Raw genomic sequence first — 122,151 nt, 5'->3', positions numbered from 1 at the left:
CATGTTATGAGCTTCCAGATGAAGAAGCACAAGAAGACAAGTCACCAAGCATTCACAGTATAACCATGACATTTCTGAGAGATGAGCAGACCAAGGTTCTATTCAAGTTTAAAACCAAATAACCTAGCGACTTTCCTTTCTTCTAAGTCTGTAATCTCCTTTATATGTAATCTCCTGACTTTCAATATGAAAAGTCAATGGACAGTAAATTTTTAGCAGAAAAAAAAGTAACATTGTCCAATATGGGAAAATATAAATTTACACCAACTACCTGAAAATTTTGCTTTTAAATGGGCAACATAAACAAAAATAATTTAAAATAAAAAACAACATTCTTTTTTTGAAAAGCACTATATATGTTATAGACTAACCAGCAAAATTTTATACTAAATATTGTAAATGTCTCCTAAATTCTGATAAATTTTAATTTCTAAAAGTTGTCAGTCATTAAATATATTTTTCTAAAGGAATACTCCAATATTTTGCATTTCAGATATTTTTAATAGTTTTATTTGGCAAAGAGAATCCTAAGAATTTTTTAAAAAACATTTCCAGAGGGAAGACCTTTTACCATAAAATAAATTTGTGTGATTTGGGAGGACAAATCTCAAATGTATTTTTTTGACATATGTGCCAATCTTACAATCAATACAAAAAAGATAAAGTTAGTTGAAATATCTTAAAAATGTAAAAACCAGTCCAGGCAACATAACTATACAATCTTGATGTAAAAGTACTTATATCAAATTCTGCCCAAAATATTTATGCAATATAGTAAATTTAATTCCTCAAGTCACCCTTCACTGCCGGCTGGCTTTTCCATTTTCTGTTGTCTCCATTCTGAAAAACAGAAGGGGAAAAATAAATAGGTAAAATAAAACATTAACCATCCATATATTTTTTTCTCCTTACATACCTTTCATATGAAATTAAACTCTTATATATTCATCAAGCAGAATATCAGCACCTTAGGAAAGAACAAAGGTTAGGGTTCCTCTAGTTGGTCTCACTGCCTCATTTTGCAGAATAGTGAAAATTGAGGCCCAGAGAGATTAAGTGACCTTCCCAGTTTCCTTTCAAAGGCCACTTTTTTCACTATACTTCTGCAAGCAAAATTAAAAAAAAATACTTCTGATATTTAGTAAAAGATGTACTTCTTTTTTCACTAAAGAGGTTCCTTTGCCACACATTATGGAAAAGTTCTTCTAAAAAGGAGATTAAAATGATCAAACCTGAGATTTATTCAATTGAAACAAATATTCCTAATATTGCATTACTTAATCAAAAAATACTTTCCTCTATTATTTTAAAGAGTCAGTGTTACAGATTGTTTTCTCTATGATTTTTTTCCCTTTATGATGTTTATTGAGCAATGAAAGAAATGCTCTAAGAAGTAAAAACTTTCAGAGTTACAATCAATATACTAGTAATCATGCCTTTTACAAGTACTAAGAATCAAAGATGTTAATTTTTTTCTCTTTATAGGTAATATGTATTGGTTCATAATATTACTAACAAAAATTGCTGAACATAACAAACAAGCAGTATTCATTATATTTTAAATTAAAAGGCAATTAACAAAACTAATTTCTACAATAAATAATACTAACCCATTTTCTTCTTTAAGATGTTGATATAACTCAGCTCTATTATTAACAGAATTCAAACGTCCAGCAAATTCCTGATGTTTTCTGGAATTGGCAGTATTGATTCTATTACTCCACAAGGTTAATAAAGACACTGGTCCTGGTGTTATATTGGAAAGAAGAGGGAAAGGTAGAATAGTTCATTACTTTGAAATTTATAAATTTTTAAAATTTACCTTTAATTCTATTGTTTTATACAATTAAAGCAATATCATCTTCACCTTATTAAAAAATGTATGTGTTTAGGGGGTCCCAAGATCACCTACTAGTTTGGTGATTTGCTGGAAGGTCTCAAATGACTAAACATAAAGTTAAAGCCACAGCTAAGAATCATTAGAGCAACATAGTAAGGATACGTAGCAGATCAGAAGGCAAAGATGAGAGGAATCTATCTGCAGGCGCTTCTCTGCTCTCTCCCTCCAGTGAGGGTTCACACAAAGTGCCTACTCACACCAGTAGCAAAAATGCAGTCACGTGTGTACAATACTATTGCCAGAAAAGCCCATTTGGGACTTAGAGTCGAAGGTTTTTATTGGCTGCTGCTCACAAAGTCATTCTCTGCCAAACTACAACTACCAAAATTCCAGATCCCAGAAGGAAAGCAGGTGTTCAATTCACATGAAAGACAAAATAAGTTCATCATTTAGGGAATGTTTTAAAAGCCAAACCTTTCCACTAACCCAAATCCTCTATAATAAAAGCCTAATATGCCAAGTGTCCGTTCGTCAGGTCAACCAATCAAAGCATAATATGATAATGATATGCTAAGGCTGCTCAACTGCTCGCTACGATGCGCACTGACCACCAGGGGGAAGACGCTCATGCAGGAGCTGCCCCTGGTGGTCAGTGCACTCCCACAGCAGGAGCACCACTCAGCTGACGGATGGGCACCAGATGCAGGGCTCACAGCTGGCCGCTGCAGCCTGGAGACCGCAGTGGAGCAACACCAAGCCTACCGAGCGGCAGTGGCGGCAGGCGCAGCGGGGCCGGGATGAGCAGGAGCGGCAGGCAGCATTGGACTGCCAGTTTTAGCCCGAACCCCATAGGCTACGTCGAGGGACCCCACCGGTGCACAAGGGCCTCTAGTATTAAGTAACACTGTACAAAACAGAACTAAGCTTTTTACAAACATAGTTACCACAGTTCTACCTTACCTTTCGATTTTTCTACTGGTGGAGTTTCATCCATCTCAATAAGGGGCTTTTTGTTTGGAGGTTCTGGGGAATCAGGAGAATCTTTTATAATTTCAGCTTCAGCCAATTCTTCTTTTCCACGTTCTAAGATGCCTTTTAATCTTTTAGAGGGACAAATAATAAAATTTAAAGTTTAAATATTTAGAAATCAAAATGGTTCAATAATTAAACTAGACTTTGCATATCAGTCTTAATAAAAGCTGCTCTTACAAAGTAAACCTAGAAACTAATCAGAAGCTAAATGCCAATCTAAAATCAGGTAAGAGAACTTAATGAATTAAACACAAGTATTCCCTTTTCTTCATCATAACAGTGTAATAATTCACTAATGTAGTTTGCTGCAAAATATGAAAAAAATGGAGAAAAATTTAAGAAGCTAATATTAAAAAGAGAAGTGATATTTGGAAGAAATATCACAATTTAATATTTAAAGATATTGGCCAAATAGTACTTCTAAATTATAAAGAGTAATTTACTATTATTTGTTCCCTAATTTATGTACTGTGGATATGCATTTACATTCCACAAGTTAGAAACTTGATTCCAAGCTTATTTTGAATTTCCCAAAGGAACAAAAACACTTTCAATATATATAGACATACACTTGAATAACAGGGGTCTCTGAATGAGAACACTCTCTCCCCACTCTTCTTTTTCCACCCTCCTCTTCTTAAAGCGAGCCAATTCTGTTTCAGAAGCTTGGTGGCTCTAAGGAACAAGTGAATTTCTAAGGTCAAGAGAATAAAAATGTTCTACATTCTACTTATTTTTGGATGAAATAATATAATTTCTAGAATTAACTTCAAAATATTCCATGTGGGAGTTGGACAGTGGTGGTGGTGAGGGGAGTGGATGTGAAATGTGCCATGAATTGATAATTGTTCAAAGTAGATGATGGATAAATGTGTATTCCACAGTAGAATAAATGTTTGAAGTTTTTCATAATAAATTCTGATTTGTTTTTAAGGGACATACCATATTGCCATTATAATATTTACCTGGTTCTTTGCCTGATTTCTGGCAAGAAGTTAGAAGACACAGCCAGTTAATATGTTATGCTACTTTTATTTACAAATCACAAACTAAGGAAAAAGATGTACTATTGAGGAAGGTTTTCAGAATTAGGACTATGCTCTTTCACTGTGCTATCAAGGGCATCTTTGCCTATTTTTGTAACAGCATCTTCCACATTTTGTTCTCATCACTGACTTACTTGCCTATCTCTAGCGCAACACTGTATGTTCTTCCAAGGCAGGAATCTTATGCTAAATGCGTGGCATATCACAGGTATTCAATAATATTTACTGACAAAGAAATAAAACTATGTCTTTGATATTCATAAAATATAAATAATATAAATACTAACACCAAAATGTCCTAAATTATAGTTTTCAGAAGTTAATTAGGATAAAAATTAAACACTATCTTTGCCCCTAATAGTAAAATAAAATCATTAAGTCTAAGATCTTTTTGATTTTAAGAATGACAAAATCTTAGTTATAAATGAAATATACATTAAATGAACTTCTATTAAATGAGGGTTGATCTATATGCAGAATGTGATATGCCAAAAGGCACCATGGTGCTAATATTAATATCAACAATGACCTCTCTGAATCTTGCCAAGACTTCTCCTGTTCATAATCTTTTACTGCTTTCTCTGACTTGTCCTCTTTGTCCTCCCTCTTTCTTCCTCGTTTCTTTCGTTCTTCTTCTTCTGGGGGTTTGCTCCTACAGGCCATCAGACATTCCAATACCCTTTGATGTTTCTCCGAGTTATTGATATGGGCTCTCACAAGGGTTTCTAATTCATTCCACATGATACGGTATTGTTCATCTCTGAAGTAAAGATTTAAAATAACAATCTTAGAAATACTCTTTAAATAATATTAAAGTGTCACTTTCTACTAGTAAAGTAAAAGGAAATCATTAAACATAGACTTATTTTCTCTTCCTAAACATAAGGGTACAATTTTCAGTTATAATGTATCCAATTCTGCTATTCTATAGCATTTCATCTCAATTATATGTGTATATACACACCCGCAAACATAATTTACATATGAAATAAGTTAACTTAAAATATACTATATATCAAGTCAATATGATATATAAAGAAAAAAATTACCTTTTAGGGCCTTTTCCTCTTGTACCAACTGTGGAAATAGGTAGAGGATCATTTTTTCTTTCCATATCAACTAAGTTGTATATTGTTTTTTGACAGTTTAACACATCTTCTTCTGTCAAAGATTCTTTCACAATAACACTGGCTAATGGAACTACCTGCCACATTTAAAAAAACAAACAAAATCTATCTTGAAAAACAAATATCAAAGCATGTAGGCAGAACTCCATTGATTTTAAACATCACTGTGGTGAGATCATATATAACTTTCACTTCAATTTTCTGTTACTATTTAACTGTAGCAAACTCAGATATTTTATTCTTTGCTTCAGAAATGGTCTCTGAAAAGAATATATAAATAATCTAGAAGAAAAGTTGAAACTTTTAACACTTACCGCTTGCATGTTAAAAATGGTGGTTTGTGAAATAATCATAGGCCAGTAACGGGTGTGTTTTTCTAACTGATCTTTTGCTCGTTCCAAAGGGATCTCAAGACTTCCATCGATTTTATATCTGGGGTCTAGAAAAGGAGTTAATCTGTTTTCCCTCATAAATTCACCAAAATCCTAATGATAACCAAATAAGATAAAATTAGAAACTATTTTCTAATGTTTCAGTATGGATTACATGTAACACTGTTTCCCTGATGTCTTCTGTCCTGTGATATGCAACAAAGCATTTTCTCCAACTTCCCCTACCACCCACTTACTTTTCTTCACTTCTATAATTTAACTCTTTTGTATCATATACAGAAAAAAGAATTAGTGAATCACATTCTTTGAATGATGGAATTATAAGTAATTTATAGTCTTTCTTTTAAAGATATCTATATCTCTAAATTTTCTACAATAAATATTTATTAGTTTTCTCCTTATTAAAAATTTTTAAATAATAAAGAAAAGCCTAATCAAAAACAATTACTTACAGCATATAACACTTTGGTTTACAAAGTATGCATTCATACACATCAATCACATTTAATTTTCATAACCACCTCAAAAAGAAGACAGCGATAAAGTACCGAATATAATAAATTAGGGGAGGAGGAGTGAAAAATTAAAATCAGAACAATGGAATTTCTACCAAAAATAGAAACACATTTTTTTGTAGGCACCTTTAAATAACACAAAGATTTAGTTTTATTTCAAATTAGCAGCAATCTAACTATTGAAATGTTTTGTTTGGCATTTAAGTTACTAGAAATAAAGTTCCACTTAAAATATTAGCTCAAATCAATTTCTATTCTTTTCTATAATTCCAATATGTCAATGCTATTCAGATACTTCTAAGTATACAATGAATACATAAGGAAGACTACATATTGATAAATAGCTCTTTCAAGCAAGTACTGCTAATTAAAATAATCAACTTCCCAAACTCCTTTTTGTCCCAGATCTTAGCATATAATAGGCATTCAATAACTACTTGCTGAATGAGAATACACTCAAATCATAAAATTTATAGATATTAGAGTCTTACTGTGATCCGGTAGTCTGTAACTCTTCCTCCACATCCTTCACTAATTGAAGGCGGATCTTCTAGAATGGATCGAGAACTACTAAGGACGTGCAAAAATATCTCTCCTCCATGGCTACTAAGCATATGACTGATGACTTTGGAACCTGACTTTCGTGGTTGTTCCAATAAAACAGAACGACCTGTCAAAAGTAATGAAATTCAAATGGGCTCTTATTTTTTCCCTTAAGGTTTATGTCTAGATTTTTTCATTTTATTTATTAACTTCCTATTTTAACCAGCACTGCTAATTCAGTTTTTCTGTGTTTCAAGTCCAAAAAGTCTGAATTCTAGCCTTAGCTTTCTCTTGGTCACTCCAAGCTTACATAGTTATACAGGTGATTTTCCAACATAAATATAGTGGTCTCTAGTATAAAGTTTTGTTATATTCTTCATTCAATTACAAGTTCATATAAAATTTTTCTCTTGGACATTAAGAAGAAAAGTAAGACAAGTGTTGGATAACCCTCAAGTTGTCAAAGCTATAAAACATTTGGAGGAGAAAACGAAGTCTAAATTCACTTCCACAATACCTACTTATCAGCATTATTATTGTAACTACTTTCTATTTCACATGACCAAATGTTATTTAATCTAGACTTTACATAGTCTGATAATCAAATTGTGCTTAATATAACTATGAAATTAATCTTATGATAAAGGTTGGCCAACTCGTCTTATCAGTGATTCAAAAACCAAGTTGATCATAAGAGTCTATTAAGAGAAGCTATTAGAGTTTAGATTTAGTAAATGAAATCCAATAATTTGGTTTTCTAAAGAAATTTTTCAGGCCCTGGTTGGGTAGCACAGTTAGTTAGAGTGTTGTTCTGATACGCCAAGGTTGCGGGTTTGATCCACGGTCAGGGAACATACAGCAATCAACCAATGAATGCATAAATGAGTGGAACAACAAATCGATGTCTCTCTCTTTCTCTCCATTCCTCTCTCTCTAAAATCAATAAATAAATATTTTAAAAATAAATGTTTTCACACAAGAAAACCAGAGATTTAAGGCCATGTGTTTAAGAATAATATAGTAAAATATTTAAAATGTTTATGATAAAGGTATAGTGTTAAAAGAGAAATAAGTCCATATATACTGTATAATTTAAAATTCAATAGGCCAAGATAAATGGTCTGGACTATACTATCTTAAAAACAAAACAAAACATGCAGACTTTAATGGTCAAATTTTTAAACTAAAAATACCAAAAAAAATATATTAAATAAAACTTACTTGGATACAATAGTCTGAAAGACATAAAGTCATCTTAATTTTAAACATTAGTAAACTAGTTAAGGGTATTTATAATTATATAACTTTAAAGCAGTTCTGGGAAATAAAATGGTTAAACAATTTGAAAAAATGGCTTTTCCAGAGTTCATGATTTCACTTGTAATAATCTCAGTCAAAACAATTAAATGATGAAAGTTACCATTTAGAAGAAAATTAGTAAGGCAGGAAGAAGGTCTACTATTTACATCTACAGGTGAAATTCGATAAGCGCCAGTGCAATAGTGTAATTCTGAAATAGAAGAAAATACTGATTTGAAAGAATATAAAGGAATATTTCCACAAAAGAGAAAAAAACCCCACTTGTTTCTTAAAGCCATAAAACAATGAAAAACAAAAACTCCAAAAAAATCAAATTAATGAGCCCTTTGTAACATTTTAAGAAATTTTTAAAATACCTACCAATGTTATTGGTCCTTGGTGTGCACCATTTTAATGTTATTGTTTCTTTAAACGAGCCTTCTCTACTGCTACCACCTAAGTGGGTATCACCTTTAAAAATAAATCAGAGAAACAATAACATTACATTAAAACCACAAACTACAAATTGTTTACCCAAGATTTCTGAAAGAGTAAATTTTATAAAATACCTCTGGGAGAACATTTTTTATGAGGTCTCCTAGAAAAATACCAAATAGAGTTTGGATATTAGCTATGATTAAAATAAATATTTGATTTCCCTCCAAATTTCTCATTAATTTAATCATCCCAATCACTGCACTGAAAGCCAATAGCAAAACTTTTTGAAATTTCAAGACTCTACAATTGCTCCCTTCTGTCACCATCCTATATAATAAAGAGGTAATATGAAAATTGACTCTCATGCCCTAGCATCACAAGATGGCCACCCCCATGTTGTCACAAGATGGCCGCCCCACGTCATCACAAGATGGCCGGCAGGGGAGGGCAGTTGGGGGCGAACAGGCCTGCAGGGGAAGGCAGTTGGGGGGGGATCAGGCCTGCAGGAGAGGGAAGCTGGGGGTGACTGGGCTGACAGGGGAGCGGTTAGGTGTCAATCAGGCCGTCAGGGGAGCAGTTAGGGGACTATCAGGCTGGCAGGCAGAGTGGTTAGGGGCAATCAGGCAGCCAGGCAGGCGAGTGGTTAGGAGCCAGCGGTCCCAGATTGTGAGAGGGATCAGGCCTAAACCAGCAGTCAGACATCCCCTGAGGGGTCCCAGATTGGAGAGGGTGCAGGCTGGGCTGAGGGACACCCCCCGGCCAGTGCACAAATTTCATGCACCGGGCCTCTAGTGTGTGTGTGTGTGTGTGTGTGTGTGTGTGTGTCTATATATATATAAAAAAGCCAAGTGACCAGAATGCTGGAACAACCAGAACAACCAAACGACCAGTTGCTATGATGTGCACTGCGGCAGCCAACCTGCCTGATCAGAGACCTGATTGGCTCCCCCAACCACCTGCAGCCCCTCCCCCAGCCACCCCTGCCCCGGACTGCACCCCCAACCCGATCGGGGGCATGGCTGGCCAACCTTCCACGTTCCCTCCCCGTCACCGGCCCTATTGGCCCCCCCCGGGGTAGGCCGGCTGGACCCCACCCATGCATGAATTCGTGAACCGGGCCTCTAGTCCTATATAACAAAAGGCTAATATTCAAATAGACCGAACAGAGGAAAAACCGGTCGCTATGACATGTATTGACTAGCAGGAGGCAGACGCTCAATGCAGGAGCTGCCCCTGGTGGTCAGTGCACTCCCACAGGGGAAGCGCTGCTCAGCCAGAAGCCGGGCTCATGGCTGGCGAGCGCAGCGGCCGTGGTGGGAGCCTCTCTCACCTCTGTGGCAGCGCTAAGGATGTCCGACTGACAGCTTAGGCCCGCTACTCATAGAGCTGTCAGTCAGACATCCCACAAGGGCTCCCAGACTACAAGAGGGTGCAGGCTGAGCTGAGGGACCCCCAGAGTGCACGAATTTCATGCACTGGGCCTCTAGTTAAATAAAGTAAGTACTTGAAAAAAGCTTCAGCAATCTAAAATGCACAACTAGTTATACTGAATCCTAAGCCTACCTAATAATTGACAAATATGCAAATTGACCATACCTCAGCCACGCCCACCAGCCCAAGCCACGCCCACCAGCCAATCAGGGCGAGTATGCAAATAAACCGAACCAAGATGGCTACAACCGCAGAGAGCAAGGTTTCCCAGGCAACAGAGGGAAACAAGCTTTCCGCCTGCCCTTGACAGGCCTAAGCCTCCACTCAAGCTACAAAGTTTCAATTATAGAAGGTAAACAAATTCAAACAGAATGGTGGCAGCCACGGAGCTGGAGAGACCAGGCCAGGGTTGCCCACGGTAACGGAGAAAGCAAAGCTTTCCGCACACCCTGGCCGGGCTCAGGCCTCTGCTTAAGGCTACAAAGTTTCAATTATAGAAGGTGAATTAACTCAAACAGAAATGGCTGCCGGTGGAGCATGCAAGAGGCTTGGCTCCGCTCCAGGCTACAAAGTTTCAATTGTAGAAGGTAAATAAACTCCAGATACCAGTGCCTCCGCTTGGGTCGCCAGGGGGCGTGGCTGGCCTGCAAACCACCACAGGCCCCTTGCTCAGGCTGCCCCATGTCCCAAGGGAACCCCCACCCTTATCTAGGACACCCTTCAGGGCAAACCAGCTGGCCCCCACTCCTGCACCAGGCCTCTATCCTATCTAATAAAAGAGTAATATGCAGATTGACCACCACTCCAACACACAATATGTCTGCCCCCATGTGGTCAAAGATCCTGCCCCCATGTGGACACAAGATGGCCACCACAAGATAGCCAGCAGGGGAGGGTAGTTGGGAGGCACCCGGCCTGCAAGGGAGGGAAGTTGGAGGCGATCAACCCTGCAGGGGAGGGCAGTTAGGGGTGACCGGGCCAGCAGAGGAGGGAAGTTGGGGGCAAACAGGCTAGCAGGGGAGCAATTAGGCATCAATCAGGCTGGCAGCGGAGTGGTTAGGGGGTGATCAGGCTGGCAGGCAGAAGCGGTTAGGGGCAATCAGGAAGGCAGGCAGGCAAGCAGTTGGGAGCCAGCAGTCCTGGATTGTGAGAAGGATAACCAACTGCCCATTTAGGCCCGATCTAAATGGGCAGTCGGACATCCCTCGAGGGGTCCCAGATTGGAGAGGGTACAGGCTGGGCTGAGGGACACCCCCCGCTCCGTGCATGAATTTCGTGCACCGGGCCTCTAGTGAATTTATAAGAAGAAACATAAAATAAGAAACTTAGAAAGTTACAAATATGTAACATTTAACAGTAAGCATTTTTTGCCAATGCAGTCTAGAGTAAACAGATATAAATAAAACTAGAGGCCTGATGCACAAAATTCGTGCAAGAGTAGGCCTTCCTTCCCCCGGGCACCGGCACCAGCTTCCCTCTGGCACCCAGGACCCAGGTTTCCCTCCCAGACCCTGCTTCATCCAAAAGGTCGTCTAGTCTAATTAGCATATTATGCTTTTATTATTATAGACTAGTGGCCCGGTGCACGAAATTCGTACACAGAGCAGGATTCCCTCAGCCCAGCCTGCACCCTCTCCAATCGGGAACCCCTTGGGGGATGTCCGACTACCAGTTTAGGCCCGATCCCACTACCGGCAGTCGGACATCCCTCTTGCAATCTGGGACTGCTGGCTCCTAACCACTCACCTGCCTGCCTGCCTGATCATCCCTAACTGCCTATTCTTACCTGCCTGATTGCCCCTAACCCCTCTGCCTGCCTGCATGATCGCCCCTAATTGCCTCTGCCTGCATGCCTGATCACCCCTAAGTGCCCTCCCCTGCCAGCCTGATCTCGCCCCTAACTGCCTCTGCCTGCCTAATCATCACCCCTAACTGCCCTCCCCTGCCGGCCTGATATCGCCCCCAACTGCCTCTGCCTGCCTGATCACCCCCAACTACCCTCCCCTGCCAGCCTGGTTGCCCCCAAATGCCCTCCCCTGCTGGCCTGATTGCCCCCAACTGCCCTTCCCTGCCGGCCTGATCTCGCCTCCAACTGCCCTCCCCTGCCGGCCTGATCTCGCCCCCAACGGCCCTCCCCTGTTGGCCTGATCTCCCCCCAACTGCTCTCCTCTGCCAGCCTGATCGCCCACAACTGCCCTCCCCTGCCGACCTGAACTCACCCCAACTGTCCTCCCCTGCAGGTCTGATCTTGCCCCCAACTGCCCTCCTCTGCTGGTCAATTTGGTCCTGATTGGTCGGTTTCTATGCCAGTCAGCATCAAAAGCTCCGCCTCCTAGGCAGCCACTGGCTTCTCACAGTGAAGCCAGATTGGTTCTAATTGGTCAGTTTCTATACCAGTCAGTGTCAAAAGCTCCACCTCCTAGGCAGCCATTGGCTCCTCACACTTCACCCAGATTTGGTTCTGATTGGTTGGTTTCTATGCTAGTCAATGTCTCTGGGCCTATTAACGGGGCCTGATCAGAAAGGCAGGGCTGATCAGCAACCCTGGTAGAGACCTGGAAAGAAATGGAGGCGTGGCTGCTGGCCAAGCCCGGAGAGAAAGAGAGAGGCAAGTGCTGATCAACAGCTGCCACACAGGCTACAGGATCAGACCCTGCTTCTCTCTTCAGGCCTCTCTCCGGGCCTGATTCACAGCCCCCTCAGCAGTCAGTGTTGGGTCACTGCGCCTGCAGCTGCAGCAGTCACTGCTGAGTCACCACAGCAACCCAGCTCTGACTGCAGGACTGACTTCCAGTTGGTTGAGCCTCCGGTTGTGACGGACCCAGGGTTTTTATATATTAGGATAATAATGAATAAATGCAAACCATAAAATTGACAAAGCTCTGAAGGAGATATATTCAGTGCTTTGAGGGACTTTCCAGAGAGATTTGACCTCTGTTGAGACAACAGGGAAGGCTTCTTTGATAAGTAAAAACTAATTTCAGTTCTAAAAGGGTGAAGTGAAAATAACTAAAGAAATGAAGGAAAGAGTATTCAGGCAAGGAAAACAGGCAAATACCCAAATACTGTGACAGATGAGAGCATGAAGGGTTCCAGGGCCTTTTAAGACATTTAAAATTCTGTTTTTATCTTAAGGGCAACAGAAAAGCATTAGAGGGTTTTAAGATAAGGAGAATATGTCCTGAGTATCACTGTGAAAGATATTCTAGTTAGCAGGTCCAGTAGCAAGACACACCATTAAGGAGGCTATTATAGGATACTAGGTAAGAAAATATTAGGCTGGGCTATTAATAGGGAGATGTAATAGTAGTGGAGATGCAGATGTAAATGTATGAGAGATACTTTGGTAGATAAAATCAAGTAAATGTGATCATATGTGAATATAAAGAACCGTGTGAAGACAAAACAGCCATCTACAAGCCAATGAGAGAGGCTTCAGAAGAAATGAACTGCATAGTCACCTTGATCTTGCATTTCTAGCCTCCAGAACAGAAAATAAAATTTGTTGTTTGAGCCAAAAGAAAAAAGAGAGAATGTGGTGATAGATTAGATATGAAAAATGACAGAGAGATGTCTTAAAGATGACTGATGTTTCTGCCTTATATAACTGAATAGCCAATAGGGTCATTCACTGAAAGTGGGAAAATTAGAAAACTAGTTCAGAGGGCAAAGTTCGTAAGTTGTTTTTGGGTATATTGAGTAATAGGTGCCTAAGAGACATATTTTAATACACCTAACTTACTGAGCAACATAGCTTAGCCTAGCCTACATGTGCTCAGAATGCAATATCCAAAAAATGCTGGCAACACAGTACACTGTACAATATCCGTTGTTTAACCTCGAGATCAAGAGGCCAACTGGGAGGTGCAACTTGCTGCCGCTGCCCAGCATCACAAGAGTTTCATACTACACATCTCGAGGCCAGAAGATCAAAGTTCAAAGTGAATGAGTATGACTTTCTCACCATAAAGTTAGATTACATAAAAATCCTAAGTCAAACCATTGTAAGTTGTGGACCCTCTGTATAGACCTGAAGCTTAGAGAAGATATCAGGGCTAAAGTATAGGCCTACTGGAGAAACCAAGATGGCGGCATAAGGTAAACACCTAATTGTTGCCTACCACAACAATTTTGAAACTACAACTGGAAAACAGAGCGCACACCGTCCAAAACCACCAGAAAGCTGGCAGAGTGGAAAACCTACAACTAGAGAAAAACAGAGGGGGACGCTGAGCCTCAGGAGCTGTGGAGGTGCGGAGATCCGTGAGCGTGGAAAGGGCGGGCGGCTGAATACGCGGCAGGCTTGCTCGCGGTGCGTGCGCGCAGAGAGGGAGGGCAGCAGACGCTGCGGGGCGAGCTTTCTCGTTTGGGAGAAAAGCAGGGCCGCCCGACTGCACTGAGGTCCAGCTGCGGTCGGGGAGAAACTGGGCTGTTTGGCAGCGGACAAGGCTTGAGAGCGGCCTTATCTCAGAGGCGCGCAGCCATTAATTCGGGCACGGAGGAACCGGCCCTCTTAGGGCGGCGAGGACGGAAACCAAGTTTGTCTGCGCCACCCTGAGACTCCGCCCCATCCAAGCTGAGCACAGCCCTCCCAGTGACTGGATTTCTCGTTCGGGAGAAAAACAAAGCCCCAGCTGGGGAGAAACTGGTCTGTTAGGCAGTGGGAGAGGCTCGAAAGCTGCCTTCTCTCAGAGGTGCGCAGCCATTAATTCTGGCACGGAGAACCCGACCCTCTTAGGGCAGAGCAGACGGGAAACCAAAGCTTGTCTGCGCCACCCTGAGACTCCGCCCCATCCAAGCTGAGCACAGAAGCTCTCCCAGCCGAGACACTACTGATCCTCACAGCCAACTGGCTTGGAGATCAATTCCCGCCAGTGATACCAACAATCCCAACCACTCTGAACTAGTTTCTGGGGACACGCGGGGGACCCAGACGCCTACGGGAGGGACTCTCGGCCGGTCGGAGAGTGAGAGCGACTTTTCTGTCGGTGTGGACGACACCAGATTTCAACCTCATAAGGGACACATTCAAGAGGCAGACTCAGTGAGCACCAAAGCCCTACTGTGTCTCCAGCACAGCAATTCTTCCGTTATAGACACAGCAGGCCCTCACAGCCAATTGGTCCGGAGGTCAATTCCTCCCAGTGTACCAACAGCAATCAGGGCTTTTAACTTCACCAAGACTTTCCACTCAGCCCACAAAGGGGAGTACCAAGAGCGACCACCTAGGGAGATTGGGGAAGCTGAGCTACCGGCCCCTAGAGGTCACCGACCACACAAAGCCACTCCATCAACACAGGGAGGCAGCCAAAATGTGGAGACATCGAAGTATGTCACAAGTAGGAGAAATAGATGAAAGCCAACTAATGGACGACACAGTGTTCAGAACCATATTTATAAGGTTACTCAAGAATCTTCTAAAAACCGCTGAGAAACTTGAAGAGACCTTCAAGGACCTTAATGAGAATACCAAACAAATGGAAAAGGACCAGTCAGAAATTATGCATACACTGTCTGAAATAAAGAATATACAGAGTAGACCACCGCACCCGAAGAGTCAAACCAAAGAGCTGGAATATGAGGAAGAAAAAAACACCCAACCAGAGAGGCAGAAAGAAAGAAGAATCCAAAAGTGTGAAGATAGCATAAGGAACCTCCAGGATGGCTTTAAGCGTACCAATATCCGAATTTTTGGGGTGCCAGAAGAGAGAGAGCAAGATACTGAAAACCTATTTGAAGAAATAATGACAGAAAACTTCCCCCACCTGGTGAAAGAAATGGACTTACAAGTTCAGGAAGCGCACAGAACTCCAAACAAGAGGAATCCAAAGAGGACCACACCAAGACACATCATAATTAAAATGCCAAGGGCAAAAGACAAAGAGAGAATCTTACAAGCAGCAAGAGAAAAACAGTTAGTTACCTACAAGGGAGCACCCATACGACTGTCAGCTGATTTCTCAACAGAAACTATGCAGGCCAGACGGGAATGGCAAGAAATATTCAAAGTGATGAATAGCAAGAACCTACAACCAAGACTACTCTACCCAGCAAAGTTATCATTCAGAATTGAAGGGCAGATAAAGAGCTTCACAGATAAGAAAAAGCTAAAGGAGTTCATCACCACCAAACCAGTATTATATGAAATGCTGAAAGGTATTCTTTAAAAAGAGGAAAAAGAAGAAAAAAGTAAAGATAAAAATTATGAACAACAAATATCTATCAACAAGTGATTCTAAAAATCAAGTGAATTAAAAATCTGAGGAACAGAATAAACTGGTGAACATAATAGAATCAGAGGCATAGAATGGGAGTGGATTGATAATTCTCAGGGGGAAAGGGGTGTCTGTGTGGAGGGTATGGGAAGAGACTGGACAAAAATCATACACCTATGGATAAGGACAACGGGGGGGAGGGAACCGGGTGATGGGGAGATATGGGGGGAAAAAGGAGAAACAATTGTAATAATCTGAACAATAAAGATTTATTTAAAAAAATAAATAAATAAATAAAGTATAGGCCTACTCATCAAAATCCAGCCCTAATGTCACTTCCTCTGTAAAGTTTGCCCAACTCAGAAATATAATTACATGCAACCCCTGTGTTCCCACAGAACTGTGTCCCTATTGCTACTATAGCATTTACTTATGTTGTCCATGTCAATCAACAACTATTTTAGAGGAAAAGGTTGGGATACAAAGAATATTTTTATCATTTTTCTAAGTTTCAAAAATAAACATATTAAAAATTGATATTACCTCATAGGTTCTTAGTAATTTCCATACATTGTATTTTCAAAAACAAGTTATTTACATTCCTTTGTTAAACATGAATATATCCATTTACCGTAATAGTTTTTCTCCTGTTAGAAATTCTTGTTTAGAAATGGGTGGAATATTATAGTTCATCTAATCTAGCTTTATTTATTTACTTATTTTTTTGTTAATCCTCACACATGGATATTTTTCTATTGACTTTTAGAGAGAGTGAAAGGGAGGAGAGAAAGAGAGAGAGAGAAAAAAAAAGCTTTGATGTGAGAGAGACACATCAATTGGTTGCCACCAGCACACGCCCTGACCAGAGGCAGGGATTGAGTCTGCAACTGAGGTACATGCCCTTGACCGGAATCGAACCTGGAACCCTTCAGGCCGCAGGCCAACGCTCTATTCACTAAGCTAAACTGGCTAGGGCTAACATCCTATATAATAAAAGGGTAATATGCAAATTGACCCTAATGGCAGAATGACCAGGAATGATCAGTCACTATGACGCGCACTGACCACCAGGGGGAAAATACTCAATGCAGGAGCTGCCCCCTGGTGGTCAGTGCGCTTCCACAGGGGGAGCATTGCTCAGCCAGAAGCTGGCTCATGGCTGGCCAGTGCAGCGATGGTGGTGAGAGCCTCTCCTGCCTCCGCGGCAGCGCTAGGGATGTCCAACTAACGGCTTAGGTCTGCTCCCTGCAGGCCTAAGCCATTAGTCGGACATCCCCCAAGGGCTCCAGGGCTGCCAGAGGGATATCTGACTGCCAGCTTAGGCCTGGTCCCCCGGGGAGCGGGCCTAAGCCATCAGTCGGAAATCCCCCAAGGGGTCCCATACTGTGAGAGGGTGCAGGCCGGGCTGAGGGACCCCCCCCCCCGCCCAAGTGCACGAATTTTCGTGCACCAGGCCTCTAGTCAATAATAAAAGCATAATATGCTAATTAGACCGGACAGCCGAACGACCTTCTGGATATCATTCCGGATGTCCTTCTGGATAAAGCCGCCACAGCAGGAGCCGAGGCAGAGGTGGTTAGGGGGGAACAGGCAGGCAGGCGAGCAGTTAGGGGTGATCAGGCAGGCAGGCAGAGTGGTTAGGGTCAATCAGGCAGGCAGGCAAGCAGTTAGGGGTGACCAGGCAGGCAGGCAGAGTGGTTAGGGGTGATCCGGCAGGCAGGTGAGCGATTAAGAGCCAGTGGTCCCAGATTGTGAGAGGGATGTCCGATGGGATCAGGCCTAACCCGGCAGTCAGACATCCCCCGAGGGGTCCCAGATTATGAGAAGGTGCAGGCTGGGCTGAGGGGCCCCTGCCCCCACCGTGCATGAATTTCATGCACCGGGCCTCCATTCTTTAATATGTAAGTACATAAACTGAAGTGTAGAAACACATAGGATTTGCTAGCTCTTGGAAAGCTTTGGCTAAAACTGTTATCTCCTAACTCCAGAGTCCTAAACCATGCTGATACAGCTGCAGAAATCACAGTTTTGGAGGAAAAAACCTACTGAGTCAAATACCTTTTAGAGGAAAAAAATATCACTAAATTTCAAAACAACTGATTTATATCCGGGCTTATAAGCTGTAAGTCCATCACTCTTTTAAGTTGGCTCCTATTCTTTTCCCTTTCCCAAGGCAGTTTGCCTAGGAAAGAAAAACTATGACATGACTTCAATGGCTCTCTTTCACAATAGCTTAGTCTTTCCCAAAGTAAGAATGAACACTAGTTCCATGACCATTAATAGGTGACATTGTCAAATAAGTTTGGAAAGGAATGAACTAAAGTCAATCAGGTTTGTTTAATGAAGAGCATCTCAAAGCTGTTCATAAGTTTCCATGTTAGATCTCACAAATTAACTTTCCAATGTCTCTTACTCACCACTTTTCAGGAAATCTACATGTGCATCTTTGTGATGAAGTAACTCCACATCATAATTGGCAGATGTGTTAGCATGTTGTTCTTCCTTAAAGCAAAATTTAAAATATCTTGGTTTTGTTTTCCAAATAATGAAGTTATTTATTAACTATTAATTTTGCTCTTTGCTTAGAATTAAATGAAATACACTGGACAAAAATTATCTACAATAATGGTATAGTTTGCTCAGTAATTAATCTATTTAAAGATGCAAGTTTTCCACTGAAATATAAACTATTAAAAAACTACTTGCTATATATTAGTAATACTGTACCTAATTATTTTTCTTATGTTATGTCATGAATTAACACAAGATTAATCCAGAAATTTTACAAATTTACTTTGAATGCACTGTCTTGCGCAAACATATACAAATTGTCTGTAAACAAATATAATGTAATTGAAATAGTTTATATATATTGAAAGTGAAATCATCGTTTAAAGGAGGAAGCAGCATCTTTAAATACCTACAATAAATTAACAAATGTCAATTATACAAAATAGCAAATACTGACTAATAAACAAGTTTATTAGTTTTCACTAATAGTCAACAGGAATTTTGATATTATCTATTTACAAGAAAAAAAAAGATTGAAGAACGAATCACACCAGCAGCACACAAATGTAATCAAATTCTAAGAGCAAGGTATCTGTCACCCTCAGAGTATTTTTTCTTATAACTCAAGAAATTATATATAATAAAGTACACCTATTATGCTACTTTATTTGTTAATTGCTTCTGCACCCAAACCATTCTATGGGTTAAAGTTACAATTTCTATTAAAGAGCTGGCCCGTGGTATAAGGAGAAAATTAATAATCAAAGAAATTTCTATGCAATTTAGTGTTCAGCACTTGGTGGCAAAAAAATGTAATTGGGACTTATAAGAAAGTCTCTTTGCATTTTTAGATATGATGGTTACTTTACTTGTAAACATAATCAATAAAATTAAAAATAACTCCACTTAGTAAAAATTCATTTAATATGGGCCAGGCATTGTGCTCGTTCTAGACAAGCTGATGATAATATGATGAAAAGGAACAGGTGGCAACAGGTTCTAAAAATATCCATTAATAAAATCGTAAGACTCACATCTTTGGTTTTTTCAGGTAAGGTTATAAACTTATTTAAAACTATGAGCTATTTTTCCCTAGTCAGATTTATTAGTTACAAACACCTGTATACTTGTTGGGCAAAAACAAAAATACAGAAAATAAAAGACCAACTAGAATACACAATGTAAGGAAAATCTAATAACACAACTGTCAGAAAAAGAATCACAGAAAAAATGGTCATTTAAGATAGAGATTATACTTTGATGAAAATAATGAGAACATAATTAAAAACAAAAAAGCTGATATAGAGTGTTCTTATTAGAGAGAAAAATATAGCATTTTGTTCTGTGATCCTTTCTTGTTGCTTTTCAGTACTTACTGACCTGGTCAAAGACACTGAATGTGGGCTAGCAAAACAGAAAATATGATATGGGGAGAAAAAAATTAAGGTTCAATTGAAATAAATAATATATGTCAAACAAATGTTTAAAAAGCAAAACAGAGCTTTCGAAATAGCAGGAAAAAGAGCTGCCTACCTTCATTGGAATATTGGTAATAGTAGTTGAAGCCAAGTCAAAATGTTGCTGTACTAAAATATTTAATTTGGTAGCAAGATGCCGTCCTGCACGAACACTATGAACTTCACTGGTTAAAACAGGGGACAACTACAGAAAGTATGAAAAAAAAAACACCATAAAACATTAATACACTGTAACCAAGTGTTAAATAGTTTACTTCAACCCATAAAAAGTGAGTGTTTTCATTTTATAGAATTTGGAAAAATACAAAGGTCTGTAACTATGGTCATTATTTAAAAAAAATTTTTTTTATTTTTTTATTTCAGAGAGGAAGGGAGAGGGAAAGATAGAAACATCAGTGATGAGAATCATTGATCAGCTGCCCCCTAATGGGGATCGAGCCTGCAACCCAGGAATGTGCCCTGGACTGGAATCGAACCCAGGACCCTTCAGTCTGCAGGCCAATGCTCTATCTATTGAGCCAAACCGGCTAGGCACTAATGATCATTATTTTAGCAATAAATGTTCAGACATTCATTCATTAATTTATTTAATAAATAGGTACCAAGCAGAACTTACTACATTATATGCCAGAAACTGTGTGAACTATTGGAGGATACAGTAGTGAACAGGCAAATTCCCTGTCCTCTTGAAACTTAGAGTTGTTGATTTAAATATATATTTTCATTTATAATTTTACTTCTATTTATCTATATGCAAAATGGATCTGAAGTGGCCCACAGAAATACTGTAGAAAAATAATTCATTTTGAGGAGAGGACAATGCCCGAAAGATAGAACTACTTATAAGGAATGTGGAAATCACTACAAACATCATATTTTATCACCAATAAATATGATAAGGCAGCCAAACTTTACTTATAACAAGGTAACACAAAAGTTTACTCATTCCAGGGTAACAATATTTATTGTAAATAAGCTTTTTAGCTATCACAAAGTAAAGCAAACATAATGCCACATTATCAAAAGATGCAGATAAAAGTTAGTAAAAAGGGAGCTTATATTGGAAATCACCTAAAAACACAACAATAAAGCTAATGACCTAAAAATACCACATAACTACCAAGCATTCATAGACTAAGGTAATACTTCACATGTTTATATTAAATAAGGCTAAGAGAAAAACCTGAACGTAAGAACATACACATTTAATACAATTATGTAAATAGTACATAGACCACTGACAGAGAATATTATGTGATGCAAATCCTTTTAACAATCAACAGATTTATCTTTTCCTTCAAAAATGTTCAAATCTATTTAAAAAGGAAAACCAAGGTTGGAAATTAGTTTTTTCCCCATCTGATTGGGTAAAATTAATTTCTATGTTACTAGAGTGTATTTTTGTCAGAGTATATTGCTTTTCTAATGAGGAAAAAGAAGATTTTTAAGGAATAAAACATCATTAAAGCAACTGAAACCCATTCCAATAATTGAAATTTTAGGAACAATGCAAACCATGTATGGTTTTACAACACACTTAATTAAATGTCAAAAGGCAAGCAAAACAGAAAACAGTGTTTTTTTTAAATCTTCACCTGAGGATAGGTTTTTATATATTTTAGAGAAAGGAAAGGAGAGAGAGAGGAAGAGCGAGAAACACTGATCCGTTGCTTCCTGTACACACCTAGACTGGGGATTGAACCAGCAACCTAGGTATGTGCCCTGACCAGGAATTAAACCCAGAGTCTTTTGGTAGAGGATGACGCTCCAAACAACTGAGCCACTCAGACAAGGCTAAACAGAAAACACTTTTAAAATGTACAATTATAACACAAAGAACCAACCTAGGTGTTTTGCTATACAGGTTCTTTGAAAACTGTAAATACGGGGTGGGTCAAAAGTAGGTTTACAGTTGTTCTGATGAAAAAATAATAAAATAACTAATAAATAATAATAATACAATAATTAATAATAATGCGAAATAATAAATAAACTAAGTGTTTCATGTACTTACAACTATAAACCTGCTTTGCCCCACCTTGAATTTTCTTAGCAGAAAATGTTGGCAATGTGATCATTATAATGCTAACCCTTGTCAGCATTTATTATTAATAACTAAAAATGATCTTTTCTCTATTACTTCTGCACTTACCTCTTTTTTAGAACGATCAGATACAAGGCTGTCTTCACCAACAGGGTAGGTATGGATCAAGACTAGCTCACACTTCTGAATCTGCATGAGACTTAAAGAAAAACTTTCACTTAGAATATAAGAATACATACTATTCTTATAAGTATGGACACAAATATCCTCAACAAGTTACTACTAGTAAACCAAATTGAGCAACATATAAAAATAATTATACATCATGACCAAGTGGATTATCCCAAGAATGCAAAGTTAATTTAAAATCCAAAAATTAATTAATGTGCATATCATATCCATAGAAAAATTTTTAAATTTCATAATCTCCAAAAATACAAGAAAACACATTTGACAAAATCTAAGACCTTTTCAACAAACTAGAAATAGAAGGAAACTTCTTTAAGTAGATAAATGGCAGTAAAAATAATGTTTTTGAAAAATGTGGAAGTATATACTAAATGAGCAAGAGTTGAATGTTTGCTTCTAGGAAGTGGGGAAAGACTGGAATGGAGATAGCTGTTTTGCTTTTAGTATTAGGTGATGTTTTTAAACTATGTGCATTCAATGTAAAGATTCTAGGCAGGTAAACTATTGAGAGTTTAATTTACCAAAACAGCGTATCTCTATAATCAGATACTACTGTTAACACAAAAGCTACATATTTAGAAAAACTGTGTAACTGTTGTACTTGTATGAACACTAAATGAATTAAATTCAAATGCAAAAATAATTTTTGTGTTTAAAGAATAAAAAAAAAGAAAATTCTTATAATCAGGTATAATTTTCAATATATAACCATCACAGAGAAAATTAATATATTGTGCATTAGTTTCCTTTTTACTAACGTCGTTTAAGGACAAAACCAGGCAATATTAACCTTGACCTATAATTAGTTATTCGAAGAATACAGAACTTGTAATGCTAAAAAGTTTCCAACTTTTTATTTTAAAATTTCCAAACCTATAGAAAAGTTATTGAAATAACGATACTATTCAATGAATACTGATATATCCTTAAACTAGATTCACTAAGTGATAGCTATATTTGTTCTATGTACCTAAATAGACATACACTTTTTTTTATTATGCCATTAGATAGTAAATTGCAAAGGAAATAGTTCATTCCTAAATACCTCAGGATGCTTCTCCTAGTGAGAATAATCTTACTTATTAACAATAATACCAGTACTCCACTTAAGGAGATTAATAATAGCTCAATCTAATTTAGACTTCACATTGCAACAGCTCAAAACATATTTTTAATAGCTTTTTGCTTTTAAAAAAATTCATATACTGAAATTTGTTATGTTTTAATTGGTCCATAATGAATAATGCCACTGACAATTTATTCACTTTATAAATTTGAAAGAATATGAGAGCAAGCTATCAAAACAAATATGCATTATAAATTTATACATTATGTTATAGTTCTGATCACCTTTCCTTTGGGAAAAAAGTAAAATCTTAAAGTTAAAGGGAAAGTAGGGAATAAAATTTCTGATCAAACACATCTTTTGACTAATTTATAGAGTCAGAAGAGAATTCAAGAAAATCTTACCAGTTTCTATTAAAATTATTGAAATAATTAGAATGAAATATATAACTATAAAATTGAATATATATTTCATATGTGGATTATACTCACTGATCTGAATTTGCAGCAAGCTTGTTATGCTCATGAATCGTTTCCTGAACACAGTCCTCAAGCATTCGCACATGACTATCACTAGTGGCATAAAAAAGATACAACAAACTTAAAGGAATAAACAGTAAGAGAAAAAATTAAACACACTCTATTCAGCTACAGGCATTTAAAATTACTTCAGTAAGGACTGTTTTTAGGTGCTCATTCACAACACCAAATAACCAACTGAAAAACTAGTGAGAAGTCAAATTAACCTACATGATGACAATCTAAAGTTTTCACTGAGATGAGTCTTTATTTTAGAATTGGATAAACAAAGCTTCAATATTAGAAAGGCCATTTGTGATATGTTTAAATGCTAACATATTGTCCCTACTTTTTAAAATAAAAGCTGTGAGAGAGTAAAATTCCCTCTGTGAAAGATTTACTGTTATTATCTCACCTTTTTGCATTAGTAATGCAAATTATTCTCCCTCTATTTCCAACACGTTCTGCATTCTCCATTAGTAGAGTACGGGCCTCATGTTGGTATTCCGTAATTTTACAGAGGGTTTCCACTGCTGCAACAAGGCCATGTAGAATACTGCAGCATTCTGGATCTGCCCGTGGATTAGGGGGCCCAACAGCAGCTAATGCTGCCATTAGCTAAATAATGGGAAAACAATATGGTGACAAGAGTATGCACAAGTCAGACAAAGACATCACAAGAAAAGTAAACTATAAACCAGTATATCTTATAAATATGGACACAAATATCCTCAACAAATTACTACTAGCAAACCAAATTGAGCAACATGTAAAAATAATTATAAATCATGACCAAGGGGACTATCCCAAGAATGCAAAGTTGATTTAAAAATCCAAAAATTAATTAATGTGCCTATCATATTAACAGAAAAAATTTTAAATTACATTATCTCCAAAAATACGCATTTGACAAAATCTAAGAGCTTTTCAACAAACTAGAAATAAAAGGAAACTTCTTTAAGTAGATAAATGGCAGCAAAAAAAAAATTTTTTTTTTAATATGGAAGTATATACTAAATGAGCAAGAGTTGTAAGTTTGCTTTCAAGTGGGGAAAGACTGAACTAGAGATAGCTGTTTTACTTTTAGTATTAGGAGATGTTTTTAAACAATGTGCATATATTATCCTATATTGATCAAAAATTTTAAATTTATTTTTTAAGAAAGTATTACTGAAACATGATGAGAAATTTTCAAAAAGGCCACAGTTCAAAACCTGAATCATACCTCTTGCAAATTTTGGTCTTCTTGAGTCCAGGAATTTAAAACATGTGCTCCGGAGTCGCTCACAATGAAATTCACCTAATAGATTTCAAAGAAATAATTAGTATTCAACTCCAATTCCATCTGGTCACATCATATTTAAAATGTAAAGTTTGCTACTAGTTAATAGTAAAAAGAATTAAAAATAAAATAATATGAGGTCTCTAGCACTGATTTGTTGGTTGAGCCATTCATCCATTTTATAGGTATACAATGCCTAGTACATGTCAGGTGCTATTCTCAGCGCTGGAGTATGGGAATATAGTGAGGAATAAAACAGTTCTGTCAAATTGTGGGGAAAACCAGAGGTTTGGCAGTTGTGGTATGATAAGAGAGAAGTGCAGGGAACCAACAAATAAACAAACAAGATCATTTCAGAGTGATAAATGTGAAGAAAAAGATGGTTAGTTACTTTAGGTTGGTTGGACAGAGAAGGGCTCTCTACACAAGTGGCAAATGAAGGAAATTCAAAATGACCAAAAGAAATCGGCCATGGGAAGAGCTGGGGATAGAGAATTCCAGGTATAGTGAACAGAAAACGCAAAGGCCTTTAAGTGAGTACCCCCAAAAGAATGAAGGTCGGAGCAGACAGAAGGGCAGGAGATAAACTCTCAAAAAAAAAAAAAAAAATAGGCAGTGGCCATATCACATAGGGCACTGAAAGTCAAAATAATTAATTTGGACTTTATTCTAAATTTTTAAGTAAAATTCAGCAAAACAAAAATAGTATCACTGGGCCAGCATGGCTAAGTGGTGAAGTATTGGCCTATGAACCAGGAGGTCACGGTTCAATTCCCGGTCAGGACACATGCCCAGGTTGAGGGCTCAATCCCCAGTGAGGGGTGTGCAGGAGACAGCGGATCAATGATTCTTTCTCATCATTGATGTTTCTATCTCTCTCTCCCTCTCTGAAATGAATAAAAATACCTTTTTAAAAAAATAGTATCAAGTAAGATGAAATGAAATGATCGCACCCTTCTCCCAAAAGGAAACATAGTCATCATTTGATATATTTTCTAATATATCACCACCTCAGCTTCATCTCCAACATGGCAGTAATAAAAAAGGCTGATATTCAGATGGTACATACCAGCACAGTCTGACAAATTGCTTACAGACAACATCCTTGCTGCTTAGGCTAGCAACAATCAATGGTCAGTGCCTGTTCCATTTCGGTGACTATATACTTTGAATATTATCCTAGTAATTACAGCAGCTACCTTATAGGATTGTTGTGAGAGTTAGAGTTAATATACATGAAGCCCTTTGGAGGTTATATCTAACTCTCACAACAATCCTACCTTATAGGATTGTTGTGAGAGTTAGAGTTAATATACATGAAGCCCTTTGGAATATGCCTGGCACCCGTAAGTGCTTCATAATTATTAGGTGTTACTGTTGGTCCCAACTAAATACACATGGCATTTAATCCCAAAGGGGAGTTCTACATATCACGTTTTTAAAGTGGTAAACAAACAGTTCTAAATTTACAGCAAATTCATATATAAAAAATGTTATAGGCAGTAAGTACATTCCCCAAATCATCATTTTGCTTGTACTTCACACACTCACCAGTTTTTTGAAAGGAAATATATCATACATTATTCTACAATATTCCATGGAAGATTCTACTGAGCAAGTCCACAATGATTTAGATATAGGGGCTAACGGGATGATTCCTTGGGTCCTATTCTTCACCAGCATATCAAACTCAACATGTTGTCTGCATGATTCTGCCATGTAAGGGCAGTGATCCACAACAAATACTGTTTTATGAGATTCAGAAAAAATCTTCATTTTGTTTTCACCTGTAAGGGATAAAATGTATTAGCCAAAGATCTTATACATAACATTTAAATCTTACATTATTTCTAATGTGTCTTTTCTCCAAGAAGATTTGGTAGGAAACATGAACAATCAGTATCCAAAGAAATGTATTCAACAAAGGACAAGATTTAATGAGGTCCTGACCACAAAGTATCAATTCAAGGGATGAGCAACATCATATTAAGCTGTCACTCTATCAGTCACAGGCAAAATTACAGTCCATTCATATTCTCTTTGCTTGTTGAATGAATTTAAAATGGGCAAAAGAAAAGACTTTCACAAATCATTGTACGTGATCCCCTTACATAATACCAAACATAATAAACGACAAATACTTTTTCAAACACACTTTTTTGATGATCCTCGCTAACTGACAGCAATCCCATATAAATCCCCAAACTAACCCAAGTCAGCCGTTTTGAGCCTCCCTCCAAAAGGTCTCAAGACTTCTGAAAAGGGAAGGGGGTAGAATTAACAGGAAACAAAAGTGACAGCAATAGGAAAGACCAAAACATAACAGCCATCTAACGTAACTGCGTATCGGGTCTTCGCATTAGGAAAAGGACCCCAAATTCACAATGTCCCCCCCTTAGCTTTCGAGCCACCACAGTCATCTACCAGGTAGAACAGTCAAAAACTCAGGTGCTCCCATCGCCTTGGTGGGGAGGAGGAACTCTCGAAACTTTTTCTTAACAAAAACTCCCTTGCTTCGCTAATAACATCTTATGCTTCATAGACAATCCACATTCAAACAGCACATGGTAAGCAGAAGTGTTCATTAAAAACGAAATGACTTTTTACGATCCAGCTCTCTCTTCTTCTCCTGCTTTCCAACGCATTTCCCCTTCATGCAAAACTCTTCTCTGAGAAACCTAGGCTCGCTCTGCTGGAGGGTGCGGGGCGGAAAGTACAAGGTGAGTGGATAAGGAAGACCTCAGGATTGAGGTTAGCTTACTTTCGTGCCTGGTCCCGAAGTGGAAACGAACCGAGGCTACGGACCACGGCCTCTCGGGCAAAGGCTGCTGGTTGGGTGGGGAGGGTCAGCGCACAGTCGGGAGTGTCTGGTACCCAAGAGCGGGGGCTGTGCTTTCCCCGCTCATCTCTCAGCACACCGGCTCTCCCCCAGCTTCCTAAGTGCGGGAGCGCGCGCGCGCGTGCGCGCGAACACAAACACTCACACACTGGGGTGCGCGCGTGCGCACAGCACTCTCCGACGGCCGGGCCAAGCTGCCCTTCCCCCTCGGTGGGCCAGACGCCCAGGTCGCTGAACGGGGAAGAGGGCGGAGCCAAGAAGAAAAAAAAAAAATGCCTCCGACCCTCAAGATTTTCTACCCGCTAATTTTCCCAAATCATCCATTGGGAAGTATGTTCCGGGCAACCTGAGAGCCTCCCCATCAGCGAAGTACCAACCACAACACCGGCTAAACCAGCCACGGGCCCTTAAGCGCAAAAGGCCCTCCCACCCGGTCTCCCCTTCTCGGTCTCTCCACCGAGGCCGGTTTCCCTGGCAAAACTCGCGAGACTTTGTGATAAACCAAGCAAAAAAAAAAAAAAAAAACCTGAGTAGGTTAATGGGGCGGGGCTTAGACTGGACCCGCCCCCACCTCTCGCGCATGTCAGGGAGAAGCTGCAAGTTAAATCTCTGGGGTCTGCCCCCACGGTGACGCAAGGAAGGAAATCTCGCGAGGTTGGAGTGCTGTTGGGAGCGCTAGTGGGACGCGGTTCCCGGTCCAGTGATGGGGCCGAACCCTGCCGATCCCCCGGTTGCCCGCCGCCTACCTCCGCCTCGTTCCGCCACTGCTCGCTGAAGAAGCTGAACAGGCGAAAGGACTCTCTTCCCTTGGGTGCATAGGTCCCGGTTGGCAGAGGCTCTGAGTCCTAATCGCCTGACGGCTGCGAGGGACTGAGACCAGAGTAAGTGGAATAAATCCAGGGACAAGAACCGGCGGAGGAGGGAGCGTTAGCTTCCTTTCCCTGGGCCGCTCTGGTGCTTTGCTCCTCCTGAGCTACCGGTCGCCCGCGGCCCTCCCCCCCGCCGTTAGCCCCTCCTGGGAGCCGAACTTCCTCTCCCCGGCCTCAGTGCTGAGCTCCTCTTTCCGGGACTGAGGTGCGGAAAGTTTAATGAAAAGCTGTGGCCCTGGCCCTCGGCACACACCTTCCGTCCGTTTTCTTGCTGCCTAACCCACCTGGGAGCTCACCGTTGAGGGGAGGGAAAGGGGACCCTTTCTGTTTTCACTTTACCTCTTTGCAGCATAGGACATGGAGGACTCTTTTCTCCTTCTTGAAACTGCCCTCCAAGGATTGCTGCTCTTTTCCTGGTTTTCTTCCTGCCCCCTTCTTCTGCATCCCGTGTTTGATAGTGGTACCTGTATCCAATCCTGCTGGCCAGGCTGGAAACCTTCGTCCTTGATTCTGCATGTCCACTCGCACTGCACTCTATTATTTCTTCTTTCCCCAGAATGGTGCAGTTGCCCTCCCCCAGCTGAGCTTCCCCGCCATCATCCTTCCCAATGAGTTACCGTTCTGAAATACAAGTCTGTTTATGTCGCTCCCTAAACTTTGTCAGTCACCGTTTTTGCTGGCAGAACTATTTCCTAATGGTTAAGCAGTACCATTCAGGACCTTGTACTATCAGTCCCAATCTAGTTTACCTTTTTCGTCTCATCTTGCTTCTCCAGATACCTTACTATCCAACCATACCAGACAGCTGGCTGTTTACCCAAACATACATGTTGTGCACTTTCACAGCTGTGAAATTTAATACACACACACACACACACACACACACACTAGAGGCCCAATGCACGAAATTCGTGCACTCGGTGAGGGGGGGCGTCACTCAGCCCGGCCTGTGCCTTCTAGCAGTCCGGGAGCCCTGGGGAGATGTCCAACTGAGGCTTAGGCCTAAGCCACAGTCAGACATCCTTAGCGCTGCTGCAGAGGTGGGAGAAGCTCCCGCCACTGCTGCTGTGCTCGCCAGCATGAGCCCAGCTTCTGGCTGAGCGGTGCTCTCCCTGTGGGAGTGCACTGACCACCAGGGGGAAGCTCCTGCATTGTGTCTTCTCCCTGGTGGTTAGTGCACGTTGTTCTGCTGGTCATTCCGCCATTCAGTCGATTTGCATATTAGCCTTTTATTATATAGGATTGATTTCAGAGAGGAAGAGAGAGAGAAACATCAATGATGAGAGAGAATCACTGATCGGCTGCCTCCTGCATGCCCCACACTGGGGATCAAGCCCGCAACCCAGGCATGTGCCTTGACTGGAAATCAAACTGAGACCTCCTGGTTCATAGGTCCACACTCAACCACTGAGCCACACCAGCTGGGCAGCTCTGTGCCTTTGTATGTGCTGTATCATCTATCTAGGATGCTTACTCTTCCTTTTTTATTTTTATACCACCTATCAAAACCCAAGTCATAGATCATTGTCACCTCAGACTTTCCCAGGTGCCATTGATAATACCACTGTGCTCCCAAAGCACTTGAAACAATTCTGGAGTATTTATTAGGTTGTATTACTTGCTCATATTTGTGAGCTTGAGTCTAGAATCATGTCTAAGTCATCTTTGTAGCAAACACTAGTCTAATACTTGGTGCCTAGCAGGCATTATTTATGTATACATATATATAAAAACTAGAGGCCCGGTGCAACGAAATTCATGCACTGGGGGGGGGGGGGCGTCCCTAAGCCCAGCCTGCGCCCTTTCACAGTCCAGGAGCCCTCGGGGGATGTCCGACTGATGGCACCCTCCACCACCACTGCGCTTGCCAGCCGTGAGCCCGGCTTCTGGCTGAGCGATGCTCTCCCTGTGGGAGTGCACTGACCACCAGGGGCCAGCTCCTGCATTGAGTGTCTGCCCCTTGGTGGTCAGTGCGCGTCATAGCGACTTGTCGTTCCACCATTCAGTCGATTTGCATATTAGCCTTTTATTACATAGGATAATGTAATAGGAGTCCTTAGTGCTCTTAAAAATCAGAATTTTTAGAGCCAGAAGGAAACTTGCATATTAGCTAAATGGCCACTGGCCTGTTTTGGGGGAGTTATTTTAAATTTTTATTTTTACTGATTTCAGAGGAGAGGGAGAGAAATATAGAAAAATCAATGATGAGAGAGAATCATTGATTGACTGTCTCTTGCATGCCCCACACTGGGGATCAAGCGTGCAACCCAGGCATATCCTCTTAACCTGGAGTCGAACCATGACCTCCTGGTTCATAGGTTGATGCTCAACTATTAAGCCATGCTGGCCAGGCGACTGACCTGTTTGAATATGAGGAACAGTGGACCGCTAACACACAAGTAGTTGTATTTGTTGATTGAGATTATGCATAATGGAAAAAAACTATGCTTTTAAATAATTTTGTATTTTATTATTCTAGTATGTGTCTATATTTGAAAAATAGTGGGCTATATGTGTGAGAAATATTTTAGACTACAGACTGTGTTTGGTGTATGTACATCCATGCAACTCTTCCAATGGCTGCTTGGCCCATTGGTTTAGATTAGGTTATTTCCTTCTCGATTTGTCATATCTTTTTGAATGTATATGTATATGCATCTTATATTTAGCCACAATTCTAAGGTAACATGTGATTTTAAGAAATTATTCTGTTCCTTCCAACTTTAAAAATTCACCTTCATAAAGGTGCTTCATAAACCCTCAGACATGTTCATTTCATCATTTTCAAGAACTGAAAATTTTCTGTGCTTTCAAATACCCTGATGTGTCTGTATAAGGTGATTATTTTTATATGTAATTTACATGCATTTTTTCTTGATTTTTTTTTTTTAGAGTATAAGTTTATGAGAAAGCCATACTACGCCTTTTTATTTTTCTATTCCCTGTCTGTCATCTACGAATTGACATTAGAGGTACCTGCCTGAGCAACCCAATAAAAATTTTTAATTAAACTAGATTGTTGACATTTGAAGGCATATCAGTAGTCACAGTATTTCTGTATGTCCAACTATAGGATACTGAATTTTTTTGGTAAAAGAGAAAGAAGAGTGACTTGAATTTCTTTAAAATTTTGTTAACCAAAATCTAAAGTTAACAGCTGTCAGTTGCTGTCATAGGTGGGTGGTAGTTTCTCTTTTATCAGCAGCAGAATGTTCTGAACCCGCTGCCATGAGTCTGACTGTCAGTGTCTTTGGGTGGTGAAGTAGGCGAGTATATAGCTAACGCAGGGGGGAAACCTGCGTTAGAAAAATGTCACCGGTAATTTGGGCCCTCCTATAGGAGATAATGTAAGTAATAATTAAGCATGATAAAAATAGGTAGATAAATTGGGAATACCCCTTTTTTAATTTTTATTTAACTGGAATATATTTTTAAAACTTGTTAAGAGAGTTTGGAAACAATCTTCCTCCCACTCCACTTACCGACCCAAAAAGAGAGGGGAGAGGGGAAACACAATGTTTTTCAAAAAAGGTGGCAAAGTTAATGCATATTATAAAGCATTCTAAACTTTTCTGTGGTTTCACATACAGGAAATGAACATGCAGATTCTTAGGAACTCCATGTCACTGTTTTTCTGAAATGCTAATAAAATTATGCTTTGAATTACCTGATGTTTAAAATTCATTTCTCTGAATAGCATTATTTTTATAGTTACAAAGCAAACTTTAAATATATTTTATTTAGATAGTAGTATTTTTTAGCAGTCTAGAGAATATTTTTTAAAGTTAATGTTAATTGTAATTGAGAAAGCCTATCAGTATACATCCATTGGTCTTGTAATTAACTATAATGTCTAATAAAAATGGATACTAGGCTTTTACTAGTTATAAGAAAAAATATTTGAAGTTTTGTTATTTCATTCTTCATTTACACTCCCATTTACTTTCTAGTGCTGGCTTGAAATGCAATTTTTATAATATTTTGGAAGACCTGTTGGTGAAATAGAGTCAGAGAATTTGCTCTGTTTTTCCAGCCAGGAAGACTGAGATAGCTTTTATTTAGCTAAAAGCAAATAGGGTCCTGGGAGCCACCTTGGCTCCTGAGTAGAGCACTAGCCTGGGGATTGGAAATTCTATTTCTGGTACTAGCTTTACTCCTTCCTTGCTGCATGGTGCTGTCATTCATTTCCTTTCATTTGGAATCCCTGAGTCTACATATTTCCTCATTGATAAATGGGAATAACACTTGTCCTGTTGACCAAAAGACATTATTAGGTAGTAGTCCTCAGGTTCAGAAAGCTACTAACAGTTTGAATTAATTTAAATGATTATTTAGCAGTTTTATTTTATTCTATAGTGCTTTTGAGGTCCATTTGGATTGACTTAGGTTAGAGAGAAGGCTAAGACTAGGTAAACCAAAATGAAATATCACCTCACGCTTGTCGGAATGACAATCGTCAATAAATAAACAAATAATAAGGATTTGAAGAAAAGGAAACCCTCATACACTGTTGCTGGGATTGTAAACTAATACAGCCTCTAGGAAAAACTGGAGGTTCTTCAAAAAATTAAAAGTAGAGCTGCTATACAATCCAGCAATTACACCTCTGGGGGATTTATCCAAAAACAAAACAAAACACTGACTAGAAAGATATATTCATTGTATGTTCATTGCAGCATTATTAGTAAGAGCCAAAATATGGAAGCAACCTAGATGTCTAACGATAGATTAATGGATATAATATATCTCATGGTCTGTGTGTGTGTGTGTGTGTGTGTGTGTGTGTGTGTGTGTATCTATATATATATAAAAGGCTAAGTGACCATCCAACCAGTAGCTATGATGTGCAATGACCACCAGGGGACAGACTCTTAACACAGGAGCTGCCGAGCTGCAGTGACTTGGCAGTGGCAGTTCTCGGGTATGCACCCCAGAACCAGAGAGGAGGGAGCCCGATTCCCGGGTACATCACCCGAGAACCACCCTCTCACAATCTGGGACCCCTCAGGGGATGTCAGAGAGCCGGTTTTGGCCCGATCCCCCCAGGCCAGGCCAAGGGACCCCCACCTGCCGAGGGACCCCGCTCACTCCGCAGACGCCCTTCGAGCCACAGTGCCCCAGGTGCGGCCAGTGGGGAGGCACTGCGGGAGGTTGGCTCCAGGGCATGTCCAGCCCTTCTCACCCAGTCCCGCCCCACCGGCCACCTTCTAATTAATTTCCTTTCAATGTGCACAAATCTCTGCAACGGGTCCTAGTATATATATTAGTATAACTAAAGGCCTGGTGCATAAAATTCATGCACTCAAGGGGGTCTCTCAGCCTGGCCTGCACCCTCTCGTAGTCTGGGAGCCCTTGGGGGATGTCTGACTGACGGCTTAGGCCTGCTAAGCCGTCAGTCAGACATCCTTAGTGCTGCTGTGAGAGGTTCCCGCCACCACCGCTGCGCTTGCCAGCCGTGAGCCTGGCTTCTGGCTGAGTGGTGCTCCCCCTGTGGGAGCGCACTGACCACCAGGGGGCAGCTCCTGCATTGAGCATCTGCCCCCTGGGGGTCAGTGCACGTCATAGCAACCAGTTGTTCGGCCATTCAGTCGATGTGCATATTAGCCTTTTATTATATAGGATGATGTATTAGCAATAAAAATAATGAAATCTTGCCATTTGAGACAACATGGATGGACCTAGAGAGTATTATGCTAAGTGAAACAAGTCAGTCAGAGGAAGTTTCACATTATAAAACAAACAAACTTTTTTTTTATTGCCACTTACTTAGGAAAGTGAAAGAGTTAGGACTATAATACAACTTCATATAAGAAGCAGAATTTCTCCAGAAGAAGGTTGACACTTTGATGTAGCATGACACATAGAGGCCACTTTGGCTGGTCAGTAGTGTGTGTGAACATTATCTCAGGTCATCTGACCAAGCAAAACCTAGGAAGGATCTTATAGTCAGATTGACCACAGAATACAGATAATAAAATGACATCTTTCACAAATGACAAGATAGGGAATGGCCTCATAAAAGAACACTATATCTGTACGATATAAAATGTATCCATTGTATGTTTACTTTTTTCCCCATCATAAATTCATGGTATTTTACATGCATTTTTATTATGTCTGCAAGTTGTTTGTATATATTCTAATTTCTTCAAATATTATAAATTCACTTTCAGTCTTGTGCCATCCTAAGAAAGCAAAGCTACAGGTGTTCTTAAATGTTTTTCTCTGCCCATACAGTGAACAAACCTGTAACAAATGTTGCTGCAGAAGCAGATGTGTGAACATGAAACTAAAATAGGATGATATGCCACCTTTGTTTTGAGTCTTGATTTTAATTTTTATTATAGGTATTCTTTTAGAAATGAGTTGCACAATTGAGAAGGCACTTGCTGATGCCAGAGCTCTTGTTGAGAGGCTGAGAGATCATGATGATGCAGCAGAATCTCTGATTGAGCAGACCACGGCTCTCAACAAGCGAGTAGAAGCAATGAAGCAGGTTTGGGTTTTTTCTTTTTTGTTGATTTCATCTTTAAAATAAAAGCAGTCATTGACATTTATGTATTGTTTGAATCACTAACTTCTGCTTAATTAGTATTTATTATCTTTTAATGTTCTTTTTAAAATTTAAAGGTAGCTTGACTTGTATGTTTCAATTTTACTTAATAAATTTTTGTTTTGTTCAGGTGAAATATGTATTATATATATTCTAAAATCTGTAGACTTGATCACAATTTTTCTGACAGACACACATTTGAGTTTATAAAATAGATGAATTTATTCAGTCCAGATACATTTGGCAAAGACCAGATAATGTCATTTACCAGTATAGACACATTTTGCTGTCATAGTTTTTTAATGTGGAAGTGTTTGTTTTTCTTTATAAAACTAGCTAAATGATGTTATTTAACAATATTCTTTAAATAATGCAGAGTAATATCTAGTTTATACCTTTTGCAGTTATTGCATTTATATTTGCTATCTCATTTTTCATTAATTCTGCCAGTTAAAGAAGAAATGAAAAGGGCTTCACTTCTTGTTATCCTTAGTATTGTGTGTAAGGACTTTCCAATGGCCATGGAGTTTAGCTACCATTTAAAGCCCTCTTCTGATAAAAATTTTTAACTCTAAGAGAATTATAAAAGTTCTGATATTATGAAGTCAGTAGGGGGAAATGTATATTCATAGCGTACTCTCATGAAATTCATTCATTTTTTTAAAAGGAAGCAATCCTGGGATCAGCTTTTATCAAAACTACTGAAAATATTGGAACAAGTTTACTTAGTTTGTTTTGCATCTCTGTTGCCCTAAAAAGATTACATACCTCCTTAACTGTGTAGCTTGTCTTAGGCATTCCAGTGAACATATATCTGATATTGAGCTGTGAAAAGAATATGACAGCTAAATTTAGAACTAGGAATGTTATGATGACTTTTGTTACTAAGTGGCTCATAAAAATGCCTTGAAAATAAAATTAGATTCCTAGTTATTAAAAAAAGATAATAATTTTGCACATATTATTGAGATATAACTTGCATACCATAAAGTGTATCTTTTTGAAGGGTACAGTTTATTGGATTTTAGAATATTCACAGGTTGTGTAACCATAATCACTAATTCCAGAATATTCTCATCACCCCAAATCCCCATTCTCCCTTCCCCAAGCTATCACTGATTTTTCTATCTCAATGGATTTGCCTATTTTAGGCATTTCATATGAACAGAATCTTGCAGTGTGGGGCTTTTTGTGACTGATTTAACAATGTTTTCAAGGTTCATCCATATTGTAGCAGGTATCAGTGCTTCATTCCTTTTTATTACCAAACTAGAGGCCCGGTGCATGAAATTCGTGCAGTCTGGGGGTCCCTCAGCCCAGCCTGCGCCCTCTCGCAGTCCAGGAGCCCTCAGGGGATGTCCGACTGACAGCTTAGTTGGACATCCTTAGCGCTGCCACAGAGGCGGGAGAGGCTCCCACCACCACCACTGCACTTGCCAGCCGTGAGCCCGGCTTCCGGCTGAGTGGCGCTCCCCCTGTGGGAGCACACTGACCTCCACGGGGCAGCTCCTGCGTTGAGCGTCTGCCCCCTAGTGGTCAGTGTGCGTCACAGCGACCAGTCATTCTGCCGTTCGGTTGATTTGCATATTAGCCTTTCATTATCATACTACAGGTTGTGCATGGGGGGGTGTCCCTCAGCCCAGCCTGCACCCTCTCCAATCTGGGACCCCTCGGGGGATGTGCGACTTATAGGATCGGGCCTAAACCGGCAGTCGCACATCCCTCTCACAATCCGGGACCGCTGGCTCCTAACCACTTGCCTGCCTGCCTGTCTGCCTGCCAGATTGCCCCTAACTGCTTCTGCCTGCCAGCTTGATTGCCCCCTAACCGCTCCCCTGCCAGCCTGATTGACACCTAACTGCTCCCCTGCCAGCCTGATCGCCCACAACTGCCCTTCCCTGCTGGCCTGGTTTCCCCCAACTGCCCTCCCCTGTAGGCCTGGTCCCCCCAACTGCCCTCCCCTGAAGGCCTGGTTCCCCGCAACTGCCCTTCCTTGCAGGCCTGGTCCCTCCCAACTGCCCTTCCCTGCTGGCCTGATCGCCTACAACTGCCCTCCCCTGCTGTCCATCTTGTGTCCACATGGGGGCAGCCATCTTGTGTGTTGGAGTGATGGTCAATTTGCATATTACCTCTTTATTATATATGATAATTGACATAAAACATTGTATACGTTTAAAGTATACAGTGTGATGATTTGATACACATATATTGTGAAGTGATTGCCATAATAAGATTAGTTAGCATTTCCCTCACCTGACATAATTACCTTTTTCATGTGTCGGTGAGAACATTTAAGATGTACCCTATTAGCAACTTTCAAATACACAATACAGTATTGTTAACTATAGTCACCATGCTGTGCATTACATCCACAGAACTTACCTCATTTGCCAATTTTTTAATTGGGTTTTCTTACCATTCATTTAGTTGTGAGAGTTCTTTATATATTGTGGATACTAGACCCTTAGATATATGACTCAGATATACATTTTCAAATATTTTCTTCCCACATATTCTTTTTTAATATTTTCATTAGTATCAGGAAGAAATTCAAGAACTTAATGAAGTTGCAAGACATCGGCCACGGTCTACATTAGTTATGGGAATCCAGCAAGAAAACAGACAAATCAGAGAATTGCAACAAGAAAACAAAGGCAAGATATATTATTACTACATATAGCAAATCAAAAGAGAACTTTACTCCTGGTTGGCATGACTCAATGGTTGAGCATCGACCTATGAACCAGGAAGTCACGGTTCAATTCCTAGTCAGGGCACATGCCCAGATGGATTGCAGGCTCCCTCCCCAGTGTGGGTCATGCAGGGGGTAGCCTATCAATGATTCTCTCTCATCATTGATATTTCTGTCTCTCTCTCCTCCTTCCTTCTTCTCTGAAATCAATAAAAATATTTTTTTTTTAAAGAGAGAACTTTACAATTGTACTGTCAACTTGGGATCAATTAATATTGTCAAACATGGGGAAATAATCAACTAAATTTACTTTTTGATGTTAATCTAATCTCAACTTCATAGGTCTAAATCATATTTTTTGCCCTTTTTACTGTTCTACATTTGAATATCTGCCTTGCTTGGAGTCATCTTAGATTCTGACTATAATTATTCAGTTTGTGCCATTGTTGTTACCTATGAAATAACTCAATTTTATTCTCTGCAATCCCACCACTTTGTTTCCCAGCTTAGGTGTTCATATTCTCTTCCTGAACTATCCTAATTGGTCTCCCTGATTCCATCCCGTGCAATCCATCTTCAACTCTGGCATCAGATTGATTTTTTTAAAAATTATCTGATATTATTTTGCTTAAGAACCCTCCTTGTACAACATCAGGTCTTCAAATAATGTCAGTTTGTTCATAATTTCATTATAATGTTGATGAGATGATGTAGGAAGTTAATTCTTTTTTATGTCATTTAGACTTTGGTAAAATTGATTTTGTTATATGTCATTTTGCTTAAAGTCACAGAACCTATCAGTTTCTTTGTTTACTTATTTCCTTATCCAATGGCCTTCAAAGTCAACTCCAAGCCTTCTTTTCTTTCTTCTTCTTTCCATACCTCTCTTCTCCATGAAACCTTCGCTTTTGCCATCCCAAACTAGTTCCTAAATGTACTGTTCACTTTCATGCCTCCCTACTTAGAATGTTTTTTATTTTTCAGCTCAAGGAATGCAGGTTCACCTCAATACCGCACTTCTGTGAAGCTTTCACCAATTTCTCCTCACAGACTTCTCATAAATATTTGAGTAGAGCGCCTCTCTGCACTTACAACATTGTATTACAATTATTTACGTATTTGTTTTCTCGACTACACTCAGCTCCATGGCCTTTTGGTATTCCTAATATAGAGCATCATCTGATACCTAATTGCTATTCAGTGAGTGGGTATTGAAATGATGCTCAAAAAACGAGTTTTAAATGGTAATTTAAAAACTAATAAAGGACTCCATTTGGTATCTTTTATTTCTATACTACCTATATAGCTAGATTTTTATTCATCAGGTTTTCTTTTTAAAATACCCTCTTTATAAGTTGCTTTTTTAATAAAGTAATATGGAAAAGAATATTTTATACATCTTTAACTCAAGTTTCAATAAAATATACTGTTATTCTTGATAGAATTACGTACATCCTTGGAAGAACATCAATCTGCCTTGGAACTTATAATGAGCAAGTATCGTGAACAAATGTTTAGATTGCTAATGGCTAGCAAAAAAGATGACCCGGGTATAATAATGAAGTTAAAAGAGCAGCACTCAAAGGTAATCCATTCTATAAATATAATTAGAAATGGAATAGGAGGAAAATTGGTTAACTTATTTTTTTCATTTCTTGTTATAGATCATTTTATTTAATTTACTCTTCTACCATTGTTCCTAATAGCTTTAATATATATTAAAAAGTAAACTTTATTTGGGAAATAAAGGTAAGTATCCAATTTAAATTTATTTTTATAAGGTTATCTGCTTTTAAGAAATATTTCTTTAAATAGATTTCTGTATTGACATCTGTTGCAAAAACAAAAATTGGAATTGAACACAGATAAAGATAGATTTGTTTTTCTTAAAACTATTTTCTGAATAAGTCTGATTCATCCAAACTATCATCTTGATTATAATGGAAAGAACATGGGGTCAGGGAGAGGAAAAGAACCAACATATTAAAAATTTGCTCTCCTCTCCCCAAATCACATATCAGGAACATAATTTTTAGAGATAGCTGAACTGGTTTAAATTTAGTGTTTTTCCTTCTGTTCATTTGTCATTCCTGTGTCTGTTCCTTTTGTGTATGTCCCTTGTGTTTGCTAACAACTGCTATGAAGAAGACAAGTAGAATAATCTTTACCATTTACCTTTTATTTTAAACTGAATTTAACTGCTGATATGGAATAAAAATATTAGGATAGATTGTAATTATGAGGCCATTTTCTATAATGGTTAATGGTGAGCTAACTATTAGTAGTTATAACTAATATTTAAAAAATATTGATTGTTATAAGACATTTTTATCTTTCTCAACTATTGAAACACATTTTAGATTCTTTGAAATGTTTCTTCCATCTTGGGGCTTGTAGATATTTTTAAATTATTGATTCTATTAAAATTAAATACCTAGTAAGTAGATCTTTGTGTGACAACTTTGCATATTTGAGGAAGTTAGTAGTCTTGTGTCAATTAGTAAAGTAGTAATATGAGTTGAATGTTAGTTAATTATGCTGTATTCATCTCCTAACCCAGTGGTCGGCAAACTCATTAGTCAACAGAGCCAAATATCAACAGTACAGCGATTGAAATTTCTTTTGAGAGCCAAATTTTTTAAACTTAAACTTCTTCTAACGCCACTTCTTCAAAATAGACTTGTCCAGGCCGTGGTATTTTGTGGAAGAGCCACACTCAAGGGGCCAAAGAGCCGCATGTGGCTCGCAAGCCGCAGTTTGCCGACCACGGTCCTAACCAATAGGAAAATGTTGGATATTTAAGTAGCAATCTTTTGAGTGTAAAATGTATCTATTGTTAATGAGATTATTATAAAAGTATTTATATTTAAATGTATAACTTAAGAGGTTTTTTTAAAGGTACAAAGATGAATTGACTTAAAATTATTGGTTAAAAAAATGTAATCTTGAGAAATTTCAGAAGTCCTTCTGTTTATTAATCTAAGAAATAGCCCTGGCTGGTTTGCACACTGGATAGAGCCTCAGCCTGCGGACTGAAGGGTCCCGGGTCTGATTCCTGTCAAGGGCACATGCCCAGGTTGCAGGCTCGATCCCCAGTCGGGGGTGTGCAGGAGGCAGCTGACCAATAATTGTCTCTCATCATTGATGTTTCTATCCCCTTCTCCCTTCCTCTCTGAAATCAATAAAAATACATTGTTAAAAAATTAAAATAAGAAATAAATTTTTTAAGATCTAAAGAGAATACTTTGACCAAAAAAAGTGCTTAGAGTAATATACTCCAGCTTGCTTTTCCCATCTGGTAGTAGCTATGACAGAAGTGAATGTTTTCTGAAACACATGAGATTTTACCATTCACCAGAGAGCTGTTTTATTAGCGAAGTGAAATATTTCTTAAGATAGTTGTAAACCATCTTTTTTTATTATATAAATTAAGTTTGTCATTATATGTGCTGATCCTTACCTTCCATAAAATGACTATTCAGTTACTTGTTATTAATTCTAACTAATACCTATTAATGTTTGTGATTTTGATTTTCCCCAAAAAGGAGACACTTTGACTCAATTAAACAAACATCTATTAACACTTGCCCTGGCTTAGTTATTATTAATAATAGGATGAATGAATGAATAAGTTCCATTATTCTATCATAGGAGCTTACAGTATAATGGGAGATACAGATATAAACATAACTATCTGATATAAGGTCAGATGTGATGAATCCTAAAATAGAGATATGAATTATTACGAGAATACTAGAGGAAGCAAGATTAGTTCTCATGAGCATCTGGGAAGGAGTAAGGAAAGGAAGAAATACAACTAAATTCAGTTTTGAATTAATGGGGGTTGAGCGTCAACAAGCAGAGGTGGGTGAGCAGAGAAACTGGTGTGATTAAGGTGCAGAAATAGGAGATTCTAGGACATGTTTAGGTACTAGTGCTCTGACATACTTAAACACAAAAATAATTTTATAACACATTTAGGACTAACAGAGTCACACATAACAGCATTTTGAAGTAAGAGACCCTTTGGGGACTACTGTAATATAGAATTTTGCCCTTAACCTAAAAGTTTTTGAGCACACATTTAAAAATCAAAATGAGAACTCATTTTCATCCAAATATTTATTTTATTCATTATTTTTGAACAGATGCCTTTTTGGAAATCTTAAAAAAGCAAACATTTCAAACAGTTGGCTAACACGCATGAACTAACACTCATTCAGTTTTTAAATTACGGATAATATCCGTATTAACATTATAATGACTCTGTACTACAGATTGACATGGTACATCGTAACAGCTCCGAAGGATTCTTCCTTGATGCATCTCGACACATCCTTGAAGCACCTCAACACGGACTGGAGAGGAGGCACTTGGAAGCAAATCAGAATGTACACTATATAAAACAGTCAATTTTGGGGGTGCGGATGGAAGGGGGGCTCCATTTAAAGAGTTTCTTTACATTGAATTTTTCTACCAGATTAAATCAGCACATAAATGAAATTAAGTTTTAAAATGCTGTGCTAGCCATGCAAAAATATTCAGTGTAGAAACTTTAAATCTGTCATTGATTCTCTGTGTATTGTATCATACACATACTGTTAGATAAGGGCAGGCCTTAAAGGTTGTTCAGGCCAGCTTTTCATTTTGTTGATCTTATTCACTGCCGCTGCAAATTTTAGTAAACTTTAAACAATTATTCTCTTTCTGGACATCAAAGATATGTTCTTGGCAGTCATTTTAATCTGATTTCACAAAAAATTGTTTAAATTATTAAATGAACTGTTTTAACTTAGATTTTTGACAGTTTGTTGTCCTTTAGTTTGAGTTTATAATAAAATTAAAATGTCTTTGTTTAGGTGTTATTTATTAAGTGTAGTATAGTATCTTCTCCATTGTGCTTTAACTGTTTTTTGTTTGTTTGTTTTTTACCTTACTTGTAGCTGGTCTTTATTGAGCCAAGTTGAAATAAACCTAAGCAAAAAGTTACAAGTGAAAGGCATGTCAAGACAGTTCAAGAATTATTTTGCTGACACTTCTTGCCTTCAGTTTTGAAAGCACAGGTCTGGCCTCTTGTGCCCAATAAAAGATCTGTGATAGTTCTCCAAAGATTTTATTGTAATAAGTGAATCATCCATGAACTTGGCCTATAAAAATACTGCTCTGATTGAAGAATTGGGGTGTGGTTTTTTTCGTGATTATTTTATTAGAATAGACTGTCCTGAAGAAAAAAAAATGGTGGTATCTTGTTTTCTTCCAGTTTAAAGGCAAGGAATTATTTGCTTCTGTGTAGCCATTTAACCTAGGTCAGTCCCATAGGATATCAAATCATAAACTGAGATAGCTGTTTGTATTCAAAATTTTTACTCATTACCCTTATTCAATTTGTCCCTGCAGTTATCTGTATTTAACTTACTTTTAAATATTACATGCTTCCTTTATATTGGGAGGGATTTTAATCATTTTTAAGAATATGACAGATGTTTGTCTTGATATCATTCTTGCTACCATAATCCAATTTGGGGACATCCAATAGAACTTTCTGAAATGATGGAAATGTTCTTTATCTGCACTGTTCAATAGGGAAGCTACTAGCCACATGTGGCTTTTGACTACTTAAAGTGTCACTACTGCAACTGAGGAACTGAGTTGCTAATTTCTTTAAATGTATTTGATTTTAATTCATGTAAATTTAAATAGCACCATATTGGACAGTGTCATCTATATTTTGCCTTTTCTGTGTACTAGAACTGTATAGATTTCCCCATTAATATAAGGACCTACATTTTTATTGGTTAAGAAAGTATTAAATGTGTTTGCTAAAGATATTCCTATTTGTTCTTCATCTTATTTCCTCCATAGTTTACTAGTTTTGCGGGGGGGTGGGAGGGGGCGGTCCTACTCAAATCCTTTCTACAGTTAGAGAATATACAACTACTTAAGAGACTTAATGTTTATTTGGGGAGCTATTAACTTTTATATTTAACTTTTGGCCTTAATATAGTAAAAGAACCCTCAATTGCCAGTGAACAATGGTTTGTAGAAGAAGGTTTTCATTTAAAAAATGATTATTCTTCAATTTATGTTGATTTTAAATGTTTTGTCTGTATCTTTCACTTGACTGTAAGCTCCTTGACATCAGGGAACATGTCTTAACAATTCATATTTCTGTTGCCTAGTACAGGTGTGCAAAAAAAGAAAAATGAATGTGATTGGAAGAAATTTGTATTACTTGTTATACCAAAAAAGTGGATGTCTATTTTATACTCAAATTATATATTTTGAACAGTTTGCAAAGAAGCCATTTAATATTTTAATACTTAAAAGCAGAACTATGTTTATTTTACTACTCAGTATGTATTATCTATTATGTACTGAACACTAATAGGCAAATATAAATAAGATACAGTTTCTGCTGTCAAAGAGGATTATAATCTAGAAAGTTTCTAGATTGGATTGAGATTGATTTTTAGGTATGGGTAGTACAGAAAAGATTTACACAGCATGAAAACTTCAGGGAAAAGAGATGGAATATGTCAGAAAGTTTTATCTTTCCCATTACTTTGACCAGTAATATAGGTAGGTGCTAAAAAGAAAAGTTGCTGATCATTTGTAGTGGTGAAAGGAATGTGAAATATGAGTTCTCTTCTTATGAGTGGGTTTACTTAAATTATGCTGCTTAGTTTTAATTCTAGTCCTAAAATCTGATTTCAAAAGCACAATCATGGTCTGTCAGCTTTCTTGTAAATATCTGTTTGTTATATTAATTACATTCATGTTAAATGGCAGTATGTGAATATTACATTCATATTAAATGGCAGTACAGATTTTATGAAAAGGAGAGGATCCAAAAATAACAATAAGATAGTATTTCACTAATTTGCAACTCCCATCTTTTTCAGGAATTACAAGCACATATTGACCAGATAACTGAAATGGCAGCAGTAATGAAGAAAGCCATTGAAATTGATGAGCAACAGGGTTGTAAGGAACAGGAAAGAATATTTCAGCTTGAAGTAAGTTTTAAGTTGTAAAAGTAGGTAAAACTGCTCAAAGATCTTTGCCAGAAAATATATCCCATAAAATATTATCCTTTATTTTGTGTAGTGAAAGCATAAACCATTGTTGAATAATCCGAAATCAGTAGAATAGACTTTTGTACTTTAAAAGCTTCATTTTAAAATTATGGTGGAGAAATTGGTTAAACAGGGCCAAAATTATTTCTCTAAGCATACAAGATTCAAACTTTTCCAGTAAAGGGCCAAATAGTAAATTTTTTAGGTTTTACAAACCAGACAGTCTGTTGCAACTACTCAACTCTGCTATTGTAATGCAAAATTTACAGTAAAATTTAATTTACAATAACAGGCCCCAAGCCAGGCTGTAGTTTGCTGATGCCTGCCTTTTACCATTGAACTTAGAAAGTAAAACCAAAGACAGAGTGATAGGGAATAAATTATGAAAATTATTTTTAAATGTGTGCACATTTCTTATAGTAACTACAAAAAAAAAAGGCAAAGTTGTTCACCAGTGCTAGATTTGGTCACTTTCCTTTTTGAAAAACATCATGATTTACTCAACCATCCCTGTTGTCAAATTCCTGTAAGGTAAGAAACCAGATGGCTTGTCTTGTATCCCATGCTATCATGGAAGGTAATAAATGTAGTAAAGTATTAAGAGGTTCTATTCCCAGGGTATTACAAACTTTCTAAGTGTATATAAATATAAATCTAGATGTTAAAATAAGGCAACTTCTGAGGTTCTGTCTACAGTTATAGCTGAATAAAGAAGAAGACTTTGCAGAGGTAGAAGCCATTGAACACATGATTCCCTACCTTTTTAAAAAGTGTTCTCTGGATTCAGATTGTCAACTTCAACTGCATATATATCATTTAGTGCATTTCTGTCCATTACAGAACTTGCTTCTTATTTGTTATATGTTTGTGCTCTTGTAGCTAGCTAACTTGGTGGCTGCATCTTTGTCTTTATTTGTTTTCTTATAGCAAGAAAACAAAGGCTTGAGAGAGATCCTTCAAATAACCCGAGAGTCGTTTCTGAACCTTAGAAAAGAGGATGTATCAGAAAATACTTCTTTGTCAGCATTAGTGACCAATAGCGACCTGAGTCTGAGGAAGAACTGAAGAGTCTGAGTTTCTTACAAGGCTCCACATGATCCTTGGGACTGGTCTACTGACGTTAATGAATTAACAGGAAAATCAATCTCACGCTACTCTTTTTTTCCCCTTTAATATGTACAGTGCACTGTAAATGACATTTTTAAGGGGTAGCAACAAAATTGCATAGTTCATGGTTATAGACTTTATTCCAAAATACAATTGAAAAGTAGAAACTTAAGAGTTTGTTAATTGCTGAACAAATTGAAGATTTTTACAGTGACTGCTGAACATATCAAGAGCTTCCAGTAGTGCTGTTGGCTTTCCGGATGATACTTGGAAAAACAGGAATATTCCCAGTAAATGTGTGGGAATTCATGAAGTTATCCCAATTTTAATATACACATTTTGCCACAGTTTGGTGAATGGAAGATCATCATACTAAGTTTTATCCTCCCTGTTTGGTGTCAAAGTTAACAATAGCTTATGTACCATGAGACTACCTTCCCATTAATTTAAATTCTTGTCCAAAAAAAAAAAAAATCAGTTTAAAAGGCTGTAGGAATGTCTTATATACACCATAAACAAAAGAGGTAATTTAATTTTAGCTAACTTACCATAATATTCAGCAAACAATTGTCCATAATTGCTAAGCATATGAGATAGCATTTCAGGAATGAAAGAGAAGAAATACTACTTTCTAAGAAAGAAGATCTTTTAAGAGACATATTTAGTAGGTTAAACTACTAGGAAAGAATAAGTTTTGGTTTTAAATCATTAATGAGATTTTTCTCTTATGTGATTGATATTTAAGGATACTATGTAGCTCATTTAGCTACAAGTTGAAATGTTTGATAAAGCAAGCTAGGTATGGTTATTTCAAAGTAAGTTGGGACATCCTCTGCCTCATTGATTCCTTTTTTAAAAGTAACTGTTAAGAGAGATAGAAAAAGTAAATTAAAATTAAAAAAATAATTTCTGGATCTGTTCTTAAAGCACCCATGTGGTCCTCATAACCTATGAAATTTTTCTTATAACTTTCCAATGAAAGAGGGACAAAAAAATCGATGGAGTTAGGAGTATTTATTTTATTTTTTTAATAAAATATATATCCAGTATGTAAATTTTTAAAAGCCACCAAAAATAGAAATGTGCATTATCAATTGAAATGTAATTTTTTTCTTATTTTTGGTGATTACAGAATAAAAGGATCAAAGAAGTGTCAGATATAAATATATTATGCTCATTTATATTAAATACATATTAAAATTAGCAAAATAGGCAATTTACTTTTGAGTATAAATTTGTTAAATATTTACATGGTAATTTTTATGTATAATTTCATATATTGGTAAAATTAAAACTACTTTTCAGAATTTTTCTATCTTAAGTTTGGGGTAAGTGGGGTTGATGGGGCTGGTTGAATAGAAAAGGGCTATTGACCCAAACATTAAATTGATTTTTGTTCTCATTCAGAGGCCTTAATGTTTTATATATAAATGACAGTTTTTATTTTTTAACTTTTCTATTCGTTTTTGGGAAAGTATTCCTTAATTTGATGGCACATTCATTCATATAGTTTTTATCCCAAGTTAGAATTAAAGAAAATAAACTACACAGTTCAGATTGTCAGAGGCAGTTTAGTGAGGCAGCTCTATTATAAAACATTACTTGATAATTATTTTTGTAAACCAATAAGTTGAATTAATTTATTCTTAGTCTTCTTACTTGGATATAATTCTAAGACCTTGCTGTTTAAAGACATTTACTTTGTTATATAGAAACAGTTTTCCACCCCATACTTTTTTGTTAAGCAGAAGCTTACATTTATTCTGAAGGTATGTAGTGCATAGGAGCCTATTTTATCAATAAAGATGAGTGATGAAAATTCGTGTGCTCTCCAAGTTAATTTGAAAATAATGCTTACATTTATTTTTAGGGCTTTTTATCTCTTCTTGGGGTTTCAATGATATTTAATAACAGGTATCAAATACATCATCAAGGAGTGAACTTTATACTAAAACATTCTATACAAATGCTGCTGTGGATATAAGTATGGATATTGAATTTTGTTTTTTAGTATTATGTTCTTTGAAATGAATAACAACCTAGGACCTCAGAGAATTAACTTGGAAAAAAAAACATGTTTTCACTGCATAAAATTATAACCCCCCCCCAAAAAAAAAAAGAGATCATTGCAATATTAATATTAGAAGCCTCCTACCAGTTCACCAGAGAAAAATGGGAAGTACCGTAATCAATGATTTTGGAAAGGGAGTTAGGCATCCCAAATTTTGGTCTGGACACTACTTTATAACTGACTTCATATAATTGGCTCCTTCGTCAAGGATTTCCTAATTATTCTCACCACAAAATCAAAATAATTATGAGACAATAAAATAAAGGGTTCAGATAACATGATTCTGAAGTTCATTCCTGCCCAGCCAGTGTGACTCAGTGGTTGAGCCTCGACCTATGAACCAAGAGATCACTGTTTGCAATGAGCTTGTACATATATGCATAACCCGTGGTGAGGGCCTGGAGGTGGGGGCGGAGAATGGGAGTGGGCTGGAAGAGGTTAATGTGAGGGAAAGGAGGACCTATGTAATACTTTCAACAATAGAGGTTTTTCTAAAAATAAATAAAATAAAAACACCAAGAGATCATGGTTGGATTCCTGGTCAGGGCACATGCCTGGATTGCCGGCTTGATCCCCAGTAGGGGGCGTGCAGGAGACAGCTGATCAATGATTCTTTCTCATCGATGTTTCTTCTCCTACCTCTCTGAAATAAAAATATACTTTTAAAAAAATAAAATCCATTTGTGGTCTAATAGTCAGCAATTTCTTTGTTAAAATCAGTTTGCTATCATCTATGGAACTCTGGTCTGTAGCACTGGTGAGCTACTGTGGCTTGGAAACATGGCAGGTAGCCTGTAACAGGTTCTCGGAAACAAAGCATTTAAAGGACAGTGTACTTTTCCAATATTGTCACTTCAGTTTGACATACCTGAGTTCTAATGAACTAATCCTCTAAAGACATTAGCTTGCCCCAGATTTCCTTCATTTCTTATGATTTCATTTGTGCTTAAACCGATTCTTTAAATAATTATTTTTTAATTAAATAGTTGTTTTTATAGCTATGAAACTGTCCTCCTATGTCTTGTTACTATGGTACAAAGACAGTTGGCAAAAACGTTTTAAAATAATGAAACTTTAGCATTTTTTTCAAAATAGGAATTTATTATAAAAAAATTGTACAAACGAGCTTTTTATTACAAATTAACATAAATTTTAACAATTTGTATCCCCCTCCAAAAAAGTGTATTGTGTCTTTAAAATCTTCACTGGCAGTGCGTTTTGATGGTATAGAACAGTGGTCGGCAAACCGCGGCTCGCGAGCCACATGCGGCTCTTTGGCCCCTTGAGTATGGCTCTTCCACAAAATACCATGTGCGGGCGCGCACAGACAGTGCGATTGAAACTTCGTGGCCCATGCGCAGAAGTCGGTTTTCAGCCTGGGCGGGTCTATTTTGAAGAAGTGACGTTAGAACACTCAAGGGGCCAAAGAGCCGCATGTGGCTCACGAGCCATGGTTTGCCGACCACTGGTATAGAAAATAGCTGAAAAACATTTCGTAGAATGTACCAAGATATGGCAGAAGTCAGAATCCCTCCAGTGAATTATAAAAAAAAAAAAAATCCTTCAAGTTTAAGTGTTACTGCAGTTATATAAATAGTGTGGATTACAGAATAAATCATTTCCAAGACACTTTCAAAAGTAAAAGTTGAAAATTTTCCAGCTATCCGAAATTTCAAAAATCTATTGTGCTTTGAAAAATCTCTTTAAAGCAGCATTTCAAATGGTGGTTAACTCACAAATGTGCATACAACCACCCTGTCACTCAGGCATGTCAAGAGTCCCAGGCAGAGCCGGTGGCAGAGGCTCTGACAGTTAAAAGGCCATGAGGCACAGGTATGCAGCCCAGGGCACCCAGGTTACAGTCTCATGATGAAAAGAAAAAAAAAAATGGTTAAAACTGAAGGGACTTCCCTTACAAATGCCAGGCCTCTACTTCAAAAGTAGCTCCATTAAACACTGAGTGCTTTGACTTCCTCATCACTTTAAAACACAGATGGTACAAAGGGCTTCATATAGAGATTTTTTGAAATTGTATTTTACATCAATGCTAATAACTTACTTAGCAGAACTACAAAATGCAGGTAAAGATTAACGAAACAAAAATTCATGTCACTTAATATGGTTTAAATTAGAGATCAGCTATCAATACTCTTTCAAAGGGCCAGAAAAAAAATAGGCCATTATTTGGAATATAAATTAATCACCCATATAAAAGTTCTGTTAGCTATATAAATTTGATCTATTTTTAAATTGAAATAATTTAGCTATTTAAATTACCATTTTAAACAGAAAAGCAAAAACAACGGGATCTACTAAACTATACATTTAAAATGATATGGTAAATGTGTTTTTTATCACAATAATAAGCAAAAGAATGACAGACACCTTTTGTTACTATATGATACTACGAAAGATGCAATTAAGTAATCAGACTAATTTTAAGTTAGTTCTTCTTTTGTACTCAGAAGTTCAAAGACCCAGTATCAAATCCCTAAATCTAAACAGTAGCAAAAAAAAAAAAAAACCAGTCTAACACTTAAACCACCCACTGTGCCCCTGCCCCCCCAGGTTTAGACGGACTAAAGTGTGAGAAATTATCAAGGACTTGTGAAAAGAAAACACCAGGGCTTTACAGGAGAATCAGTTTTTTAATTTGTGTATATGTGTGTGTATCTATTTAATGGAACAAGTTGATCATGTAAACGAAGAGGTAATTTCTCAAGTATTTTGGAATAAGGAAAAGCTGCCCCATCACCACTTTTTTGGTCATCTTTTTCATCACTTAGAATGATCATAATCTCCTTGGCACGTCCTTACCATGCATCAGTAAGGACATCAGTGCACATAGATACACAAGCCTGTTTCCTTACTAGACTTGCACTGGAGATTGCTGAAGCAGGCTGGGCACAAACTCCAAAGCTGAGGCAGTGCCTGTATTCTTCGGGATCACACTGACCAAGCCCTTTGGCATCTACAGCAGCAGGGGTGTTCTCTCTCCAGCTGGCTGCTCCTTCTGGAAGAGCTCTCTGATCTGGGTTAATCGGCCATAGAGCCTCTCTCGCAATGGAGGGATGTGGTAGCTGGGATCCAGAATGTTGGTCACTCTGCGTTCCCTCTCTCGTTTCCATAACTTGTACGGGTGGGGAGGAAAACACGGTCGCCCTCTTTCTCTCCGAATCTGCAACGTAATTCCACTTACAGCCAGCATACCCCATACTGCCAGGATAATAAAGTCTAAAAAACAGTAGAGCACAGTTGGAACTTGTATTTCAAAACCAAGCAGATCTAACATGTAACCTTTCATAGCCTAAATCTATGTCATCTTTTCTTAGTAATATTAGTCTTTGTGGTGAGTTTGTCCAAACATATGTTATTTCCTTACTTACAAACCAAGGAATGAGTGAAGAAACTATCTACACTAATAAAAGAGAAATATGCAAATTGACTGTACCTCCCCGATGCCCACCAGCCAATCAGGAGTGAGTATGCAAATTAACCCAACAAAGATGGCAGGGCAGGACGCCTGCTATGAGGAGGAGGGCGGGGAGCTGAGGGAGCTACAGGAGTGGTGCTCCAGCTGTAGCGGAGAAGACTAAAGGCTCTGGCTGGAGCGAACACTGAAGGCTCCGGCAGGAGCTAAGATGGAAGGCAGCGGCCAGAGTGAAGGCCTGGGTCCCGGGTGCCGGAGGAAAACCGGTGCCAGCAGCCAGGGGAAGGAAGGCCTATTGCACGAATCTTCGTGCAACAGGCCTCTACTAATCTTATATTTGAAAATGGGAATTTTCTATTACAGTCATATGAAAGTCCAGACAGCTTATAAAGGAAACAGTAGTTTGGGTCCTTCACATTCCAATATTTTAAGATCAGTGGCCACAGGCACAGTTGTTTGTTGTATTTTCCACAAAGGGGCGGGGGAAGAAGGCAGCATTCTGGGTATACCTCATAAACGTACACCCTGGAACACTGGACGCCACCATGCTTGCTCTCTTTTTTCCCCATTCGTCACCCACTCACATAGAGTGCAAGTAGAAATGCATGAAGAGATGCAACAAGTTGTACTAGTAAAAGGCGTGGCAAAATAGTGTCTTGTATGTAAAACTTCCAAGACCTGTGGATTTCAAGGTCTCTACCATCAACCTCTTATCCAATGAGGGGGCAGGCACAGGACAGTAGAAGGAAAGATTTGTGCTTTTACATCTTTAGTTCGAAGACATGCTTTTCCATCCACCATGTTTGAACATTTCTGAAACCAACATATCTTACAATCTTTGTGACCATTTAATTTAGTGGTCTTTTTTCCTTCAAAAAAATTAATGGAAAATCTATAATGGGTAGAAATCCCACAACTAAGGAAATAATATACTTACTGACTAAAAATCACTTTCACTTTCTATTAGCAAATTACATGCTTTTTTAAAGGAGGAAAACGGAATAACCTAAAAAAACAGGTTGCCATTCTCATCCCTCGTCCCACGCCAACCCATTGGGTGCCATTTTTATTCTCAGGATTTTCTTCACAACTGGAGATTGACCAGGTAAGCCTAAGTAATCCTGTCTTAGAAATTTTTTAACAAAGCTCATTTAGTAGGTTTTTAGAAGTATGAACTTTAACCACCTAACAAATTTATTTGCTTCTATGATCATAAGTTACTAATAAGCATTTGAATGGTGTTTGCTTCTTCCTTGTGTCCAGTTAACTTTCTTTCCTCCAGCTAACCTTCTTTCATTCTATTTCCAAGTACTTCTGTTAGCACATGTGAGCCAATATTCTTAACTATCACTCCGATTCTTGGATTTAGGGTCTTACCATTAGTTTGAAAAGGCACATTTGTGAAAGCTCTGCGGAAATGAGGGTTGAGTGCTCTCTTGAGTACATTCAAAGCGATGTAAGAAAGACTTGTATACATGTAACTGTCAACGGCCAAGACCACCGAATAGGAGCCAATGAATCCACAAGTCAGGATGTTCAGCTGTGGAAGAGAGGGAAATTTTAGGCTTTACCTCTGGCAGAACAAGAATAGTTGCTAACTCTTATCACTAGCCTCAAACACTGGGAATCACTTCTGCTCACATGAAAAGGACCAAGTCTTAGAACCGAATAAAGGTTACCTATAAACTAAGAACAATCTTTGACACCCATAGTGAGTTCTTAAAACACAGTTTACCTTATATAAAAGGTATGTTCCCTGTGAAAGAACTTCAACAATAAAGTTTAATTAAACAAAGAACCCCTCTTTTGCAGAGATGGCTAATAATCCACCAGGTTGTTGCATTACAGCGAGTCCAACCTTCTCTGCTCCCACTGTTAAAAGCATATTTTTAAATTTTATTTTTTATTGAATTTATTGGGCTGACATTGGTTGATAAATTATATAGGTTTCAGGTACACAATTCTACAATGTATCATCTGTATATATTGTACTATGTATTTACTACCCAAGTCTCCTTTCATCACCATTTACCCCCTTGCCTTGACTCTCTTCTACCTCCTCCCACTCTTCTCTCTGGCAATCACCATATTGTTGCCTGTGTCCATGAGACTTTGCTTAATCCCTTTACCATTCTCACCCAGCCCCCAACCCCCTCCCCTCTGACAGCTGTCAGTCTGTTCTCTGTATCCATGAGTCTGTCTCTACTTTGTTAAGTTTATTTTGTTCATTGGAGTCCACATATAAGTGAAATCATATGGTACTTGTGAATAAAACATGCACACTGATGCAATAAGTGAACAACTGAAGGCCCAGGACAATATAATAAATAAATCTAACTTTTGATGAAACACTTACTATTCTTTGGCAGCCCATGAAAATTACTGGAATGAGAACAACTATACAAGAGAAGGTCACCCAGAACACAGCATCATTACTAAATACTGTTAGGTTTCCTGAAAAAGCAAAAAGAAATAAAGAGTAGACATGTTCACTACGTTAAATTTCATTTTCTCAACATCTGAACATGGACATACGTAGAAAGTTTAATGTATAACAACCAGGGAATGTATGGGCGCTTAGAAATGAATTCTCATTTTCTTCAGTTAGCTGTCAATACAATCACCTTTGAAAGCTGTGTCCCAGCAGTTAGAAGGGTGGGAGTAAAATCAAGCAGGTAAATGCTCTGCCTTTATTCCCAGGATGATTTACTAGAGGCCTGACTAATCCATGCTCTTCCATCACAGGCTGTGAAGCTAGGCCTCAGTTTCCTAACCCATAAAATGAGAAGATTGAACCACTTCATCTCCAAACTCCAAGCCATCCATTCTAGCTCTAAATTTTTATGATTCCATGATTATGTACTGCAAAGTGAAAAGTACAAGGAAATGGGATTTAGAGCTAACAATATGAACTCCCACCCAATTGAAGCAGCAAAATCCCTCTAGTAGATTTTTACCATCAATCATGTCCTACCCAGCCACTGCATGCTGGAAGATGTGATCTCCTAATGCATCAGGAAAGATAGGAGCTAACCACTTATCTGTTCCTATTAAATTTTTCCAAAATGTGGCACACCTTGGGTGACCCAAGATGAACATATTAGAACTCCTATTTATAAATAAATTTAAACAGTGAGAATTTAAGCCTGACAATTCTGTCACCCAAGGACATTTTTCCATTGATTTTTTTAGAGAGAGTGGGAGAGAGAGGGAAAGACAGAGAGAAATGCTGATGTTAGAGAAACACATGGATTGACTGCTTCCTGCATATGCCCTGACCAGGGCCTGGGCCGGGGAGGAGCCTGCAATCTAGGTGCATGCCCTTGACCGGAATCGAACCCGGGACCTTTGGTCCACAGGCCAACGCTCTATCCACTGAGCCAAACCAGGTAGGGCCTGAGAATTATTTAATACTGACAGTGTCACCATCACTCAGTCCACCTGGAAGTGGTCCCACATCTTGAGACCCATGTATCCTGGAAGAGTAGGAGTTCTATAAATCCCACATATAAGTAAAATCATATGGTATTTGTCATTGTCTGTCTGACTTATTTCACTCAACACAATACCCTCTAGGTCCACCCATGCTGTAGCAAATGGGAAGATTTCATTTTTTATGGTTGAGTAATATTCCATTGTATATGAGTACCACAGCTTTTTTATCCACTCATCTATTGATGGGCACTTAGGTTGCTTCCATATCTTGGCTACTGTAAATAACACTGCAATGAACATAGGGATGCATATATTCTTTTGAATTAGTGCTTTGAGTTCCTTCTGATATATTCCCAGAAGTGAAATCACTGGGTCATAAAACAGTTCCATTTTTAATTTTTTGAGGAACCTCCATACTGTTTTCCATCATGGCTGCACCCATCTGCATTCCCATTAACACTAATTGAAAAATAAAAATTTTAAAAAGCTACCTGCAAAGAGGTGGGGGTGGTTTGAAGGAATGAACTTGGCTTTAGGTTTCCTAAAATTAGAACAAAAGGACCTCTTAATGGTCAGTAAAGGTTGTCAATTCTCTCTGGTCTTAAAAAAAAAATCTTTATAGAGCACCAAGTACATTCTGTTATACCCTGTGTTCTAAAAGTTGACAGCCTCAAAAGACAACTATACTTATTTCTAACATTTCCATCAACTTTAATCTGAGATTGCAATACAAAAACTAACATAAAAAAGAAATAGCCTAATAGAGTACCTTGGAATGTAGATACTCTTTTTCCATGTTTGACAACAATCAGGAAATGTAAGTTATTGCACAACCGCAAAGAAAGTTAACTTACAAGTTAACCAGATTTTTTACATGGATCGAAAATGAATTATGTAAACACACACACACACACACACACACACACACACACAAAACCATCCCTGTGATGTGGCCCTAAGATGACGACAAGTAGGTACCTTAGGAACACAAAGTTTGGCAAAGGGTGGGAGTGGAAGTTAGGGGTAAAAGAGAAGACTGAGAAAAAGCACTAAGTTCCCCAAGTCAGCTGCCATCAAAGCAGCATCAAATTTACCTGCAGGCTATATTGGGCTTCTACTTAAGATTCATCTGAAAAAAGAGTTCCAGGGTTTACAAAAATAAAAAACAAAACCCACTGTTTTGCTATATATTAAGAATGCCTCTTACCTCCATTAATTCTAACAGAAACACACTTAGACACACACCTTATCACACAAATAGGAACAAAGCTATCTCTAAAGGCCTTCCATAAGTCATCTAGTACAGGTATCGTTGAGGAAAGAGGGATTCTTATTTATCCTGGCCCTCCCTAAAGTGCCACATCAAGTGCAAATTTCCAGAACTCTATGGAAGATCCCACATCCCTGATGAGGCAGTACTTGTGCCTAGAGAGCCCAAATAAGACCTTTCAAACAATAAACTGAACACATGCAACATTGAGTTACGCATCTCTTACCTAACGGAGTGAAGAAAGTCACTGAAGAGACGAGGAAGCCCAGCACTAGTCCAACACACAGCATGCAGAGCGTGAGGATGCCAAATCGCCACCAAGCAGCAACCAAGAAAATCCCACCAAGACTTCCGGCGATGGCTGTCAGAACCAGACGAACTGCACCAAGAGAGAAGAGGAACTGTGTGATCAGAGGTGGCTTCTCTGACTGCATGCTTTAGACACAATAGACCCCTGCCAGGTCAGCCCTTAGCCTTTCTGTTGGTCAAGCACCAACAGAGGTTGGTGGGCTCTTCAGTGGTGCCCTGAGAGCAGCATGGGCTCTCTCTCTCAGGAGGGGCCAGTCTGAGACATGAACCCTAGCTGGAGGGCTAAACCTCCCAGGACTGGTGACAGGCATGACTTGGCCCAACCTATACATTAGAGCTGAGGAAGATGGAATGACAAGCATTCTAGCTAAACATGACAAGGACAGAGGGGTTGTGTTTGTTTTAAGGTGAAGAAAATCTTAACATTTTGACTGTTGTAAATCTCGTATTTCAGTGTACCACATAGCTGAAACACAGGTTTATAATCCATAGGGACCTTTCATTTCCCTAAATACCAAGTAATTTACCAAGTACCAAAAACTTGGAAGAGCAGGTCTGAACAAGCAGTTTAGAAAAGATGTTTAGAATACAGGTTTTACATTATTTTACACACAAAACAGGATATCATACACAAACTGGACAAAGTGTAGAAGCAAAGGTGGAGTGTAAACACAGCATCTCCTTTTTGAACACCTAATTAAACTATATTATTTTTACTTACCATCATACTTAATGGGTGTCAGTCTGGTAATCAGTATATAAAAGAAGAATCCCATGAAGATAAAGCCTATGAAGAATAATTCTAGTAGCAAACCATCAGGAAAGGAAAAAAAAAAAACACACAAGCTATGGTTAGGTATTCTTTTTACAATGCAATTAAGTATTTAATGTACAAATTCATGCTTCCACATTAGGGCATTTGGAGGAGAGAAATAATTATCTAAAAGGCAGGAGAAATGTAGAACTCATAGGGAGTAAATATTACTATCAAATGGGTACAATATTGAAGTATTAACCAGAGGTTATACCTTCTTGTATTTAGGTCAATTTCAATTGATAAGTTGTTAATTTCAGAGCTCATTTTAATACAGTTATACTTCCTTCTTAAAATAAGAATAGTACGTCTGTCATTGTGTCTGATCTGAAATTGCACACTAAATTTCAACTTAAGAGAAAATAAAATGTAAAAGGTAAAAAAAAAAAAAAAAGCCACACAAAATATTCCAAAGCAAAATGTGACTTTTATGTCTCCTTTTAATTCATCCTTTCCTTTTTAGAATGAACAATTCAACCATTATCTTCATCCGTTAAAATACCTAGTAATATCTTTGGGACCTTACATGCAGCTTAGGAATTAAGTTCTTTGTTACAGAATCATTCTACACTTTGTGGAATTAAATATTCTTCACAATCATCTCTTCTCAATCAAGAAAAAAAGGCATAGTGATGGAGGGAGAGGAATTGCTATTTCAAACAATTTGTTTAAGCAAGTTTAAAGAGTTTTAGGAGGTCAGGATTACCTCTCCCCCTGATGCTCCATTTATACTCCTTGTTAATGAATTATACATGGAGTCCTACAGCCTGACTTATATGAAACCATGTGGACCACTAACACTGAAATCCACACACATACATTTTTTTTTTTTACATTGACATCCTGATTCCTAACCAACTAGCAAATTTAGCAAGTGAAGAAGTTTGCTGCACAAATCCAATTTTATTCCACTAACAAGAGGAGGTGGTAAACCCCATTATTGGGAAAAGAGAAAAAATAAAAATGCAGAGCAACTCGGTAGAATCTTTACTAAAACAACCCAACCACAAGTTTATGAAGACAGTGGAGGTAAACAGTTGCTTACTCTCCTTACAGGTCATAAAGTCCCCACAGCATTTAAGAAAAAAGACCACGAGGCATGCAATAGCAACTACATCAGACCTGTTTTCCAGAATCTGTGTCCGAAGAAACAAATGAAGAGACCAAGCAGGGCAAAAAGAGTGAAAAACACTTTGGTAGATACTCTTCCTAAAAATAATAAAAATTTAGTGAATAATACATGCATTTAATCAATAGAACAAAGAGACATGAAAAAAGCAAAGTCAACTGACAATAATTTATTCCATTCATGTATAATTTATTTTAAACATATCCTTCTCACCCCTAAATAAATTATTGTATGTAGGCAATGGCTGCTGGTATAACAAAAAAAGAAATAAAAAATATATATGCTTCCTGATAGAAGTATGCAACATATTCTTGGGGGAAGGGGAGGGGGAAAGTGGGAAAGGTGGAGGAGAGATTGTACCTAAAACAAATAATTCTGTTTCTTCAAAAATAAACTACAGCCCGGCAGGTGTGGCTTAGCAGTTGAGTGTCAACCTATGAACCAGGAGATCATGGTTCGATTCCCCAGTCAGGGCATATGCCTGGGTTGTGTGCTCGATCCCCAGTAGGGGGCGTGCAGGAGGCAGCCGATGGATGATTTTCTCTCATCATTGATGTTTCTATCTCTCCCTCTCCCTTTCTCTCTCTGAAATCAATAAAAACATATTTAAAAAATATATAATAAATAAACTACAAGAAAAAAAAATACGCTCAATAAATTCATCAGCATCATGACTCCTTTGAGATAAATACAAGAAAATAATCCCTAAACTAAAACCAAAATAAAATACACCTATATAAACTCATGTGAAAAAAACCTACTACCAATCAAAACACTTAAGACTCAGATGGAAATACCACAAAGACCTACATTTAAATGAGAAACGCAAGATAGAAGACCAGAATTTGTAGGGCACAATATATACCTACACAGCAGCTTTGCTGAGAATGAAGAACCCAAATGAAACATGAAATGAAAAACAATGCCACATTCTGCTTATTTTAAGACCTGTGGTTGGAAACTGATAAAGGGAAGGAATTTAGCCTGCTCTTTTAAAGGAGGAACTATAATTCATCCGCAGTTGATGACCGAAAGCTCTTAATAGAAGAATGCTAAATAGAGCTATAAAATAGAATAAATAGCAAAATATATTAACTAGCATTTGAAGAATCTGGGTGAAGATTATACAGACATTGTTACTATTTTTTCATCTTTTCCATGAAACTATTTCAAAATAAAATGTTAAGTACATGCACACACTGCTGTCTTCCAGTGCTGGGAACAGAGAGCAGAGAGTGGAATAGTGTAGGGCCGTGGTCGGCAAACTGCAGCTCTCGAGCCACATTCGGCTCTTTGGCCCCTTGAATGGGGCTCTTCCACAAAATACCACGGCCTGGGCGAGTCTATTTTGAAGAAGTGGTGTTAGAAGAAGTTTAAGTTTAAAAAATTTGGCTCTCAAAAGAAATTTCAATCATTGTACTGTTGATATTTGGCTCTGTTGACTAATGAGTTTGCTGACCACTGGTGTAGGGGCTTAAGAGGCATCTGTACAATGAATGAATAAATACTACACAAAAGCATTTTCAATATTCTTAAGTTCTATATAAGTTGATATAGATCTTCAAAGTCAAAAAAGAGTTTGCAAAATTTAAATCCGTATACTCACCAAGAGAAGAACAATTACCCTCCATTGCGTCAAAGCTGCAAGCATATGTGTGAGCAGGAACATAAGCAGCAGATGTATTGAGAATTGGGTCCCAAACAATGACATTATAAATGACGCCTTGTCCCCGGAGGGAGGAGAAGGAAACACTTGTCTTATCATTAGCTGTTAGAGTAACCACCTGAAGCCAAACATAATGCATGATTAGTGTTTAGATTTTTTAAAGGCTATTCTGTTATAATCCACCTACATGTGATATCAAATTATAATATTAAAATATATTTCTTTTTTTTAAAAAAATACACAAATCTGTTTAGTTTTATCAAAAGATTATCATACACAGTTTGTATGTACTAATATAAGCAAGCTCTTACACAACATGTTTTTAAAGTTTTTGTATAGTGTTAAATGTTAATAATTAAATAAAATAAGATATAAGTAACATGTAAAGACTAATTAGGACAAAGCAAAAAAAAATTTTTTTTCACCTACTAGACTATAAACAACATAAGGGCAGGAATCATATTTATTTTTCTCACTATTCTTTCTTCAATACTTAGCACAATGCATGGCACAAGAGTGAGTGTTCAACAAGTGTTAGCTATTACTACTAGTTACAGAGCTAACAATGTTTGTTAACACCTCATAGAGTACCCACTTATTTTTGTTTAACAGGCTCTGAAAAAAGAAGACATTACATGTAGTTGTGTTATGCAATACTCCTTAACTTCAAAAGTTCCCTTTTAAAGGTTGTTTTTAAAATAGGTAATACATGTCATAGAAGAAACAAAAACCCTATATAGCTATGTTCTTATTAATACTGGTAAGTGAGAAAATTAGAGTTTCAGGAATAATTTTTAGTCTCTTAGAGGACTTCCACTGCTCAAAAATATTGCTTAACCTTCACAAATATGTTTCCTGGGCAAAGTATTTGGTCAAGTTCAACAATAAGTACTTCCTAGTCACCCACATTTTTATTATGAAACCTTCTTTACAGAAATACGGAAAGAATACTACAATTAATAAACTACATCGCATCAATTAGATTTAACCACTGTTAATATTTTACCATATTTGCTTATCTATCCCTTCCTCCTTCTCTTCGTCCTTCTATTTTCTTCAGTGGAACCATTTTAAAGTAAGTTACAGATATCATGACATTTCACTTCTAAATAACTCAGTATGCATGTCCTAAAACAGTGTTTCTCAAACTTAATGTGTCTATGAATCACTGGATAGTTTGTTAAAATTCGGATTCGGATTCTGTTGGTCAGAGGGGGTATCTGACATTCTGCTTTTCTAACAATCTCTCTGGTGACATCAATGCTATGGGTCCATCTACCGTACTCTGAGTAGCAAGGTCTGATGTATAAAGGATCTCCTAAATACCCACAATACCTTAGCTCACCTAAGAAGTTTAATAAATTCTTACCTATTACAAATTCCATATTCAGGTTTTTCTAAACATCTTTTATAGCTTTTCTCCCCTTTAACCAAGATCCAACCAAGTTGCATGCACAGTACTTATCTCTAGCCTCTGTAATCTAGAACAGTCCTTCCCACCACCATACTCCCACTCACCCAATAACTTCTGAAGAGATTAAGGGCAGTCACTTTATAGAATACTAGAGGCCTGGTGCACGAAATTCATGCACGGGGGGGGGGGGTTATCCCTCAGCCCAGCCTGCACCCTCTCCAATCTGGGACCCCTCGAGGGATGTCCGACTGCCCGTTTAGGCCCAATCCGATCGGGCCTAAATGGGCAGTTGGACATCTCTCTCACAATCCAGGACTGCTGGCTCCCAACTGCTCGCCTGCCTGCCTTCCTGATTGCCCCTAACCGTTTCTGCCTGCCAGCCTGATCACCCCCTAACTACTCCCCTGCCAGCCTGATTGATGCCTAACGGCTCCCCTGCCAGCCTGTTTGTCCTTAACTGCCATCCCCTGCAGGCCTGGTCACCCATAACTGCCCTCCCCTGCAGGCCTGGTCCCCCCCAACTGCTCTCCACTGCAGGCCTGGGTCCCCCCAAACTGCCCTTCCCTGCATGCCCGGTCACCCCCAACTTCCCTCCTCTGCTGGCCTGGTCCCTCCCAACTGCCCTCCCCTGCTGGCCATCTTGTGGTGGCCATCTTGTGTCCACATGGGGGCAGGATCTTTGACCACATGGGGGCAGTCATCTTGTGTGTTGGAGTGATGGTCAATCTGCATATTACTCTTTTATTAGATAGGATAGAGGCCTGGTGCACGGGTGGGGGCCGGCTGGTTTGCCCTAAAGGATGTCCCGGATCATGGTGGGGGTTCCCTTGGGGTGTGGGGCAGCCTGGGCGAGGGGCCTGTGGTGGTTTGCAGGCCGGCCATGCCCCCTGGAGACCCAAGCGGAGGCCCTGGTATCTGGGGTTTATTTATCTTCTACAATTGAAACTTTGTAGCCTGGAGTGGAGCCAAGCCTTCTGCTTGCTCTGTGGCAGCAGCCATTTCTGTTTGGATTTGTTTACCTTCTATAATTGAAACTTTGTAGCCTTGAGTGGAGGCCTAGGCCGGCCAGGGCAGGTGGAAAGCTTGGCTTCCTCCATTGCCTGGGAAACCCAAGCCTCCCTTCTGCTCTCTGTGGCTGTAGCCATCTTGGTTGGGTTATTTGCATATTCGCTCCTGATTGGCTTGTGAGTGTGGCTTGTGGGCGTGGCTTGTGGGTGTAGCGGGGTGATGGTCAATTTGCATATTACTGTTTTATTAGATAGGATTCCACAATCTGCATTTTTTAGATTATGCTCAAGGTGTCCAATTTGTACTTTCACTCCCTATGTTTCCTGTAAACAGGAACTCCAAGGACTGAATTCAGGCTATGCTTTGCTAGTATCCTTCCCAGGTGATAATGGTGACAATGTCAGACTGCCTTCATGTGAACACCTAATGCAGGTGAACCCACAATCATTGAGGCTGTGCTGACCACAGGGTAAGAAGGAGACAATCAGGTTACTCCATTCTAAAAGCAGTTGACCCTTTACAATTAGAATCTGGGCAGGCTATTTAGGCATCCTGGAAATATCCTGTCCCCTAACAATCTTTCACCTAATGATCCTTGCCTGAATTACTTCACTGAAGATCACAAAATGGTGATTTTCTAATTTAAATTATTCCTTCAACATTTATTAGTTGGCACTGTTTCTCTCATCAATTGAGAATGAATAACCGCTCCTCCCTTTAAAAAGGCAGGACAAATTCCTTCCCTTTTAACAAATTTTCAGGGTAATTTGGTGTAAGAGCCTTTCCCAATGGTAGCAACTAGGGAGATTTCTTTTTTCTTTTCTTTTCTTTTCTTTTCTTTTCTTTTTTTTTTTTTGTATCAGTATAGATCTTGTTTTTACTTATTCAAGACTTATAATCAATCATTTTATTTTTTGATCACTGAATTGTCCCAAAGTTGGCCAGTGTGAGCCTCTTCAAACAGGTTCCAGAGTTTTTTTAACATGTCCTCATTAGTCACTGAGGGTTTCCTTGAATTTCGGCATACAATATTCTAACTCTTAACTGAAAGCTAAAAGTAGCTTTAAAAGGCCCTGTTCTGTGAGTCCTTATGTTCTTCATAAGAATAGCCCTAGCCAGTTTGGCTCAGTAGATAAGAGTGTTGGCCTGGAGACTATAAAGTCTTGGGTTCGATTCCAGTGAAGGGCATGTACCTCGGTTGCAGACTCGATCCCCAGCCCTGGTTGGGGTATGTGCGGGAGGCAACCAACCAATGTGTCTCTCTCACACCTTTCTTTCTTTCTTTCTTTCTTTCTTTCTTTCTTTCTTTCTTTCTTTCTTTCTTTCTTTCTTTCTTCCTTCCTTCCTTCCTTCCTTCCTTCCTTCCTTCCTTCCTTCCTTCCTTCCTTCCTTCCTTTCTTTCTTTCTTTCTTTCTTTCTTTCTTTCTTTTTCTCTCTCCCCTCCCCCATCCCTTCCACTCTCTCTAAAATTCTTTCTTTCTTTCTTTCTTCCTTTCTTTCTTTCTTTCTTTCTTTCTTTCTTTTTCTCTCTCTCCCCTCCCCCATCCCTTCCACTCTCTCTAAAAATCAATCAAGTGAGGATTAACAAATAAATAAATACATAAACATGGTCTTCAAAATTTCCTATTTTAAAGAATAAACTTTTCCCAAAGAGCTTCCTAATTTGTGAATAAGCATAATAAGTGTTCTTGTATAAGGCTCCCTCTTAGCATGGGGCAATGACATCCTAGGTGACAGAGTAACACATTGAGATCTTGCTCTATAACAGACTGAGCCTCTAGACTAACCATATATGTCCTATTTCAATCACCTCTTTCTATATAATCTGGTAATCTCTCAACCTTCTGGCAACAGCTCAGAGAAAATTTTTCTCCAAGTAAGAGATTTGGGTTTAAATATTAATGCCAGTGAGTATATCCTTAAACAGTTTCTCACAACACTACAACCTTTGTATTTGCCAAAAGTTTTAATCTAATAGGTATAGGAATACATAAAAAATCACCACCCACTTCCATCTACATCTCAAGATTACCAGGTCATATGTGTGGCTGCAACTAAAATGTAACATAATTTACACACATCTCTTTAAAGGACAACATTATTTTGAGATATCACTAGCAAAGACTCCCAAGATAATAAATAAATAAAAGAGAATAAAGTGCAAATCCCAGAAAGACCAAGGGAACAGTAAAGAAATAAGCTCCTGGTAGCTTCTCCGCAACTCAACTCTTACAAAGGTGTTGCAATCTGGCCACTCAAAGCACAAGAATCAGATTTACCTTAATAGCACTGGCCATCACCTGAGGCACTTCGGCCATCCTCTGCAGATGCTTCAGCAACCCCTCCTCAGTGAGGTCATTTTCTGGCAGAAAATACTGATAGACGTCATACTGCAACCTCCACCTAGAATCCTTCCCCATCTTGGTGTCACATGGCGGAGAATCTGTGCCTCTAAAGTCAACCAACAAAACTGAACATCAATCTCTTGTGGGGCAAGTCCCATCTATAAAAAGGAACCAAAAGCTCAAATTTCAAACTTCTGAAACAATGATGCCAATTTTGGCATTATGAAGAAAAATAACACACTGACAAGTAATATGGTTATGTAACCAGACGTTAATGTCTATCAGGCCTAGAGTCAAATGCTAGCTTTGCCAGTTGTTAGCTGTACATACGCAAGTCACTTGCTCTCAAAAAGATCCTTAGGGAACCTTTTTATAAAATAAGAACAATTGCCCCTTCTTAATAAAAGTGCTAGAATTAAATGACAAAGAACATAGGGCACTCAGCACTGTGGATGATACACAGAGAGCATTCAAATGTTACTCCAACATTAGCTATCCTTATTGTTAAACTAGAAACTAATGCAGAGTTTTAATTAAAAAATTAAACGATTCCATTTTGCTAAAGAGAATGATGGCTCTTGAGAGAGTTCACTGAATCTAGTCATGCGTGTTCTAAAAGTAATTATAAGAGGCAGACATACCTTGCATAGCCTAGGTTTGCTGGGGCAAATTTGATAGTTGTTTCAAAGAAATCATACTCCAAGTAAATGTTGGGGTCAACATCTAAATCAAACTCTAAATTACAGCCTCCAGGAATAGGATCTGGATGAAAAATAAGGAAGTCACTCAACACAGAATTTTTATATATTCGAATAACACTCAGAAAACAGAACGCTACTCTTTCAATAACTTTCCTTATATAAGTTAAATACAGAGCTTCTAGCTGTGTACCACCTCATGAACTGAGGTTAAGAGGGTAAAATTAACTGAGGTTAAGGGCCCTAGAACAAAGGTCAGCAAATCTCTTCTGTAAAGGATCAGATAGTGCCGATTTTAGGCTTCAAGGGCCGAATGGTCTCTGTGACGACAATTACGCAACCCTGCCCTCATGGCACGAGAGCAGACACAGACAACACATGAGTGAATAAACATGGCTGCATTCCAATAAGACTTTATGTACAAAATGGGAAGCGAGCTAGATTTGGCTCAGTCTGTAGTTTGTCAAACTCTGCTCTAGAGTTGAAATGGTCAGAAGAGACAAGAGATTCTTAAGCTGGGATCCAAGAATGGGTCTTAGGGGCTCTATGAACACCCTGAAATTGTATGTTGAAAGTGTTCATTTCCTAGGGAAAGAGGTCTTTATTAGATTTTGGGGACTATGAACCTAAAGAACATAAAAACCTAGGGATGGAGGGGAAAAAACACTGCCAAAGAGAAAAGGAACTCCATGAGTAATAGGGAGAAAGACAGTGTCATATCAATTCTGCAAGAGTCTTTGTGTGTGTGTGTATGTGTGTGTGTGTGTGTGTGTGTGTGTGTGTGTGTATAAAGAGAGTAAAAGACCTCAAAAGACCCCCAAGACCATGTATCAGAATAGTATTTGAATATTTAATTAAACGCAAATTTGTGGCATTCCATTTTATTAATAACTAGAGGCCTGGTGCACGAAATTTCTGCACTCAGGGGGGTCCCTCAGCCCGTCCTGCACCCTCTCACAGTCCAGGAGCCCTCAGGGGATGTCTGATTGATGGCTTAGGCCATAGGGGAGCGGACATCCTTAGTGCTGCCGCGGACCTCTCCAACCTACTCCCCACACTGCTTCTAGAGTTAACTTTCTAAGAGATGAAGTGCATCACATCATTCCTCTGCTTAAACACTCTCTATGCTTCCCCAGAACTGATCTCAGAATAGAATGCAAACCTCAAATTATATGCAAGGCCCTCACACTCTGCCTCCAGCCCCACCCACTATATGCCATTCTAACATTCCATTTTTCTTAAGTGCCCTCCTCTGCCTAGAATAACCAACTGAAGTGTTAAGGAGAGTGTCTTGCCCTTCTGTTACTGCTTTTCCAAGAGCTCTTTAAATGTTTTTCCAAAGAATAAAGGTATTCTCCTAGTTCCTACCTAGCCTTTCAACATCGTGATAATTCTCTGGCTCCCTTGCTATTAAAACCTTTCTGATTAAATATATTGTACTTACAATAAACACTTTTAATAAGATTACAGTTTTCCCTAAATATTCAGGAACAAGTCCCATATTCTAGACAGTGGCAGAAGTTGAAGACAGAAAGGTCACCACCTCTTTCTGAGTAGGAGAGTGGAATGGCCATATTTTGGACAGGCTCAGCGTCTAAAGTCTCCAAATACCAAGAGCACATACTTTGCTCTGGTCTAAGAATGAAAACCAGTCCTTTGTCAGTGCCTGTTCCCGAGGTACTGGGAAGGAGCGTCTGCAATAAGGAAGAAAAGAGTCAGCATGAACACGGAGTTGAGCAAAATATTAAAATTCCAGAGATGATCTACTATGCATGTCCCATTCCAAATCTTCCCAAAACAGAAAGGAATAAAAACAGACCTTCCTTAGAAAACTAAAGGGCTCTTGTCACCCCTAGGTGCATTTGCCTAAACACACACATGGCAGAACTATTTAAAATACATGATCTTTGATCAGATGCAATAAAATTCCCAAGCTTTTCTATCCCCCAAATTAAGATGTACTAGGTCAGGTATTAACACTACTGTTGAATGATGAAACTAATTTCATCACAAGTTTGATATCCTTTATTCAGGGGAAAACAACCCATCGGCCGGGGAAGTGCAATGCCTCACATGCTGTGGAATGTTGTTTCTGAGGGATGTGGGGCGAGGGCGAGCTCCATAGAGCATTAGAAACAGCCATGCAGAAACACGGCAGGATGGGTAGGCCAGTGGTCGGCAAACTCATTAGTCCACAGAGCCAAATATCAACAGTAAAACGATTGAAATTTCTTTTGAGAGCCAAATTTTTTAAACTTAAACTTCTTCTAACGCCACTTCTTCAAAATAGACTCGCCCAGGTCGTGGTATTTTGTGGAAGAGCCACACTCAAGGGGCCAAAGAGCCGCATGTGGCTCGCGAGCCGCAGTTTGCCGACCACGGGGCTAGGAGGTCGGGAAGTTCTTAGGATACCAGCAGGTCCTATTTGCAGGGTAAGGTAAGCTGGCTGAAACTGAGTGGGAGGACTGTGACTGGCATATGTGAGGTTTCCTTGACAGGTTTTCCCATAACTGCAGACTGACTTGCAGGTTGATTTTTCCATAAGTGATAGGTGGGCTTCAATTTGTCAATCAAAAGGGAGAATGACCCAAATACTAATTGACGAACGATAGAGTCGACAGTTTCAAAGAACCAGCTGCCATGATGAGCCTAAAAACCTTACGTGCTACACTTCATCGGGAAGGGCAGAGGACACCGAAACAATTCTCTTCCCACAGACCGCTCACTTCCAGAGCTACATGCAGGCTGGTTAGCCTCTCGGTAGTACAGACACAGTGAGAACTAAAGGCAGCACAGTGAAGGAACATTGTTATAATTAAAGATAACGAAGATCCTTCCTGCAGGAAACTGAGTTGGAGGGCTGTGTGACTGGCATATGTTGTTCATCCAGGCCACTTCCATCACATTAGTTCTGTCGACATCCCTTTATCCGAGCTCTGTTCCTCAGAGGTAAAAACAGGCACTGTAACTACTTGGTTGAGCTGTTGTGAGAACTAAATTAATTATATGGAAAACCAGGCACAGGGGTTCCTAACTAGGAGCCCCAGAGGCCCGGAGAGTTTCCGGAGGTCCCCATGAAATCACGCATGTGTACCTATACATTCTGCCAGGTAGAGAGTCCATAAATTTCAGCAGATTCAAAGTCTATGGCCCCAGGAGCTAAGACTACCAGCCTAGCACACAGTAGGCATGCAATAAATATAAATGCCTTTTTCTCTGCCCTTTCCCTTCCTTCAAATGTTGTCTGTGTTGTGATGTTATTAAGAAGCAAATTATGCACATGCCATTTTACTATGTCTCCTATGTAAGGGCCTACATAGGGAGATTCCTTTTGAATATAGTGCCAGAAAAAAATGTGGCTTCTTCTGAGTAACTGGCATGTTCTTCCTTCTAAGAAAGTTAGGAAATTTAACATGATTTGATTTTTGCTCTGGCTGCCATGAACTAAAGCAAAGTCAGTGTAAATGGGTCACAGACACTGTCGTCTCTTGCCATTAACAATTTATTCCTTCTTGTTTTCCATGATCAAACTCTTTCATTTCTAGTCGATTAAACTATCACACACAGGCATGTAACTTCAAAACCTTCATGACAGAAGCAGGATATCAGGGTAAAATATATATAAAATACTTAGTTTGAGAGATTATATGACCAATGCCTACAACACATATATGAATCGGACTAAAAGAGCTTTGTTTAACAAAATCTAGGATATTAGAATATAGGCTTAGAACAAATAAAAAACACAACATACATAGTGGAATTTATTTGTCTAAAGAGTCATGTAGGCTAAATAGACATAGATTTGTAAAAGATTAACATAATGGCAGGTCCTTAATAGCTTAGGCTGAGCCAGGGCATTTGAAAAACTTCCCAAAGCTGAGGCTGAGGTTAAGGGGTTTAGTGATGATTTCTGCAAGAGTTCTGAATGCTGCTAGAAGATGAACTCAGTGTTAGGATATTTTTGTTACCAAGAGGCATCAAAGAATAAAGTTGATCCTATAGGGTCTTATTAAACATACTAGAGGCCTGGTGCATGAAATTTGTGCACTCAGGCGGGGGGGGGGGGCCCTCAGCCCGGCTTGCACCCTCTCGCAGTCTGGGAGCCCACGGGGAGCAGGCCTAAGCCATCAGTTGGACATCCTTAGTACTGCTGCGGAGGCAGGAGAGGCTCCCACCACCGCCACTGAGTCTGGCTTCTGACTGAGCGGTGCTCCCCCTGTGGGAGCGCACTGACCACCAGGGGGCAGCTCCAGCATTGAACATCTTCCCCCTGGTGGTCAGTGTGCATCATAGCAACCGGTTGTTCCACTGTTCAGTCGATTTGCATATTAGCCTTTTATTATATAGGACAGATCTTAGTCAATTTCAACACCACACTAAATGGCTAAACAGAAATGGAAACCCATTAAAATGTATTCACAGGTAAAAATCATTAAGGATCAGGAGAGTAAGGGGAAAAAAAGTGGGAAATCATGAGGAAAGCTTTAACTACATTCAGACAGGAAACAATGGCATAGCTCACCCTTCCCTTAGACTCAACACCTTATCACCTCCTCATTAAGTCAGAGGTCACCACATTCAAGAAAGGCCTGAGATATTCACCTCTTAGCTCGTCTAAACCACTTATTTGACAGAAACCAACTTTGATATTTTTAAAAAGGTTAAGACATAAAGCTAAACATAAAGAGGCATCCAATAATTCTAATGCTTTTGCTAAATATAAGGACACAAACTGCAGAAACAGTTTTTACAGAAATAATCCTTTGTACTTACCTTAGAAAAAGAAATGGTTGTATTCTGATACTGTGAGTGTATTTGGAAAATAAGAAAAGTCGCATTGCTGGAAATATTACGCAAAATAGCTTCCTCTGGAAAGGGTCTGTTGAGCTTGAAGTATCTAAATTTCCCCACAGAAAATTCAATAAGACCTACAACAAGAGAAACATTTCACTGTAATATATGAACCTCTAATATCAGTTTGTAGAAATCACATATATAAACACAGACACTAATTTAATCCTCAGAAAGAAAAACTGGTTGTTAAATTTTATTACTGCCCCTAGCTCACCAGGGTGTCTTGGCTAGTGAGAGGCAGAACTAAGAACTAAAGTGGGGAAAAGGTATTTCAAAAGATGAGAAAAATTCTTAAAGTGGCTGAGGATGCTCAAGGTGCCTGGCTCCCAGAGCCCAGAAAAACTCCCCATCTGGTAGCAACCATAACAATTCTATTCTGAACAGAGCCCCTGAATTTAAGATTTAACAACCCTAAGGAGCTACTGACAACTGTGAATGCACTGGTATTAAAGAACAGTAGGAACTAAGAACTCTGAAGTCACCCTGGAGACACGAGGTGGCTACAATTTTATCCCACCATGTACTAGCTTTGTGATCTTAGGCAAGTTTCTCAATTCTCTTAAACCTCATTTTCTTCATCTGTCAAATAGGACTGTATTACCTAGAAAAAGAAGGTGCCATCAACACTGGCAAAAATGTCATTTGAACGCCCACCTCAGATACTTCATCTACAGTTATGAACCAAGGGTATTCTGGGAAAATGAGCTTTTTGTTTAGGACCAAGTTCAGAGTCCACATAAAAGACAGGTTGTAACAACAGTTTTCCAACACCTCATCTAGGCCTTTCCCATCCATTTCTGGTTGTGTTTATTAACTCACTCACTCTACCCATGGTTTTCTGTGTATCTTTCTCCTAGCCGCACACCAGTTCTTTCTTTGTCCAAGCTAATTCTCAAATAATCCACTAAATAGGTAAACCAGGATGAAGATAAATCACAAGAAATACTTGGAGAACTGAAATGTCCATTGCTTTCAAAGAGAGTAAGGAAAGATAGAACCAAAGAAATTAAAATACATTATTAAACAACTAGTAACCTGACAAAATAAGTAGGGGCATTAAACATAGGTATCCCTGGGAATATATTTTAAGTGATTTCTCTTTTCTTTACACATTTCATTGTTTAGAAAATTCTACAGTGATAGTGAGGTATTCTTTTCAGAAAGAAACCTTAATGGCACTCAAAACACAGGTTCTACCTCAACTCTTCATCTGAAAGTTATAAAACAGGGCACCATAAGGATTCCCGGTCAGGGCACATGCTCAGGTTGCAGGCTCCATCCCTAATAGAGGTTGTGCAGGAGGCAGCCAATGGATATTTCTCTCTCATTGATGATGCTTCTATTTCTCTATCCTTCTCTCTTCCTCTCTCCCTAAAATCAATAAAAACATACTTTTTTAAAAAAAAGATTGTTGTATAGTTTTCTCTGTAGTGGTCTTCCCATATCCCATTATAATTATACCTAAATAGTTAATGTTTCTTGATACCCTTGTTAATTTACTTTTTCTTTTAAATTTCAATTTCTAGTTGACTCTTCACCAATATGCCTTTTTAAATAAAGTTTTCCAGCTGATGTCTAGTGTCAGCCAGGTTTGAAGAACGCCTAACTCAACGTTTGATGAGTTAGGAAAGGATAAGTATATTTTTCCTATTTCTGCTTACCTTTAACCTAACTTCTGTGTGAAAATCCTTTGGGATGTGTTACCCCTGCAGTCAGACAGCCATTTCACAATTTTTACAGAAGATTGCGTATGAACAAAATCAGTTATGGTATGACTCCTGGCTATACAGGGCTTTGTCATGTTTGACATGCCAAAGCCTAGTACAGTACTGGCCACCTCATTGGCACACAGTTAACTGTTTAGTAAATGACAGTTCAATTTGTAACTTCAGGGAAGTAATTTCTTTCTTCAGGGCCTCAGTTCCCTCATGGTAGAATGCAGGAAACTGTGCTACATAAATCACCTGGCTGCTGAAATTATCAAATAAACGGGGACATTTTTGTAAACAGTCCAATAATACACAACAAATTACTATGTAATTCTATGTAAGTTAATGGATGTGAAACAAACAATAACAAAGTGTCGTGATTAACTTCCATGAGCTTTCCAGTGTTTCAGAGGCTCCTCTTGTTTATTTTTTTTTAAGTCAGGCATTCAGTGTGGTCCTACAAATACATGAGTGGGAAGAAGAGGACTAACAGGTATAAATGCTTGGCACACCCATCAAAAACATCAAGGAGAGAAGGAGACTCCTTAAAGTGACAAGGAAAAATACTGAAAACCAAGACAACGTGAACAGTACAGTCTAGCAGAATCTGCATTGAACTTCTACTCATGAAAGCACACATGGCAAATAAAGGCATATAACCAAAATATGTCCCGAAGAAGTTAACAGGAACTTAATTCACCTCCAAGCCATCTGGAAAGGGATTCGTGAGAAACATTTTACGAGGCATCATTAGATCTTATGACTTTGGGCGTGGGAGGGAAACAGCACATCAAATGATATTACAGAGCACAGAGCCAACATGGAGGCAGAGCACTTATGCTGTAGCTCTCCTCTAAAAAGAAGTGCCTCTGTTTTTTCTGCCAAAAATATTTATTTTGCCATCTGACCCGTAACAGGGGACTCTTTTCTTTTTTTTTCATACTCCTCATTCCTACGCAGTCACTTTTTCTTTCCAAGAATTCTATTCTACCAAGAGCTACCCAATCAATCCTAAGCTTGCAAACTTAAAATTGTTCAACACTTCCTTTTTACTATTTTACTAAAATTGACCTCTATTTCACTAAAATGAAAGTATTGTTTGTGCTTGCATACAACAACCAAATTCTAGGAGAGATTTGTGAAAGCTGTCTTCATAATTCTCTTCAGATTAAATATTAAAAGCAAAAGCAGTTAATTTAGCTACTTGAACTGGTCAACATGCAACAGCCCCTCCCAATTTCTCATTTTTTTATTTTTTATTTCTTTAAATATATTTATTGATTTTAGAAAGGGAGAGGGAGATAGAAACATCAATGATGAGAAAGAATCATTGATGGGCTGCCTCCTGCACGCCCCACACTGGGGATCAAGCCCACAACCCAGGCATGTACCCTGACTGGAAATCAAACCATGACCTCCTAGTTCATAGTTCAAAGCTCAACCACTGAGCCCTGCCGGCTGGGCCCAATTTCTCATTTTTATCTTATGAATTTTCATTAGCACTAAAAGCTAAAAGGAAACACAAAATGTGCATACTACTCTTCACATTCTTTTTTAAAAAAAATATGTTTTTACTGATATTTTTAGAAAGAGAGGAAGGGAGAGGGAGGAACATTGATCGGTTGCCTCCTGCATGCACCCTACTGGGGATCGAGCCTGCAACCCTGCGACCTCTCGATGCATGGAATATGCTTAACCAACTGAGCCACACCAGCCAGGGCATCTTTCATACACTTTCAAGAGAAAAGAGACCACTTGCAACTTAACTACAAAAATGGCCTGCTACCTTACTTTCGGCATTATCATTAGCACAAATATTAGGAAGTTCAAATGACATTGTGCTCACCTCCAACTACTATGTAATCCTATGTAAGTTAATGGATGTGAAACAAACAATAACGAAGGACATTAAAGGCAGCAGAGAACTGGAACTTCAAGACGAGGGAACACTGTTCAAACGTGTGGCGCACCTCCTGTGCCCTGCTGGTCACAGAAAGCACCTTCCTCATTCTAGAAACTTCATCTGCCACCTTCAAAGATTTATTTGGCTTTCGAGCCACTACTCATGTGGTGCAAGTTAGCTTTTCCTGGGAAAGAGGGGTAAGTCCTCTTAAATTATAGCAGTTGCTTAATTCCTTCAGTGTGTCTAGTTATCAGAGCCCTCAAATAGAAACACATGAGGAGACTGCAAGTCTTAACTAAGTCTTTGTTAGTTTCTACCTGACAGATGTGGAGAACATCAGCTTGTTTTAGTTTTGTTAATCTTCACCCATAGATATTTTTTTCCATTGAATTTTAGAGAGCGTGGAAGGGAGGGGGAGAGACAGAGAGAGAAACACCAATGTAAGAGAGACACATTGATTGACTGCCTCCCACAGGTGCCCCAACCAGAGCCTGGGATTGAGCCTGCAACCTGAGTACATGCCCTTGACCAGAATCGAACCCGGGACCCTTCAGTCCATGGGCAGAGGCTCTATCCATGAACCAAACCGGCTTGGGCACATCAGCTTTTATTATCACTCAGCAGTTAAGTTCCCACATGTTGTCCTACTGCACGGAGCAACAGTACTACTGCAAGGCAAAGAGTATCTTGGTAGAGGAAATACCAGTGCTGACATCACGGAAGAGGCAAGAAATAGCGCCTGAAGAATAGTCATCTCTCGATTACTCAGGTTTCTCACCTTCTGTGTAAAAATGTCTAGATGTTATTAAATACTAAAGCACAGAACTACTAATGAAATGTTCTGGATCGAAGCCCTCCCAGATCAACTGCAAACTCAATCTCTCAAATTCTTCACCTGTTGAAATGGAGCAGCATCTCCTCCACCTGCGTCAGAAAGCTATTTTGAGAAATGAGGATTCCCGGAAGAATTAAGGGCAAAGGACCATACTGAGTAAAATATTCTTATTCGGGGCAGCTGTGTTGAAGTGGAAGGACCAGGAAATTTGCCGCAAGACATACTTGGGTTCAGATGCTGCCTGTGCCCTAGAGCTGTATGCTTGTGTGGTGGGCATCATGAATCATCTGGGCCTCAGCTCCCTCCTCTGCCAAGTGAGGACTGTGATTACAGGGTGGTGAGGATTAAAAAACACTGCCATGCCCTAGCCGGTTTGGCTTAGTGGATAGAGCCTTGTCCGCCTGCCTACTGAAGGGTCCCGGGTCCAATTCCAGTCAAGGGCATGGTGCTCGAACCCATAGATGTGTTTCTCTCACATTGATATTTCTCTCTGTTTTTCCCTCTCTCTTCCTCTCTCTAAAAATCCATGGAAAAATATCCTCGGGTGAGGATTAAAAACAAACAAACAAACAAACAAAAACAACACTGCCCTGGCCGATTTGGCTCAGTGGATAGAGCTTTGGCCTGTGGACTGAAGGGTCCCCGGTTCAATTCCGGTCAAGGGCATATGCTGGGGTTGCCAGCTTGATCCCCAGTAGGGGGCATGCAGGAGGCAGCTGATCAATGATTCTCTCTCATCATTGATGTTTCTATCTCTCCCTCTTCCTTCCTCTCTGAAACCAATAAAAATATTTTTTAAACACACACACACACCCACACTGCCATGAAAAGCACCTGGCACAGTCTGCATTAGAGTGAATGTCATTGCCCCATAATAATAATAAAAAAAAAAGGCTATTTTTTTTTTCTGCAAAAATAGAACTTGCCCTTTTCAGCTTTGGCCTTAAGTCCTATGCAAAGATTCTAGAACTCAGTTTGCACAAGAGCTTTTCAGAGATAAGTATTTAGAAGCACAATCACATTGTTCAGAAAATATTATGTTTCAGAACTGTAAGTAGTCTCTTAACGCCCCAAACAAAACTAAGAATGCGCCTAACCTCACGGGAAAAGCACGTGATTATCAGCCTGGCACAATTAGTGCTATTCACAGTGTATACGTTAACAAACCACGAATTACTTATAAAACCCATTCAACCAAGCACATGACCTACTATCTAAAGCCCGATCTGAGCTCGCTTTTCCTCTCCAACTCCGTCCAGCTCACCAATGAGAAAAGCATCTCGACTGCGAAGTAAAAAACCTGCGCGGTCCGCGGGGGCCGTCGCTCGCAGAGCCCTCGGTTCTGCACGCCTGGCGGCCCCACGGCTCAGCCACGCCACTCGGGAGCCACGGGGTGCTTTCAAGTGTCAAATCGAACCCACAAACATGGCTGCTCCCCGAGGGCAACAGGACTGTGTGTGAACCAGAGAGTCACGCATCTCTTCCCATGTCCACAGCCTGAGTGAGGACGCCTCCTTAGCAAAGGGAATTCCCTTCTGCACGAAGGACCCTGACCCCTTCCTGCCGGTTCTGAACTCGCCGCCTCGGCTGCTGGGCGCACAGACCCTGGGGTGGACCTCGACCTTGCAAGAAATATGCAAAAGCCCCTTGGGGTGCAGAAGGGAGGCGCCCCGACCTTACCCACGCTGGAGTTCCCGACGGTCTCGGCGCCACCAGCCACCCCGGGCTGCGATGCCAGCGCCGCCAGCGCCATCAGCCGAAGGAGCCCCATAGCTGCCCGGGCCCGGCGGAGCCAGCGCCAAGGTCGGGGAGCGGCGCGCTCGGGGCCCCGGGGCCTCGCCCTCGCTACCCCGGGGCGCTCGCGCTCGGCGCCATCGCCCGCCAGGTGCTCGCGCTGCACACCAGCCAGGGCCGCGGGGCTGGCCGGCAACCACGGCCGCACTCCCCCGCCGCAGCCAGCGGTTCTCTCTTAAGGCGCTGGGCCTCCGCCGCCGGGCACCGCGCCTCCGCCCCGCCCCTTTACGTCACCTCTCCGTAGCCCCGGGCGGGGGCGACGGAGGGAGGTTTCCAGGGGGGCGCGCGCGCGCCCCCCAGTGGCGCGAGGCGGCCTCGCAGCCGCCGGCGTTCCCAGGATCTCCGCCCCGGGGGCCCGGGGAGACCCCAGGAAGTTATGTGGTGTAACCTGCACTTCTCCCTTTTTTATCTTTCCCATTTACGAAAACCACCGTTACAGTAAAAACAACTGTGTTGCGGCCTAACGTTTCTAGGCTCCTGTTCCCGACCTTAACGGTCTTTTGCAAAAAGAAAATAAAAAGGAGGAATCTGGTGCCCAAAATGCAAAAATAATTCCCCCTTGCCCAGCCCCTCCCCGCCTTGAGATCGCCTTAGCGTCAGTATAAAAAGGAGAGGGTCACGCTGCTTCTGTAGTGGTTACTGCGCTGATGAAGAGCACCGTATTTTAAAACAAAGTTTCGTTTTCTCTAAGCAAAATATCCTGGAAGACTCAAGACCTTCATCTGAACTTCCTCTCTCAGATCTCATACCTGAGTGTTGCTGTCTAAAGGGCAGTAGTCCATGTGACAGGTGGCGCGCGTGTGGAACTGGATTTACAGACGAAGTTATTTGGGGAAGACGGCCCTGCTGTCCTTTTCCTGCCGCTAAAAATTTTCACTTATATATTTTAATGAGCAACTATCTTGAAAATTACATCCCTATGTACTTCATCCACTACTAAGCTAAAAATCTATAGCAAACACTATATGTTCTCTGTCTGCCTGATCTAAATTTTCACATCTTGGTAGCACTGTCTATTCCCTAGGATACTTGTGTTCACTCTCCCACATGCCCCCCATTCCTGTAACTGTCAGGAGATGAATCCCAGGAAGGTGACAGGAGCTATTATGATAAAGGTAGCATTTGAATCAGCAATGGATTACACAATAAATTGTGTTCTGATAGTGGGAAGAGAGGCTTAAAACTCTCACACTGTCAAAATTCAATCCCAAAGTGATAAATAAAATCGTAACAGCTACAAGAAATATGTGTGTTTTTTTTTAAGAAAACTGATCTCAGAATGGTTTCTCTCTCTCTTTTTTTTTTAACTTTAAGAATTTATTTGAACAAAATCATTTGGAATCTGGGAGGGTTCAGGGGAGGAACTTTGTAAACAAAATAGCGAAGGAAACCATAAGAGAACGATTGGTAGGTCTGGCTATTCAAAAACTTAAATTTCATGAAAGTTAAAAAAAACCCTAAACAATATGTAAAGTCAAGCTGATGAAAAAAGATAAAAATTAGCAAAGGACATGAATAGCAAATTTCACACACAAAGAAAGAAATATAAGTGGCTAATAAAAACATGAGAAAAGTTCAAACTCACTAGTAAAAAAAAATCAAATTAAGAAAATAAGCTGTAAGTATTTTAAAAGAATGAGAACATTCAGTGCAGATGAAAGAGCTGAGAAGTAGACATTCTACCATAGGACTAGAAGGAGTGTAACTTGAAACAACTTTTTAAAGCATAATCTGCATCAAAAATCTTTAAAATATTCATAGCTTTGGTATGATAATTCCACTTTTAGATTTAAGCCTATAAATATGTACCAAAAATTAGATGTTTAAAATTAGTGTACAAAACTGTTCATGAAGATGTTATTTATAGTAGAAAAAAACAAGAACACCCTAAATGCCCAACAATAAGGAATTAATTAAATAACCTGTGATACATGCATATAATAAAATACTGTTTAGCCCTTCAAAAATCATGTTTTAAAGGCAACTGATTGTGAAGTGTTTATGAAAAGGCAAGTTACAAAGTAATAAATATATATAGTATAAGCCTTACTTTTCATTTAAATGTGCATTCATGCTTACATTCATTGAAGAAAGGTTGAAAAAATATGTCAAAATGTTAAAAATTATAAAGGTGATTGGATTAAGTATGATTTTCTTTGCACATGTCTGTTCTTTGTAAAAAAAATTACTTTGAACATGTATTGCTTTTGAATAAGAAAATATTATTTCTGAGAAGATATGTATAGTTTTAAAAGTTTTCTTATAAAAGCATGCAGGATAACAGTCCATTTTCCTGAGTATTACACAATGCTTTCATGATATAGCTCTGTCTATCTGTTCGGGTTCTGCTGCAACTAAACGCAAACTCTTCTATGCTGGCCACACTGAATTAATTTCAGTTCCCTGAACTAACCCTATTCTCTCTCCTCTATTCCTTTGCATTGCAGTGCCCCATGCCTGCAGAGGACAGCTGAAGACAGATGTATATCAACAATAATAAGAGGGTCTCATTATCTTGACTCTGAAATACTGTGACATCTTGGGAGGATGATTGGCTGGGGCCCCTTGCTCAGTTCCAGTGGAGACCTGAGCAAATGGGCTCAGCAGCTTTGCAGATTAGTTTGTTATTTCTATGAATTTAAAGGGAACTCGAAAACTGAGAAGATTCCCTAATCCAAGATATAGATAACTAGAGCCTTAAAATCTGCTTAAGGGCTAGAAAAGCGAGGAATGAAGGGAGGGAGGGAGGGAGGGAGGGAAGGAGGGAGGGAGGGAGGGAGGGAGGGAGGGAGGAAGGAAGGAAGGAAGGAAGGAGTGGGAACTCAAGACATCTTGGACAGAGATGACAGCAGGAATCCAGGGGTAAGGCAGGAAAAGACCGCTATGAAACTTGCCCATTTAGCCTATCCTACTCTATTCGCTCTGTATTTTTAAATCCATGTTCTTCTTGTGGGTAGCAACTTACATTAATTTGACTGTTTTTATTAATTTCAATAAATGTTTATTTCATAACTGTTATATGGAAATCATTATGCTGGGCAGTTCATTCATTCAGCCCGTAAATAGACTATTCAGTGGTTTCTGTGTGCCAGGCTACAAGCTTGGTGCTAGGTATTGGAAATATGGAAACAATTAAAATATGTTACCTGACCCCAAGTATTTCATGGTGCTGAGTGAATCAGAGTAATGTATGACTTACACCTCGGTATGCTAAGTGCAATAGTAGATGTATAAGGAACAGTTGTGATAAAGATTGGGAGCAATTAACTAGAGTTTGAGGGAAAGTTTTATAAAGAAGGAGATATTTAAAATACAGTTTGAAAGTTGAGTGACCCAATCAACAAAGGGACAAAGTAAGGATGGAAGTGTGGGCATTTCATACAAGGAAGAGAGAATTATATGTTTCTTATACTAGTACAGTGTGCTTGGAAGTGTGAAACAGTAGGGTATAGTCAGGGGTTGCAAGGAGTCTAAGTAAATAAGCAAATACCAAGCATATGCTTATTTTTGTATTTCAGCCATGAAGACAGTGAACCGGGAAAACCAGTCAGAGATGACTGGACATGAACCTGAGGTCTCTGTGGAGCTACTGAAAGCCTGCAAGGAAGATAATGCATGGCAGAACAAAAGCTGTGTCAGAACATGAGTGGTCTTGAAATGGCTGCGCTACCCGAGGCATCTCAGTCCTTTTCAATCAGGTTACAAAACTTAGTATTCTCCTTTAGTGGTGTTTTTGTTATCTCTCATTAATCCCAGTATGGGGGCCAGTGCCTCACCAAAGGTTCAGAATTAGGTCCCAACAGGGACCTAATATTATTAATACTAGGGCCCAGTGCATGAATTCGTGCACCTTGAAAGGAACTGTGGGCCGTGAGGCTGTGGTAGGCACAGGGGCAGGTCTCAGCCCATCCTCTGCACCCCCGCCCGGCCCCTCCCTCTGCAGCCCCCGGTCCCCTGTCTGCCAGCAGCCCCTCTTCCGCTGCCGCCGCTCCCATGTGCTGATGGCACAGAGCGATTGGGGTTGGCACCAGCAGTGGGTGTGAATGGGGCTGGCGCCATCAGCAGGTGTGAGTGGTGGCTGCTGCCCCGATTGCCCCTCAGGAGCAGGGGGAGGTGGAGAAGCCCTCAGGGGTGATCAGGGCCGGCAGCCATCACTCGCACCTGCTGATGGTGCCAAGTGATCGGGACTGGCGCCGGGCACCGGCAGCAGGTGCAAGCAGAGGCTCCATTGCCGGCAGTGGGTGCGAGTGCTGGGCGGGACCATGGTGCACAGGAGCAAAGAATTTTCAGTAACCACCAGAGGCTCACCCTGATGACAGCAACCGGCACCCCGCCTTGGTCTGGTGCCCCCACTCACCTGCTCCACCATCCCGCTGCGGCCAACGCCCACCATGTTCCCTGGTGGTCAGCGCATGTCATAGCAATCAGTTTTTCGGTTGTTCTGGTTGTTCTGGTTGTTCCACTGTTCGGTCTATTTGCATATTAGCCTTTTTTTATATAGGATTATTTGGGAATGGGAGAGAAGCTGAAGCAGAAATGGAGCTTCCCAGTTAGCTTCCTAGTTTGGGGTAGATCCAACAAGCTAAATTCTCCATGGACAGTTTCCCTCATTTTCCCCCTATCCCGGGAGGATAATCGGAGATAGCCTGAGAAAGAGAGTGAGTCTGTTTCAAGTCCACAAACCAGTCATTGGCTGATTCCAGGCAATTTTCTTTCCCACTATCCCCAGGCTAACTTCCCTTCATACCAAGTTTATACTATCACTCGTCCCACGTAAACTCTCAATAGATCCCAACTCTAAGTCTAAATTGCACAGTTCATCTTTTAAAAAATTGAACCTGCCCTTCCTATGCATGTCGCTTATTTTCCAGGAACCTCTCTTCCAACTATACCCTGTAAACCTCCACTCTCCTCTCCACTAACCGTCACACCAATTTCCCTCAATCACACAAACAAGAGATGGGTATTTGTTGCTACACTCACATCTTACCCCCTAACTCCAAATGCTCTTCTCACCTTTGCGAATGGAGACTTTCCTTCTCTCTACTCTTCCAACACAGGCAATAGAGCTCACTTTGTACTTAATTGTTTCAGTCAGTTTCCCCAGCACACACTCAGAATTAAAGCACACACCCAGTCTCCACGTGGATAAGGGCCTTTCTCAAAAGCAACGGAGGAGGCATCCTGACCCAGCCATTCTGGATATTCTGGTGGTTTTTAATTTGTATTTGTTGAGGTTTAAGTCGGTATTGTGACTCCCAAGTATTCTTGAGTTGCTTGCTGTGTATGTTTTGTGGCTCATCTGGAAAGCAAAAGCAACGTAAAATAAATACTCAGGTAGATGTTTAAAAAGGAATACATGGGCAGGGCTGGCATGGCTCAGTGGTTGAGCTCTGACCTATGAACCAGGGGTTGTGGGCTCATTCCCCAGTTGGAGGCAGCCGATCAATGATTCACTCTCATCATTGATGTTTCTGTCTCTCTCTCCATCTCCTTTCCTCTCTGAAATCAATATATAATATATATATATTTTTTAAGGAATACGTGGGAGGGTAGGGAAAATTAACGTTTAAAAACCGCAGAACTTAATCTCCGTAAAGTGTTTACTACCTAGAAGCCTGGAAAACAGTACAGTATGTTAGCTCCCAAAGCCAGGGGGCCCCAGACAGCCCCCAAGTTATTGAAAATAGACGCAGCAGAGGCCTTTCCCAGGTGGAGCTGGTCTGAACGATGTGAGAACTCAGCCTCCGCCAAGTCCTACCTGCGAAGTTGTGCTTGACTCCGCCCCTTCCAAGAACGCGGCCCTGTGATTGGCCATGACGCATCCTAGCGCTGCCCAATCGCGTAGCAGCTGCCGTAGCGTCCTTTCGCTTAGGAGAGAAACATGGCGGACCGGCTCACGCAGCTGCAGGACGCCGTGAACTCGGTGAGCATTTTCACTCGATTAGTCTCCGTCTTCCCCTTTCCTGGGTAAAGCGAGGGAGGAAAAGGGGCTCGAGACCCGACACCCGGGAGTGGAGGGCGGACTGAAACGGCTTCTGCAAAAAGCGGCCGGGCGGCGGAAGGCGTCGGTCGCCGCGGCGGGGAGGCTGGGGCCGGCTGCCCGCGGGGCGGAGGGCTGCGGAGGGCGCGGCGCGGCCTCTTTCCGCTGGGAAGGGAGGGAGGGTCTCTATGCCCGGACTCTCAGACTTCCCGGTCCGTCCCGTTCGTTCTCTGGGAAGAGTTGATTTTGTCAGTGATGCTAACAGGATCTCTTCTCGTTGGGGAGGAGAGAAGTGGCAGCAGCTCTTCCCCCGGCAAATGCATTTTAACCCGCGGAGGAGAACCTGTGCTTTTGATGATTGGATCAATAGCTGTTAGCCCAGTTCATCCTTTGCCAAAACTTTCATGGTGGGGGCGGGAGTGATGGTGAGGTGAGAAGTTTTGTCTCATCTTAGTTGGTACCTGTCTAGACCAAGGATCTCGCCCCATGTCTTGGCCACTCCCCAGCATAAAACAGTTTTGGGGGGAAAGTGACATCTTAATGGTAATGAATTTTTCTACTCCTCGTCTATTTCCATTCATTTAAGCCTTCTTTAGTATCTCCCAAAAAGTCTACCTCCTATTGAAGGGCATATCTTATCTTGTAAGTCGCCCCCCTTCCCCCTACTTTCATCCCTCTGATGATTGTTCCTGTTATGCCCAAGTGGAACATCTATGCAAACCATGGGACTCATGTACTTATTATCATTAATAGTTCAATAGTTTTCTATTGACAGTTATATTTCTCATTGTCATTCTGTTTATAATTTGATGTCCCAGGTGAGGTGCCTATGGAAAGAGAGAGAAGGTGTTGATTGGAAAACCTACGTACCGGGTCCCTTGCCAGTGTTTTCACACAGGTTGCTAAAAAGTTGACATTCTTGTTGCATCAGTGTTTGTGCATCTGCTGGTGAGGAACTGATCTACTCCGTGTGTGTATAAAAGAAGACCTTTTGAGGCGGAGCGGACCAGCCCTTAAGGGTTGATGAATTCACCAACATAAATTCTCCCAGTGGTGACTTTCCTGGGTTGCCAGACAACCTCCCTCAGGGAGATACGCCTTTGAGGTTTTACAAAATCCAGTCGTAAAGATGCTGTTGGATAGAAATGATATTTAGGGAAATGTTCCTTATTCATACCTGTCTTGTAGCCAGAAGGAGAATGAAAAAAAAGTTAATACGGCCTTACCTCCAGGGTTGGCATGCTGGTTATTGGATTTTGGAGAGAAACCTCTAGGTTTACTAGTATTGAGTGCCTACAATATATATAAGCACTTATCATATTTATAGAGAGATGCTCCTTAAGGGGTTTATAGTCTGGTTAGAAAGATGTCATATACGCAAGAGACATTTTAAATAATGCAAAAGCAGTATGCGGTTAGGGAGGTATAATGAATGGAGTGTTTTAGCTGTAAGTGCTGACGTAAATTGGAATATAGAGTAAATTCCCTAAAATAGAGGGAATCTTCTTAGCATTTATATGAATTGTAATTATTTGTAAAATTATTAAAATATTTTTGTTTTTTAATGAGTTTTATATGTCTATATAATTTTATAAAAATGTTAAGCTTGTTATTTCAAAAATTCATTCATAATCCCACCAAGATAACATTTGTTTTACACTCTAAGAACTCTTTAAGGGCAGGAACTGTCTAGTTCTCTGTATCTTTGTCATGTTATACATATACAGTACATGTCATAAAATTGATTTTTGGTAACATTTGTTGAATAAATAGATCTTGAGAGCTTTTGAAGCACAGAGCAGATAGCCACTGTGTTGAATATTTTTTGTGTTTTCTCTATTCCTCATAACAATGCTGTAATGTGAGAATGTTCCAGATTTTAAAATTTAAAAAAACCCTATGTAAGTTACTAGGACCAGAATTAGAATCCATGTTTGTACAGTTTCTGAGCACTTACTACTGCTCTATTACATTTGTAAAATGTGAGCAAAAGCAGCGTAGTCAGGAATTAGCTTATCACTAGTCGCGTCTATATGAAGGAGCAGTAGAAAATGAATAAGTAGAGTTGACTTGGATTATTGAGAGCTTTGAAACAGCTTGAAGAATTGGAGATTTATCTTGAAGCCCATGCTGGGTGAGCTCAAAATGCTTAAGCAGGGCAAAATAACATAGTGAATTAGAAAACAGTAAGAAGGCTATTTATTGTAACAATTCTGATGTGAGGTAATTGGTTGAACTAGCACAGCAGCAGTGATGATAGAAGAAAAGGGCAAGGTTGGTAGTATTAGCAGGATTTGAAGATGAAGAAAAGAAAGTAAGAACCTGAAGTTGTACTGGTTGACTAGGAGAATCTCAATACAAATGACACGTTAAAGGAAACGATTGACATTGAGTTCTGTCATTCAAATAATGGCAGAGAAATTTAGTGGAAATGCTTATTCACAGATTGAAAATAAGGAATTGAGATTTGAGAGGTCAGGACTATGAATAGAAGTTGGTAGGGAGTCAGGAGTTTGGAGCTGGTAAAGAATTAGTATTCTAAATCTGCAAAACTGCTTATGGAATAGTTTTAGAGCACCAGGAATTTGAAAACTCGAGTCATGAAGAAAAACATTTCTAAATATTTAGGTACTATCTTTTCCCCACTATTTCTTTAGACTTGTAACTATACTGATCTCAAAAAAAGGATCAATACTTGTCCATGAGTTGCACATACTATTTTATTTACCTTGGAGCTATACTTAGATATTTGCCAGTCAAATTTGCTTTTTCCCACTACTCCCCCCAAAAAAGTCGTTACTTGTACTTGCAACAAGTATTGGCATGTATTTCTCTTTTATCATTTTATTACCTTGGGAAGAAAAGGAAAATTATTTTGTATTTCTTTTTAACTGTTTCAAGTAGATTGCTACTAAACGTAATTTCTTTGAATGGTCAAAAAAACATTTAATCGCTGTTAATAACTGGCTAATTTTATCCAAAATTACTTTTGTCGTTTTATTCCCTTGCTCGGAGATCATTACTATAGAAACTTATTGTGGTTGCATTACCAATAAAATCCTTAAATTTGATCAGTCCTTCCTAACTTGGACGTGTTTCCTTTGGCTTCGAGCTTGCAGATCAGTTTTGTAATGCCATCGGAGTGTTGCAGCAGTGTGGCCCGCCGGCCTCCTTTAGTAATATTCAGACGGCGATTAACAAAGATCAGCCAGCGAATCCTACAGAAGGTAAGTCGTTTTCTTGTCTTCTCTTAGTTTGATTCTCATATTACTGTAATCTTTTAAAATTAGATTTATTGAGAAATGTGGCTTATTTGTGGCTTTCAAAAATATTGTTGTGTGAGAATATTGTAAGCTTTGTCATAAAGGAAATTAGTTTGTTATAATCAATTTGACATAACACATCATAATTCTGTTTATGTCAAATAACATTGTTATTCCTTTAGAGGAAAAATTGTATGAATTGAACTGAATTTTACTTCTGGGTTTTTTGGTTTTTTTTTAGAAATCAACTTTATTTTTGTTTGTGTGTATTTTTGTTAATCCTCACCTGAGGAATTTAGAGAGAGTAGAAGGGAGGGGGAGAGACACATCAATTGGTTTGCTCCTTTACGCACCCCAGTCAGAGCCGGGGATCGAGTTTGCAACCAAGGTACCTGCCCTTGCCCGGAATTGAACCCTGAACCCTTCAGTCCAGCGGGGTGCCGATGCTCTATCCATTGAGCCAAACTGGCAAGGGCACTTCTGGGATCTTAGTAAGGAAGGTATCCCACTTATAGATTTCTTTATTCAAGTGACCACCATATTGCCCTAATAAGGGATCTATATTATGGTTAATTCCCAATTTGAGTTAATATTAAGGGTGATTCTTAAACATGTAATAGGACTGATGTGTTAAAATTACACTTTAATCATTAGAAGCCCAGTATAGAAAAGTTAATATATTAAGTTTTCTGGTTTCATTAACTTAATGTTTAGTTTCTGTTTCTGAAAACTTAAGTTTCTCTAATATCCTAAATTAGTAGTGTCTTTCTCTAGAATATGCCCAGCTTTTTGCTGCACTGATTGCACGAACAGCAAAAGACATTGATGTTTTGATAGATTCCTTGCCAAGTGAAGAATCTACAGCTGCTTTACAGGTAAAAATCTCTTTTCCTTTGAGTACTTTGCTAATAAGGAATTTTGAATTGAAGGAGATAGATTTAATACCGTTTGTTGTAATATTTAAAGTTTAAGATTGAATTTTAAAGTGGGAGTTTCATTCATTGTGGATTAGTGTAGTCTGTTAAAGACTGCACTGAATAGCCTATATAAATAAAAGCCTAATATGCAAATCGACCGAACTGCGGAATGACCTGTCGCTATGACATGCACTGACCACCAGGGGAGCAGATGCTCAATGCAGGAGCAGCCCCAAGCCTGCAGGCCCCAGGCCAGCCAAGGTGGGTGCCAGCAGGGGCCCCCCTGATCGCCCTGCCAGTCACCCCACAGATGGGCCCTGATCGCTGGCCAGGCCTAGGGACCCTACCCGTGCACAAATTTTGTGCACCGGGCCTCTAGTGTATATATAGTTTTCCAATTTTGAGTTATAAGGACTCTTCCTATTTTTCTCAGTTTGGCTCTTTACCTAGCAAAGAATGAGAGGAGGATGGCATTCTGGATGTGGAGTAGAATAGTAGTGTCCAAAAACAGTGTGGAAGGGAGTCATATATAGACATCCAGAGATCTCTAATTAAAATTTATTGTTTTAAGTAATTCACAAAAGGAAAACTTTTAATAGTTCCCTGATTTTAGATTTTTTGCCACTGAAAGCTCCATCACAATGCCTGCATAGTCATTCAGATTTAAAAGTAAATACTTCTGCAGTTTCTTTCTTTCTCAGCTCTTACTAATCTCTGACTTTTTCATTTCTCAAAAGATTTTTAAATTTGTGTCTTATAAAGGCTGCAAGTTTGTATAAGCTAGAAGAAGAAAACCATGAGGCTGCTACATGTCTGGAGGATGTTGTTTATCGAGGGGACATGCTTCTAGAAAAGATACAAAGTGCACTTGCTGACATTGCGCAGTCACAGCTGAAGACAAGAAGTGGTACCCACAGCCAGTCTCTTCCAGACTCATAGTGCCCATATATACCATGTGGCTGAGAAAGAACTGTTTCAGGGCCATTAAGAATTCTGTATCAGATTTAGATGTAAGCCTTACCAACAGTTACAGAAACATTAAGCACTATAACTTATCTTTTTTGCTATTTTTAATAGTCTCCTATTTTCACTCTTGATAAATTAGCTTGTAAAATTGTGATTGAATCAGCTTTAAACCATCATATCATCATTTTTTATTATCTGAATGAAATTGAGGCAGCTATTGCATTGATGATTATAATTTAATTAAACAACTGTCCTATCAAATTCTGTTGTGACATAATGTCTATCTTTATTTTTATCATTCTATAGTCTTTTTATAAATAAAAACATCCCTGAAGCCAAAGGAGAGGTGGTAAGTGCAGAACATGGGACACACTTCAATTTAGATTCGTGTCCTCCTGCCCCTTTAGAGGCCACATTGTAGAAATTTGGAGTTTGAGCAAGGAACGTGTGAAACCCTGTAGCTTTTAAGAAACACAGAATTAGTGTGGCTGGACAAGAGATTAGGTCACTTTTGTGGAAACTCCTCTTTTTCCAGAACCTCATACCCACTCTAGTTGATCGTACTTGTTTCTCTATGGAATTCCTGTGCTATTGTGAAAATTTTTCTTCATTCTGAACTACTTTTTTCCTGTAACTTTTCACCTGCTTCTTTTCATTCTCCCCCTTAATTTCAGCAGTGAAGTATGTTTCCTAAGTCATCAGTTCATTCTTATTCTTTTTATTTATCTGAAGGTTCTATCTTCTGATCTTGGTAAATTCTCAACCTTTATAGCTGCATTGTAATCTAACCAGAACATACTTCCACTCCATCGGTTACTTCAATATGACTTTCTCTATTGCACCTTAGTTTGTTATTGCTAACATTTGTGTCAGCATTATCAAGTATGATTACTCATCCAGCTCTTGGGTCTCCTTGAATCTACTGATTCCATAGAAAGCTCGAGATAAAATTTAACAGCTTCTATCTCCTGAGGCTGCATTTTTTAGGATATCCTGAGCTACATTTTCTATAATTTGTTACTTATCCAGAGTTTAAGAAAGAGCAAGAACAATAGAGATTCTCTCTGTTATTCCTATCATAATCAAGCTCTGCCACAGTTCTTGAAAAATACTGGTTAGAGGAACTTTTAACTTCTATAATGTAATTTATAGAATCATTAACTTTTAAAATTATATTAAATGTTATCTATAATATTTAAAATGTATGGCTTATTCTCTCTGACATCACTTAAAATGCATTTTATTTTTAAACACTGGCATGAGATTTCTAGATGATAAAGAACCACAAAAGAAAGTAATCTTCAAAATACTGAACCCTACTCAATACAATTAGCCCCAAGAGACAAGTAGGAAAAGTTGTAGCTTTAAGCTGGTAGGTTGGCTACTGTTAAAATATTACCCCTACCTGAAAGAAATTTTTTATATTTGATATTGTCCCCCCAGTTTCAGGTATTATAGAACAAAATCCATAAAGGTTATATACAACAGCTTCTCGTATCCATAGTTCTGTGGACATGTTTATTGGATCAGGAGATTCTCAAAGCTAAAACATGTATAGGCAATGATGATCTTTCTGCCTAGGAAACAGCTTTGGGAAGACCAAAAACAATGTTCTTATCTTTCATGCCCTGATTTATCTCTCCCTTCCCTTTTACCCAGATCTAAATTGTTTTGAGAATTAGCAGACAGGCTGGGTAGCTCAGTTGTTTGGAGCGTTGTCCCATACACCAAAAGTTTGGGGGTTTGATTCCCAGTCAGGGCACATACCTAGGTTGTGGGTTCGATCCCCAGTTGGGGTGTGTATGGGAGGCAACCCATCGATGTTTCTCTCTCATATCAATGTTTTTCTCCCTCTGTCTCCCTCTTCTCTCTAAAATCAGTAGAAAAGCCTGGACAGTGTGGCTCAGTGGTTGAGTGTTGACCTATGTGCCAGGAGGTCACAGGTTTGATTCCCAGTCAGGGCATGTGCCTGGGGTTGTGGCTTGATCCCCAATGGGGGGTGTGCGGGAGGTAGCCAATCGATGTTGATGTTCCTTTCTCATCAATGTATCTATCTCTATCAATAAAAACATATTTAGCCCCAGCCTGTCTGGCTCAGTGGATAGAGCATTGGCCTGCAGACTGAAGAGTCCCAGGTTCGATTCCGGTCAGGGTCAAGTATCCAGTTTGTGGGCTCGATCCCCAGTGGGAGGTGTGCAGGAGGCAGCCCATCAATGATTCTCATCATTGATGTTTCTCTCTTCCTCTCCCTTCCCTCTCTGAAATCAATAAAAATATATTTTAAAAAACATATTTAAAGATAAATAAAATCAGTAGGAAATATCCTCGGGTGAGGATTAAAAAAAAGAATTAATAGACATTTGGTCGTGCTCAAAAGATCCACAGAGACATTTGATCCATGCCAACAGTCGCTTGATGTTTGGTGTTATTCAGAACATCCATGAGCATATTTGGTCTGTGCTGAATGATCCTTGATATTTGGTCCTGTCCAAAACATCCATCCTTAGAAAAGTTCCCCGGGTTTAAATGGCCCATAACAGTTATTTGTACTTTTGGTTTACAGGATTGACATATTAAAAATACCATTGTTTTATTGATCCAATAATTGTGTTGTGTCTGCTTTGCCAATAATAGCTTTTCTTGCTTCAGAGCTAGTAATGGCACATGGCATTAGGTAGATGGATTGGCATGGACCAAATATCGCCATGGACATTGTGGACACGACCATATATCAAAGAACTTTTGGCGTAGACCAGATGTCTCTGTGGACCTTTGGACAGGACCAAATATTCTGCAAGGGTTTGAGGGAAGAAAATTTTAGAGGTGGGGCCATCGTCTCTGTCTTCCCAAAGGACCACAGACCCTGTTCCCTGTTGGAACTTTGTGGAGCCCTCAGGGAAAATGGTTACAAACCTTTATTTATGGCTTTGTTGGATGTAGATACCTAAGTTACTATTATACTTGGTCCAGTGGGGAGAAGGGGCACCTGAGTTCAACTCGAGATCTGGGCAAAGTGACTAGTGAGGGAGGGAGATAAATATAACATTATGGCCAGGCCCTTGAGGCTTATCTGATGCACTGTGGCCATGGCTTCTACTGTGACTATATTATTGGGATAGACCTCCTGTACAATTGTAATTCTCCCCCACACAAATGCCAGCGAGGACATTCCCACTCAGAACATAATGCTGAGAGGTAGTAGTGTGACATAAAACAATCCCCTACCCATCTCCCTGTCCATTGCCTATGGAGTACCTGGCCACTGACAACTTACTTGAACCCTGTGTTCCTGGAAAACTAACAGTTAAACCCTCCAACCTACTGTATGGCAAACAACTATCTTTCCCTCTGACTAAAATATCTGTGCATTACCCCTTTATTTACAGACCCAGACCCTCCAAGTCCCACTCTTTGTCTCATAAATCATTTATCTGTCCCACAGACCAGTCTGGATAAAATGTCCTCTAACTTGACCAAACTTTAGGCTTCTTCCCCATAGACCCTTATATTGGAATGTGGAATAGTTCCCCCTCAATGACCCCTCCTGAAAATTGACTACAAATAAAAAGACATTCCCTGATCAGTTGTCCCATTATGTCATCTGCTCATCTTCACATCCAGATTTTTCTGGCCTTGTTTACTTCTTTCTATTTAAAAATATCCCACCCTAGCTGGTATGGCTCCATTGGTGAGAGCGTTGTCTTGTGCACCAAAGGGTCACAGGTTGGTTTCCAGTTGGGGAGCTTATGGGAGACAACCAATTGATGTTTCTCTCTCTTGGCAATGTTCTCCCTCTCCCTCCCTCTCTCTCTGGAATTAATGAAAAACATATCCTCGGGTAAGGATTTTTAAAAAAGTCTCTTTCCACCTCATCTTTGAGATTTGAGATGCTTGCAAATACTATGATCAGAACATTCTTTCTATTGTTATAGTCTTCCTGCCCCTATTTCAATAGTTCCTTTCTCCCTATTGCAATAGTTTCTCTAATAGTCTTTTCATACCTACATCTGGATTTGTTTTCATTTGATACTTTCCTCACTTGTATAGGAAAAAAATCCCATGACACCTCACATAGCCACAGGGTTAATGCTGGACCAAAGAGGGCAGAGGAATTTACTTGAAGTAATAGGAAATCGATCTCTGATTCAGAACATCTTGTGTGCACATCCAATATAAAATTAATAAAAGTGAATATTACAAACCCAACACTTTAGAAACAACTCAGGGATCAAAGGGAAATCATAATGGATATAATTCAGAACTTAATGAAAACAAACTATATAGAAACTACTGGCATTGCGCTAAGACAGCATAGCAGAAAATGCAAGTATTCTCTTGTTTATATTAGAAAAAAAATGAAGCTTAAAATTTCAACTGAAAGAAGGAAGGAAGAAAATAATAAAGCTAACAGAAGAAATTAAGAAGAAAACCTTACTGTGAGAGAATTAGGAAAGCCCGAAGTTGGGGATTCAAAATGAGTAATAAAATTGACCACTTAGACAAGCTTGATTAAGCATAAAAGAAAGATGGCATAAATAAACAATATGAAGAATTAAAATGTCATATGCATTGGTTTTAAAATAAACTTTTTGCCAATATTTGAAAATTTTGGTCAAAAGGATATAGGTATTTCTAGAAATAGCAAATAGGATCAAGAATAGAATATATGTAAATCATGATCCTTCTTTAACCTTTAAAGAAATTCAATCAATAGTGAAAATTCTTCTCCCCAAATAAAGTGCCAAGCCTAGATCAGTTTAGTAGCTTTATTAAACTTTCAGAAAAAATTCCAATTTTACACAAAATAGATAAAACTATCAAAATCTGACAGTGCAAAAATAAAGATTATAATCTCATGAACATGCAAAAATTATTAGCAAGTTATAGCCATTTTATGGAAAGAAGAGTCAATATTTTAAAATGTGTTAATTTTCCTCAATAGGTGCATAGATTTAACATAATTTTAACTAAATTTCCAAATAGGATTTCTATGGAAATTGGCAAGTTATTTCTAAAATTTATAAAGAAGTACTAAGGTGCTCGCTTCGGCAGCACATATACTAAAATTGGAACGATACAGGAGCATGGCCCCTGCGCAAGGATGACACGCAAATTCGTGAAGCATTCCATATTTAAAAAAAAAAAAAAAGAAGTACTAAGTTTCAACAGAAACCGAGATACTCCTGAGGAAAGATAGAATGATAGAGCTTGCCTTTAATAGTAATTACGATAGCACATATCAGTGCAGGAATAAACAAACCAATGGAAGAGAACAGAAATCATAGTGATATAAAAACTTGATTTGTGACAGATGCTGTTGCAAATCATTGAGGATGGAATAGAATAGAATTGGTGCTGGGACATTGGTTATATACATGCCGTTATTAAAGTTAATGCCTGTGGGGTTTCTTTTGAGGGGTGATGAAAATGTTCTGGAATTAGATAAGGGTGAACAATTGTGAATATACTAAAACACTGAATTGTGTGCTTTAAAAGTATGAATTTTATGGTATGTGAATTGTATCTCAATAAAGCCATTACACACACACACACACACACACACACACACACACACAAATCCATGCCAGGTAGATTAAAAACTTATATGTGAAGGGCAAATGTCAAAAATGTTTTTGAAGACAGGAAAATACGACTGGGGTAGGAAAAGATTTTTTAATTTTAAATTTTATTTATGTATTTTAAAATCTGTTGGGGTGACACTTGTTAAAATTATACAGGTCTCAGGTGCACAATTCTACAACATATCATCTGTACACTGTATTGAGTGTTCACTATTCCAAGTCAAGTCTCTGTCCATTAAATACATGCAAAAAGTTCATATCATAAAGGAAAATACGTTACAATAAACAATATGTGTGAGACATGGTTTCAAACTTTTACACATATTAATTTAGAAAAAGTTAATAGACTCAACTGCATTAAAATTTAGCCCTGGCTGGTTTAGCTCAGTGGATAGAGCGGCAGCCTGCAGACTGAAGGGTTCTGGGTTTGATTCCGGTCAAGGGCACATGCTCGGGTTTCGGGCTTGATCCCCCATAGTGGGTGTGCAGGAGGCCACCAATCAATGATTACCTCTTATCATTGATGTTTCTCTCCCTTCCCCTCTGAAATCAATAAAAATATATTTTTTAAAAATTAAAAAAAATTTACATCTCTATTCATCAAAGTACTCCAAAAGAGTGAAAATGCAAGCTCAACCTGGGAGCAGGTATTTGCAATACTTGTAATTGGACAAAGGGTTACTATCTGGAAATGTAAAACCCTCCGATGAATCAATAAGAAAAAGATAATCCATTAGAAAAATCATATGAGGGGAGGTGTTGGGTGGCTGGGAGAGGGCAGAGGGATTGAGCAAAAAAGAAAAACAACAACTCATGGACATGGACAAGAGTGAGGTGATTGTGGTGGAGAGGGGGGCAGGTGGGTGGAGGTGAAGGATATAGTGGGGATAAATGGTAATGGATGGGACTTGACTGGAGTGGTGAACACACAACACAGTGTACAGTGTTGTGGGATTGTGCACCTGAAAACTAACTTTTTAACCAGTGGCACCCTAATAAACTCAATAAAAAAGAAAAACAATTATGCAATTTAAAAAATAAAAGGAAAATCACAAAATACTTTATCATTCCACAGTAGAGGAATTGCCAATAAATATGCAAAAATGCTCAACCTCTTTGGTAATCAGGAGTATTTGACTGGCCTTCCACATCTTTAGGAAGGCTCACTTTTCAAGACGGGAGGACAAAGCATATTTTTTTAAAAAACATTAACATACTAGCTTGATTGATACATTTTATACATTTGGCTATGTGGTCCCTGGGCTTCCATATATTCTTGACCAGGGCTGCATGTGTTCAGGGCAGGCCTATAAATACATGTTTATATAACTTGAAGAAAAGCAGGGATATTCCAAAGACAAATTTCAGGGTAGTGATTTCCTCTGGTGGGGAGAAGGGGATGCCATCAGGGAAGAGCGCCGAGGGCCTTTTAAGGTAGTATAATAATATTCTTTTTCTTGAACTGCGAGGTAGGCATTTAATAAAACTTAATATTTAATGCAAACTATATTTAAAATCATGGTTTCTATAAGGCATAAGGCAGCACATTTTTAAGCAGCATAATATAATGTTTTATCTGTTTGAATTCAGCAGAACTGGCTTGCTAGTACCCGTTGTAGATACTGCTGGAAGATCTTCCTCCACAGGACTGACCCACACTCTGTCCCTTGTAGTCCTTCTGAACAATTCAACAGTAACTAGAACTTCCAAAGATGATCTGCTTGCTCCTGTGCCCCTGCTCCTCATCCTTGCCCCTGCCTAGTTAGGGTTATCTTCGCCCCCGCCTCCCTGGTTGCCCAATGAAGGCCTCAGATAGTGGTGGGAAAACTCCTTTAAGGCACTGATGCTGCAGGTTGTGGCTTCTGAGTTCAAACAGATATTAGTGTTTTACCACAAGAGGGCAGTTTGACCCTGAACTTTGGTTCTATTTAAGAAGTGGTTGGGTGCTCGCTTAGGCAGTATACTAAAATTGGAACAATACAGAGAGGATTAGCATGGCCCCTGCGCAAGGATGACACGCAAATTCGTGAAGCGTTCCATTTTTTTTTTTTTTTTAAAGAAGTGGTTGGATAGGATGTTTTGTGACTCCAAGGGTACCTGGGGATTAGCTAGCTTGGTAGCAGCAGCCACGAGTTAAGATTCCCCTGGAGTCCACTTAAAGCTAGTATTATGATTCTGATTTGGACTAGTGTCGTCCTGGGGCCAATAACTTGAGTATGATGATCAAATGTTTATTTTCGTCTGACAACAGAAGCACAGTGACGAAACTCGGTTGGTATAAGATGTTTAGGTTCATCATAGAGAAGTTAAGCACTGGGTAAGCCACAAGGAAGTGAGTACTTTCTCTGGATAGTAAGTTATCTTTTATGTGCACATTCATACATGTCTGTGTGTGTGTGTGTGTGCTGGATAGTCCACACAACAGAACTCCACTACTTCCTAGCTGGAGGGCAGCCCTGTATGGACAGGCAGTGTAGTTAGTGATGAATAGTGTAGGCTCATGTGCTACCCTGCCTGAGGACTACCCCTTATTAATTGTATGGATATTTAGATTGTTTTAAATATTTGTCCAACACAAATGAAACTGCTAGGATCATTTATGTACAAGGGTTTATATGAACATAGACTTTTATTTCTCTTGAGTAACTATCTAGGAGTAGAATGGCTGGGTCATATGATAGGTGTATATTTAACTTTTTAAAGAATCTGCAAAGCTGTTCTCTAAGAGATTGTATGGAAATAAGACACAAAATAAAACAAACACATCTGTCATTTCAAGGGAAAAGGAACACTTAACAATGACTGAGAAAATATGTATCTGTATTTTGAAAGAAACACGTCTAATGTAAGGCATTTTGACACTAGATGTTTGGACATACTAGTATTTCCATCCTTACGGGATTTTGTTGCCAAAAATTATGTATGTCAGCTTTAAAAGTCTTCCATCAAAACACTTATTATATTTCTAAAAACTACCTGTCCCATTTTTAAATTTTCTGAAAAGTTACTTTTGAACCCATTTGTTTAAAATATGAAAATGCAAGAACAATTGTTGACATTTTGGAAAATGGACATTTGCTACTTAAATTTAAAGATTTTTAAACAATTGGTGGATGTACTGAAAAATTAGTACTCTGATTTCGTGTGCTGCTAACTCTTCAATTAAATCCATACTTCTTTCTTTTTTTGAAAAGCACTTCTGAGCATTTGATGAACTTCCCTCAGTGTGGCTTCAAGCTACCAGCACACAGGCCTCCCCAACAGCTTTAATCTCCTCCTCAGCGCTCCTGCTGAAGATTGGCCTTCCTGAGGCAGGCTGCTCTGGGAGTTCTCCCCGCCCCAGAACTCTGTAGTAGCCCCATTGCACCATGTCAATGAGAGGAGCAACACCGGTCTTGTTTTGGGGTTTTGGTTTTGGCAGCATTTACCTGTGACTGCTCACTGACCAAGGTCCACAGTTTATCAAGGTTGACAGTTGGGCGGAAGCTCTGGTTCCTCTTGAAGAGATAATCCTCATACCAGCATTCCCAAAGGAACATGGGTGAGATTTGTCGAAGTTGGTTCTGCGATGATGTGTGTGTGCCACCAGCATTGCCTCCGCCTCCCAGTGCTCACTGTGCTGCTGATGCAGCCGTGGCTGTGGCTCACGGGCCCCAAAGTTTCCGGGTCTTCCTCAGTCTGGATGGCACGTTGGCGGCCAAGACAAAAGAGCTAGTTTTTTGCAGGATTTTCTTCTTTAGATGTGAGAACCATTAATACCAAATATTGAAATAAACTAAACTTGTAACCAGAACTTCATAACACTTTCCTCCATGGTACCAAAACAAATTTTATTATAACAAACATACTCAATTACATTTCTGTCACTAACATTATTTTTCTGTGAAGGCAAAGAAATGTTTTGTTGATAGTAAAATAAAATATTATATTTAAGAATATTGTTTAATTTCTATCTCATCTTTTCAAAATTCCTATCTTTGCAGGCATGACTTGTAGTGTGTCAAATATATAGCACTACGTATGTAGTTTATAAAGAAATAAATATATACATACCAGGGATATCACCTCAACATTTGTTTGGATGGAATATCTAATGAAAAAGTTTGAAGATCATGGGCCTACATGATGACAAAGCAACCCATATATTTAATTAAATACCAGTTATCTCAATGGCAACATTTACTCAAAATATTATTTATCTAATATCAAAGTAAAAAAAACAAAAACACTAGAAAGTGGTACATGTTAATCCAGGAATTAATGTACTATAGAAATCAATTCTTAGTGGGCCCCTGTGCCTGTGCCATCCAAACCCTTTGTTTAATACAGCTAAGACATTGCTTACCCTTTGCATCGTGTTAGCATTTGTACTGATGAGGCAAAAGCAATGTTGGGAAAACTGCTGGATCCTTAGCATAAATCAAGGCACTGCATTCAAGCTAGTAATTACACACTTTACTGTCATACATGCACAGGAACAAAAACAAACAATTTCATTTAAGGATTCCCTTGATGAAGCAGTAAAAATTAATTTTATTGAATCCTGACCCTGTACACATCTTTTTATTATTCTACTAGAGGTCCGGTGTATGGATTCATGCACCAGTGGGGTCCCTCCGCCTGGCTTGTGACCTCTCGCAATCTGGGACCCCTTGGTGGACGAATCCGTGCACTGGGCCTCTAGTGTGCCCGATCCCCACAGGCTAGGCTGAGGGAACCCACAGGTGCATGAATCCATGCACTGGGCCTCTAGTATGTATATAAGAACTTTGGCTAATCTCTTCCCACCCTCCCCCCTTCTCCTTTCCCTCTGAGATTCATCAGTCTGTTCCATGTTTCCATGCCTGTGTGTTGAGCATCTGCCCCCTGGTGGTCAGTGTGTGTCATAGCTACCAGTTGAACGGTCAAATGGTTGCTTAGGCTTTTATATATATAGATATGACTTCTGCTGCATATCCAAGTACAATGGCTCTGTCAAGGAAAAAGAACTTAGACAATTTTTTGAGCTGTGAGCTAAACTAGTAGCTCTTTTCAGGGAATATCATTTACTAAAACTGAGCGATAGATTAGTTATTCAGACTTAGGTATACTAGTATTAAGAGATATTGTCCCAAGGTGAACCAAGAAATCCCATCATTTCAAGGAATACAAATGATAATATTTGTTGCCAATGACAGGTAAATTTGGTTTCAAGTGAAAGCTTGTGTCTTTCACATGAGCTTGATATCTTCCCAATATTTAAAGACTCTTCTGATATCTTTGTGATGAGTTCAGTAATGATATTAATAATTGTGATTTTGAAAATATTGTTTAATGAAACAGATCAACATATGGAAGATCTGAATAGCTCAGCAAACCATTTCCCCCCCAAAATGACCAATGTTTGATGTTACAAAACAATTCACAGGTAAAGTATCCATTCAAATGCAATTGATTTTAATATAATGTAGTAAGAAAGTTTACTGATAATGATTTTTGATTTTGCATTGCAACTAATCTTTTATATATTGCCACCTGCTGAATCTTAATGAAATATCAAAGAAGAATATCCACAATTATCTGAAAGGCTAGTAAAATACTCCTTCCTGTTTAAACTGCATATCCAGAGTTTCTTCACATACTTCAACCAAAACAACATCTAAAGATTGCACACAGCCCTAACCGGTTTGGCTCAGTGGATAGAGTGTCAGCCTGTGGACTCAAGGGTCCCAGGTTCAATTCTGGTCCAGGACATGTACCTTGGTTGCGGGCACATCCCCAATAGGGGGTGTGCAGGAGGCAGCTGATTGATGTTTCTCTCTCATCAATGTTTCTAACTCTCTCTCTCCCTTCCTCTCTGTAAAAAAATAAAATACATTTAAAAAAATGATTGCACACAGAAGCAGATATGACAATTCAGCATTTGTAAAATCTTTCTGTTCTCACTGTTTTTTGTTCTGAAAAACAAAATTTTCATAGAGTCTGTATTATTTATACTTATATGTAATGGTTTTATTTTAAAATAAATTAATACTTTAACAAGTTTAGCGCCATGTCAATCACCAGTGACTGACACTATACTTTCCGGAAAGAAAGACAAAACAGGCTTGGCACTTAACGTGTAAACAATATCTTAATTTTAATAGATATAATCCACATGACCAAAATACTTTGATAAGTTTTAAGAGTATAAGGGGTCTTGGGACCAAAATGTTTGATAACTGCTATCTCAAAAAGAAAGGTAAGACAGCATGATACCTTTACCCTTCTAAGATTGTTTAAGGGGATAGGTACAAGGAGAAGATGCTGATATCAAACAGTGATAGGGCAGATATAACAATTAGTGGTTCCATTTTTTCTCTTTATTCTTTCCTCTTGTGGTTAAGGTCTGTTATGGTTTCCTATCCTCACCTGAGGATATTTATATATTGATTTTTAGAGAGAGAGGAAGGGGGAGAGAGAGAGAGAGAGAGAAAGAGAGAGAGAGAGAGAGAGAGAGAGAGAGAAACATCTATTGGCTGCTGCTGGTTGCCTCCCATAATTGCCAGGGATGGGACCTGAACTGAGTGTACTACAGGTATGTGCCCTGACTGTAAATCAAACCTGCAACCTTTTGGTGTATGGGATGACACTCCAACCAACTAAACCACCTGGCCAGGGCTATGGTTTCATATTATCTTTTTTTTTTTTTCAATCCTCATCTGAGAAATGAGGCTATTTTTTTCCATTGAATTTTTTAGAGAGAGTAAAAGGCAGGGGAGAGGGGGAGAGAGGGAGAGACAGAGAGGAAGAGAGAGAAACATCGATTGGTTGCCTGCCACACACATCCTGACCCAGGACAGGGATCGAACCTGCAACCCAGGCACATGTCCTTGGCTGGAATTGAGCACATGACCCTCGGTGCGCAGGCTGATGCTCTAACCACTGAGCAAGCATGTGGCCCAGGGCTCATATTTTATCTTGGCAAGAAAAATTTTGACAAATATAGACGACCCGTATAAGTCACATAACCCTGCCGCCAGTTAAAGTGAAGCATTTTCTTGTAGTTATCCAGACTATTTACAATGATCATATTTATTTTTCAGACCCAGGATTGGCTACTATTGGAAGATTTTTTCCTTAAATTACAAATATTTTTCTGCCAGAGTTTAAAATTTCAGAAAATCCTTAGACATCCTGGTCATATTTATGATCTTGACATTATTGTTCTCAATTCACAGTAAAGAAATAGCTTATTAAAAACAAGTCTTTTCCAAAGGGAAAAATCCAATAAAGATTGAATATGGACTGTAATATTAAAAGGGTTAAGTTCCATCCTGGCATACCATGCGCTCTCGGACAGCGGCTTATTCTAAATGTTTCAGCAAAGAACACAAAGCAGTACAGTAAATCCCCATCCTGTAAGCGCAGAGAGGTGCTGGAAGAGATTTCTCCCTCACCCTGGCTGAGGTTCTCTTTATTTACCAGAGGGATTAAACTTAATTCCCTTCATCTGTACTAATTCTTTCTAACAATGGTTGATACGTAGGAATTCAGAAAGGCTTTTTCATTTTTGAGATGCAAATTCAATGTCAGCCTTTTTTTTTTTTTTTTTTTTCAGTTTGGTTAAATGAAAACAAAGGAATAGTTGCCAACTAAAGCACACTAGGCAGAATCCAGGACTTATATGGTGACTCAGCATTGAATGTGACTCCCATGATTTTGCTGGAAATTAGATGCAGCCACTGAAGATACCAGGAGCACTGGCTTTAGGCTCAGGAGGCATAAGCTGAGTTTAGGAAAGGCAGACTCTTAGTATATAGTCTCCTGATTATAGCCGCAGAACTCATTATGTAGTCTCCTGAATATTGCTGTAAGAACTTCTTGGTTGAAAGAGCATTGATGCATCAACTTTGAACAACTCTCTACTATTTGAAAGACATGACAAAATGGTTTAGAGCATAGGCTGTGGGTTTGAACCCTGGCTATCCCCCTTACAAGCCATGTGACTTTAAGTCACATCACCACTCCATGTCTCAGATACTGTATCTGTAAGATAATAATAATAATGCCCTACCAATAGGATTATGTGGTTGATATGAGTAATAAATGTAAAGTATTTAGTCTGATATAAAGTGACCAATAAATGTTATCTACAATTGGTTTCCTTTTTCTTCTTGGGCCTCACAACATCCCTGTGGTCTGAGGGTAAACTGAGACTCAGAAGTTAATTGTTCATCTTATGGAAGGCCCTTTGATTCCAAACTCAGGGCATTCCCCAATACTCCATCCTAAATATATACATTATATTCATTTTTTTATAAGCATAGGAATCATACTTACATAGTCTTAGGCCTCATTTAATAAGTTCAAAGGATTTATAGAGTTCAGATAAGTATATAAACTTGAACTTTGAACTGTGAACAAAGCTTATATTATTTAATTATTGGGTTTATTCCATTTTCTGTTGACCATATTTTATTTCCTTGACATAATATTAAAATATATTTTTCTTCAGTAGATATCATATTTATGGAGCACATTTTTTTTACACTTAGGAACATTGGCTCACGCTTGACATGGTAGTTTCCAAAGTTCTAGAGGGCAGAGACTAGCTTTACATTGCAGAGAGTCTAACAGTGGCCTGAAGAACTGAGCGTACTACAGGAGTTCATTCATTTATTTATTCATCCAGCAAATATTTATTGCACCCCCACTGTAGGCACTTACTTACCTGGGATACAGCAATGAATATGCCAGACCAGGTCTTTGCTCTTATAGAGATTACATTATGGAGAAGGAGATGAGCAATTGACAAATAAATACATTAAAAATGTAATTTTAGGTAGCATAAGTAAGAGCTGAGGAGACAATACAAAAGAGTGGTGGGATACAGACTGATGGGGAGAGACAGTGAAGAGAGGCGGGAAATCTCAGGTAAGTTGTCTGGGAAGAACTGTCTGTGGTATTTGAGCTGAAACTTTGATCATTGGAGAGAACCAGCAGAGCCAAGAGCCAAGGCTCAGGCAGTGGAAACAGCAAGTTCAAAAAATTCAAGGGGGGAACAAGCTTGGCATGTTATAGGAATAAAAAGGACTCATTATAAGTAATGAAACTCAAAATTCTCATAAGGACCTTTTTGTCCATTTAAGAAAAATACAAGCTTTGGATCACCAATTGCATTAGTCACCTTTATTTACCTTTTAGAAATAATATAGGAGTGCCTGAGGTACACCTTTCCTTTGAAGTACTTTGAAGGAAAAAACTGGTTTCAGCTTGTTGACCCTTTTTGCAGTGCTAAAATATGCATAATCTTTCTGCAGCAGATATTTGAGAACCAAAACTTGTATACTTAGGAGCATTAGTTCATCTGTGAAATGTTAGTTTCTCTTAGTAAACTTCACCGGGGACCTAGAATTCAGTGTCCTTATTTGTAAATCTGATCTTTAAGCATACATGATTGTCTATGCCCAATCCTATCTAATAAAAGAGTAATATGCAAATTAACCATCACTCTGCCACACCCACAAGCCACGCCCACCAGCCACACCCACCAGCCAATCAGAGCGAGTATGCAAATTAACCCCAACCAAGATGGCTGCAGCCACAGAGAGCAGGAGGGAGGCTTGGGTTTCCCTGACAATGGAGGAAGCCAAACTTTCTGCCTGCCCTTGCCAGCCTAGGCCTCCACTCAAGGCTACAAAGTTTCAATTATAAAAGGTAAACAAATCCAAACAGAAATGGTGGCAGCCACGGAGCTGGAAGAGCAGGAGGCTAGGGTTGCCCTGGGGAATGGAGGAAGCCAAGCTTCTGCAGCCCTAGCCAGCCTAGGCCTCCACTCCAGGCTACAAAGTTTCAATTATAGAACATACATAAACCCCAACAGAAATGGCTGCTGCCATGGAGCGAGCAGGAGGCTTGGCTCCGCTCCAGGCTACAAAGTTTCAATTATAGAACATAAATAAACCCCAGATACCAGGGCCTCTGCTTGTGTCACCAGGGGGCGTGGCCAGTCTGAAAACCACCACAGGCCCCTCGCCCAGGCCACCCCACGCCCCAAGGGAACCCCCACCCTGATCCGGGATACCCTTCAGGGCAAACCAGCTGGCCCCCACCCATGCACCAGGCCTCTATCCTATCTAATAAAAGAGTAATATGCAGATTGACCATCACTCCTACACACAAGATGGCTGCCCCCATGTGGTCAAAGATCCTGCCCCCATGTGGACACAAGATGGCCACCACAAGATGGCCAGCAGGGGAGGGCAGTTGGGAGGGGCCCAGGCCTGCAGGGGAGAGCAGTTGTGGGCAATTAGGCCAGCAGGGGAGAGCAGTTGGGAGGAACCAGGCCTGCAAGGGAGGGCTGGTAGGGGCGATCAAGCCTGCAGGGGAGGGCAGTTAGGGGTGACCAGGCCGGCAGAGGAAGGAAGTTGGGGGCAAACAGGCTGGCAGGGGAGCAGTTAGACATCAATCAGGCTGGCATGAGAGTGGTTAGGGGGTGATCAGGCTGGCAGGCAGAAGCGGTTAGGGGCAATCAGGAAGGCAGGCAAGCGAGCAGTTGGGAGCCAGCAGTCCTGAATCGTGAGAGGGATGTCCGACTGTCCGTTTAGACCCGATCCTGGTCTAAACGGGCAGTTGGACATCCCTCGAGGGGTCCCAGATTGGAGAGGGTGCAGGCTGGGCTGAGGGACACCACCCCCCATGCACGAATTTCATGCACCAGGCCTCTAGTAAAATATAAAATCCCATCCTATCTCTACTTTTAATTTCTTCCCATTTTCTCTAACTTAATGTATTATTCACAGCTTGTTCTTTTCCTTCTTGCTTTCTTACACACACACACACACACACACACACACACACACACACACACACACAATACCACACTCATACCGAGTGCATTTTTTCAAACATTTATATGAAGTGTCCAACATAGGCAAATCTATAGAAACAGAAAGTAGATTAGTGGTTGCCCAGGGCTGGGGATATGAGGGATTAGAGGGTGATGGCTAAAGGGTGTGGGTTTTCTTTTTCAGGAAATGACTCCACACTGTTTTCCACAGTGGCTGCACTAGTCTGCATTCCAAACAGCAATGTACTGGGGTTCCTTTTTCACATCCTCACCAGCACTTGTTTGTTGGTTTATTGATGGTAGCCATTCTGGCATGTGTGAGGTGGTACCTCATTGTCGTTTTAATTTGCATCTCTCTGATGATTAGTGATATCAGCCTATAATTTTCTTTGTAGTGTCTTTATCTGGTTTTGGAATTAGGATAATGCTAGCCTTGTAAAATATCTTAGAAGTGTTCCTTCCTATTGGATTCTTTTTGAAATAGCTTGAGGAGGATAGGTGTTAGTTCTTCTTTGAATGTTTGGTTAAACTCCCCTGGGAAGCCATCAGACCAGGGCTTTTGTTTGCTGGGGGTGTTTTGATTACTGCTTCAATTTCATCAGTTGTTATTGGCCTATTCAGATTTTCTGATTCAGTTTTGGAAAATTATATATTTCTAGGAAAATATCCATTTCATCCAGGTTGTCCAGCTTTTTGGCATATAGTTTTTCTTAGAAACCCAAGCATTTCAATAATTACATTAAATTGGGCTAAAGACTCTCTTTGAAAAAGTATATATGGAAAGGCAAAGGGCCAAGAATAAAGAAGGGAATCATAGAGAGGAAAAAACTGGGCACTAATTTAAATTGTCATATGTCAGAACTAAATTTGAAAGCTACAATAACTAAGACAGTGTAAATATTAGTGCAAGAATAGACAAATAGGATGCTGAGCTTTTTTTATTGTAATGTTCCAGGCAAACGTACATGGCATCAGCATGCAACTTTTTGAGTTATACATAGCTCTCCCTTGTAAACTATCAAAGATTTGTGCCGCCTTGTTTGAATTGATTCCCCATTCTCCCACCTTTTCTCACCATGGGCACTGCTTTTGATATGCAATGTAGGCTCAGTAACCTCCTTTCTTTTATGCTGGACTTCCAGCTGTGCATCCAGAACAGGTCTTTGCTTTTGTCCTTTCTCTTTAGCCATCTTTACTGTGTCCTACAAATGGTTTGACATTTTTATTAAGGTTTTAAATGAAGGCTTGGAAGAAATTATGACACATATACTGATAACACAAAAATAGGAGGGTTAGCTAAAATGACAGTTTATAAAATTAAGATTCTTAGTGATTTCTGTAGACCGAAATGCTGTGTCGATAGCAAAATGATGAAATGAATGAGATAAAAAGAAAGCCTGGTCAAATTTAAGGTAGGGTGGGAGAAAATTAGAATAAAGTAACTGAAATGAAGACAAATCTCTTTTTTTAAAAAACTCGGTGGCAATATTACTTATGTGTCAACTTTAAAACATACTATTTTTGCAATAGGCACACAGTAGTGACTCAATAAATCCTATATAATAAAAGGGTAATATGCAAATAGACTGAATGAAGGAATGACCGGTCGCTATCATGTGCACTGACCACCAGGGGCAGATGCTCAATGCAGGAGCTGACTCCTGGTGGTCAGTGTGCTCCCACAGGGGGAGCTTTGCTCAGCCAGAAGCCAGGCTCATGGCTGGCAAGTGCAGTGGTGGTGGCAGGAACCTCTCCTGCCTCCGGGGCAGCGCTAAGGTTGTCCGACTGCTGCCTTAGGCCCGCTCCCCACAGGTCAGTCGGACATCCCCCAAGGGCTCCTGGACTGCGAGAGAGTGCAGGCCGGGCTGAGGGACTTCCCCCACCCACCGAGTGCATGAATCTTGTGCACCAGGCCTCTAGTGTTTACATAAGTTAATATTTGAAAAAAATCATGAAAATGGATCACTAATTATAGCTGAGGGGAACAGTGCTGCCATTTTTGTTTACTCAACCACCTTATGAAAATTCTGAGGAAATATAGCAAATTATTTATAAACCAGAGGCCCAGTGCATGAAATTCATGCATGGGTAGGGTCCCTAGCAGCTGCTGGCTGCTGGCCGGGGCCTTCCTGCATTCCGCGCCACCCCCTGGTGGTTAGTGCACATCATAGCGAGCGATTGAACTCCCAGTCGGTCTAACTTCTGAGGGGACACTTTGCACATTAGGCTTTTATATACATAGATAATGTAGGTATACAACAAAGTATTAATGGTGATGGTCTCTGGCTCAGGTTTGCTAAATTTTCATTTTATTTTATTATGGAAAATCCTATTTTCTCTATTGTACATGTATTTAATTTTTAGTAAAAGTAAACAAAAAATAAAAACAATACAAACAATAGTTTGGAGAAAGTCAAGGGAGGGGGTGGAAGTGGGACACCTGTAATAATCTCAACATTAAAATGTTTTAATTAAAAATTATTAAGTAAATAAAATAAAATAAAAACAACAGATAAAAACAAATGAAAAGTGACCAAATATATTTGGAGTTTTAGGAAAGTTTTGATATAAAACTACCTTCTTTACAATGATTCAAAATGAATAATAAAGACCAATTGGAAATAAAATTTAATGTGCCACAGTCAATGAAACATAAGTGAGGATTAATTTTATATAGAGTTACCGATTTCCAAAGGAGAGAAAAAGAGTAAGTTATAAATCTATACTAGTGATATATATGAAATACATTTGCCAATAAGAATCCATGAAGCATCTTTTATATATAGAAAATATTTCCAAAGGATAATTCATTTGACAGAGAAGCAAAATGGTGAAAAAAATGCTGGGATTTCCCCCCCTTCCCCACTCAGATAATTTATGGAAATAGCAAGAAAACAAAACACCTCTCTAATGTATAATATTTAGATGAGCGATAATAACTATTGCCAATCAGATGAAAAAGAACACTTTTGGTGGAGAAAGGATCAAGTTGCAATTTTGTTCTACTCACTGTTAGAATTAATAAATAGGTTGTTTGTCTGACTTACCCAAAATTGGCTGCATCTATAGATAAGATTTAATCTCCTATTGTAGAAGGAGATAAAATCTTGTCTATAGATGCAGCCAATTTTGGTCCTTAATGTCCTCAGAGAAGCACTACCTGTCCCTCTGTCTAGGGAAGGATCCTGTTGTTTGCAATCTCTTGGACTGTGTGCTTTTTCAGAATGTGAACCTCAGTTCATAATTATACCTCCACTAGTGTCATTATTTGATTAATATCTGCGTGCCCTTTTGATGATCAGCTCCAAAAATGTAGGGCATCTCTTATGTTCTCCATAGCATCCCCAAAGCCTAACCCACTGACTGAAACATAGTGAACACTCAAAGTATTTGTTGAATAAATAAATAGTGAATGAAAAATTTTACATGAAAGTAATTAGAATAGATTCATAGTAGTGGTGAGAGGGAGGGGGCAGTAGAAAAAATTTTGAGTTAACTTTTTAGGTACTATGAAAGATTAGCTTTAAAATCTTTCTTGTAGATTTAGCAGCAGGAGAGAAAACACCAATAAGTTAAAGGAAAACAGCATATGAGAAAGAACAGAAAATCTCAGCTTTCCAGAAATATCTCATAAATTTCTTGTATGGATAAAAAGAGTTTAATACTTTCTATTCTGAGCTCAATTTGAGTGTTTTTCTAAAATATCATCGTCTTTTTATTTTTTTAAATATATTTTATTGATTTTTTACAGAGAGGAAGGAAGAGGGATAGAGAGTTAGAAACATCGATCAGCTGCCTCCTGCACACCCCCAACTGGGCATGTGCCCACAACCAAGGTACATGCCCTTGACCGGAATTGAACCTGGGACTTTTCAGTCTGCAGGCCGATGCTCTATCCACTGAGCCAAACCGGTTAGGGCTCATTGTCTTTTTAAATGGCATTAAAGGGCTGTCTGTTTTCTTAAGTAAACATTTTCCTAACTTAGTATCACTGGTTAAGAATCTGTCTTTGTACTTAAGATTTGCAACAAGAAAGCCTCATTGAACCTTTCAGTAAATAGAGAAATTTGATTATAGGAAAAAGAGGCCTTGCCTTAATTTTTTTTTTTTCTTTTTTAAAAACCTCTTTGTAGTTTTCTGGGCTTTCTCTACTGATTCTGGGTGGGTAGATTTTCTAAGTAACATTTTTGACATCTTTTATGCCTTTTACTCAATACTAAATGAGAAAAAGTACATACTCCTTTTCCCCACCATCTTATAGCTTTGGGAGGAAATGCTGTAAGATTGCCACTGTGGGTGAGGAAAATTTTTTTCACTGTGGAAAACTGGGTCATCTTCTTTTCAGAACTTTTTTCTTCCCCCTAAACCTGAGAACCTCTTTAAGGGAAGCAAGGTGGAAAGTTTTCCGCAGTTCAGTGGGGAATTCCTCTTAGGGATAAAAGAAGTTGGATAGCAAGGGAGAATGGTCACACTTGAGTTAGGAAGGTTGAAACAAACATTTCTAGTGGTTAAAGAAAGTGTGTGATCCTTGGCCAGTGTGGCTCAGTTGGTTGGAGCCTCATCCCGTACACCAAAGGGTGGCAGGTTCGATTCCCAGTCAGGGCACATACAATAGGTTTTGGGTTTGATCGTCAGTTGGGGTGAATGTGGATTGATCCCTCTCTCTCTCTCTCTCTCTCTCTCTCTCTCTCTCTCTCTCTCTCTCTCTCTCTCTTTCTCTCTCTCTCTCTCTCATCACTTTTTTAAAAGTATGTGAATTACTGGGTTAACAGCTGATTCAATGAGAGACAAACTAGGTTCTCAGTTTTGTGAGAGAACAACAATGTACTGACTTCCCTCAAATTTGACTTCTCTCAAATTTAAATGTATTGATCTATCAGTTCCCCAATGTACTGTTTCATTGTGGCTTTTAAATTTATGGTTCTTAGTATGAGAGAGAAGGATAATTCCCTTCATGGTTTGAAAAAAGGAAGGAATGCTAGTCGTTGGCATTTTCATAGGACTTCACTTAGGAATCTCTCTCTCTCTCTCTCTCTCTCTCTCTCTCTCCCTTCCTCTCTAATATTAGAGAGGAAGGGAGAGAGAGAGAGAGATAGAACCATCAATGATGAGAAAGAATCATCGATTGACTGCCTCCTGCACACTCCACACATTGGGGCTGGAGCCTGCAACCCAAGCATATGCCCTGATTGGGAATCAAATCATGACCTCCTGGTTCATAGGTCAACGCTCAACCACTGAGCCATGCCAGCCAGCTGGGCATCTATTGAACATTTTAAAAGGAGATTGAAGAAAGTAACATAAGGCTCGCAGATGAGTTTGGAAAAAAACAACTGAGCTTGAGGAGAAACAAAGTCACACTTGAAGAAGAGCAAAATCAGAAGTGATCTAGTAAAATCTTGCTAATTATAGTATTGGTAAGATGTTATATTTAAGTTTTCTTTCTGGCTCTTGGGAAATGTTTTCAATTAAGTAGCCATCTAGCTTACCTCATAAATAATGCCTTAATACTTTTCATTTCTGTTGTTTAATAGATTGAAGAAACTTTATTTTATTCACAGAATATCTATTTCAATTCTCAAATTTAGTGTTGAGTTTTCAAAGTTTGATTCTACAAAATAAACCAACATCAAACTGGTTATATTTACAACTAATGTAAAGTAAAAGTGAGAACAAATGATCAAAATACCCAAGCTAGTAAATACAAGATTTTTCAAAATAACTTTCAGCCAAAACCGGTTTGGCTCAGTGGATAGAGCGTCGGTCTGCGGACAGAAGGGTCCCAGGTTCGATTCCGGTCAAGGGCATGTACATTGGTTGCGGGCACATCCCCGGTGGGGGGTGTGCAGGAGGCAGCTGGTCGATGTTTCTCTCTCATCGATGTTTCTAGCTCTCTATCCCTCTCCCTTCCTCTCTGTTAAAAATCAATAAAATATATTTTAAAAAAATAAAATGTTACGGGGGGGGGGGGGGACGGATAAAATAACAAAATAAAATAATAAGTTAAATAATATAATATAATAATAAATAATAATAAAAAATAACTTTCAGTGCCTTAGATTATATCTAAGGTAATGGGATGAAAAAAATCTCATTAAAAAAACTCATTAAATTTCCTTATTACATTATTAGATATAGGTTTGCAGTTGTATGTGAAACAGAGTTTATTCTTGTATTATTTACTTATATCATAACTATAAACCTACTTTTGCCCACTCCTGTATATTTCTCCACTTTCCATAGAAATTCCTGTGAAGAGAAAATAAAATTTCACAACCATAAAACTATATTATTATTATTATTATATTATTATTATATTTAGTTTCCTTTTATCCATAAGTAATGAATATTTTTGGAGATAATTTAGGAGACCCAGACTTTGGAAAAGAAGAAGATAAAAACCATCCATTATTTAATCACCCAAAATAACTACTATGGACATTTTTATGTCTATCTGAACAGGCATATATAACACATTGTTTCAATAAAAAAGGGAATCATCATATTTTTTTATGCATCCTGTTGTGTGTTTTTTTTTCTTAAATAAATATTGAAAATATATTTATATTTCATTTAAACATTAATTATGTTGATATTTTAACAATTTGTTTATTGTTGGGCATCTAATTTGTTTATAAGCTATGATAAAGATTCTGATTAGATATGTTATTTATATAAAAAAGGCATTAAAATGACAAATACTTATACTGAATTTATGGGATAAAAATACTTCTGACTTTGGAGAGAAAAAGTAAGTCAGTAATAGATTTTGTTAGATAAAATTTTATTTGACAACACTCATGGAGTACTTACTACCTACCAGGCACCATCTTAATACTTCACAAAGATGAATTCACTTACTAGTACTCCTCTTCATAAGTCTGTGAGGTACCTGCCACTACGATCCCCATTTTACAAATGGAAACATGAGGCACAGAGAGTTTAAGCAATGTGTAGAGAGCGCCTGGGAAGGCACATGGGCATTTCTTTAAATTGTCAGCTGAATCCAGGGCGGTCCGCAAAGCCACGCCCTGGAAACACATTCTGCCAAAAGGCAGAAGTGTTATCAGCTTGACCTTCATTTCAGCCCAGGTGCCAGGGGGTGGCTTTTATCATGTAAATCCAGCCAAGCACCAGGAACGAATAGGAAAGCTTCCTGGTATTTGGGGTATAAAATAAACACGCTGCATGGCTCTGGGTCAGCGGTCCCACCCAGTCCCAGATTTTTCCTTCTATCTCTGTGTCTGTCTCTTTCTTTCCTTTTTCTCAATCCCCAGCCGCCCTTACTCAGGAACTGGACCCGCTCTCTAGCCGCGCTGGACGCGGAAAAGAGAGAAATATTTACAGCAATGTGCCCAATGTTGCACAGGTAGTAAGTGGGAGAGCTAATCTGGCATCAGGGTCCCTGCTCTTGACCATTCCTTTATAAGGCCTCTGTTGTTTTGTGGGTCATCAGAGAAATAGGGTTTGAGCTATTAATTGGACAGCATGGTGGTATCTCAGAAAGAGAATTTGGCCGGCACTGGGAAGGATCTGGGAATGGGATAAGTCTTACTCAATATTTTTGAAATTAAAGAAACCTTGAAATTTTTAGGTCAGGAACAGAATGCCAGGCATCCATTATTTTGTAAGGAGTAACAATGCAAAGCTTTATCTGAAGAACTCTGTATCACCAACTCTTCAAATCTTCTGTGAATTTATAATGAGGCGTTCCAAAACAAATATTATGCAGAATGTGATTTTTTTCTGCTTTCTTTCACCATGTTACTGTGAAGTAAATCCAGTTAATATAATTTACTTAATAAAAGAGATGTGCTCTCTTAAATGCCCCAAAATTTTGCTACTGGGCTTTAAAATAATTAATTCTAAGAATCCTATTCTCATACAGATCTCATAAAGAAATGACAGCATAAAAAAAAAAAAAGAAATGACAGCATAATACCACTTGTTTCTATCAAAGTTAGTGAATATAAAGATTAATTAAAAAATAGTCTATCCTACAAACAAAATTGAAACAGAGTCATAGATACAGAGAACAGACTGAGGTTGCTAGAGGGAAGAGGGGGGCGTTGAAGGATTGGGTGAAAAAGGTGAAGGGATTAAGAAGTACAGATTGGTAGTTACAAAATAGTCTCGTAAGTACAGCAAAGGGAATATAGTTATTAATCTATATATATAAAAGCCTAAGCAACCGTCCAACCATCTGACTGTCTGACCAGTAGCTATGATGTGCAATGACCACCAGGGGGCAGACATTCAATGCAGGAGCTGCCGAGCTGCGGTGACCTGTAGGAGATGTTGGAAAGCCGGTTTCAGCCTGATCCCCACAGGCCAGGCCAAGGGACCCCACCAGTGCATGAATCCGTGCACCTGGCCTTTAGTATTGTAATAACTAGGTGCGCTGCCAGGTGGGTACTGGTAATATCAGGAGGAACACTTTGTAAAGTATATGATAGTGTAACCACTATCTGAACACCTGAAACTAATACAAAACAATAGTGAATGTAAACTGCAATCGGGGGTGAGGGGTTGGGGGGACCAGTCTACCTTAAAAGCAACCTTAAAACAGGCAACTAAAATCAGCAAAAGACCTGGCTCCCTGTGACAATGAAACAAGTTTAGGAGCAACTAAAGAGCTCCAAGTACAGAACTCTTTGGAAGTCTCTGGGATTGCATGGAAGGCAAAGTTAGCAAAAAATTAGTTCTGACGAAGAACAAAGGCCCCTTCTGATCCTCACCGAGGCTGCCCTTCTGTGGGGAAGTTTGCTATAGCTTTTTTTTTACCTGTTATATTTATAGGGCCTAGAGTTCTCAATGCTGTTTAAAATTATAAGCACAACGTGTAAAATATAAAGTTAATAAACCCAGACCATGGTGAACCAAGAGAAAGAGAGGAATTTAACCAGACAATGGAATAGGTGAGGGAGCACAAACAAAATAAATGACCAACAGGAGTAAAGCATCTCATAGTTTATCATATCATATCATATTTCAAATTATATCATATTGTATCATATTTTAGAGCTCGTTCAGACCACTTATACTAAATCAGAGGCAACTACAGGAACATTACATTTGCCAAACTGAAAACATTATTTTGCTAGATTTCATTGAAAGTTTTGTTTAGGGGGAAGACTTGGTTTCCATAACACCCCATCACATTCCCTTTTGATCACTCAAGAGGACTGCTCTGAAACTCCACTTTGCTGCTGAGCGTACCGAGGGGGGTTTGACTCTCCACTGCACACTTGAGAAAGGGCCAGAAAGGGGTTCCTCTCCCACAGAAACTTATCTCCACTGGCAATTTCTCTCTGTTCTACCTTAGTAGCTGTCCTCACTGACCATACAGTTCAGCAAGCTCAATGTAAAGAACCAACTGACGACAGTCTCAGCTGAAAAACCTCTAAAGGGTCAGATTTAATGATCAATGTAACATAAATGGGTGGCGTAGTTTCACTTCTGCCCACCCAAAGGCACAGTTTGATTGCATGGTAAACAGGACTGTGAGACAAGCTTGGAGAACCTGTGAAGATGTCATTGTCTCTTTAACACGAAGACAGTTGAAGCAGCATATTCTGACCATTGACCTAGATTTACTCCACAAATAGTCTCAAAAACTGACAGAAAACCCATTGTGAGAACTGGCCAACTGGAACCCACATATGGGAAGAAGTCAAGAAGGGCTTCAAACAGATATTTTCAAAGATGCTTTTATTGCTGTTACTTTGTAAAAAGAAAAAAAGCAAATTTATCCTTCCACTCATTCATTCATTCAATCAGTTATTCAGCAAACATTTTATTAAGTGGTGCTAGGCGACAGCAATAGCCAGAGGTAAGACAGATCCCAGCCCTTGTGGCTTTTGGGGGAAGCAGATGCTATCAGAGATAGGCCCTTCCTTTTGTGACCAACTTTGCCAAGCTGATCTGTCTGTGAACCAAGCTTGGGTTCTTCTTCCTGTTAGCTGGTCATAGGAAACCACCATGAGGTCATAGGTGTGAACTGAGAAAGATATGCCAGTCAGTGTAATAGCAGGGGGATCCCGGGGTCTTGAGTCATCTTTCCTGCCGCTCCTTTTTGCCTTCTGCACCTGCTCAAGCACATGCTCCAGTGTACTGATTCTCTCTTACAATAGATTGTTGCTGGGCCCACCTAACCTTATAACTTGGGGATTTGAGAGCGTCGAGCTCATGCTGAGCAGTTCTGGCCACAGGATCACTTGATGTCCATGATGAAGTCCTTAGACTATATCAGGGCCTGCCAGGAGCTGCATATGCAATGAAGTATAGTTTTCTGCAGCAGATGGCATAGCCTTGCTTTGAGAGCCCTAAAGGTCTGCATTGCAATCCTCCCTTTGGGACTTGCCAAAGAACCCACATGGCATCTTTTCTTCTGCAGGTACCCCTGCTACTATGGGATCTGCTGGGTTGTAGGACCCGAGCAGCAAGGCTGCTTTTACTGAAAGATGTTGCTACAATTCAATAAATTATGAAAAAGGTAATAAATACTAAAAATGATTATTTTTAAATTATTTTACTATATTTTGCTGTTATCTATGTATCTTGAGATTATGTGTGTCTACTGTATCTCTATGGTGGAAATACCGTATAACAATGTGCATATAGAAGAGTGCATTTCTTCCCAACTCTGTATTCAGTGGTGTCACATTAGTATCCTGAAACTGGTTGCTGTGGAGTATTTCCACCACAGAAATCAGCAATGATACAAATCAGGACTTAACTTTTTGTTTCATTAATTGTCTACACTTAAGAAATTAATCTCATTAATTGTCTAGACTTAAGAAAATTATGTGCCCGACCAGCGTGGTTCCATGGTTGAGGGTTGACCTATGAACCAGGAGGTCATGATTTGATTCTTGGCCTGGGTTGCAGGCTCGATCTCCAGTGGGGAGGCGTGCAGGAGGCAGCCAATCAATGATTCTCTCTCATTATTGATGTTTCTATCTCTCTCTCCCTCTCCCTTCCTTTCTGAAATCAATAAAGATATATTTTGGGGGAAAAATGGTAAAAATGTTAATATTTGTTAAACCTAAAAGTTTATCATTGTGAATATAACAAAAAAAATGAGGAAATGCTCTTCCAGTATTTAAAATCATTATCCAGTTCAATATACACTGAGTGGCCAGATTATTATGGTCTCTGAACGCATAATAATCTGGCCACTCAGTGTATATCCTATATAATAAAAGGCTAATATACAAATTGTCCCCTCGACCAGGAGTTCAACTAGCAGGCAGGCTGGCCAACCGCCCATGTCCCCTCCCCCTAGCCAGACTGGCCGGACCCCACCCATGCACGAATTCATGCACTGGGCCTCTAATATATATACTGAGTGGCCAGATTATTATGCGTTCAGAGATCATAATAATCTGGCCACTCAGTATAGAAGTCACTCACATTGTTGATGAACCAGTGAAGCACCCCAATACATCTTCAGTGTTTTATTTTCATCTTACTTGTCAACAAACATTCCTGGAACTACACTTTGGGGAGCTGATGGTTGAACATTGACCAGCACACCACAGTACACACACACACACACACACACACACACACACACACACACACACAGTTCAGATATCATCGATATCACCAGTAGAGCTTTCTCTATCTTTTTTAGGTTTGCCTTGTATGTACTTTACTGGTGGATGTTTAAACAGCAGTCTTTTGCTGCTACAAAACAATGCTACAATGAGTCATCTATGAATCATGTGTAAATGTATTTGTAATTTCAATAGTTATTGCCAAATTGCTGCCTAAGAAAAGTTCCATCAATTGATACTCCTACTAGCAATATGTAAGAATGTCTGCTTTCTCACACCCTCAGCAGTATAGTGTTATCAAATGCTTTGTTTTGACATACCATCATTGTTAATGACTGTTAATAATCCATCTAAGATCTTTAAATGCAATTTTAGCCAATAGAATGTATTATTACATTTAATAATAATAATTATCATTTATTTTAAATGATAGCCTCTAAGTGACTATTTTGAGCAACAGTTACATTTATTCTTAGAGATACAATGTAGGAAGCCACCTTTCTCAGGAGCAGACTGATCATGCCAGGAGCGTAAAAACTAGCAACTGAAAAGAAATATTTGCAGATAGCCTACCTTGGAAGTAGGAGGTCACAGAACTGTTTTTAAGATTTCTGCTGAGAATGGAATTAGTTAGATAAGTAATTTTGGCTCTTCCACTTCCAAAGCAATATGGGAGTATTTTTCCAGTAAGTACTGGAAAAAGTGAAAGAGAAATGTTGGTTTACAAAAGCTTTGTCCATATAAATTCAGTGATTGTGCCACAGTGCTTGACAATCGTGTACTAGAGTCCCCTGGGCTCCATGCTACAGAGCTCCCTGGGAAGGTGGAGGAGAGACCCAGGCAATGGTAGAATGGTCTGCTAAGGTGCAGTCAGACCTGCTGTGAAGGCCTTAAGGGATTTTGAACACAGCCTCCACTTATCCACACATGTGTATACTAGTAAGCTGAAGTTTGAGCAGGAAACTGTGTATTCTTGCAATTTAACTTCCTTGGCATTCCTCCCTTCTCCATTCCTCAGTCCTTAAGACTGGGCTAGAAGAAAGTGCAAGAAGATGAAGACCGGACTGCTCACATTTCCTTATCCACATTGCTTATGGGTTGTCACCATTCCCTTCATGAACAGGTACCAGTAACTGACATTAAAAATATCCTACGTGCTCTAAATTCACAAGCGTCACACTTAGTCTTTGACTCCTCGCTCACTGCTCAGTAGCTCTGTGACATTAGGAAGTTACTTGACCTTTTGACCTTCAGTTTCCTCATCTATAAAATGGAGATAATAATAGTTCTAACCTCATAGGGTGATTTTGGGAAATCACATAATCCATATAAGTTATATAGCCAGTGTTTGACATATACATGCTTAAGGTATGTTGTCTATTATTTTTTATAGAAATACATATTGTAAATTGTATGCACCCTTATTGAACAGTGGCCATTCAGTTATTTATAATAAATTTTCTGTTGCCTTTATGAAATCTGAGTCAAAGAATACCACTATATATTCCAGTTGAGAGAGCATATTCCAGTAGATCTTGACTGAATAGAGCAGGTGAAAGAAGAAAAATTGTGTTCTTCACAGCCATTATAATGAGCCTTATTTCTGTCTGGGTTGGCCACATGATACATTTGAGTTGATCCAGGCTTAGTTTTAAGTAACCTTTTTTGCCCCTGAACAAAATTAGAGCTCATGGTCATTTATTATAACATATAACCAGGCCCTATTTAATCTCCTAGGAGAAGAAATTTACTAAATGATACACTGGTGTCCTAGAAGAGCTTACTCAACTTAATTCAGTAGGTTCTTTACTTGCATAGAGTAGAATTGGCATTCTGGTTCTTTCTGGTGATTCTGCATTGGAATCTAGATGACCTGGGAGTTGACTGTGCATATAAAACATGGGACACTTTTCTTTTGACCACAGTTTAATTATATTAGAAGAGTGGGAAAGAGTTTTGCCATGAAATCCTACTATGGCCTAAAATACATTAAATTCATGGCAGAGATATTCTCTCTCTCTCTCTCTCTCTCTCTCTCTTCTCTCTCTCTCTCTCTCTGTAGAAACAAAACTGAACCTGATATCAGATCATCTTTGAAAAATAGATTTAGTTTAAATGGAGAACTATTCATTGAGAATGTAATTATCTGCAAGGCACTATGCTGGGTGGTATGAATAATAAGGCAAAGAATGTACTGTCACTGCTCTTTGGAACTCACCATCTAAGGGAACAGACAATCAGTAATAAAATGTGGTAAGTGCTATACTAGTACACAAACTATGTTATGGAAATTCTTAGGAAGCCACTAATTACCCAAGGGTGGCAGGGAGGAAGGTGCTAAGAAAGACTTTGCAGAAGTGACTTTTTTTTTCCCCCCAGAAGTGAGATTTGAATTGGATTCTAAAGGATCTCCAAGATTTTTATAGGTAGAGAGTAGAGAAATAAAGAAACAGTATGCGTAGAGGAAGAGAAGCTCAGTGTGGAGAGATGAAGCTGAAAAGATTTGGGAGGTCCAGGGTATGAAGGGTTAACAGTCTTCCTAGAATGTGTGAGCTTTATCCTGAAAGCAGCAGTGAAAATGATTCTTAGTTGGGGCTGTGACCTGAACACATTTGGTTTTGAGACGGCCATTGCAGAAGCAGTGATTGAGAGTGAGGAGCTAGGAGATCAGCTTGCCAAGGAGGGCTGTGGCCTGGAGGAAGCTAGAATGAGAGCTCTGGAGAACATCTAAGGGTTAGGTGTGGAAGAGAAACAAGTGGAGGAGGCTTGTAAGAAGTGATCTTCAGAATTAAGAGAATCATGAGACAAGTATAAGGAAGCACAGAAAGAGTGGGGCAAGGATGAGGCATTCATCAGCAGTGTCAACCACTGCACACAGTTCCAGTGGGAAGGAAACGAAAAAGAACCCATTGGATTGGGCAACTAGACTATTTTTAGTGACTCTTTGAGACCAGTTTCAATAGAATAAGCAGAGTGGGAGCCAGAGACTGTGTCAGACATGGAAAAATATTTACAATGTATAGGAAATTTAAAGATAGGCAGGAGTTGATGTTGCCTCCCTCAAGGAGGGTAGTTTTTAAGAGCAGCTGCTGGAAACTGTGAGAATTAGGAAATAAAAAAAATGTAATGCCCAAAACCAGACAGATGAGAAACATTTGCAGAATGATGTCATCCTGCCTTCTTGGATGATATCACTTTGTTCCTCAGATGTTTTACCCAGACTGCATGAGTCAACATCTATATTTGGGCTTAAGGAGAATTACCTTTTGTGCTATATGCCAATTCAGAAGTCTGTCTGTGCTAGTCTGGTTTACCTCTGCCAAATTATTTTAGGCTTATGACCTCACCCACAGCCCATGGTAGTTAATGTGTTTAATATCTCACAGATTGAATTTCAGCACACTCACTTTAATGCAATGTAATCTTAATTGGGTTTTCCCCCTTTCACATTTGGAAAACACTAGGCTTATATATTTATAAGGACATGCATAGACGATATAAAAAAGCCCAAAGTGAAAATGTCAAAAGCAACCATAAATAGATCCAAGAGATTATGTAGAGTCCTGAGCATGACTAGATTAACGGTAACAACTTCCATGAATCAAGTGCCTAGTGTTTGCCAATTTTCAAATAGTATTTATACTTCTCACTGTAGCCCAACAATGTAGCTATGGTGTCTACATGAAAAAAATGTAAGTAATTTGCCTATGTTCACTCGGGAAGCAAATGGAAGAGTAGGGACTCAAAACCACACTTGCCCTCAAAGTCTGTGGTCTTTAACCACATTATGCTGTCATCTCCAAAATATCATGGGGTCATAATTGTAAGAGAAAGGTGAACCAAGTCATATTAGGTATGTTCACAAGGCATGACCTAGATTTTCATTTCTAGAAGCTCTTATAAGATAGATGTAAATTACTCATCTAACTTATATTTAGAGGTACATATTAAACATTGCATGTGGTTGACTAAACCTAATAGTAAGTGATTCTCTATCTTTGATGGGTGATCAGAGGAAAAGGTGAGAAAGGGAAGAAGAAAGGAGCATTACACAGCAGGAAAGATGTCTGAAGGGAAATTGAAACTTAAAAAGAAGAGCTTGAGGTTGGTTCTTATAAGATCTTGAGAAAGCATAACTTTTCTGAAATTTTGAACGGTAATGATTGTTTCTTTGGCTAAATTATAATGAGAGCACTTATCAGAATTCTATTTCTTTTATACTAAATTCATTTGATCAGCAAGCAAATATGCAACACTTATTTAGGAAAGAAAAGGTAGATGCTCAGTAACTGTGGATGAGTGAATGTCTGCTTTGCTGTGTGTTTTCGTGTGGTGGTATAGGATTTAAACCGAAGTTAAGGAGAGGGACAGTGAGACACTGATTTGGTTTTTTCATGCTGGAATGCCGAATAACCAAGTGTCTGATATTTGATATTATTATGGGGCTGTTTCCAGATGAAGCACACCAATCAAATAAACTATTTTGGGAAGGTCATAGGGCTATCAGTACCATGTAGATTTGTTGTGTCTAAAGATTCCATGGAACAGGGAAGGGAAAATGATGGGGAGGGAGCAAGGAGAATGCTGCTCCTGAATGCCAGTACCTAGCACAGTGGCATGTGGAAGGCAATCCACAAACATTTGTTGCACTATCAATCACTCTATAATCAGTGTAAGCCATGTGTCTTCAACTCAGCTCTCTGGGATTGCATTTTACTTCATATCCAAATAATACCCTTCAAATCCTCATCCTCCTTGATGACAAGGAAATTCTCAAGAGCAGAGGCCAGTCTCCTTTTGCTCAGCATTTCATCCCCAACACTAACAAGGTACTTGGCATACGACAGGTGTTCGATGAATGTTGTCAGGTGAGTGAATGAACCCTGCAGCATTAAAGATTCTGTCTCCAGGCATTTCTGAGGACACCCAGGTAGTCCTGGTTTTCACTGTCATCTCAGATCAAGACATGATCAATCTTTGCTGTGTAGCCATTGCTTCTCTTGGCTGCTATGATCTGCTCTTTAGCTCCTGGATGGCAGCAAGTTGCTGGGGTATATTTCCTCCCACTTATGAGAGTTCCAGTTGACTCTGTCTTTTGTGGGTTGACTAGTACCCTCTCCAAAATTCATGTCTACCCAGACATTTTTTGGAATAGGGTTTTTACAGATGCAATCAAATTAAGATGAGGTCATATTTGATTATGGTAGGTCCTAAATCCAATGACAAGTGTCTTCATAAAAAGAGGGAAATTTGGACACAGAGTCACAGAGGAAATACAGGGGAGAAGACATAGGAAGACTGAGACAGGGATTTAAGTTATGTTGCCACAAGTCCAGGCACACCCACAATCGCTGGCAACCCCCAGACCTATGAAGTGGCAAAGAAGAATCCTTCCCTAGTACAGGGGGAATGTGACCCTGCCAACACCTTAATTTTGAACATTTAGCCACTAGAACTGTGAGAGAATAAGTTTCTGTTTTAAGCCACCCAGTTTGTGATAATTTGCTATGGCGGCTGCCTGCTTCCTGATATCCAGGGTACGGACATCTCTCTTGGCTCCAACCAAAAGAAATGGGGGGAACATCAGTGCACATCCAAAGGATCTCTCTAAGATTATTTCCCATCCCTACTACCATTGAAGAAGGCTTTAGTATATTCCATAGAGACGTTCTACTTGTTTTCTCAACCCCTCCTTGTCAGACCAGGAGAGGAGTGGCATCAAGACTACAGTGTCCCCCAGGCATTCTTTAGGATATTACTGGGTTATATATTCTTCATAGCAATACCTGAAATTACCCTTTTCACTCATTTTTTTTATCCCTCCTTAAAAATTTAAGGTCCATGAGAATTTGCCTTGTTTCTTTGGTTCATGGCTAAATCTAAAGTTCCCAGGACAATGTCTGAAACATAGCAAGTGTTCAAAATTTTTTATTGACTAAATGAATGAATAGCATTGCCAAAACAGCATAGTAATGTCAATTTCCAATATAGAGAGGAGATCTTCACTCTGGAAAGAAACTCTACATCTTTCCAGAAAGGGAACACAGTACTGGTAGTGGGGAGTGTTTGTTTAATAGGCTATGAAATGAGGACTCAGGAAGATGGCTTTCTACCAACACATTGTGAATAAAGTTGATTCTAAAGGATCTGCTTCCTTCCACCTGGCCAGCGTGGCTCAGTGGTTGAGCATCAACCTATGAACCTGGAGATCACAGTTCAATTCCCGGTCAGGGATGTGCCCGGCTTTTCGGTTCAATCCCCATTGAGCTGGTGTGCAGGA

The 122,151-nt window shown here is 39.3% G+C and overlaps 4 protein-coding genes, 1 non-coding gene and 1 pseudogene across 14 annotated transcripts; 4 read left to right on the top strand and 2 right to left on the bottom strand.

The window, feature by feature from the left end:
- Positions 1-486: 486 nt before the first annotated feature.
- On the bottom strand, positions 487-28,044 carry INTS13 (integrator complex subunit 13). Of its 6 annotated transcripts, none has more exons than XM_008140501.3 (17): positions 27,728-28,043; positions 26,518-26,753; positions 24,910-24,984; positions 24,100-24,302; positions 23,658-23,738; positions 22,020-22,110; positions 19,923-20,051; positions 18,296-18,380; positions 8,176-8,265; positions 7,916-8,005; positions 6,444-6,622; positions 5,360-5,530; positions 4,968-5,122; positions 4,448-4,678; positions 2,801-2,940; positions 1,611-1,746; positions 487-840 (listed from the first exon to the last, which is right to left on the bottom strand). In XM_008140501.3, the coding sequence occupies exons 2-17, from the start codon at positions 26,740-26,742 to the stop codon at positions 801-803; spliced, it is 2,121 nt and encodes a 706-aa protein (XP_008138723.2). In that variant the 5' UTR covers positions 26,743-26,753; positions 27,728-28,043; the 3' UTR covers positions 487-800. The 6 variants fall into 6 exon arrangements, with proteins under 6 accessions (XP_008138723.2, XP_054575175.1, XP_054575176.1 ...); XM_054719200.1 differs by lacking the exon at positions 27,728-28,043 and adding an exon at positions 27,567-27,638; XM_054719201.1 differs by lacking the exon at positions 27,728-28,043 and adding an exon at positions 27,391-27,413.
- A 6,991-nt stretch (positions 28,045-35,035) lies between these two features.
- Positions 35,036-47,923, top strand: FGFR1OP2 (FGFR1 oncogene partner 2). Of its 2 annotated transcripts, XM_008140503.3 has the most exons (6): positions 35,036-35,170; positions 37,764-37,881; positions 39,362-39,504; positions 42,197-42,310; positions 44,822-44,935; positions 45,923-47,923. In XM_008140503.3, the coding sequence occupies exons 1-6, from the start codon at positions 35,036-35,038 to the stop codon at positions 46,058-46,060; spliced, it is 762 nt and encodes a 253-aa protein (XP_008138725.1). In that variant the 3' UTR covers positions 46,061-47,923. The 2 variants fall into 2 exon arrangements, with proteins under 2 accessions (XP_008138725.1, XP_008138726.1); XM_008140504.3 differs by lacking the exon at positions 42,197-42,310.
- Positions 35,139-76,994, bottom strand: TM7SF3 (transmembrane 7 superfamily member 3). 4 transcript variants are annotated; one of them, XM_054719199.1, is made up of 13 exons: positions 76,676-76,994; positions 70,468-70,622; positions 67,235-67,385; positions 65,635-65,755; positions 64,928-65,099; positions 60,167-60,344; positions 58,554-58,640; positions 57,339-57,419; positions 56,535-56,687; positions 53,960-54,057; positions 52,981-53,143; positions 35,996-36,052; positions 35,139-35,201 (listed from the first exon to the last, which is right to left on the bottom strand). In XM_054719199.1, the coding sequence occupies exons 1-12, from the start codon at positions 76,764-76,766 to the stop codon at positions 36,018-36,020; spliced, it is 1,485 nt and encodes a 494-aa protein (XP_054575174.1). In that variant the 5' UTR covers positions 76,767-76,994; the 3' UTR covers positions 35,139-35,201; positions 35,996-36,017. The 4 variants fall into 4 exon arrangements, with proteins under 4 accessions (XP_054575174.1, XP_008138727.2, XP_054575171.1 ...); XM_008140505.3 differs by lacking the exons at positions 35,139-35,201; positions 35,996-36,052 and adding an exon at positions 49,260-51,407; XM_054719196.1 differs by lacking the exons at positions 35,139-35,201; positions 35,996-36,052 and adding an exon at positions 49,260-51,407 and having other exon boundaries at positions 57,339-57,404.
- A 5,659-nt stretch (positions 76,995-82,653) lies between these two features.
- MED21 (mediator complex subunit 21) lies at positions 82,654-88,179 on the top strand. Its single transcript, XM_008140506.3, has 4 exons — positions 82,654-82,715; positions 85,885-85,999; positions 86,810-86,910; positions 87,715-88,179. Exons 1-4 carry the CDS (start codon positions 82,674-82,676, stop codon positions 87,889-87,891), a joined length of 435 nt encoding a protein of 144 aa, XP_008138728.1. The 5' UTR covers positions 82,654-82,673; the 3' UTR covers positions 87,892-88,179.
- Positions 88,180-92,954: 4,775 nt separating this feature from the next.
- On the top strand, positions 92,955-93,054 carry LOC129149913 (U6 spliceosomal RNA; annotated as a pseudogene).
- A 2,390-nt stretch (positions 93,055-95,444) lies between these two features.
- Positions 95,445-95,546, top strand: LOC114231294 (U6 spliceosomal RNA). The gene has a single exon (XR_003617251.2). It is a non-coding gene; the product is annotated as a U6 spliceosomal RNA (small nuclear RNA).
- The last annotated feature ends 26,605 nt before the right edge of the window (positions 95,547-122,151 follow it).

Source organism: Eptesicus fuscus, chromosome 7 (assembly GCF_027574615.1).
Source record: "Eptesicus fuscus isolate TK198812 chromosome 7, DD_ASM_mEF_20220401, whole genome shotgun sequence".
NCBI classification, from domain to species: Eukaryota; Metazoa; Chordata; class Mammalia; order Chiroptera; family Vespertilionidae; genus Eptesicus; species Eptesicus fuscus.
Note: the sequence above shows the minus strand (reverse complement) of the source record. Positions and strands in the feature narration are given on the sequence as shown.

Excerpts from the sequence above, each read along its gene's own strand:
- TM7SF3 (XM_008140505.3), bottom strand. The coding sequence starts at position 76,766 with ATGGGGCTCCTTCGGCTGATGGCGCTGGCGGCGCTGGCATCGCAGCCC. Across the intron at positions 70,623-76,675 it reads CGTCGGGAACTCCAGCGTGG|GTCTTATTGAATTTTCTGTG; the intron begins GTAAGGTCGGGG and ends CTCTTGTTGTAG. Across the intron at positions 56,688-57,338 it reads GACACCCATTAAGTATGATG|TTCGTCTGGTTCTGACAGCC; the intron begins GTAAGTAAAAAT and ends CTCTTGGTGCAG.
- MED21 (XM_008140506.3), top strand. The coding sequence starts at position 82,674 with ATGGCGGACCGGCTCACGCAGCTGCAGGACGCCGTGAACTCG. Across the intron at positions 82,716-85,884 it reads TGCAGGACGCCGTGAACTCG|CTTGCAGATCAGTTTTGTAA; the intron begins GTGAGCATTTTC and ends TTTGGCTTCGAG. Across the intron at positions 86,000-86,809 it reads GCCAGCGAATCCTACAGAAG|AATATGCCCAGCTTTTTGCT; the intron begins GTAAGTCGTTTT and ends GTCTTTCTCTAG.
- FGFR1OP2 (XM_008140503.3), top strand. The coding sequence starts at position 35,036 with ATGAGTTGCACAATTGAGAAGGCACTTGCTGATGCCAGAGCTCTTGTT. Across the intron at positions 35,171-37,763 it reads GAGTAGAAGCAATGAAGCAG|TATCAGGAAGAAATTCAAGA; the intron begins GTTTGGGTTTTT and ends TATTTTCATTAG. Across the intron at positions 39,505-42,196 it reads TAAAAGAGCAGCACTCAAAG|ATTGACATGGTACATCGTAA; the intron begins GTAATCCATTCT and ends TCTGTACTACAG.
- INTS13 (XM_008140501.3), bottom strand. The coding sequence starts at position 26,742 with ATGAAGATTTTTTCTGAATCTCATAAAACAGTATTTGTTGTGGATCAC. Across the intron at positions 8,006-8,175 it reads ACCAAGGACCAATAACATTG|AATTACACTATTGCACTGGC; the intron begins GTAGGTATTTTA and ends CTTCTATTTCAG. Across the intron at positions 2,941-4,447 it reads TCTTGGCAAGATTCAGAGAG|ATTAAAAGGCATCTTAGAAC; the intron begins GTCATTGTTGAT and ends TCCCTCTAAAAG.